This window comes from Varanus komodoensis, unplaced genomic scaffold, assembly GCF_004798865.1.
Source record: "Varanus komodoensis strain SLA01 unplaced genomic scaffold, ASM479886v1 scaffold1, whole genome shotgun sequence".
In the NCBI taxonomy this organism is placed as follows: domain Eukaryota; kingdom Metazoa; phylum Chordata; class Lepidosauria; order Squamata; family Varanidae; genus Varanus; species Varanus komodoensis.
In genome coordinates this window covers 53679604-53823782 of record NW_025335268.1, presented here as the reverse complement: position 1 = coordinate 53823782, position 144179 = coordinate 53679604, and the positions used below count along the sequence as shown (strand labels likewise).

Below are 144179 nucleotides of genomic sequence, written 5' to 3'. Positions count from 1 at the left end.
TCAGATTGTCCTTGTTTTCTATCTTTAGAAACTTTTTTGCAGTTTCAAAACTAGTTTTCCTATAGTTACAACAGGAATGCTAGTTTTGAAATTAGACTTCAAATTAGACTGAAATATTTACTCAGAGTGTAACTCCCATTGTGTTCAGTGGGATTTACTCCCAGGATGCACCCTTTGTTTGCTTTTCTTCTAAAGTTGATATTCCCTGTCATATTTTTCCGCTAATAATCTGTACACTCCTTAGGTAAACTTTCTCTATAACTGTGGTGTAATGTGGGAATTTCCACTACCTAAGCTGTCAGTTGTAACTCAGCTATAGACAATGGATTGATCCAGTTGCCAGATGTTAAGTGTCTCAGTTGAAAGGCAGTGTAGAAATGAAATAATTTTTTTCTAACTGCTGACTCTTGAAATGAAGGACATGTATTATAATCTGTGGGGCTGTGACATCTGGTGATCTGAGAAAAGTAAGTCTAAATATTCCATTAAAAAGGAATGTTGAAAAGAAGAAAAGGATTGTCAAATAATGTTTTCCAGACTAGTTTAAAGGTAGAACTTCTTCCTTTTCCTTCTACCACTTCAATCCCTTTTCTTTGTCTATGACAACCAGGAAGTAGAGTCCTAGCTGTATTACCATGAATTATGTTGTCTTAGTTGATTTCAGTGCTTTATATAGTTTTACCCCAGTTAATCTATGCCTGGTTTATCCATGAATCTGAGTAGTTACAAGATTAACAGTAAAGATCTTTAGAGTCAATGTGTGTGCAGGACTTTAAAAAGCCCCTTCGTTAGTTTTCTTAAAAACAGATAAAAATTATGAGGGAAGGAAAGTATAGTTGCACTGATAGCTGATATTAAGGAGTATAGTGGTGATGAATGATAGCTGAGAGGTCTCACTGAAATCTTGGGTACACCATGAAGTTAGTTGGTGGTCCAAGACAAGCTGTGCTTCCTCACTTTCCATCCTTCATTAGCATTATGGTGGATGATAATACTGGCCTTTCTAATAGGATTTCTGTAAAGATCACTGAAATAATGTGGTTCTTTGACTATTCCCAAAAGGCTATTTAAACAGCTACAAACAGTGAACAGCTACAAATCTTGTCTAATGCCTGGCTTGCTCTCAGGTAAGTCATAAAATAGCCAAGACTGGCACTGCTCTTTGATAATATTTATCCATAGTGATAATTCTTGTTTTGGTGTGACTGGCATGACAATGAATTAGGAGAGTCTCAAATATTTGCTAAACAGAACAGCAAGCAACCATTAGTACAGGTATCAAGTTAACTCTTGGTGAATAGCATAAAATTGGCTTATTTCAATTACATATGTAATATGGGTATTTCCTGTACAATTAGAAAGGTTGTAATGAGACTATTTTGTAAACTAGTATAGGAAATAATAAGCAGTGAAATAATTAACCATCTAGTTTTCAGGCAGGCATGAGGAGCCAAACCCAGCCTTCCTGAGCTCCCAGATGAAAGCCTAGTCCTTCCTACACTCCAGTAGCCAGTGAATATTTGCAATATGATCTTGAGGGCCTCAGGCATTTCTTGCTGCATGTAAGGTAAAATTCTTTGTTGCAACATCTTGAACATAACTTCACTTGCATGGAAGATTAGTGTGATGGTCCCATAGTTTCTGCACTCCTTTACAACTTGTTTCATGGAGATGGGATGTATTTTAAATATTTTCCAGTCCATGGGCCATTGTTTTGTTTTCCATATTCATTGGCATTTTCTTGTTAGGAGTTGGACCAATTCAGGTTTTACACTTTATACTGTTACCCTATCTACCCAGGTGCTTTATTGCTTCCAAGTGGTTTCAGAGCAGCTTTCACTTCACTTTCTGATGTTGCAGGTTCTTCCTCACAGGGCTCCTCTTCAAAGGAGTCTGACATCTTTTTATCTCTTCTGTAAAGTTCTTCTGGGTATTGTTTCCATCTTCCCTTTATTTTATCCTGGTCAAATAGTATGTGCCCCCTTTGGTCTCCTCGGCATTCCTAATCTAGTTTTGAATCTCCCTTTGATTTCTTGTAGAGGTCTCTTGTTTTTCCTCTTTTGTTGTTCTGCTTTTTTTTTAGGTGGGGGGAGGCCATAATTCTTTTCAAATCTATGCGATAATCACTTAAAAGGTGCATTCGGGATTCTGACCCTATTTCTGTCCCCTTTTGATTTACTTCTCATCTGTCCTTAGCAGTTGTGTTTATTCTGTCATCCACCTAGGCTCTTTTTAATACTGCCTTTAAAAAAAATGCTATGGTTGTAGATAACTGGCTTTTTAACCTATAGTTTAGCAAGATGAGAACAAGCACTGAGCCTGTAGGCTTATTCCTTGCTTCTCCTTCCTTGGCATGCTGATCCTGATTAGGTTAAACTACAATTCCCTGTTTTATGTCTGAAATAGAAACTGCAGTTAAGGCTGTAGTCCTTCCATAATTATGTGGGAGTAAATCCCATTGGACTTAGTGGGGCTTATTTCAGTGTAGCCATCTACATGATTACACTGCTAATGTCAATTTAGTAACCAAGGTCTTAATTCAAGATTTATATGTAGGTTAAGATCGTGGTTAGTAAACTGTTAGTTAAACTGATGTTAGTGAATTGATTGTACAATTCTCCAGTGCAGATATAATGGGGAACTACAATCCATGAAGATAAATGTTATATTATTTCCCATTCAAGTCCCATTAATATAAATGGGAGCCACCCAGCCATTTTTTGTGCAATATCTGTTAATTTTAGTTGATTTGAGATTAAGAATATTTAGCAAATTGTTTCCCTATTCTATTTTATTGATGCCTGTTGTATATCTTTTTATTTTCGCATGTGTACTATGTCTTGTGTTCTATCATTCTGTACCATTGAAGTTCCTGTAACTGGGATTGCACAATAACCCTCTGTGGTTTATAAGCCATGACAGGTTAATATGTCTTCCAAACCCAGCCTTCTTCTGAATGGCGGCTTATAAATCACCCCAGTTGCCCATGGGTTGTTCTAGAAGTTAATTAAGCAGCAGTGATTTATTCTATCATCTGAACACAAAGAACAAAATAAGCCATGGTGGTTGTTGTTCAGTTGCAAAGTTGTGTCCGACTTTTTGCAACCCTGTGGTCAACATTCGTCCAGGTTCTCCTGTCCTACACTATCCCCCAGAGTCCACCCAACCCCACACCCACCTCTTCAGTGACCCCATCCAGCCACTTCAACCTCTGCTGTCCCCTTCTCCTTTTCCCTTCAATCATTCCCAGCCCAAAAAAAACAAGAAACCTCATTGAGAAGAGTTGACAAGCAACCCATTACTGCTATTTCCAAGGGGCTATTAGGCAACCATGTTTCCTTGTCAACAGTCATGACAGCAGAATCTTCAGGTTTTTGGGGAGTGTTTATGTGGCCCTGGGAGGTCCTCACTTTTCCAAGTTTGGATAACCTAGGGAAACAGTGGTACTGCCCACCCACCCCACCCCTAGGGCAAAGACATGCAAAAAAAGTGTTTTAGAAGGCACCTGCTCATTCTTTCCCCTTTCCACACAGAATCCCTGCGTTCAGAAATTCAAACTACCTTGCTTTTTTTCTATTTACCCTGAGTTACTAGCACTTCAGGAAATGGCAAAACTAGAGAGAATTCTCAGTGTGGGCATGGAGCGGGGGGTTGTCATTTCAGGGGACAAGTTTGCGTGTCTTCACTGGGATCACAAAGGCGGCAGATTTTCCCTAAAGAACCTGGGGATGATGCTGTGAAAATGGGGATTGGGGGTTTTCATGGAGCCTTTGCATATTAACAGCAAGTTAAAATTTAACTCCAGTATTGAGTGCAGCCCATCATGCTCAGTATTGGACTTTAATTTTTAAAAATTAAAATTTAAAAAATAGAGGGCGATTTTGGAAAGTTTGGGCATCCTTGAAGTGGCACCTTCTCCAGAAAGGATCATGAAAGCTGCCTTCTGTCTGTTTTTAAGTCAAGCCGCAGCCCTCGCAAAATGGCTGTCCACAAATGAGGCATATTGGGGCTTCTGGATATAGTGTCCTGTGGATATAGTGTCCACAGGAATACTGTGGGAGGATCAGAAGGGTGAAGAGTGGGGTGAAAGAGGGCATAACCCCTTGCTGTGGCTGATCCACTGCCAACCACAGGGTTTTTACCAGGGGAATTAATGACCATGTTAGACAAACCTACCCTGTGTCTCATCCTCCTGGCTCATTGCTAATTGTTGATGTGTGGAGAATATGTCATAAGCAGGAAGCACTAAAATAAGCTGTTTTTGTAAAGCATCCTGTTAAAGACTTCATAGGTCATTGTGCATACATCAAAATGCATAGATTTAAAAGAAGTATGAATCTATTTTAAACTGGCTCAAGATTAGGATATTTAAAATTAGAATTAAATTAATAGAAAGTTGTCATAAGCTAGCTATATAGCTATTTCCTACATTTTCCTTATCCCCATGTTGCCTTCACTCTTGCCATTTCCATTGGATATTTGTCAACTTTTATCCGAATTTTTCTGAAGTTACTGTTATTGAAACAGCTTGGTGTGCATTCGGAAGCCTAATTGTTGCTTCTTTTTATGTGGCATAAGTACAGTGAACACCAAGTTTAAGCTTTTTGGTAATTATTCTGATAGCAGGCAAAAATTGCAACCTGGCAACCATCACAGCCCCTCTGCTGCTGTGAAAGCATTCTGACCAAATGCAACAACCACAGTGTTATCCTTGCCCACTTACTGTGTGTTCTAAGTCTGGGCAGTATTCAAGGACCCAGGCAGCTCTTCTGCTTTTTGTTGGCTGTGAGATGAAATAGGGAGAGAGGCACCAGTCCAAGGAACAAAAGAGAGGAGCTCCCTTAAACATGGCATGGGAAACAATGCATTTCTGGTACATTTTGAGTTCAAGGCTTCACCACTGGGCAACCAACTAGAGCTGCTTCCTGAAAAGAACTGCTTGGGACTGTTGTACACTTTGTTTGCTGAAATAATTTGTAAGATGACCCAGAGGGAACTTCTTGCCTCTGGGCTGAAAAGCTAAAATGCATTTTGGCCACTGTAAACTGCTTGCTTCCTGTGAAGCTTTGACAGTCCTGCCTTCTTCTGTTCCACTGGGCTGACAAAAACAAAGCTACGGGAAGTGGCTGCTAATAAGTATGCTCTGTCTCTCCAAGTAGTGACCTATTATTATTATTTGCTATAAGATGAAAGTGCTAGTACTGTATAAGTGGTGTTTTAACTCCTATTTGATACTATTTTTATCAACTTTTACATCAAGCTGGTATCTCCAAAAGTTATAGACTTCAGCTCTTAATAGCCCCAGCCTGAGTATTCAATGGTCAGGAATGCTTGGAATTGTACTCTAAAACATCTGGAGGGCATTGGGTTGTGAAAGGTTGATATTAATCAGTTCTATAGTTGTAGATGTTACAGGTTCCAGTATAAGATTTGTGATACAGAATGGAGATCATATGCACGTAAAGGTGCTTCGTAGGTTTTCACATGCACACATTTTGTGGCCCTGTGACCATACATTGAAAAAGTAATATTAACTATGCCTTAACACGTTTCCAACTATGTAGGCCAAATTATCAAAAAGTCCCATTGCAACCTGTAACAATTACTTTGCCAAAATTATGTGTCTTGAGATTGTCAGGTATTTCCATAGACAGAAAAAAAAGTGCTAACAAAGTTCCTGTAGTACTTCAGACTGTGTATGTGTGCTTACCTGTTGCATGAACATCCCGTACTGCACGAAGTGTAGTGCACGTAGATAGTGTTGTCCATTTACAGCCCTGCAATCCAAAGTCACATCACTATGCTTATGTAAATGTTCTGTAGAAGGGCAGAGCCTATACAGAAAAAGGCTGCAGAGCAAAAGGGGAATTCAAGTGTCACAAGTTTTTTGTTATTCTCATGTTAATAATGCAATGCAAGGGGCTCAGTATAGTAATAGAGTTTTAACCTATAAAGCTTGGTTCAGCAATACCTGATGGAATACTTCTCCCAGCCTGTGTATACCCAAATACTAGGATCAACATCTGAGCCCTTCCTAGTGCCACCTCTGAGGCAAGGTGGCAACAAAGGGAAGGGTTAAGACTCTTCTCCAGGGTATTCAGGGGCATATAATAGCATGTGGGGGTTATATCCGTCTTGGTGTATTTTTAATTGTTTTAGCTGTTAAAATTGTTGTCAATTCTGTTTTTAATTTTAAAATATTGAATTGTTATGCTTTTTATTATATTAGTGGTTTTTCTGTGGGAATTGTTGTGAACTTAGAGCTTAGACTATTGGGCAACACAGAAACAAACAATAATAGCAATAATAATAGTGAGCTGTAAAATAATGCTGACTGTGCTGTTTGTGCATTGGTTGTTTCTGGAATCAAAAACAAGTGGGAGGTTTGGACTGCTTCAGTTAGTCCTGTGATTTGGCTTACTATATAAACCAACACAAACCAATAAAGTGGGTTAGATCTGAAGCACTGTAGTTATGTTTTACTGTCACACGTAGTACTGATGGATGCTTCAGGGACATCAAAAATGTTGCAAAAATCAGAGAATAATTATAGCTGGCATATAATAAGTGGTTATCCTGCTAAGTAAGATTGTTTCCCAAGATTCCCACTGAGAAACTGGCTTTACATCCCTGACCCCAGTTGCTTGTGAACTTTGACTTACTTGTAGGGGATTCTTAGTCTTCATTTTCCTTGGGCATGGACAAAAAATATTCAATTTAGAAAAAAATGTACCTTGATTGTGGGGATTGTATGTGAAGCCTGTGCATGCTAATATGCACCAGGAGGTCCATCTAGCAAAAATCCAGCATGGGAGGACAGGCAAGTAAAGATTGTATCTCCAGCTCTACATAGGTTGGGCATAAATCTCCCAGGTTCAGGCATTTACAAACATCATAATATAATTGTACCCTGCTTGGGACCTAGATTAGTGGTATCAGCTGGAAATTTTTCCACTGAAATGTTCCCAGTGCTTTATTTTTCCATGGAAAACCTTTCATTTTGCAAGTTCATTAATAACAAGGAATGGATGCCAATTGCAAATATGATACTAGGCAAGCTGAGCCAGTATCAAAGTTCTAGAGGAACAGTGTCAGCCTGTCATGCATAATTCTTTCGATTGCTAAACACAAAAACAAAGCAAGTCAGAAGGAGACCCCTGGGACATCTAGACTGACCCCCAGCTCCAGCCGGCTCTGCTCATGTGGTTGTCCAAACTTTCCTTGAACACCCTCACTGATGGGGCCTCACCTACCTCCCTTGGAAGCCCATTCCATATCCTAGGGTTCCTAACCATCAGGAAGTACTTCCTGACATCTAACCTGAAGCCTGGTTCCTTGAGCTTTGCCCCATTGGAACGCATCCCACCCTCCACTGCAGAGAAGAACAGGCCCTGGCCCTCCTCCACGTGAAATCCCCTCACCTATAAGTTGCTAAAAGATCCCCTTGGACTAAATGGGGCAAAGGTATTTTCTCCTTCAACCTTCACATTTATTTTTCATAATTCTGCCACACAAAACACTAATGTCTTTTGGCCGTGGAAAATCCTGAAACATAATCTACCCTTAAGGGCCAGTTCAAGGATGGGCAACTGCTATTTACAGCATTTTTTGCCAGCACAGTCAATGGTGAGGAAATACATTTAGTGTGTCCACATTTTTCAGTACATTCATTTAGTTTTCTTCTATTTAAACAATGTAAGACAGCATCCCAAGGACTGTAACAGTATTCAGAACTGCCTCCCTCCTCTGAGGCTATAGATACTGTTAGGCCCTTTGAAGGTAAAGTCCAAAGTCTGAGTTCTCCCTCCATGCCTGTATTAAAAGGTAACAAAAGTGGCATCAGAGGCCCACTGAAAGAGGATGTTGCAGTAGAAGGGCAGGAGACAGGAGAAGCCTAGATACAGATGTCCTATGGCTTTTCCCCACACACATCCCACCAGGTTTGGTCATAACAAGCCATAACAACCCCTCACTGGGGCTTACATGCTCATACTGGCAGATAACATATGTTACAGTGTCCCAAAAGTCACTTAACCCACAGTGAGCTAGTGTGTCATCCAGACCAGGTTCTTGGATGCCTTTCTCTGCAGTTTGTAGCAGCAGGAAGCAGTGGACAAACTGCCTGTCAAAGAAGCTTGTACCAATGTTTTTCTGACTAGGAAATCCCTGATCAACTTTCAAAAGGGTTCCAGGGTTTTAGAAAATTAATGATAGAATGGCAAGTATTTGTGTGTTTATTTATACATTGCAAATGTTGTGCCCATTATTTTAAATCATGTTCAGTGGAATTGCTCAATGCGGCAAAGGACTTAACAGAAAAGAAAAACTTTCTGGGATAAAGGATAAATGAGGTTTTCCATTTTTCCATGTAGTTCCTTTATCCATGGTTACTTCTACTTTGCTTTTAACATGAAATTTTTTCATGTGTTTTGTGGTGTTAAATTTTATATTCTGAACCACTTGGAGAGCTTCAACCAACAGGCAGTAAAGAAATGCAATAAATAAGTAAATTGAGAATCTGCCCAGAAAGAAGCAGCTTTCATCCCTTCATTTCTCAGGAACTACCTTTTCTTTGCATTTTATCTGCAAGGGTCCCAAATATGGTGTTTCTGTTAGAGGGAAATAACGAAACGAGAGAAAGAAGGGAAGATATATACACTTTTTATTGTAACCCACTGGCCTATTTAATACTGGGAAACTGTTGTCTACTCCTACCTTATGATTCTAAAAGACTATCAAGAAGTAGAAAATTCAGATGTTTCTTCTTTTAATTTGTGATATATTTTAATACTAGTTAGCCAGATTTTTCTGTTGTGTCAGCTGGTTTCCTACCTAAAAACATGAGTATTGAAACATACAAGTGGGTCCCAACCAGGAATTATCTTCTGGAGGGGAGGTCCCTTGTAGTACAGGCTTCCGCTGCTAGGTGAGTGTTCTGGGACCCCTCTGCATCAGTGTCCTCAGCTGGATTGTTGTGAGAGGCTGTGTTCAGCTTTGGTGGGGGAGGGTTTGCGCACGTGCACTCATTCTGAGAAACTCTCCCAACATGTTTGCCTATTTCGTGATGGCTGATTTACACGAGTGCAGCAGTTTTTGACCAAAAACAGCATGACCCTTGTGTCCCACCCTCCCTATTCACCCGATTTCACCCCATGCAGCCTTTTTTGTTTCCCTGGATGAAAAAAAGTCCTTAAAGGGAAATGTGTTGCTGATGTGGAAGAGGTGAAACAAAAAGTGGTGGAAGCAATAAAAGGCATGAAAATCAGTGAGTTCAAAACCTGTTTTAAGCAATGGGAAAAAGTCTCAATAGGTGTCTTGCATCAAATGGAGAGTACTTGGAAGGTGACTGAAGTTCGAACATGTAAGAATAAATACACTTTTTAAATAAATAAATTCCTGGGGGTTTTTGGGAACCCGCTTGTATTTATCTTGGCCCATGCTAATTTTTTTCTATATGATCGTCATTGCCTAACAATCTTTGGTTGATACATTTTCATCCAGTAGTGTCAAACCAGAAAGACCTGAGTGAGCTGTCCCAAGCAAAACTTTTATTATATATTGGGCAATGTATATATTTGACACAATCACTTAGACGGAAACCTTTGGGAGGAGAGTTTCCGGGCAGGCATTCCCTTTGCAGCTGCCCACTGATGTTCCAGAGGCCTCCTCCTCTTTGGGAACAGTTTGGAGCATATCAGAGTCCAAGTGTTTCCCAAACAAAACAATCAGTATGTACCTTGAATAGGAGTTATAGCACAGATTATATTCTATTGATCGTGTGTGTGTGTGTAAAATCCACTTCAACACACAGAAACTGTCATCACCTAGGTCAGCTGTTTCCAGTTTGTAATAATTCTGATAAAAGGTTATAGATGTATCTTGGATCAGTTAACTCATTCAGAAGTTTACACACATGGGACAGATGAGACAAGAAATGTCAAACATGGGGGACCAATCCAGATAATTCTGGGTAAACATGATCATAATAAAGTGAAATTGAACAAGAAGCATAGTTAATATGACAGTTAAATACTTTGGCATGGTTTTAGACAAAATGAAAACCCTCAAGAGGTTCTGGCAGCTCCTGATGGCCTCTTCCTGCTTTAAAAAAATGAATGTAGTAGTGCTTCCATGTGTGAAGCTGGCCAACACTGTAACTTCCTTCGGAACATCCTGTGTTTAATCCTTTTATGGTACAAAGCATTTCACTCTGGATTTCTCAGGAATGATGAGCAGGGAAAAGGAGGCAACCTGCAGAAAGTCCACTGCATATTTATTTTTAAATAAGTCCCACTAATTACAGTGTGATTTATTCCCAAGTGTGCATAGGTTTGCACCCTAAATCACATTGGTTTCTGTGGTTTCGAGGAAAGCATAGCTCCTAAATATATATGATTGTTGAAAACTCTGCTGAATAAATAAACTTAAATACACTGTAAGTCAGTATAGTGTAGTGGTTAAGAGTGCTGGACTGGGCTCAGGAAGTGTGGTTTCTAGTCCCCACTCAACCATGAAGCCCACTGGGTGATTTTGGGCCAGTCACTGCCTCTCAGCCCAACAGGGTTGTCATTCTGAGAACAAAGTGTAAGCCACCTTGGGTTCTTTGCAGGAAGAAGAAAGATGCAATATAAATGTGATGCAATGCAATTGTAATAATCTCTTGCTCTCTCCACAAGAAAAAAAAGTCATTTTGACCCTCTTGCTTCTTAATTGAATTGACTTTTCAGATGTGCTTTACAGAAATGCCAGGGGACCATGTAGAGATTACAACAATTCACTAATGTTCTATTTCTGAATACAAAAGGGAATGTCTGCCAATAAAGAATCCCCTGGCTACATGTAGGTGGAGGAAAGAGGCTCCCTGCTTAGGTCATCTATTGCTGTTAAAATCATTTCCTCCCAAACCATTTTTTCTAGGGGAAAGTTTCAAGAGATTAAAATGTAAGCACTATATAGGTCCAGAGCTAAATCATGTATTCATGTAAACTAGACAAAGGATTTCACAAAGTGCCCAAATGTAAAGTTTGTGTAATCCATTTTCCCCTCTGGAATGTAACTATTGTGTGGGAAGGAAGAGCTCAAGATTCCCTACCTGTCTGTGCATGATTGGTCATGTTTTATAATGTGTATTATGGGATAATCATCCCAACATTCTTCTGTCTTCTAGACTGAGTGGCAGTTCACACACAGCGCTAGGCAATACCATGAACTTACCTTTCTTGCCTTGTGCCCTCTATTCACACATTTGTGAGGTAACTACTTCTGAGTAGTTTCCCTATGCTGCCATCTTCCCTCCAAATGGTGGCACATTTTCTATCAGCTCTCATGGCTGGGAATCAATTCCTGTGTGTGCTGTTCCTGCTGCCCCACCTGCTTCTCCCCGTTGGCTTGCACAACCCTTGGACATTTTCTCAGCTGGCTGCCTTTTCTCAGTTTTTTTTTCTGCTGCCCAGAGGCAACTGCCTACTCACTAGAGGAGCACTGTTGCTCTGTAGCACTGCAGGAACACTCCCTGCTGTTCTGCTCTGTGCCACAGTGCAAGCACATGCACCCACATTAACCCCCCCCCCCCCCGCAAATGTGTCCACTCCTCACAAACCCATGTGCAGGACTCACATACATTGCCTGCTCCTGCACCCTCCTCCTGCACCCAGGCACAGAGAGAACATCTGCAAGGGCACCTGTGCAAGGAATTGAGGGAGCATGTCCTGTGGGCATCTGTCTGGTAAAGTGTTCTGGCTGGCCATAAGGAATGTGTTTGTCACACAGCTGTGAGGGCGGGCAGGGGGCAGCAGTGCTTCTTGAGAGTACTTAGGAATGCCTGGGACAAGGTAGGAGTGGCAGGGAAAGTGGGAGAGAGAGCAGGAGACCTGGGCTTCTCAGGATGAAAACCCTGTTGGCAATGCCCACTCTGGTTTCCCGAAGAGAGCACACATGCAGCCATTTCGCAGTGTCTCCGACCAGACAGGAGTGCCAAGCGTGCCTGTCTCCAACGTCACTGCTGCTGCAGATGGTACTGTGCAGTGCCCTGCTGCTGATATTCCAGAGCTGTGGCTGGGCATTGAAGAGGGAAAGAGCATTGCAAGGCAGCCAACTGAGTGTGGCTGTAGCTGCCTCAGCAGCTGCTAGGCAGAACATGACAGTCTGTACCTGTTGGATGATGAATTTTCCTTATCCTTTGGATACAGATTACCAAGCTACCCTTGAGTTTGGTATAGGTAGTAGAAGTCTGTATTCTTGCTTCTGTGAGCAAGATCAGAACAAGAATATGGGCTGGGTGGGGGATGTTGGGAATTGTAGGACTAGTTTCTGTCTAAACATGCATGTATTGCATCCTGAATTAGCTTAATACCTGATGGGTTTTCACAGTAAAAAGGAAGCATGAGTCATGCTTTTTCAGTAGTCTCTGAATTGGGGCTCATTTGCCTCCACCTGTTCACAATAAATTACTAAGAACATGCATTAAAATAGAATATACTATTTAGTTAAATGAAAGCAAGTTTGTGTGTGTGTGATAATGCTTTTGTGTCTAAGCCTTTAATATGATACACAACAAAGAGTTAAGAGGAGAAGTGAGATGGAGTGGATGTATGCCTTTTGATGACAGCTATAATTTTAATCATAGCCTTTTTCTCTTACTTCTTCTTTCTTCAAATAGGAGATGGATGTGGACCTATGATCATCTATCAAGACAGTGGAACTCTGGCATCCAAGAACTATCCTGGGACTTATCCCAACCACACAGTCTGTGAAAAGAAAATTCAGGTGCCTGAGGGGAAACGGCTGATATTAAAATTTGGAGATTTGGATATTGAATCCCAGAAGTGTGAATCTGACTATCTTAGCATCTATAGCTCAACAACAGTGCATGGTATGTACTGGTAAGACTAAATTGCAAGTAGACTAAGGCTGCAATCCTGTACACATTTCCCTGGGAGTAATCCCCATTGAACTCCATGACACTCAAATCCTTGTGGTGGTGCATACAATTGCACAGTTATAGTTCTAATGAACTGAAGTATAGCAAACTAAGTGAAACACAGCAAGCTATGGGTAAAACAGAGTAAGAAAGATAATTCCCACTCCAGCTGCTTAAAATTTATTCTCAAACAAAAATGGAAAAGGATCAGCTGGAAGGACTCCTTTCTCCAGGCTTCAGTAATACAGGTTGTCCCTGGTTTATGGACAAGTTCCATTTCTGAGAATGTCCATAAGTCAGATGTATGTAAGTCAGATCACATGAGTAAGCCAAATGTTTATCTTAGCATATGTATCTATTTTATCTTTTTATGTATGTAAAACACTTACGAAACACTACCTTGACATCCAGGAAAGCCAAATTCTGAAAGTTGTGTGAAGTAGACAAATTAGAAAAAGGAGTTCCATGCTTCATTCCCAACCAGAAATATTTCTCATGCATCTCTCGATACAGAAAAAAAAGCCCAGATCCACACAGAAGGTAGCTATATATTATTGTAACATGGAAGCAAAAACCAGATGAGTTCAGGATCCTGCTAGATTCAATGCAGATGGATACCATATACAGCAATACCTCTTCTTTAAATAATGTTGCAAGTTCTGTTAAGATGGGACTTGTTAGACTGAAGTGGAAGAGACCATGGGTGGTTATTTTAGTAAAGAACATAGATCCTTAATGGATTGCTTTTTCATGTTTGAATATTACTTTTCAGGCATGCTTTGAAAGTCGTAGTACTTTTACATGCTCTACTGCAGTTAAAAAAACTTGACACACTGTTGAGTGTTATGAAACTGTGTGGCCAACATGAGCTTACAAGGGCTGTCAGTTTTAATTTGTTAGGTCTGAGAACTTGTAAAACATTAGTCAATGTTAAACCTACTTATGAGACCATACTTCCCTTGGGGCTTATTAGATGTGCTTCTAAGTGTTTCTTAGATGAATAGATGTGCTTAGGAGTATACTGTTAGATACTATAATAACAAGTGCTGAGTATGACGCCTTCTTCAGTTCTAGTGCCCACTTGGCCATGAAGCCTTTGGGCCAGTCACTGACTCTCAGCCTAACCTACCTCACAGGTTTATGGTGAGAATAAAATGGAAAGGAAAAAGAGGACCATTGCATAAGCCCCCTTGAGTTCTTTGCAAGAAAAAGACAAGATATAAATAGCAGTCAATCAATCTGGCAGCTTCAGAGAAGATATTGAAAGAACCCTACATATGATTGTGAAAAATAAAACAAGCACATAAATATAGGCATACTTTCTTGATTTTGGATGTCAAACTATGCACATGTATAGTTTGACATCCAAACTAAACTATATTTAGTGTCAGCCCCACTAAACACAGTGAACCTACTTTCAAACAAATATGCATAGGTTTGCAGTGTTGCTTGTATTCATGTACCCCAGTGATTCCCAAAGTGGGCAGCGGAAAAATCGGGGGGGGGGGGCAGTGATTGCTTGTTTTAAATTTGCAGTAGAGCAATAGACCTAATACAAAGAAAGAGGCATGGGTGGGGTGGGGGGTTGCCTAAGAGGAAAAGGGGTGGCAGCCTGAAAAACTTTGGGTACCACTGGTATACACCATAGAATTTGTCATGGAGCATTTACCACCAACTTCCAGTGAAATTATTGAGAATTGCTTTTATTTTTTCTATTTATTATTTCCACTTGTATGCCACCATAATAGCTCATAGTGGAGCTCCCTTGTGGTTTACAATGATTAAAACAACATAAATTCTTAAATCAATAACACTAAAAACAATCCCCAAACATTAATAATACAAAATATAACTAAACAAATTAAGATCATTACATTAAAATTGCAATTAAACAATTTCAAATAAATAATATAAATTAAAATAAAGCCAAGGTCAAGTTAAAATCAAAATTTTACATTAATATATTTAAGCTGGATGTGATTTTTGCAGTTTTTTACTGCTTGCTTGTTCTCCACCTGCAAAATACACACACACATATGGAGAATCTTGTGTGTGTGTCTCACTAATCTGTTTCTGATAGGAATTTCTGTCATTCAGCTAATTGTCCAAATAAGGCTGTGCAAATGAAATGGCAGGTCATTCTCTGTAATGTTTAGATATCATAATGTTCACATTTGTAAACCATGTAGATTTGGCCTTTTACTCATAGCAGTGAGGCCAGCTTATATTAAACTGAGCAGCTTATGCTTCTTAAAGACATGGGAAGTCAAGCCTGTGGTCCATCTAATCTAACACTATCTGTTCTGACTAGTAGTGGCTCTCCATGCTCAGATGGAAGCTTTCGCCAGACCCACAATCTGATAACTTTTTGACTCATGCAACTCGGTGTCCTCCCTTTGTTTTGGACCAAATCTCTCATACAGACCAGCCAGCATGGTCAGTGATCCTAAATTACGGGAGTTGTCTTACATATATGGTGCATGGGACAAGGTTGCCTACCCCAATTTAATTGGCAATACCAAAGCTGAGACCTACTACAATTGAACCATATATTTTAGCGTTGTGTTTATAGATTTTTCCCTTCAGAAATTCCTTCAGGTTCTTTGAGCTAGGGATAGGAAAAACACTTGATGAGTTTTCAGGTGATGCTATATAAATACAACTGGCAACAGTATCTATAACAACTAATATTCATATGCTTTACAATGAATTGTTTAGAAGCGGTTGATTATTCCATTGTGTGTATAGGCTGTAGAGTTGTTGTTAGTTGCAAAGTCGCTTCCAACCCATCACGACCCCATGGACAACATTCCTCCAGGCCTTCCTGTCCTCCACCATCCCCTGGAATCCACTTAAGTTCACATGGACTGCTTCAGTGACTCCATCTAGCCGCCTCATTCTCTGCCGTCCCCTTCTTTTGCCCTGAATTGTTCCCAGTATTCAACAGCATTTCTGCTCTTTTCTATTCCCAAGAGCTTTGGCACAAAGAACTACATTTTTAAGACTTTCTGTTGAAAGCCTTGTGTGTGGGCTCTCTCATTCTTTCTCTCTGTCTAGGCTTTTTGTGTCAGTTTTCATAGGCATCTTAGATGTGCTACTTAGATGTGCTACTTTGAAAGATTTTTAGCCCCAGACCAGTCAGCCATAGATGAGTCATTGGTCTTAATTATACCTGAGCAATAGACAGGTCATCGAGAAACTTAAGAAAGAGACAGCAGAAATGTACCTGTGGTTTAATATGTGGAGGCACATATTGGGTGAAAATGAGGGAGGAGGAGGTTAGTCATCTGAAGACTCTGAAAATATAAAACAGTATTGTTCTTTTTCTTCTGTTTTCTTTACTTTAAAAAATGTGTTGCCTGTCCAGCTTGCATGAGACATGGCATGTATTGCCACATATTAATATGAATGATCTGTCTTTATTTTCGTCCCCGTGGCTGAATTGGAAGTTGCTTACGTAAGGTGTTCTTATGGGATGAACAATACCCAAAGATTGGCTACGAGAGTTAGTAATGGGCTGGATGGGGCCTAATAAGCTGAAGATAAGCCGAGTTACAGTCCAGGTTTTCTGTCAAGATGGCTTGATAGACAATAGCAAGTTTGTGACTATGAAATCCTACAAGAATTCAAAGATGTTTACTAGCTGGGGGAAGCTTGTATCCCTACAGTGATATTCTTGGGCATATACATTAACTTTGGTCTTGTTTTGCTTCATTTCGGTTAAATTTTTGTGGCCTCTGAGTAAGCCGAGCAGGACTAGAAACGACAAGAAAGCCTCTTAAGCAGCATGGAGTGCCTTGTTCCACCTGGCATTTTCACCCCCTGCCATCCTGGCTAACCCACCAGATGTCAGCAGACATCTCTTTTCCATAGAAACAGCAATAGCTAACTTATAGAACTCAGTAGATCAATTACAGAAGAGGATAGGCACAATTGAAGCACATGTGTCTGATACAGAATACCAAGAGAAGCCATGCAAACAGCTCTAAAAAATACAGGTTGATAGTACCACACTGCAAATGAAGCTGTCTGACTTAGAGAGCACATCCATGGGAACAATATAGGAATAGTTTGACTCAAGGAATAGTTTTTCTCATGTGTTTTCATCTTCCTGGACTATTCAAAAGATGTGATAGAAGCAAGACAAGCCTTAAGGAGAACGGCACATGATTATCACATGGTCTGCCACCTTTGCTTTCCCACTGTATTCTGTGTTCATTCCTTTAAGACAATTCCAGAAACAGAAGTTTGGTTGAGACTTCCTCCCCAACAGTACATCCAAATGAAGAGTGAAACATGTTCTTGGGAAAATGTATTTATTAATTTTTTTAAAATACTGTCCACCTTAGCCAAATGACTGAACGATTTACAATAAAATTTAATAAAATTTATCCAGCTTTTCTGCAGATATATTACAGATAGGCTCTGCCTCAGTTGTACTTTCTATAATGCATTTTATGGATAAATATTGTTTAGCCAATTATATGATGAAAGTATGGAGCTACCATTGTAGAAATGATACATTAAGTTTGAGTTGATTTCATTTTTACATTTTGTGCACGAGGCCAATAGTCAAAGATAACTTTAAAGCTCATTATTGCTGTACTATTAGCATTATTAGCATTCATTATTATTGTTATTATTACTACCAGTTTTATTAGTATAATTATTATTACCATTATCACTCTAAAAATATATAAATTACATATAGCCTTGGTGACATGGATCCCAAGACTAGGTGTTGTGTTAACCCCACTGATATTTTATGGAAGGCTTGTGTTTTTATATCATCAAAGCTATGAGTTTCATGAGAAACCCGTTTGTTCACAGATGAGCTGGAAGTTGGAATAGCCCTTGCTTGGAAGTAATTTGAAAGTTTCAGTGATGTGTGAAGTGTGTTCTATGTTGCTTTTACTTTTCCATATTTTATCAGTGGTGTTTCTGGCTGTCAGTTGGATACTTAGATATTTGTTATATTGTTTATTGGTTGTTGTCTTTTTGTTGTTCTCTTCTACATGACACACATACACACTACTGTGTTTTTATAGAAAATGTGTATTGTTCTCCTGGTGCACTGTCTGAAATAACTAATTTGATACTTGGCAAGCTATATTTGTATTGTTTGGAGTGATCTCAGTTCTTGCTGTGCATGATTGGCATCATATTGTACTTATACCATACTTTGTGTGTAATTGTAGTTTTTTATATTATTTTATGTAGTTTTTATATTATTATGAGTAGAGTTTTTGTGTGAAAAAATTGTAACAGTTAAATAAAAATTATGAATACAAAAAAGGGATTGACAGTCCAGGGTATATGATTGGTTTCTCTGTGGTTATATTCCCCAGGATTATGCTCTCATAGACCATACTTTCCATGAAAGATCAGGTCTACAGTTTGAAGGTTCTTTTAGTACTGCTACCTGAGGTTTAGGTGGTATTGTAGGCTATTGTGCTTGTTTCAATTTCTTTAAATTATTGTAAGTCACTTTAGAAGAGTGATACTGAAAAGCATGTTTAAGTTGCGTTGACCACATGCTGTGGTGATGTTTCTTTACCACAATATATTAACATCTCCTGCAGGAGGCATAGTGTGAGGTGCTTCCAGTGGCAAACGTGGCAATGGGCCATAGCACTAAATCATTCTTGAGTGGTTTTGCCACTGTGGAACTTTCTGCCGAGAGAGAGGAATTGGCTTAATATAATTTAATAATGGCTATTTTGCACATAATCATCTACATTGCAGTAATCATCTACAGAGCACTTTTTTTCTCTTCCAGTATCCACAGCCATTCTTTTTTTAATCTGTCCTCCAATTTTTTGGTTAGGGGAAAGTGATCCCAAGATTTTGCTTTCCTATTCATTATATCACGAATAGTTTAACCATTTATTAATTTTTACTGACTTTACGGTATTCTCAGTGTTTGACAATCCACTTCGACAACCTTTGGGATTAGTTGATAGCATTTTAAAATAGGCATGTAATATATATTAAAATGGAAAGAAAGTAATTACAGGCCTGTCATCCCTGCTGTCAAGCCAAAGCCAGCATACACAGCTGCAGCTAAGTGGTGGGGCCCAATAGCCTCATAGTGATAGAGGGGTCATTGGAAAAAGTTAATGAAATGGACTCAAGTGTAACACCTAGGAGTTTGGTTGTTCTAAAAGTGCCTGGTGTTCTAATGTGTATTTGATCTTCCATGAGGTAAGTGTAGGATTGATTTCAGGTGAATTTCCTAAAACAGGTAGAAAAAACAATTTCTCTCAAAACCAAGATTAACAGTGAAGTATTTATATGACTTATAAATAGTTAATACTAGTGTAGGTGATGTTATTTAGCTCTGCCTTTATTACTCACTGTATGCTTTATCCTTCAAGAAAAGTGTGCCTGCTTTTCCCCTTATCATTTATCTGGTAATTACAGCTAAAGCTCCTGCATTTCTGTTTCTGTTGATGCTATCTCACGGAGACCACATGAATATTCAGCTGACTTGTCAAAGTTGGACTTAAATGGACTACTGCCTTTTAAGAATGTTGTACTTCAAAGGCTAGTGAGCACTAGTGAAGCTAAAACAACCTGAAATGTTAATACCAGCTTTTCTTTTCTTGCTGAGCACAGAATGACAAAAATGTAATTGTCCAAGTAACTTCAAAGGTTGCAAATAAAAATACCATGAAATATGCATGTGATAAAGTAGAATTCCAAGGATGATGAACATATATTTTTATGCTTTAGCTTTAATATATTTAGACCACCAAAATTATTTCAAATCTTTGTTTATTCTGTATTTAGGACCATACTGTGGCAATGTGCCTGTCCCAGCAGAAATAATACTGGATTCTAATGAAGCAACTGTTCACTTTGAGAGCAGGTTCCATGTGTCTGGAAGAGGATTTCTGCTATCCTTTGCTAGTAGTGATCATCCAGGTAAAGTTGAGTGCCACAGAACATCATGGGCTAGAGTAGGGATTGGCTCTGGAAGTGTTCGTTCTATCTTTCCTGGTCCTGTGGGTTTCTTGAAGCATCTTGAGTTAGGATGAGCATGGAGTAAAGGAAGAATAATTCACCCAGCAGTGTGGTACACTCACTCTCTCCTGCTTGAGCACAAAAATCCATGTGGGTTTTTAAATGGGTGGGTTTTTGTTACATGCAAACCAGACCCTTATATCAACAAGAGGAAAGTTCCATAAAGCTGGTGGGGTGACACAAAAAAACCTCTAAGTTGTCACAAAGTGAATCTTAAGAGTTTGTGTCACTGCTAAAAGGGCTTACACAGATTACTGCAGTGACTGGGCAGAACATAATGAGTCAAACAGTTGTTTAAATGTTGACACATTCTTTTTTTAACCATGTTTTGATTCTAAAGAGAAATCTTTATTCTGACATATCACCCTAACTAAATCTTTTTTTGCTTCAGAGTAAAGTCATTTGCCTCAACTGTAATCTTCACTTTACAAATAACAGTAACTATTTTAAAAATCTAAAAATGACTTTCAGAATTCTTTCTGCCATACCTGCATGGTATTTGCTATAGGATGTAACATGTGCTTGATACAGTTCTCTGAAGTAAATACTCTGAGGGTAGAGTTTGGCATAATTGCTTCTGTAGAAAAGAAAATGTGAATCCAGCTGAACCAATTTGGGAGAAGGGAAGCAGTTGAGGAAAGAAAAGAGGCAAGATTGAAAGAACAGCATTTTAATAGACTAGCCACATCTTTTCTATTTGCTGTATATTCCTGATTAAAAAAAATAACTTTCACTTTCAACAGATCTAATAACATGTCTGGAAAGAGCAAACCACTATGTGGAGATGGAATACAGGTAAATATAAGTTTAGCAGATAGACACTCTGGTTGTCATGTTGCATCTTGCATTTGACATATTTAGTGTTGAAACTGGATAAGGAGCATGTGACTTGTGATGCTTGAAGCCCTACTGCCAACCACAGGAATGTGTTTTTCTGGAGATACTTGGAGGAATATCTGTGATTATCCTATTTGATGCTTGTCTGGGAGAGGCACCAAAGTCTTTCTCAGAGAGACTTTGCATACCAGAGTAATTAAGGAATGCTGCTGCAGACCTCTGCTTGCTGCCTTGATGTATAGCACACTAGCCAGTACTGGCAAAACGAGCTAGGATAACACTTTTGTGCTGCAGGTTCTTTGCTCCTAATAAAGGAAGCAGGGCTTTAAAATGAAATGGAAGGACTAACTGTCGGTCCATGTCAATTTAAAAGCAGTATCAGTTTGGGTTTTTTTTTAAATATACATCCCTTACTGTTTAAAGAATAATGAAAGCCGTTAATGGTTCCCTGAACACATAATCTGACAAAAGGAAACTAAACAGAACAAACTGCTGTTTGTTTGGCCATCTGTGCTATGATGTACAACATGTGAATAAGTTTGAACTTAGTAAGGGAAAGCCTGACTTGCTTTTCATACTGTCCTTTGTGACACTGCATTTCACACTAGTTCCTACTTCAAACAGAGTTTACTCTGTTCTCCATGACAGCAGGTATTGTCCAGCTGGTTGCCGAGACGTAGCAGGTGATATTTCTGGGAATATAGTGGAAGGTTACAGAGATGTAAGTACCTTTTCTCCAAATATATACAGATTTTAAAATATGCAGAATTTGCTTTATATACAAACTAAAAGTTTAACCTTGGGTTCAAAGGCAAGGAAGATAATCTGCTATACAAATTAGAGTTTAATCAGTTTTGTGGAAGACTTAAGTATTGGAAATTGTTATCAAAGGGAGAAGAAAAACAAACAGGCAGCTTTATAAAACTCCAGATTGGGAGAATGTTGCAAGTCATAGGTCTACATGCCTTTTCTACCAATCTAAAAGTGGCAGATACTAAATTATTGGTAGAGAATATATTCTGCCCATTAGCTGAATCTCTCCTAGCATTGCTAGTGCCTAAATGCTTAACATAGAATAGGCACTATCCAAGTGGGGCCTTTATGTCTCCACCAATTCTGCTGCACATCACAAATTCCATTCCTAAAATGGCACCCACTGCTTATGTAAAGGGAGTTTAGCACTTCTGGAGGCAACCCCAAATGAACAGAAAATTTTGTTTCTAGATGGAGGCAGATCAGTGCTCTTATAAGAGAGCTTCATCAACTTGCCTTCCTCCAGAAACAAGCACTTGTGCTCATTATGGGACTTCCTCTAGAAATGGCTTAATCTCCTTCGTATAAGTGGTGTGCCCTGCTTGGTCAGTAGAAATTGTTGTTTTAATTGTCTTTTTAAATATTGCAAGCCATCCTGAGATCTTGTATGATAGGACGGCATACAAAAGCTTTTAATGAATGAATGAATGAACGAATGAATGAATATGGTCTAATTGGTGTAGTCCTTCATATACCAGTCTCAGCCATATCTTGTTATTCAGTTTATAAATCAGTCATAGCAGATCTTGGCCTCAGCATGTGCACAATAGTTGGAGTACCTACAACAAAACTGCAAATGGATATTGTAGTTTTCTACTTTTACCTACAGAAATGAAATGATACTGTGCTAATGATTTTCTAAATAAGCAAGTTGTCTTCCTGCTCTGTAGAATAATGAACCTCATAACATATTTCCCGTGCAAGTAAACTTGTCTACATGTTTTCACAGTCAATGCTCTTCTCCAGTTAACTTAGGTAATATACAGAGAATTGTGTCTTCTTTGATTCATATTTTCAAAGAATAGCAAAAAGATACTGATAGCACATTGACCATCAGTTTCTTCCAATACTAAAATCTTGTCTTATATTTTATTTGACTTCTGTAAATCAGACATCCTTATTATGCAAATCTGCCATACATGCTGGAGTAATTGCAGATGAACTTGGTGGCCAGATCAGTGTGATTCAGCTGAAAGGAACAAGACGCTATCAGGGAATCTTTGCCAATGGCATTCTTTCACAGGAGTAAGTATTACATCTCAGCTTAATTAATACAGTTTGCCTGTTCATGGAGTACCTTCACTCATCCATTTGTGTGAGCCACGGTTAAACAAAGACAAGATTGTGGAACATTTTTCAACCTGAGGGCCTAATTCAGTTTAGAAAAGCTCTCCAGGTCTGTTGTGTGGGGTCTGGTGGTGGGAATCAAAGGTATAAGGCATGGATCCTCCAACTATGGCCCGGGGGCTGGATCCGGCCCACTATGCCCATTTATCCGGCCTGCCATGCCCATTTGGACCCGTTGTGCATGCGCCCATACGCGCGCTTGCTGCCACCCACCTTGCCCCGTGTGCGGGGAGGCAGCGGTTTGCTCATTCGGAGAAAACAATCTCCAAGTGAGCAAGCTGCTGCCTCGTGTGCCCACCTCGCGGTGCATGCCCGTCCCTGCCTCGCCTCCCTTCGCCATGCACGCACACCCACCCTCGCCTCGTGCACTGCCTCCTCACCTGCCCGCACGCTCCACCGGCACCACCTTTCCAGCCCACACCCAGCACCGGCACCTTTCAACTGGTCCCCCGGAGAAAAAGTTTGAGGACCCCTGGTATAAGGAATGGAACCAAACTCCAAACAATACCAGCATATTGTGGCTTAAAGATCTTCCTGCCAGTAACTCAGCATTAGGAGAGGCATTTCAACTTTTTAGAATGGAGGAACAGCTGCACAAAAGCAGGGGAACTACAAGTGAATGGTGGTTAGGGGGAAAGGATGAGACACAAAAGATGGCAGGGTCATTTGAAGCCTCCAGGAGGCCTCCAAGTTTCCCACCACTGAGTTAGGAAGATGCTAATTAACAATAATTTCATCTGAGCTAGGAAGCTATAGTCAGCTTCAGAAATGAGATATGAATAAGCTTTGTGCTCTCACTTGTAGCTGCTTTGTCTCTCCCTTTGTGTGAACAAACATGCCAGGAAGTCTGCCATTAACTACAGCTTCCCGTTTGTCTGAACTGGAAAATTGTGATTAATGCCTTTAGAACAAATGGTATGAAACTGTGGTTTGCAATTGGATTCACATCCTAGTTTGTTTCAAGATTGTTAACTCTTGTTTCCTGGTTTAGATAAAATGGGGAAACTATAATTAATGGAAGACTTCCTCATCTGTTTGTAAACACCAGAAAAAAGCGGGGTAGCAGAGCTTTGTGTGCAAGACTTATTTGTTTCCCACTTACATTTGTCCAAATATCATTTCTGGTTATCCATTTCAAAACAAGCCAGGATAGGAAATCTCTTCCCTCTGATGCACTGCTAAAATGGCTCCCAGTATTGAGACGACAGTAACCTGGAGTCCTTGCACTGTACTTTTGGTTAATTAGGAGTAGACTTCAGGCCCTTCAATCATAAGCTAATGCAGAGGAGTGCTCAGAGAAATACGTGGAAATTAGCTTTGTCCAGGATCTTAGCAACGGTAAACCAGATACTTCCACCCACTGTGGTGTTAAGGCAGTCTGCTCTAGACATTCCAAGGAGGCCATTTGCATGCCAAGGGGAGTAAAGTTCCCCACGTCTATTTAACACTTTTCAAAAAGCATGTAAATAAAGTTTCCAGTGAATCAAATAACGCAATTGCAATCCTTGTACATTTCCTCTGGCTCCAAATCTGGTGTTAGTGTTCTTAACTGTTTCTCCCTTTGTTTTACACATTCAATCCAACAGAGACTACACAATGAGTAGGTTTGAATCCCTTCTGACAAATTTGTGCCAGAGTTACAATATACTCGGGTGACACAAAAATCAGTAAGAAAGGGGGAAAGTGCCCAACAAAGACTGGTTGTCCCAAGTAACCCAGCACATGTGGTTACATAGTAGTATTTACATTTCTCAAAGCAGGAAATGAACAATTCCAAATGCACTGAAGTTGAATCAAGATCAGACAGAGATGTTCTAACCTTCAGTGGCCTTACTTTTATTATCATCCAGCTACTTCATTAAAAAGCCACATTGTGCTTTTAGAAATCTAATTTACAAGCTACCGCTTGTATCTACTGAGCACCTTGAAGATTTTAACTGAAATGTGAATGAAGCATGTTTAATTGCTTAGAAGTTATTTGACCCTGACCTTGGCAGTACTGGGTTTGTTTTGAGTACTATTTTTTGAGTACTATTTGTTTTGAGTACAGTCACATATACTGTCAGTGATCCTTGCATGTGTAATAAACTCAAAGCCTTTCTGCTTTGGCTTGAATGCTAACTTAAGTGATAATGTGTCCTCATACTATTCTCTTGGGGATTAATATGGCTCTCAGATCTTGCACAGTTGCTGAAACGAGTTAGCCATAAAAATCCATGGAAAAAGCTTGGGACACAACTCAAAGTCAAGTGCACTTAAGCCCTATTGATTTCAATTGGCAAACTAAGTACATTTAAGCAATTTTGTATTATACTTTTGTCCTGCTCCCGCCACCTTTTTTTTAAAGAAAGCACATTGTTTTTTAAAAACTCTGGTCTCCCGTCCAGGCACTGATACTCAATTTTTACCTTCTTCATTGCTACAGGATTAGGTGCTGCAAGGCCAAACATTGGGCCACATGACAAGTAGAAGTAGTTTACTTTAACTGGTTAAATTGCATTACATTGTAGCATGCTTATGATTTAGCTTATATTGTACTTTCTAAAGATAAATTTGCAGTTTGCGAGCTTTGTGACACCACTGTTTCCATCTCTGTAGGGCACTGGTATACAGCTTGAGGTCCTCCAGATGCTTAGACCTACAAGTCACATCTCGCCTAACTAGCATAGCCAGTGGTGAAGAATCATGAGGGTTGTAGGACAAACCATCCTGAGGGCTGCAAGTTGCTAACCCCTCCTATAGAGAGACATTACAACTCATAAATATTAGCTAATTAGAATGCCTTAGATTCATATCGCAATGAGGATCAAGGCAATAATATAGTAGGCATTATTCATAGCTTTTTTCTTTGAAAAATCTCTACAGCATCTTATGATGCAGGTAATTACAAATAATCTTAGTTTCAAATGATTGAATCCTGATTTAGGGTAGTATCCTATTATACCATTGCATCCATATAATAGTCACAAATCTGTGGAAACACTGGAACAGATCGGTAAAGTTTCCAGAAGGAAAGTCTGCTATCCATCCCCAATCCTGAAACTAAGGTTTCTGCTCACTTTTCCAGGTTAATTTTTGATGCACAAAAACCTGGCTATGCAATCAGTTGTACCTATGAATGCAGTAGAACCAAGTGAGGTGGCATGGCCCTGCAGAATATTTTCCCAGGTCATTATATAGAATAATTACATGGAAATCAAACCCCACTGATTTGAATGGTTTGGACTCCTTTGAGAGGCATGTAGGATTGTAATAGCCTGGTGTATGATATCCTTACCCTAACATTGTAATATAATGATCTGGTTCACAGACTACACTAAAGCATGGTTTAGCCATGGTTTGTTGACTTACTCAGGATTTGTGTAGCAAATGCTTAAGTGAACCATGGTTTGTATTCTCAATCCTTGGTTTGCTTATTTTCCTCCTCCCTTAAACATTTTCTCCTTGACTGCCAAATGTCTTTGCAGTGCTACAATATTGGCATTTAGACTGGCTGTGGGGGTGGAGGTTACCACTCTTGCCTACTACCTCTGTGGCTTGGCAAACAACCCATGAATAATCTATAGTTCTGGGTTCACTAATAATGATAACCTATGATTTGAATCAGTGGTTTTCATCCTTTGCACAGCTAGGGACTGGCCAAAACAAGAAAACCACCTTGGGGACTGCTGAGGCAGAAACAAAAAGCACCATACCCATAATACAGTATTTTGTGTATTGGTTTCCAAGCACAATACCAAAAAGATGAAAATTCTCCAAAACAACCAGAAAATGAGCAACAAAAAATGCCAACAAAAGAACAAACTACCCAAATCAGTGCAGTGTGGCTCCCAGCTGTCTCCCACCAAGCCATCTCCCCCCCCCCCCCCCCCCTGTAGTACCAGCGCATCCCCCACAAACACAGTGCCACCCGAGAGAGGTGGTGGAGCACAGCCAGCCCCTGCGCCACTTTGCAGTGAGAGGGATGTGGGCCCCGCGTGGATCGGCAGGAAATCATCCACAGACTGGCAGTTGGAAACCACTGATTTAAACAACCCAGGATGCACACAGCCAAACAACAAACCATGGGTTCTGTGTCTGGTTTCTGTGAAGTAAATAAACTGGAAATCACAAATGATTATGGTTTGTTAGCTGAATTTGTTCATCACAAGGACCCAGAATTCAGCCACTAATGTGTTAAATAAACCATGAGTTAATGTTATAAGTGAACCAGATAAATATTTTGTTGCATTGTGCAGGTGTAATGCTCTATGTGGTGCAGAAACTTTTGAATCAGATTGGATGAAAAGGCAGATTATGAAGGATGTAAACGATTTCACCTTAAGATGAAAATAACCAGGATGATGGTGATTGATGCCATCTCTTGTTTTTTTCTTTTTCTTTACAGTGGCTCTTTGTCAGATAAACGGTTTATTTTTAATTCAAATGGTAAGAAATATTTCTTTCATTTTTAGAAATAAAGTGTAATTCAACTAAATAGAACTTGGAAGCCAAATACTATTATTAAGCAGAGGCAAGTCTCTCTTGGTTTTATACAGCTAGCTGTCAACTGGTGTGCAGAGGATCATACTGTTAATCTCTGAACTGTGCATTGCAATCCCCTTGTTTATTTCAGTTGGACTTTGCAGACACCTTACAGCCTTACTGCATTTTCTTATTGATCTAATTGATGGTTGGGCCAATAGTCTATTTAATCTAGCTGTTCTCACAGTTTATACACAAAGGGAGTCTTTCCACATCTATCTACTGAAGAAAACCTATGTGCTAGTCACTTTGCGAAACCTCCAAGTGGATTCAAATGGCATGCTAGGCATGACTTATAAAGCATTGTGGGGGTGCAAACACAGCACTGTTTCTGTGGGTGCTTTGTAAGCCACCCTGGGTTGGCTTATAAACTATGCCAGTTACCCATGGCTTGTTGTAGGGTTTAAATCATGGGTCTTCAAACTACGGCCCAGGGGCCAGATCCAGCCTGCCATGCCCATTTATCCGGCCCGCCATGCCCATTTGGACCCACCACGTGCACACCCGTGCCCATGCGTGCACCCACCACCGCCCACCTTGCCCCGTGCACGGGGAGGCAGCGGTTTGCTCGCTTGGAGAAAATGATCTCCAAGCAAGCAAGCTGCTGCCTTGTGCGCTGGCCTGCGTGCACTTCCAGTACCACCTTTCCAGTCCGTGCACACCTCCAGCACCACCTTTCCAGCCCGCGCCCATCACTAGCAGCTTTCAACTGGCCCCCTGGTGGAAAAGCTTGAGGACCCCTGGTTTAAATAATCACTTTGACTTAACATGTCATCTAATTCCAGATGCCATTACGCCACAGTCAAGCCAAAAAGGAAAGGAGTCCTTTGACCCGGGTGGCAAAAAGCACTGCCATTCTGGCCACAGGTCTCTAGCAAATTACAGCCAGTCAAGCTGTGATCAGTCTCCCCTTGGTTCCTGTCAGTCCAAGGAGAGCAGGGTTGCTTATGAACAATCCCACTCTCCCTCAGAAAACAGCAAGAGCCCATGTCAAAAGCTGTCAGATTCAACAGGCCCCCTTTGGGGCAGAAGCAGCTGTTCAATCTTGCTTCCAAGGAGAAGCCTGTGGGACAAATGGCACCTCTCCCTGCCCCGCACCACCTTCCCAAGCCTTGCCTGCTTGGGAAGGAGCGTACAGCAGACCTCAGCTTAGTTTCTCCGTGTCAGCTGCCAATCTCTCCAGCTCATTCAGAGTTACCATTCGCCTCTTGGTTGTTTCTCTGCCTGGATCACTGAGTTTTGCTCAAAGGCCTTCTTTGGGCAAAGTCATGGTTGATCCAGATACTCCCCATTTTGTAATAACGTATTTAGCTGTGCTCTGATGATTGGACATAATTTGGATAATTTTTTAATAACCAAACCCTGATGGGTTTCTGCACAATGTTGGCCCACAAATGCCTTCATAGCACTTGTTTCATAATGCTGGTTATGTAGATATATTCTCCAACAAACTCTGGGACTTTCTAGAAACAAGTGTGTTTTATTCTGAGATCATATGGCACTGGAATTGCACACAGGTAGAATTCACTCAACTACTTGACTTTTATAGCCAGTGGATTGCGCCAGACCTAATGTTGGCAGGTCACAGATAAGTGGGTTGATGTTATGCAATTGATACGTCCCAAGGGTTGTAGGTTGTTTTTTTTGTTTTGTTTTGTTTTGTTTTTTTGGTTAACTTTTGTGGCAAAATAAAAATACTTTGCACCTTCCATTTCTGTTGCAGGTTGTAACACAACAAAACGTGGAAAAGTTGAATGGAGGGTGGATGAATATTTCTGGAAGATATTGTCATTCTATAGTATTAGCTAATGCTGCGTGTATTACGACAATACAAAGAGACATTCACCTTTTTATTTTGTAATTTTAAGGTTGCAATAAATCACTGAACCCAGAAGGAGAAGATGCTTTTAATGGTCAGATCACTGCATCATCATTTTGGGGTGAAACCAATGAAAATGGGGAGGTGATTCAGTGGACTCCCAATAAGGCTTGGCTCAAAGCTCCAGGACCATCTTGGGCAGCAAACCAGAGCAATCATAGGCAGTGGCTAGAAATTGACCTTGGAGAGAAAACAAGGATAACAGGTCAGTTGTTTAGCAAGAACGTTTACCTGTGTCATTGTGTTCACTGTAAATCAGAAGCTTTTGTGAGCTTAAAATGCCACTTTGAGCATCTTGGAAAAAATCTATATAAAAATATAACATACAATTACAATTTTAAATGTTTTATGGAAGAATTTTGACAGACCTCTTTGTTATCACTGCAATTACCCATAAAAATCTGAGTTATTAAGATTGCACTCTGTCCTCACCAGCAAAGACAATTTGAAATACAAAACTCACCCTTTAGGCCAAATTCTTCTTCAGTCACAACAGGAGTTCAGGAATAACATGCCTTTCCACTAATATAATAAAGAGTGATCTATGTGTTGATAAAATGCCAAAAGCTCACTGAGGCTGACCTATGGTGAATTCCTCTTATAAATGGCTACAAAACCTTTATCATAGAAATGCTGAAAGGAATATCCTATGTCTGTGTCTTCTGTAGTCTTTTTTGGATCTTGGAATTGATTGTAGTTTATTATTTTAAGGCTTCAGCAAAACTAAATATGCACAATGATACATACCTGAATCCAGAACTATTAGGGGCTGAATGAGACTTGATTATGCATTCTTTTCATACATCCTGTGGTTTTGTATCTAGACACATTGGATTTCCCCCTTTTTGTGTCATATATAATGCTGGCACTCTTAAGAATTGCTGTGCTTGCAAGTTGTAGCCTAGGACTGATGGAAGAAGCCTTTACTACCTCAGAAAAATATGGTGCAAGATACGGGGCTAACTTGTTCTGTAGGAACATGAAAAAGGGCACAGAGCCTCATCCTAAAAACATTCTGGCAGCCCCGTGAATAAATGGTAACGCTTGCTACAGCTGTCAGGAGGAAACTTGTCTACAGGAATGTAACCAGATGTGCACTCTCCTGTGCTCATGTGTGTCTCTATGTAACGCTGTGTGAGCATACATGCATAGATATACATATGCCTGTGCACAGAAGCAGGCCTGATTTTCTCTGAAACTCCACTTTGCATCTTACCTATAACAGCTGGTTCATCCTTCATATGGCACTTAGGCACTGCTTGAAGTGGAGTGGCGTGTCACCCCACCCCTTTTCACATACACATAATTAATCCTGGCATATTACTGGCAGGTAGGATGCAACCAGTAGGTTGGATCCAGATGTCAGTACGTGAAGTTGGCTTCCACCAGCCTGTTGCACTATACCCTTCTCCCTTTGGTATCCCCTGAAACTGCTACACTGAGGATTGGGGTATCTTGCCAGATGGGGAGAGGATCCCTGAAAATTTGCCCATGATTAGCAGAGCTCCCAAGTGCTTTGTGTAGCACCCTTGGAGGGATTTTGGGAGGAGGAGTGGGCAAGGAAGTCTGCTCCTGCCCATCTGTTGCATATGTCTAAATATGGGTCCAAACCAAGGCTTATAATCGCATATCTTCTTCTAAATAGTGGATTGTAATTTCTGCTGGAAAGACCTGCATGTAAAAATAATTGCTGCAATCCAATTTGCACGTGTACAAATTGTCATTACCACCTGTGACAGGTGGAACTTCACAATTGTAGGAGTCCTTTCCTCCAACACTGTCAATAGTTGGAGAGCCCCAGCAAGTGCATGTGAAATCTACAGATCATGGGCAGTGGGAGAAGTGGTGATATGCTCTAAAGCTTACATTTTTTGAAATAGTGATGTTTCTTAATTATGATCTATGTATAAATTAGCAATTTCTGTTTGAAGGAAACAATATTAGTTTCTTTTTCCTTATTAACCATGAAACAAAAATGTACTCTTTTTTATATTTTTCTTTTATCACAAGGAATTAGAACTACAGGGTCTACTGTGCTCAATTTTAACTATTATGTTAAGACGTTTATTGTGAACTATAAAAATAACAACTCAAAATGGAGGACTTACAAAGGAATCGTAAGCAATGAAGAAAAGGTAAGTCTGGGGGAGATGGAAGGGGAAGGGGCAAAGAAACGTGGGTGTTAAATTCTCCACCCTCTCCACAGCATGTCAGGGTCTGCTTCCATCATTCCTTTTCCTGTGCCAAGGGAAGCATTTCTCTGCACAGTTATGCTTAAATCTCATTGGCTTCAGGGGGTGTAAGTAGGCTGAATGTGAACCGGATTTCATTTGAGATTTGGTTGGGATATGGGTCATTTGTTTTGTCCGTTGCATTCAGAGGATGCTAGCCCTTTTTGCAGCAGTGCAATGATTGCAGTGCGAAAACATATGTATGGAAGCTGGAGACTCCTTTTCAATAGAGAATGATGGATAATCAGCTTTCCAGATAAGAGATTATTTAGGCTAGGCAAAGCTGTGAAATCTGATGATAGAGGCTGGGGTGCTGGCTCTGAAATACTGTTTTCATACATATTTTTTTCCTCCAGCTAGAACTCTGAACTCTGCTTTAAATGAAACTCTGGGACCAAAGAGATTGTTGTCAGGGAGGGAACCAACATTAATTATAGTGTGCACAGTGAGTTGTTGCCTTTAGGGTGAGGAAGTACTGCATGGGAAAGGCATAATGAGCTGGTTTGCACATTTAATTGCATAGACTTTAAAAATACTTTCTCAGTGCACATACTTAACATTTGCTAACAGTTGATCTAAATCTGTTATTCATTTTTCTTTCAAATGGCAGGTATTCAAAGCCAACTCTAATCATGGAAACATAGTCCGAAATAATTTCATTCCTCCTATAGTAGCCCGGTATGTGAGAATTATTCCACAGAGCTGGCACAAAAGAATTGCTCTGAAGGTGGAACTTATTGGTTGTCATATAACACAAGGTAAGCAACTCTTCCCATTGAAAAAAAAAATTGACAGGCAATAGGATCTGAATGCCCCACACTTGTGTTAACAATCAATCTCATCTTCTGCCCCACAGTGAACAGCTCCCTTCTGGATCCACTCTGGCAAAGACCCAGTCAAAGCACAGGTGTTTCCATTAGAAAAGAAGATAAAAGAATCACAGAAGCCATACCTTCAGAAGAAAGCAACCTAAGTAAGAAATGGAGTGGGAAAGTCACTGTTACTTTGGATGTGATACTCTTTCAGAAATAGTCGTGCTTACCAGTTTTTATGCCACCTCTTTAGATACTTTTGCAGGACAGAATACAGCTAGAAGGCTAATGGACAGGGAAAATGTGATGGGGCCAATCCAAGATCTTCCTTCCACAGGAGAAGGGGCGCCACTCATGGAAGGTCTGTCTGCCCCCACCTCCCTGCCACACCACAGCTCACCCCTTTTAGCAAGATCTCCTGGCTCCAGCTGTAACATTTCGGGGCTGCAGTGGGAAGGAGGGGGTGGGGAAGCCCATTTCCATCAGTGCAGCTGATCTAGCATAAGTCCAACCCTAACCAATTCAAATATCTGTAAGCAACCCTTATTTGAAATGTCTGGAAATAAAATTGAGACCATATGTTCTCTTTGGGTAACATTTTAAGTCTGCATGTTTCAGGAACAGACAATTTGTGGCCCTTGCAGCTCCAGCAGGGTCTGCCCAAGCCTATCCTGCTCGGGTGAGGAGAAGGCTGCCCTCTCCCTGCCCAAGCAAGAAGAGTACTGAGAATCCCAGGGGAAATTGTGTAGTGCGTTGTGATTTAATACTTCTTTTCCCAGACAATACTGATAAAAATGTTTAGGAGAAAAGCTTAATGTCCTGTCACAGTGGGGAAGATCTTCATCTCAATCAGAGTGGGGGAGGAGCATTAACCCTGTATGGGGTGGGCAGGTGTGTGTGTCTGTGTCCTTGATCATTTGCCCTGAGAGAATGCAGCCCGGACGCTGTTTGAATTGTGGCTTTCTACTTCACTAGTCCCAAATTCCAGCATGTTTAGTGGGCATCATTGATATTCTAAGGCTTGATTTTAGAATTTCAGATGCATCCCATTTATGTTTAGGCTGCAGTTCTAAAGCTTCTTAGTAGGAAGTGACCCCCATTGAAAACAGAGGAACCTACTTTGGAGTAAATGTACATAGGATTGCACTGTAAAAGAAGGATAAAGGGAATGGGACAGAATACTTGCCTTTTCATAGAAACAAGACTAGCTGTCCACTGTAAATATGTTGAGAAGAAAATGCAGGCTTTTAAAAATTTAACAAATCTAAATTTTAAATACTCAACAAATGTTATATAAAGGCAAAAATGGGCACAAGTCCTGCTTTGAAAATTAAGGTAACTATTCTTTTGAACTACGTGCAGTCCTCTGTCATATCACACAAGGGGTGGATAACTTGTGGTTTTCCAGTTGTTTTGGCATTCATCTCCTGTGATCTCACACCTCTGGTTGGGCTGAAGTGAATTGTAAGCCTAAACATCTGGAGGGCTCCCATTTGCCCACCCCACTATGGATAATTTTATCTAGCAATAAGCCCTGTGAAGTCAACTAGACTTCTCAGTAGGCCTGCATAGGGTTACACTGTAAGTTGGTTTCTTTTTGAATGGTATAAATCTCATTTATTTCTAAATAGTAATTTTTTAAACATTCTTTTTGGACTCTGTGAAGTACAGGCTCCTCCTTGTATTCCAATACAGTGTGATTCTTCATGTTTAATCCCGTTCTCATGTCAGTTACTCAGTTTGGTTTGCAGTGTATTTTAGCTTTTGTTTTTCATTTCTTTAAGGATTGAAACTTACCGCCATTATTGTTCCGGTCATGGGGGTGTTTTTGCTGTTCGTGATAACTGGAATTTATATCTTCTTGCGGAAGTATGTGACTCACTTTTTTCTGTTCAGATTTGAAAAGTATTTGCCCTGTTTTTCTTCAAGAATGATGGGTGTACGTACCAACTGAAAAAGCCATTCCATGATGAACAGGGTGAATTCCCTTCAGTGATTTTATAGCAGAATGGGGAAAGTGCTAGGACCAAATAAAACAATATCTTATTTGGGTCATGCTTAGATGACATTACAGCATTTCTAAGTATGTTGCTCTGGCTTCCCCAGTTCCAGTAAAGGTGGTGGTTCTCTCTGGTGAGCTTCCTCTTCCACCAGACTGAATTGTGAAGAGTGGGAATGGGGAAAGCAGAGAGGTGTGGCTGTTGAGAAGCACTCTCCCAGCGTTGCCCAGGCAGACGTCCCAGAATGGCAAAGTCCGAGCAGGGTCGTGAGCAGATCTGCATGGCCCATTCATTCCTTGCCTGATAAGCAGACCAAGGTGCTGCTAACGGATCTGAGTTACTCATTGGTGCTTTGGACAGTGGAAAGAGTAGAGTTCCCAGTTCTTATCTGTGACTCAAGTTAGAAGGCAGGAAGGAGCAAAACCATGGCATAACAAGGACTCGTTTCAAGAAATCCTACTGATTTGTTAACTGTTGTTTAATTATTGGTTCCCTCATAATGGAGCTCTATGGTTCCCCTATATTTGAGAAAAATCTGTTGAGACAGAGGGGATTGATTTGTTTTGTGCGTTCTCAGAGAAACCAAGAGGTGATGGGGAATGAGAAAAATCAGGACGGGCACATTTTGCCCTACTTTTGCTTGTAGTCAACATTGCTGTTGCGAACGGAACTTGATTCCTTATTTGCGTTTGAGAGAAGCGGAGACCTGTGATGAAGTCTTGAGAGCAGCACATGCTCTGCCTCTCTGGGAAGTTCCTCTTTCTTTTAAAAGTCCTTCCAGACAAAAGCTTGAAGTAGGTGGGGGAAAAGGCAGGAACACGTTAACCATGGATACAATGCTGGACTGTTAGGCCTCCTGGTGTTCAATGGGCCTAACTCTCGAGGATAACAACCTGTCTTTGAGAAAATGTGCTAAGATTTTCTGGCTGGTTGGCTGGCTATTGGGCAAAATGTTGTATCACTTTAGCTAAGTTCACATGAAGCAGCAAAGCGTGCTAGGCTCACTTCTCCTCCTCCCATGCAGCTAGCTAGTCAGAGTCTTAGTGCTTAATGTAGCCAAGACTCAGTCCAACTGTTCATCCCTGGCTTTGGTCCTCTTGTAATGAATAGAAGTGCTTGGCTAGGAAGATGTGTATATGAAAGTTAAGATACCCCGCCTTGCCGTCTGGAGTAGTGTTCTCCTGGAGAGGGAAGCAGAAGCACCCAACAGTTTGCACAGCACAAGGAGATCCATTGGGACAGGTGTGGAGCTGCTTTACGTGCAGTTTCTGGTCGCCACAGTCTTGCAAAGCCCAGCTTGAAGTCAGTGAGACACATCTTGCCTACAGGCAGAGAACTGCAGTGGGAACAGCCTTAAATGATTCACGACTATTTTGGAGACGGCTAACTTTTTAGAGCAACTTAAAGACAGGGTTGTATAGTAACTGGCTCAGTGGACAATTGACTGGATTCAGGAAGAATGCCACTGACCTTGTTCTTCATTACAGGAGAGGAAAGAAAGGCATTACTTACGGTTCATGGGACACTGGAAAACCAGGTGAGTGGTCAAATCTTGTATTCATTTTTCATATGATAAAAATTGAAGTTGATATTTAATACATTGCAGGTGCAGTGATAGCAGCTTCCCTTGAAGAGTTTAGCCCCAAACCTGAAGCTGCAGCGTGATTCCTTTTCATATGTAATGAGGGTGACCCTGAACATACATGGCTGCAGTTCTGTGCTTTTTAGTACCACTTTTAGTACTCCTTGATCTTTGGAACAGTTACGGCATTATCTATGGATAAGTTGGCCCACACATCTCTCAGGACCCACTATAGATTTACATTAATAACATGATTTTGTGAACCTTTTCTCAAAGATTATTTGATAAGCATATTTTTACACTCTTATTTCTCTCTGTTGTGGACCTGTTTCATGAGATGTTCAGCAGGTCCAAATTCAGCTGTGCAGGGAAAAAAAAGTACTGCACGTGAGAAGAGTTGAAAGGGATCCCAAAACAATCAGCAAAAAAGCTATAAAATAAGAATCTTCTTGGCTGCACAAGCAGGGATACATGGCTGGAATCCAGAGGTGTCTTGTCTGAGCAGACAACCTGAGCATATAAGACTAGCTTCAGCTGATTTCCACCTCCCCAGTGCAGCCACACTGTCTCGTTCCATGTTAGCAGGTCTTTCAACCCCCTTGATTATGGTGGTTACACCAGGGAGGGAGAAGTTGGAAACTGCAACTGCTAGTGTCTCTTTATTCAGCCTTATATGGTTTGTACTCATGCAAACTTCCAAAGTTTTGATCCAAAATATATTTTGTTCCATCCCTTTACGTGCTTGCTTAAATCATTTAACAAAGGGGTTGGAGTTAAGCACTTTATTTTTGTGCATGGAATATTTACATTGGGCCACTATTTGAGGTTTAGCAATATTAGGATGATAACTTCTGAGTTTCTGTTCTAGGTTTCTGGAAACAAATCAAACAGCCATTTGTCAGACATCAATCTACTGAATTCACAATCAGTTACAATAATGAAAAGGAAACACCACAAAAGCTCGATCTAGTCACAAGAGAGATAGCAGGTAACTTGAATCTCCTCTCAAAATTGCACAACACAAAATGCAGCATGCAAGCCACATGCTTTAATCTGTCCACTGATACCTAATGAAAGTTAATGTAGTCCTCTGCAATTGATATATAGGAAGTTACCTGTTTAGAACACTTGAAGCCATCCTAGGCATATCGAACGTATATGAGGGGACCTTACCTGCCCTTTGGTCGAATTTTGCAGCATTTTTCTTTGAATAATTCTTATATTTTATTTATTTGTTTATTTAAAACTTTTCTATACCGTCCTATCACAGATATCTCAGGATGGTTTACAACAACATTAATAAAATAGAATAAAAATAGAAGTAAAAGTATATTTTCACTGCACTGGTATTAGTACTGTGCCAGTGCACTATTCGTAAATTCTTGTTGACAGTGACAGAATGCTACCCTGTCTCTACAAAATCATAGCTAATGTAAAGCAGCCTTTCCCAACCTTGTGCCTTCCAGACACGTTTGGGCTGCCACACTCAGAATTCCCAGTCAATGGCCCTGATGGATGGAAATTCTGGGAGTTGTAGTCCAAATGCCTCTGAAGGTCACCAGGTTGGGGAAGGCTGATGGTATTTCTGAAAGCTGTCAGGACATTATGATAGTTATAAGAATTTTGGGCTGCTTTGATAGTGGGCTAGATGATGTAGAATCCGTGTTGATCTTACTCTTGACCTGAGAATAATGACTGTAAAATGCCTTTTGATGATCAATAGCAGTTTGTGAAACCAATCTTGATATGATACTGGTGGCCATCTGTTGTAGGCCTATCTCAAAGGTAGTCAAGTTGGTGCTTTCCAGAGGCTTTGGACTACCACTCCTGTAAACTGTAGCTGGCATGGCCAGTGACCAGGAATTATGAGAACTTGAAGTCCCAAGCAACTTGGGAGAGGGGGCAGCAGTTTGCCTGAGAAGTAGTGTGGAAACCATGGCTCCTGAAGTGATAGGAAAATTAAGTCTGCAGCCCTATAGCATCTTTTGAGGGAGAGCATCCCATTCAAAACAGCGGGATTTTTTTCTGAGTAGGCGTACATAGGATTGTACTGTTAACCCAGCTATAATTTGGCAAGAACTTTATGGACAAGGAATGCCAGGCTGCAATTGCTTGGGGTTTTTAAAAATCCTTTGAGGTTTTTGGAATTTTTGGTCTGGAAACATTGGACTTTAAACAGTCTTAACAGGTGGAAGGTGAACGAAGAAGGGAGGTGTCCTTTGTTTTCCTAAAATTACATGAATTCACACATCTTTCCTCTTGTGGGAATACATCTGTATTGCAGATGCAGAGATGATTATACACAAGGGGATAAGTACATATTCAACTCCAGATGCTCTAAACCATTATAAAAAGAAGCATTGTTTGCTTGCTTCTCTCCCCACTTCCTTATTTTCTGAAGTCGCTTGCAGAAGGTATATTTTCCTGCAAGTCCTAGTGCTTTGATGTTCTTACTTTCCTTCCAAAGCAAGTTGCCTTTGACATCAGTTTGGCAGTGCACAACATTCCCTTTCAGAGTTGAATGCTTTTGTGACACATTCCTCCTGGATATAATGGATAATAACATTGCCTGTTTTCCCTCTTAGTGGCTAAACAAAATGATATGTGTGTGTGTGTTTATTTCCTCTTTCATATGGCTCATATTGCTTGAATAATTTAGAGCCATTGCTCTGTAATTACATAAGGTAGTGCCCCAGTGTGGTCCTGTGGTACACTGATGACTTGGTTTTTCAGCAGAATGTGAGAAGTGCTTCTGCTTGTTGGCAAGATATAAAAAATAGTACAAAATAAAGACAGTGGTTGGATCCAGCATTCAGCCTCACCTGAATTTCAGAGATGTGTTTTGTTTTCATCTAGATTATGAACAGCCTCTTATGATAGGAACTGGGACAGTAACCCGAAAGGGATCCACATTCAGACCAATGGACACGGAGGATGAAAAGAAAAGCAGCTCGGAGATTGAGAACCACTACCTCTGTCCTCAGAGAGCAGATCGTCATGATTATGCCCTGCCGTTGACCAGTCAGGAGCCTGAATATGCCACTCCTATTATAGAGCGACACGCAGGAAAAGGAACTGTGTTTCCTTCAGAGAATTGCTACAGTTTTCCCACCGCTTCTTCCACTCACGCATATGCGCTTTCTTCAAGCAAGTCCACTGCTTCATGCCAGACCAGTGCAGAGAGTGGAAGCTACCAAACACCACAAAGTCAAAAAGAGTATGATAAACCAAAAATTAATACTGGGGACTATAGCACTGACTATCAAAAGCCCCAGTCCAGTACACTGATGAAGGAGGGCTATTCAACACCCAGATACTGCCTGAAACCTATAAATCAGAGTGCAGTGGTAGCTGTCTTGTAACAGAGACCAAGGAAAAACTTGCTGCTGTGATGGTCCAAGCACTGGAATGGACTTAGAGTAAAACAAATTTTGTTTTACCACAAGGAAAATCACATTTCTGCAGTAGGAAAGAGTGTGTTGTTCCTCACTTTTTTCACCATGAGAAGCCTTCGCTGTGAGGACTGCAGCCTGTTGATACTCTACAGCTGTGAGAATGGTGCTGTTTTAATATTGTGCAATGTGTACATATGTTTTTAATTTAAGGAAAATAACTTAAGGATTCCTCTACTTTTTCATTCTGAGTGTTTGTAGGAGAGGGAGGTTAATGTGATTAACTAGCCATTGCACTGATTTTTATTTCAAAGTAGTATCCTACGTTCAGGTGATGTTTATTGCACCATGTCCTTATTTAGCCCCATACTGCAACCTTAAGAGTGCATTCTGAGAAGGTCTTTGAAACTCCATGTGCAGAGCAGCTTCTCCTGCACACTAACAGAAAAAGGCATTGCACCCAAGTGGTGCAAATGTTGTGACAAGGAAAGCTGAATTGTGACTTGTCTAATTTATGTAAATTGAGCAGAAGCATTTTTTCTTTCCATAATTCATGCTGACTTTGCTAGTTATGAGGAAGGGAAAGCACTGAAAAAATTATTTATTCACTCTTCTAGGCTTTCAGAAGGTGTGCCTACTCTGACCAGTATATCTTCACAGATGTAGAGCCTTAGAAACTTGCTTATTTTAAAATTAAAGCTGAACTTTCTCAGGACCGAATTTTGCATTCACCACACTGCTGTTTTGACTTTCTGCACTCCTGCAGAGTTTCAGAATGCACAAAAACAGTCTTTACAGTACAGCTCATTTCCAAACAAATGGGTTGAGTATGTATTTGCCCCTGACCTGACTAGAAGTTAATTTTCCAGTGCAATTGTAAGTGAATTATTTATATGTATCTCTTTGGAGAATATAAAAAACACTTCAAGATACTGCAGGAATTAAATGGGATGTTTAAACCAATTTTTGCCACTGCCCATTACTAAGCAAGTTTAATTCTCTTGAATTTGATTTTCTTGTTTGCCCAAGAATGGAGTCTGTTTATTCACATAATGGCAAAGGAGAGAAGATAAAACTCAGTGATCTGGGGCTACAAATGATATTTTCAGATATACCTTTTGAAAAAATGGCACAAAGGCTACTTGCCTAAACATACATATTGAAGAATGGGATCTTCAGTAAACATGCATAGGATAGTGCTGTAAACCTCTATCCCTTTGGAAGCTGTAGCAGCAAATTATTTTGCATAGGAGGGGCCACAGTTCAATGCTGGGGCACATACCTTGTATATAGAAGCTTTCAGGATGGGTCCTTTGCATTTGCCATTTTGTTTGTTTGTTTGTTTTAAGCAAACAAAATAAACCAAACATTTGATTATGTGAAAGGCCTCTGGGTGAAATTATCAAAAATTACTGCCAGTTCTTGTAGAGCAGTTTTCTTCCAAATGTCGTGAACTTCAGCTTCCAGCAGCCCTGGCCAGTATGGCCAGTGGTCATGAATGCTCAGAGTCGTATTCCAAGACATCCAGAGAATACACACAATTCAGAAATACTAGCCTAGACATTGTTGGGTAGATTTACCATTGATTTCTATGTAATGCAATCCTTTTCTTCTTTAGTGTGGGAAACAGACTGGTCTGTTGTTGCATACCTATTCTTCAAAAAATTGCTCTCTGTTTTAACAAAATTTAAATGCGTATTTAGGACTATTTAAGCATGTGTGCGCACATGCACACACATGAGCACCTATAGTTGAAGAAAGAAAGATGCTGCAAATACAACAGACTAACCTTGTGAATAGTAGGGAACTGGTATTCTCTACTCTTAGGGCATGTTTGCAGGCTGGCAGAGTATATAAATACAAGCACACACAAGCATATACACTGATACTAACAGCTCAGTTCAGAAACCATCTCAGAAACCCTGGAGGCATAGTACCTTGCTGAATTTTCCTTTTTTGTGGGTGAATTAGCAAGTTAGACTTCTGTTTGTTGCTACACTGCCGACAGCCAAAGTTCTCTGGGTGGTTTACAACCCATGAACAACAATGAAATATGAAATGAAGTAACAGGTAACAAAAACATTAAAATGCACTACAAAATTTAAAAGCTGACTAATCACTAGCTGTACCATCATTGCTGCAATTCTTGACAGCAGGGGAATTCCACATCATCTTACCAGTACCAAGGGCCAATTCCAAAGTGAGCAGCTACAGTGGTCACACAGCTGCTCTTTCAGTTGTGATTGTTAACTCTTGTTGATTTAAGCAACATTTCCCTACTGACAAAGCATATTTGAAAACTGGGAAGAGTGAAACAAATAACTGCACTCATACCTGCAACTATGTACCAAGTTGTGGCTGTTGCATGTATTTACATACACAGATCACTTGGAAGACCTGGTGATCACTTGGAAGTTTGTTAACAAACTTCTCTGACCAAGGTACAGAGCTATCAGAGCACAATAGGACTTAATCAAAAGCAAGGAATGTAACACGTCGGACACTTGGAGACAGTGCACACACCAGCAGTCATGGTGGAATCAAAAGCAAAGCACAGCATGTGTGGTCTCCTTCCTGATTATAATTTGGCAGCTTACTAGTTCTGATCTGTCCTGCTGTAAAACACGGGGAACTAATTAGATGAAAGACCTAATTTCACTTTGGTTTAAATATGTTTAGCTGTGCGAATAATTCTGGACTTTGCTCTGGATGAAAGGAAGCTTTTCTCTCCCCCCCACCCCAAAGAAGATTAGTGTGTGGTGTTGTGACAAAAAGTGCTGCTCAACTGGTAGCATTGGGAAGTAGACTCCAGGCTTTTGCAGTGCCATGGTTAGTACCTCTACCTGTTTCATTCTTTACCTCAGGCTTAGCAAAAAGGGGGGAAACAGAACTTCAACAGAGGGCAGAGGTGGAGCTGCAAGCACTAAACATGCATCTCTTTCTAACCAAACTTGGTAACACCAATAATAATTGTAATTATACATAGTTAAGCTCATGTATGTCCACAACTCATTTCTCTTTTCATAGCATTGCCTTCTGAAATAGGTCTAGTCTAAATCTATTAGTGTATCATATTAATGGGTCTCTTTCCTCATCTCCTGCCTTCATTTGCATTTTAAGGGATTTTTGACATTGTTCATGAATGTTCAGATATGTCAAATGTACTGTTCACAACATCGGGTGGCAGGGAACAGTGACTACATTGCAAAGGAGGTTGGATCAGGGTGTAGTGAGGCAAGCATTCGTAAAAGTTTCTGATGTGCAGTGTTAAATTGTTTGTGACATCCAAAACAGTGAAGCCTAAAGCAGATAGAAAGAAGATAAGGATTTGTTCTTAGCACAATGAGTTGTAAGAATGATCCATCTGGCTCATCCCATCTCAAGTGGCTCTTCCCTCCCAGTTCTGCTATCTCTTGTTACCTGCTTAAAGGCCACTCAATGCATATTTTCCCCACAAGACTGAACACCACATAATAGCTGATTGCTTGCATGATCTTCAGTGTTCTGATATAACCATCCTGCAGTATGTTTTGTCTTTCCTGGGATTACTGCCAGGGAATCATGTGGGAGCAACCCTCTAATAGGGAATATCGAGGGCCAAACCTGGAGCTATAGGCATGCAGACTACATGCTCTGCCATCCTCTTATGGCCCCAATTTCCTGTATCAGTGTTGCCTCAAAATCACCATGTTTTCATGGACCTAGACTTACAAAGCAAGAGAAGGTTCCTTCAGAGCATTCTTGAGGGCATAAGTGTGGCCTGGAGACAAGACCATAGGCAAAACTCCATCACTGAGGTATGACAGTTAGAAACCATGACAGCCCATACTCCTGTACAATCAAATAAATTTAACATTCTCAAAGCCCCAAAATGACTACGATTTTTAAAAGGTGAACATTCTGTAAACCCACTACATAAAACAAGCAAGTCGGGCACTAAGCCCAGAAAGGAAAGTCTTTACATTAAGGCAGCCACCATATGAAAATAGACCACTGGTCTGTGTGTGTGCACAAGCTGCACATATGTTCAAGCCTGAATGATCTGCTCACACAGATAGGATTCTGTTATGAGCAGACATAATGGAAGGAGATTAGCACCAGCATGTCAAGTCCAGGACTTGACAAAGCAATTCCATGGTTATAGTGAAAGACGCTGATGGTGAGAGCCAATGAATTTCAGCTCTAGTCTGTACCCTCTGTGTTCTGGCACTCCAGTAAGGGGGCAAGAATATTGCACCTGCTCAAATTCCTCCATCCCTTCTTAGTTTATTATGTGAGTTGCCTTCACATACTTTCAAAGGCAGGTTGCCTGCACCAAAAAAGGGCAAGATTGTAGGGAAGACACAGTTTTCCTCTCTGAGTTGATGTCCTCAAAGCCACTTCACTGCAACAAAAGATTATTTCTTTGGAACATTCTGTCCCTTCACTTCCAAATTCTCCCAGTGCCTAGGAGGGTCAATAGACACATCTCCACTGCAGCTTTAGGAATTAGGGATGTGAAAGAGAATATATCTGTGGATTCCCTTTGGAAAAGGAGGATAAATTAGTAGACATATTGTCCTAAAACCATTCCAAGCTTTCATCTGTGTTGGAAGGCCCACTCCACCAAGGAAGCCTAGAAATCTGCTCTCTTCCTCAAACGGCTGTTCAGATTATAGTTTTGACAGATACACAAAAGGATACACAAGGGACTGCACAGTGGCTCACAAACACATGCCCATTTAGACTCAAGGTTTACCTCATCTTTTGAGATTGAATTAATCCGGCTATAGTCCTGCTCAATCCCTTGAAGATGAGCCCAGAGTATCACCAGAAAGAACCTCACTAGCCTTAAAAATGTTTTGGTCTTTGGCATATGCTTTTACTGTTCATATAATAATTCATAGAATTGTCAAATGGTAGCGTTGGAAGAGGCCAAGAAAGCCATTGAGTCGAACTTCCGCTGTTGCTGGTCACCAATTTACACCACCCCATTCAGCTGTATCTTCAGTATTTGGAAAGGGCACCTACCCACTCCACAGCCCTCCATGGCTTAAATAAACCATAATGCAGTTCCCACCAAGAGTGTCACCCCATTTTCCAAGATATGATCTGTGGTCTCCTGCAAAGCCATAAGAAACTTCCCATTTTTATATATTGCTACCCAATCAGTGGTTTGGTCCTGGCAGAGAAACAAAGCTGCTTCCGCCCTGCCCTCTGTTGCTGGCACTAGACTCCCAGAGACTTCCCTGAAACACCTCCCCACACAGCCTTTCCCCTGCTGCCCTGTTGCCAGGCCTTTTGTAAGCTGTGCCTATAGCTTTACGCCTATAGCTTGGGGTTGGCTAAGCAGTTTTCAGGCCACCGAGTGTGAACATATATTACACCCACACCTTTGCTGCAGGAAACGCCCAGAAAAACGTGTTTCCTGTAGCAATCAGCAAGTAGAGCCGTGCATGAGGTGGCATGACATGTGCTTCAGACTTTCTGGATCAGCAGAGGCTTCCACTAACCTCCCCCAAACAAGCCTTCCGGTGTGATGGGGGAGACCATTTTCTCCAGTTCCTTCCACATTTTGCTGGATGGCCTGTGCAAGGTACGCAGGAGTGCACTGCCTTGGTTCTGCAGCTGAGAATGGGTAATACAACTACTGATCCCATGCAGCGATCGCAAGTAGGGGGCTTAGAGGTGGCACAGGTGCTTTCTTCATGGGTCCCTGGAGGGAGGCCTAGGAGAAAGTGCCCACCCTTATGACCCCTGCCCATGCTCAGTCCCAGGACAGTTGAACCCTGAGCAGCAGGGAGGGCCACCTCAAACTGGCCTTCCAGCCCAGCAGAAGGTGGCTCATGCACCCAGGACACCCGCACTCCTTCTGCCACATCCCATGCTACTGCTGCTTTCCTAGTGGGAAAGTGGATGCTGCTGCCAAAAGTGCATTAAAAAGGTAAAATAGTATTAAGGTCATGGCTTGTTAGCAAGGAAAAGCATCCCAGAATAAGACTGGCTTTAGCAGACAGCCAAAGCAGCTGTGTTGGTGCCTGCCTATCCTCCTGAGGCAGGGAATTCTATAGAAATGGGGTCACCACACTACAGGTTCTTCTCCTGGTGGACTCCCGCCAGGCCAGGGGTTCATGTGGAAGCACCGGGAGAATGTCTTTCAGTGACATCAGTAACCCAGCATCTTGGTACAGGGGAAGGAACTCTCTCCGGTATCCTGGGCCCAAGTCATTCAGGGCTTTGTACAGTAGCACAGAAGCTTTAAACCGATCTGGTAGTGAATCTGTAGCCAGTGCAGTTCCTTCAGTCAAGGAGGAGCAGAATGGGAAGAGGCAGCTTTGGACCATAGCCGACCTGCTTCATCTGCACTAACGCTGAGCTTCCAGAGCAGCACCAGGTAAAGTCCACTGCAGCATCCCAGTCTTGAGGTTCCTGGAGCCTGTATCACCATGGCCAAGCTGTCCCTGTCTAGGAGAGGCCATGGCTGGTGAGCCAGTCAGAGGTGGAGAAAGGCACGCCAAGCAACCTCAATCACTTGGGACTCACCAACAGCAATGGATCTAGGAATGAATACACCCAGACTACCAACCTGATCTTCCAGGGGGAGTGCAACCCCATCCAGAACAGGTTATAAACCTCTCCCCCAGGCTTGGGAACCACTTATGACGGAGTCAAGACACTGCTCTAGGAGTTGCATAGGCTCTCCTGATGCAGCTGTCACAGGGAGATAGTGTTATGTGTCATCGGTATCCTCCAAATCCCCGAATGACCCCTCCCAGCAGGTTTGTATAGATGCGAAAGAACGCTGGGGACAGGGTGGTGCTCTGTGGAACTGCATGGTTCAGTTGGCAGCACGTCAAGGAACAGTCACCCGAAACTATTCTCTGGAATCGACCCCGCAGGTCAGAGTGGAACTGCTGTCATACAGGCCCTCCAATGGAGGCATTTAGCAGGATACCCTCGCCAGTGGCACCAGGCAGGGGTGGAACAGAGTCAGCAGGACTGCATTCCTTGTGTCACCCCAGATAGAGGTCATACATCAGGGAGACCAAGGCTGATTTAGTCCCATAACCAGGTCAGGACACAGACTGACATGGGTCTAAATAATCAGTATTCCCGGACTGCCTGCAGCTGTTCCACCACCACTCTCTCAAGTACCTTCCCTTCGCTCCTGGGCTGTCATTTTCAAAACTGGTCAGGTCCAGGTTTGTTTTCTAGGAGCAGCCACACTAATGCATCCTCGAGAGCAGCAGAGCCACCCCTCGGGCAAAGATCCCATCCAGCTAGACCCCCTTGCCTACTTTTTGATCAGCCAGGAAGGGCCAGGATTGTGAGAGCACATGGTCAGCCCCATTGCTGAAAGCCCTTGTCCAGGTCTCCAGGCCTGAACAACTGAAAATTGGGCAGTGTATCATATCAGACAATTTAGCTGGAACTACAGTAGCAACAGTGTTAAGTGTGAGAGAGAGACTAGTCAGTTTGTCCTCGAACAGATGCAAAAAGGCCACAGTGCGCCTTTGAAGGAGCCAAGGTCCAATTCCCCAGGGACAGGGCTAACAGCCCCCAGACAACCATAAGATCTCTGCCTGGTGGCTCCTGGAGGATACAAAGCTGGCACCAAATTCTTTGTTGCCCACCCCCGCTCCCCACAGTAGGCACAGTTATGCACTTTAGAGCACTGCTACAAGATGGCTCAACAGTACTGCAAAGGAGAAGCATCTTGGGGTTCTTGTAGATCACAAGCTAAATATGAGCCAACAATGTGATGCAGCTGCAAAAAGGGCAAATGCCATTTTGGGTTGCACTTACAGAAGCATCACTTCCAAAACACATGAAGTACTAGTGCCAGTATGCTCAGCACTTGTCAAACCTCACCTGGAGTCCTGTGTCCAGTTTGGGCACCTAAGTTTTAAATAGATGCAGAAAAGCTAAAAAGGGTGCCGAGGTGGGCAACAAGAATTATTCAGGGACTGGAGACAAAGCCCTGTGAGGGAAGACTGAGAGAACTAGGTATGTTCAGCCTCAGGAAGAGAAGACTGAAGAGTTAATAATCGCACTCTGCAAGTACTTGAAAGGCTGTCACAAAGAACGACAGGATCCTCTTCCTGATCACCAGAGAGTACAAGACATGGAATTACAGGCTCAAGTTAAAAGAAACCAGATTTAGGCCAGACACCAGGAAGAATTTGCTGTCAGAGAAGTACATCAGTGGAACCTATCACCTGTGCGCTCTCCCTTGGTGGATGCATTCAAAAAGCATCTGGACAGCCATCTGAGCGGGATGGTGTGACTTGGTGTCCGGCAACAGCAGGGGGTTGGACTCGATGGCCTTCATGGCCCTTCCAACTCTGCTGTTCTATGATTCAATGATCAGTCTTCTTTGCTTCCAGTCTTATGCCATTTGCACTCTAGCCAGCAGACAGCCTCTTTTGACTGCAGCTCCCCAGTAAACTAGGAAAAGCAACCTCTACAGCTCCAGAGAGGGCACTTGGGTGTGATTAAGTTCTCTGTCTCACTATTCCACAGGGAGAATAGGGGCTCAGCTGGATCATTAGCTCTCTCCACCAGGAAACCCCCAAGAACATCCCAAAATCCATTGCAGTCCATCAGTCTCCTGGGGCAGCCCAGCCGAATGCCCCTCCCCACAAGAGAGAAGTGACATCATGAGTCAAAATTCATCAGGGAATAATCTGATCGTGACACTGGGTTACCTGAGCACCCCCCTCCCCTAGGCACACAAAATCTACTCCTTTATTGATGTAGAGCAAAGACCAAATCAAGGGTATGCTCTGCTTCATGGCTTGGGCTTATGGCAAACTGGTAGAGCCCCACGGCCGTCACAGAGGTCATCAAGTCCCACGCCAGGACTGCAGAGGCGGCCTCTGCATGGAAACTGAAGCAATCTAGGACCACCATCCCGAGCATCTCCAACACCTCACTTGAGACCACTTCAGTCAGGAAGGATGCTAAGCAGGGGGACGAGCAATATCCCCAATCTGTCTCCATAGGCCCACATCAGGTGCAGGCCCTCAAGGCCTGCTCTGAGCTTGAGTTCTCTCCTGGTGGCCATGGTGGAAGCCAGGCGGGGCACTGCAACTGCTGGTAGCTAGGTGGGCAAAGCTAGATGAGACGGACCCCGCCCAGCTCCTCCACCTGTGCCTTCTCAAGCACAATCAAAGCACGAGTGCACACTTACTCGGGACCCATCTGGCATTAAATACGTAGCATCACTGCGAGACTGGAGGGCTCAGTGGATGAGCTACCAGATGTACGAGAGCTAGAGGAGTGGGCAGAAGGGGGCAGTGCCTCAGTGGGGGCCAGTATGGCAGTATAGTGGTTCATAGTACAGGACTGGGGGTCAGATCTGGGCTCTAGATCCCACTCAGCCAGGAAGCCCACTGGCTGACTTTGGGCAAGTCATGACCTCTCAGCCTAATCGTACTTCACAGGGTTGCTGTTGTTGGAGAGGAGAAAAACCTTGTGTCTACCTTGGATTCCTTACTAGACAAAGAAAAGTGTGGGAAATACATGCAAAATAATCACAGTACTAACAGGGATAAATATCCGCAACCATTCCTTGCTGCTATCTGAATATGCTCCCCTTGGCAGATCGCTGGGAGTGCAACCCTCAGGTGCACATGCACCCCCCCCATGGGTCCCTGCATCAGACACTTCTGTGCACATCCCACTGCATTAGACATCATGACACGTCTGGTGCTCATCCCTAACACAAGCCTTCAACAATTCAAGCCACACGTCATGCATCAGTCATCACCCAGCCATGCATAATCAGCCTAGACACAGTCACAGCACTTCAGCCCCTGGTTAGGACCAGCCACTGCTTGCAGGCATCCAGCTGGCCAGCCCTCTGAGGAGCCTGAAAGACCAGCTTCTCCCCCATAGTCACACCCTTGCTCCAGCTCTCCCTTGGAGGGTCCTGACGCTTGTCTTGCCCGCTCTCACCCAGAGGGAATCCTGCTTCTTTCCACCACAAGGTCTTGTCTGCAGCAGGAGGAGGAACGATAAAAGCTCTGCCTCTCACCCAAGGTGCAGGATAGCACCCAAGTTCATGGACCACCAGCCCTACATGATGAATCTAAGTGTGCAATCGTGCAACGTATGCCAAAAGGGGCACCTTCACCCTCATGGCATCCCAAAGGGCTGCATCAAAAGGCCTCAGCCTTGCCAAAGTTTCCCACCACCCCAGAGCAGGCCCGCTTTATAAGCCCCAGAAGGCTGCTGGTTGCCAGGCCAGGCGGATCCAATTTATGCAGAGAATCAGGCTGAGCCCAGGAGGAGCCAGCTATCAGGCGCAATGGGCAGTTTTCACCAAGCTCGTACAGCACAACGCCCTCTCCTCAGGATCTTTCCCCCAGTCTTACGGCACTGAGCATCCAGGCCAAATGCTGACAAACAATGGCAATGCAGCATATGAGTAAAGGCTTAGGAAGCAGTGGCAAATTGAAGTCGGGCTCCCGGCCAAAGAAGGAAAAGTGTTCATGATGAAGGCATGAGGTAATAAGTTAAGCTGCAAACGAATACCCACTTAGCTGGGAGCAAGTCTCACTGAACTTACACCTGAGTAGACATGTATAGATCGTGCTATTACTGGGATAATAAAGATTTAGACTTTCAGTGTGTATTCCATATTCTACAAATCCTATCTATTCATGCTGCACAGGGTATTCAACATATCCAGGGCACTTCGGGTAATATGTCTATACCACATTGTCCTAGGATGTTATTAGAACTGTAATTTTTATTATTACTCTTAGAAGAACACATAAAAAGATAGAACACATAAAAAATCAAACAACTGAGAAACAGCTAACATCTGATATTATCACTGTCTGTGATAACTTCAAGGGATAGATTCCTTTATCTTATGGATGGTGAAAATCGCTTTTTCCAATGGCTCAACTAATATAAGGAAGGGATGGCACTGTAGAACCAGTCGACACACACGCCATTTCTATAAGAGGCATGAAGGAAAAAAAAAATCATGCATATTGTTGCTACTGTCAAAAGCAGGAACCTAAGAAAAAAGACAACAGCAAACATCATTAGGAGATTAAATCTTCTTTAAGGCAGCTTTCCTTACTTACGGCTAAGCTGTTTATTCTTAAGTGACACCATCTGTTCTCATAGACAGTTTTGTGAAGTGTGAACTGGAGAACAAGAACAAACACCACGTTAGTTTTGGGTCCCTCTGGAAGTCATACTGAGCTGAGAGTAACAGGAAGGGGAAGAATTACTTTCATAGAGTTGCTTTTTCTACACTTGTAGTTTCTTCTAACAGGATTGTGGACAGGCCATTAAGAAAGATGCTGAAATGTATACACAGAGTGGTACTTATAATATACTATTATGAATTTACAAAGCAGATATAATTGATTTTTCAGTCTGGTACTATCGTACTCCTGTAAATTCTAGAGTATGTTCTTGTTAACAAACAACAGGCAAAAGCTATTTGTTCTGAATTCATACAGCAAAACAGTTATTACTAAATAATTGTATCAGCCTAATTTTACAACCTATTTGGCCTGAAGATTTTTCATTTTTGCTGGATTGTATCTCATTCTTTGGCAGGACAAACCTTCAACAGGAATGTTGCAATAATCAATGAATTCCAACCTCCTCTTTCACACCACCATAAGCACCATAAGCATAATTGCTGTCCATTAGTATTACCACGGGTTGTTGAACCACGTGTTTTTGCTAGTTTCAAAGCCCAAATGAAGATGCAGAAAGCAGATTTTGTCATGTATTCCAGAATCAAACCTAGTTCACTATGGATGCTTCAAGAGATCTCTGCCCTTGGAAGAATAAAGGGGAAGCAGCAGCAGCGAAAGGTTTACGGAGGGCTTCCTTCCTCATGCTGGTTTCCTTTCCTACTAAATGCTGCCTCCCTCAACCTGTCCTCCAGATGTGTTGGATTCAAATCCTATCTTCCCCAGCCAGTTGAGATGCTGGCTGGGAATAATGGGAGTGGCAGTGCAACACATCTGGAATGTACCAGGTTGAGGAAAGATGACCTAATACACTGATGTCTAAAAACTTGGCAGGAAAATATATCAAAGCTGAGAAAAATTTCACTGTGGTTAATACATCAATAACAGCAGGACCCTACCTATGTCTACTCAGAAGTTAAGTCTCACTGCATTCAGTGAGGTGTAAACCCAAACCCAGATACCTTGAGTTTAGTTTTGCAGACTAACTGTTCCAATCTATGCCTGTTTACTTAGAAGTCCCACTGAGTTTTATGCAGACCTACTAAAAAGTAAATCTGTTGATTATAGCCCAACTTTGGTGGTGGAATACACAGTCCCCAGTGTTACTCAGGAATGCTCCTATAATGAACAAACAACTGCAGAGTTATCTCTTTAACTATTTATTTATTAATAATAAATATGCAGTATTTATTATTACTGAGTATTTTAGATGCAAGGCATCCTAAATTAAGGATCACTTCAAATATTAATCCTTTCCAACAAAGCATATCAGCCTCATATGATAGCCACCACACAGGAAATAACAGTAACAAAACCTCTCCGTACACAAAGTGAAGGACAGGTGTCCTAATCCCAATCAAGCCAATGCAAAAAGTGTCACATATGCACGCTTACAGTACAATCACATACAGATGGGGGACTTTTCCAGCGTTCACACCTGAGGGTGGCTCTTCCTGCTATCAGGAACAGCTTTTCAGGCTGTGGAAAGAATGGTACCTTGCATCTCACTCAGGTTTTGCAAACTTATTTCGGCGAGAAAAGTTTTCAGTGGAGAGAACTGGTAACATTTGCTGCCCCCTTCTGACAAATTTCTAATTTCAGACTTTGTATTAGGGGGAAAAGCCCATTTTATTTAGCATAGATACCTCTGCCTTTACTCGCAAAACTATTTCACACATTTTTTTATTTATTACTTAGATCTACCAGTGTACTTAGTTTAGTCCTCCAGTGCCAAAAGAGTTGTTCTAGACTTCAACAGCTGTTTAAAATATTTGTGGAACTATTTTTCTAAGGGCAAACCCAAACCAATTCATTCTTCATGTACTAAACAATTTGGGGTCAGTTGTCCTGTAGCTTTTTCCTCTTGTGCAGAATCCAAGGTAGCTTGCATGGACTCATTTTACCTCACAACAACCCTATGAGGCAGACTAAGCTGAGAATGAATGGCTCAAAGTCACCCAGCAAGTTTCATGGGGACTAGAACCTGCATCTTCTGAGTCTCCCAGTCCAACACTTTCAGCACCACACTACATGGACACATCATTTGCATCAGCTAATGCATATGTGAGGATGCACATTTAGAAATAATTGCCATATTTTAAATAGCAGGAAAGACTTCCGACTACTTGTGTGTCACCTCCGTTGAGGAGGTGTTCCACCAACATGAGGACATCTTCAAATAGTGGAATGTTTCCTGAATAGCACACTTGGCCACACTAAGAATTACTATTAAAATGAATGGGAAAGTGCCAAAAGACTGGTTAAGCTGCTTGGTCTGCTCTATCTCCAAGGTCTGCTCAAAATAGGATAGGCAAAGTAACATTTCAACTGTATAAAAATAATTATTTGTGGTTATACCACAAGCACACAGCAGTATTGTTATGGATCTATAAAAGTGTATTTTACAGAACAACAATGTTGCACTGGAGTCATGTGGTGGCCTAACCAGTTGCCCAAAGGAAGGTCACAAGCAGGAGATGAATTCAACAGCATCCTCCACCTTTCTGGACAACTGGCACACATTAGCATACTACCTCTGGTACTAGAGCGAGCATATAGCTATGAGGCCTAAACTGCCAGTTTTCCATGAAATTGTCCAAGCCCCCTTTAAAGCTGAAATTAGTGGCCGCCACCACACCTGGTGGAAGTGAATTCCACAGTTTAACAATGCACTGGGTGAAGTGCATTTTATCAGTTCTGAATGTCCCACCAGTCAGATTCATGGGAGGACCACATTGGAATCCAGTATTATGAGGGGGAAAAGTTTATTTAGTGACTTTCTTCACACCATGCATAATCCTGTACAACTCTTATCATGACTCCTTTACTTACCTTTTCCCTAAGCTAAGCAAGCCCAGCTGTTGTAACCTTTCCCCACAGGGTAGTTGCTCCAGGCCCTGGATCATTTTAGTCGCCTTTTTCTGCACATTCTCCAACTCCACAGCATCTTTCTTTAGGTGCAGTCACCAGAACTATACACAGTATTCTAAGGGTGGTGCACCACAGAGTCACATACAGGCTATGTGATATTGGCAGCAGCTGCAGAAAGATTCCTGGAGAAGTTTGTTGGACACCAGGAATAAAGAATTGCTTTAGGAAGTTAATTCTATTCCAAGTTGGAAAATATTATTTCAGCACCGGCGTTAACATGCTCATAATGCAATCCTGCAACAGTTCTGTAATATTCTTTAGGGGGGTGGAATTAAGTTGTTTTGGTGTGTTGGACAACTCCAAATATTTACTACAAGCTCAGCAGTTTAGGTTTCCTCTTCGTTGTTCTCCAGGGCTTCCTGGTAGCCCAATGAAGGGTTGCTTAAAAGGTAGATTATGTCTCTTCCACAGTCATGTTACTGGTTGGTTTGCCCTGACAAAACAAATAGGAACTCACCTCTACAACAGTAATATCTCACAGCAGTTCAACACACACTTCTTTCTGTACATGCTTTTGTTAAAGTTGAAATAACACAACTAATCAGACTTCTTTAGAGAAATTTAAAATTTGTAAAGGGTTATACCCTTACAATCCTATAATTCTAAGGATTCTGTGATGATAGCAGTTTTAATTTTGTGGGGACCAATGGACCCCAGTTGTGACAATCTGCATGTTTGGATTGTGAAACTAAAATAAATACATATTTTATGTTAAATTGGAATTCTTTATTCCACTCTTAATCTAGAATTTTGAAGGACCCATTGGACCCCAAGAGAAGATTGGTTTCAGCCAAGCTTAAGTTAAAAAAAAAAAAAACTATACATGTGTTTTTACATTTTTCCACCCCAAAGGAAGCCAATTCTTCTCAATAGGTTTTGCCTACAAGAGAAGGGTCCATACATTTTCTACCACATCAAACAGTAATTAAGATTGAATTCAGAGAGCAGTCAAATGAGCTCTACAATCACTTGAACCATAAATAATGCATTGTGCCCATAGCTCACAGATGTGGTGCATGGTGTGCTCTGTTAGCACTCAGATGGCCTTGAGAAGCCTTCTTCAACATGGTGTCCTTCAGGTAAGTTGGACTAGAACCCCCGTCATGCCCTGCTAATGGTTCTATTGTATTCCAACCACATGGGCATGGGGGACAGACCAGATTGTAGAAGGCAATAGGTCGAGAGATAGTGATGTTCAGTCTGCTCATGCATGATAACAAGCTACATCTAGGAAGAAAGACACAGAGCGGCTAGAAGAGGGAGCAAGGGGGGAGGTGGGAGTGAACACACAAAGGGGAGATGGACTGGGGGAGGCCAGGAAGCAACTCTCCAACTCTTTGGATCACCAAACAGCTGATCAGCAGCAGGTTCAAGACCAGCGAGAATCTTGTTCCTTAATGATTAGAAATACATATTCGAAGAGGCAGGATGTGGAGAATTCTTCAAGTCCCACTGGAGGTCCTCACTAGCACTATGCTGGGGACCCTTGACCTAACGCTTGTTCAGACTCTATAGTCAAGCTGCTATAATCAGCATTTCATAGATTTGGTGTGTATTTACTTAAGTAGTCTGAAGTTACTGACTGATGTGCTGGAAAAAGATGCTTCAACAAGTCCTCTAAACAGGCTTCTTGGCCGTGGTCCTTAGTCTTTCAGGAAGGCACATGGGATAGCAATACAGAGATTTGTTGTTCATTTCTTTAGACTTAAAACTTGTAAACTGGCTTTTGTAGCCAAATCTTACTGAAATTTGGCAGGGTCAATAGATGGCAAGATCTGGGGTACAGAACTGCCCATTCTCAAAACTGAAATGTATGGCTACATTAGATGCCATCCAAGATCAAACCCTAAATTTTCCACTAAAATAAGTAAAATTCCTTATAAACATAAAAGAACTCTGAAATGTTTGGAGTAACCTGATGGTCCAAAACCATAGCAATGCAATGCTGTATATGTGCAAGCAAACAAAATCAACTTCAGCTTCAGTAGCATATGCTGTGAAGCTCTTGTATCTTCTGCTAGACTGACACCAACAGAATATTTGCAGAGATTACACAAACAAAATCTGGATATTGCACCATGCATATGCCTATCAAAATATCTGTGTCATGTCTGTTCCTATGTTATACAAAACAACCACACTGGAGAAAATGCCTTTCTGATAAACAAAATGCCAATTGCCAGTTCAGCCTTACATTCCTCCAAGACTTAGTTACTTCTGCTTTCAACCATCTGAAATCTAGTTTCCTAGTATTGCAGGGGCCTTCCTTTGTACCAAGCTTCTGTCACCTTCAAAATTGCAAGGGTTCGGGTTTAGACTGATGCCGGAAAAAACAGTGATGTCTACTTAAAATGTAAAATACAAATGCTTTTTAATGATAAACTTAAACCAAACAAAGAGTTCATACTGACTTTTCCTGCAAGCCCCACAAATCTAAACTCATCTGGCTCTTGGAAACAGCAGGCTGAATCTTTCATTTTATTAGCAAAGTAGAAAGAAAAAAACATTGAGTTTACAAGCGATATCCAACAAGCCTGACATGTTACCATTGACAGTCTTGTAGGTTGTGCAATCACATCCATTGTATCAGAGCAACATTTCAAAAGTTCCAGGCTTCCCCAAGTGTGTCTAGAGGAACTAGCAATGGTGGTGGTCAGAGTGCGTCTCTTTCGCTGCTGCTTGTCTGTGAGTGTGGACATAACCCAGTGATGCATTTTCAATAATACTATCACATGAAGAACAACATAGTACCAAGAAAAACTTCAGGAGAAGCCTGATTTTAATAAATACTGCAGTTATGCAAATGCAATGAGGGCAAAACAACATCTGCATTTTTGTCACTTGTGACAGAACAACAGTATTATGATGTGAAAGGGCACATGCTTCTGGGGCTTCAGAGGAGACAATCTGTTCTCCCGAATATAATCCATATGTAGAATCTCTGGAATACTATTAACAAGAAAGTAGAGAGAGATACAAGGCTTTCTTGCAAAAGCTTACAATTCAACATTCCAGGAATCAGCCCATAAATGGAGAGAACACTGAAAGGTTCATTCTGAAGGAGAGACTAAGGTCATTTCTGCTGCACATAAAGAGTGTGCAAAAGCCATGTCCTCCTAAGCAAGTCCCACTCAGAGACATAAATCACTCCACAACCCTATTCAAGAGTTTGAGCAAAGGCATGCAGGCTTCAACTGGAAAGGGGAATGCTTACACCATCCCCACTCCCAGCATCCCTAACGTGGGGTGGCTTTGCTTCAGACTTGCACACATTTGACACCTATCGTGAAGAGGGCTTCAAACCTCATTCAGCAAAACCAAGCATACATGGGGACTTTTGAGTTGTGCCCTGTATTCTGGCCTGCCCACGTTAAGCTCCCCACTTTCACTCAAACTCCCGAAAGGGGCATCTGTTCCTTCTCGTATGAAGGACCAGTGTAAAGGGATAACTCAATTCTGTAATGAAAAATAAAAGGATACCTGGATAAAGGATTACATGGTGAAATATTATTTACAAAATACTCCAGAAAATTACATGCACTTCTTCATTGCCTTAGATGACAGGCAAAGGCACATTCGTGAACATTGGACAATGTGTTGTTTCCATCTTCATTGCTTGCTTCAAAGACTTGGTTTTCCTTGGAGATAGTATTACAGTATTTAATAATATGCAGTATTACTACTGCAACATTACTTTAACAGTATTTAATAATATGCAGTATTAAAGGAGCAGCTATAAAAAATTACTGCAAATGAAATACATTTTCATGAGCAAGTGAGTGGAATGACACACAAAAATTATTTATGAGCAACAGTTAAAGAATTTATAAATAGCATTTTTTGCATAAAGTATTTACATTTTTAAGATCTCTATAAACATATATAGTGCATCTAGAAGAGACAAGTTTAAATGTGTTCTACAACACAACATTTTTAGCATTAAACATTAGGTTAACTGACATTACGCTAAAGGGCTTTCACTTTTTCCATTTATGTACATTCTATAGAAAAACACCTTACAAAGTTTCATTTTACATTATTTCCACTCTCAAAATACATCTTTACATGTGACAGTTTAATGGCCTGCAAAACAGGCAATGAAGGGCAGGCATTTCATGCTTTATCCTATAATAATAAAAGCTATTACATGGTTTTAAGTGTTTGCATATGGAAAATGTGCATTCTTATAAGATACATGTGTATGTGTACACACACACACACACACACACACACACACACATCCCCCAGTAGATAGGACCTAGCCAAGACAGCCCCCTTAATATCAATGTACTATAAAAATGCCTTGGACCTTTCAGATGAGCCATTTTGTAATATTACGGGTTTTCTTTAAAAAAACAAAACAAAACACAAATACAGTCCAGTTGTAATGTAACAAATTTGGTAGCTGATCCTGAACAGTGCCAAAACCATCCCTGCCAGATATACAATGTACTGACTTCCATTTGTCTAGGGGAAATTCACATGACCCTCTTCACATAGCGTGGCGAAGCGATGCCTACCACAACCCTGGTACCACAAGCATTCCATTTATGTGGCGGGCATTGCATTGCAACTATATATACCTCACAATCATAACCAGAGAATTCTTTCCACAAGAGCTTTAACCACATGGAAGGCTCATGGTCTATAAGCTCCCAACATGAGACACCAAAAAGTTGCTACAACCTTGTTCCCAGTGTGTAACAATTCTCAACTAACTGTGTGACTGGAGCTTACAGACAGCTATGCCGCCATGTGGGCAGAGCCATCAGCAATAGTTTTAAAGCAGTGATATTGTGGTCAATTGTTCTCGCAGTAACTTGGACATTTTCAAAAAGCAGGGGACCGTTTTTGCTGAAGCCATCATAAGACTATTTTACTACAGATTCAATGCTTACGTGTTCAATGGCTCCTTCTCATCTTATCATGCCAAAAGTCTCATGAGTCTGCTGCTCTAATAGAGAATGTTAATAGAAAGACTTGAGTTGCCATTCTTAGGACCTCTCATAAAATCATGCCCGTAAAAGAGTATTTCCTCCCAAACAAAATTATAGCTAAGAGTATATTTGCATGGGCATTTCCATTCCAATGCACAGCAACCTCTGCAGTCACCGATAATGTGGGGGAGAGATGTGTGAAACTGGATTGTTGAAAGGGTTAAATGTTAGTGCGTTTTGAAAAAGCCAGATTTTTACAGATTGTCAGGAGTACAGCTGATTCATAAATCTACTGGATTCCTTCAAACAACCAGGGTTATGCAGATAACACTGTGTGGTGACTCTAACAAGGTGCAGTGGGAAGAATTAGCTACCCAAATCCAACTCAAACCAGTGTACAGAGTGATACCCACCCAATGATTCCAATGTATGACAGCCCCATGAAAGACTAAACGGCATACATAATTTCAGCTGGCCAATTTTATACTAATTTTGCCTTTAAAAATTAATAAACAGAATGCAATTCAATACATTTGGAGAAGATTTTGAATCCAGCATTGATTGGCAAGGAAGCATAAATATTTGAATGACACCCAATGCATTATATAATGCTGAAAGAAAATTCATCTATGAACAGATCACTTGAGGCCCAATTCATAGAACGTCACAATAAATATTTAGCAATCAAAATGTTTTGCATGGATGTTTATAAGGAAAACGGATGTTTGTATATTGTAAAAAACATGAAGTGACTTTTTCCTGTTCACCTTTCTTTGACAAGATGCACTTAAAATAACCAGTTAAGACACACTTAAAATAACCAGTTAACAAAGTCAGGAATACACCACAGAGAACTCATGCCCTCTGTCTATGACAGCTGAAGGCTATTTCTCTAGGAAATAGATGCTTTTTCCCTTTTTTTGTTTTTTGCTATTAGGGGAAAAAGATGTCAAACTTCTTCCACATCATTCTATACCTTTTATCATAAACACAATCCAAAGTAAGATTCAAGGAAAACCTTTGGAAACAACATGCTTTGGTGCTTATCATTGAATGGGAAATTCATTTGACATGCAACTTCTTAGAAAAATGGGAAGTTTACACATTTTGATTTGCTCGTAACGAAGCCCTGAGGTAATCAACAGAACAGGGTTTTTTCAGGTAACAGTTACACAGTTTCCCTTTACTTTAGTCTTTTTTCTTTTTGAACTTTCTGTGGCATATATAATGTAGACCAGTCTACACAACCCATCTTAAAGAAAGGACCAGTTCTGTTGATGATTTAGGGGTAGGACTTTTTAGGCTAAGCTCTCAGCAGAGTGGGCTAGTTTAGACACAGTCTCTTCTGTTTCAATTGAATTTCCTAGGTCTCCATTTTCATGACTGTCAATACTTGCTTTCTTATCAAACACTGCCAAAGAGAAAAGATACTATGATTAGTTGTAGAATCTTACGATTTACAAACTTAGAGGCACATCCCACATTCTTGCTGGGTGAAGCACAATCATTCCTAAAAATCTGGGAATGGGGGTAAATATACAGAAAGAGCCAAAAACAAGGCTTCTAATCATTTATTTTTACATAAATTACCACAAGCCAACTACAAGTTCACCTACATAGAATAAAGCAAAGATCACCATCTGCCAAGTTCTAGTGAGGCAAAATCAAAATCAGAATCTGCTTTATCAACCTACAGGAAAACATGGCAATATTCTGGCAAAAGAGCAGAGGAAAGCTTAAAATGGCCACCCAACCCTAAATATATCAGCCATTCTATTTGCCAAGAACATGCTTGGTGATACTGAAATGATACCATGAGTAGTGATCCTTTCCATCTTAAGTACATTGGAAAAGCCAAGTCAAGGACGGCACTGCAAGATGCATTTCAAAAAGTAAAATTTACTAAAATTCAAGCGTGAAACAAGACTAATTAAATGATGTACAAAGCCTTTATATGAAGTATAACTTGAATGTTTATCTTAATTGCATTTTTAAATGTTTTACCTTGCATTGGCTTGACATCTCCACTTCCGTCTTTTCTATTAGAAACAGAATTTCCACCTTCCTCCAATTCATCAAGATACAGACGATAACGATGTCCACTCTCATCCTCATACTCTACATTTTCATCATCAGAGTCTACTTCTGGAGCAACATACACAACTTCAAATTCAATTTCCCCTCTCTGGAATAGAAAATTAGTATCATGTTCTTTCTAAGAATAAACCATCCAAGAAAGAGAGAAAATTCGGACTTGAATGATAACTATAAAATTGTAATAAAGTATATTCTATTTATACCAGTACAAAACCAAACATGACTGTTTACATTGTACCAAAGCAGCCACAAGGCAGGCCACTTCAGGGAGAGTGACTTGTCATCAGCTCCATAAGAGTTTTCTCATTTGCCACCCTGCAGCTTCCCTTCATCTCATCCACGCCTCCTCTTTTGCTGCACAACAGTTTAAGTGTAAACACATTGAGCAATGAGTGTTGAGCGTAATGAGTCATTAAAGTACATGACAGATTAGTAAAGAAATATTAACATAAAATAAAAGCTGGACTGAAGTACATGTCTTTTAGAATATGCCTATTTAACGTATTAGCTAATAGAATCTTTGCTGAAATAAGAAAACTTGGAAAGTTGGCTTTCTCTGACCATAAATTAAGACCTAAAATGCACAGACTATGCCCAGCTTTAGTTTCTGTTTTGTACAATGCAGTAAGCTTTATATGTGAACCTGAAAAACCTTCTCGGTTTCATCATTAGTCTAGATGTTATGCTCTGTACTTGGAACTCTGTAGAATTCTTTTATGAGAGGGAAGCTGTATTTGTTATTGGAAAGTTTTCATATGCAAGATATGACAGGCCTTATTTTGCAGGCAAAATAAATAAATATGTATAAATATGGTATTTTAGAAAATGTTAATAAGGAAAGTTTGAGAAACTCCAACTATTATCTAACAAGATTTTTGCCTGTAAAAATAGACCAAGGCCTTCACTTAGAAGGCCTGTTGTATCTTGCATATGATAACTTTCCAATAGCAAATAAAGCTTCCCTCTCATAAGGGATGCACCACCCAAAAGAATATGGAAAAAGCAACCAGAAGCATGTTCATATATTAACAGTCCAGCATTAATGAATTAAAATACCTGCTGGGAAAGAATAGTTACAGCTTCTTTATGTTTGGCATCTCTCAAATTAACTCCATTTACTGCCAAAATGGCATCTCCAACGTGTAGACCACCACATCTATCGGCAGGCTGACCTGGGTGAATTTCGGAGATTAGGATGGGAACACCATGCTCCTTTCCACCCTACAGCAAAAATATTTAACAATTAGGAAGTTCCAAAATAGTCTATTGCCTAACATTGTAGATGCTTTTACTATAACATTTTTTAAAAATTGAATTCATGCAATTATCCAAGAAACAGGAAGATAAACGATTTTTCATTCTATAAATGTTACACATAGTGCAGTTTGTAAATTATTTACAGCGGAGTAGTCACAGAAATGTCATGAAAGATCTAAGTACTTTCAGTGGCTTTTGTAACAGTATAAGAAACATAGATAACATGGGCCAGTGTGACACACACTATGCAAAAGAAAATGTAAACAGCTTGTCAGCATACAGTGGCTGCATTCATGCATAATGCTAAACCTGACATGTGCTCATCTTACTGCACAGTACCCTACCTTGGATCCTGGGTTCAGACAGGCATTTGATTTCCATGCATGAGTGGTTTTCACCCTTCTCCATCTTTCCTCCAAATGAAGCTGCTGTCCCATGAGCACTTGCAGCTGCAAATCTTTCCCGGCACAGGCTGCTCCCGCCTGCATCACTTGCCTCTCCCTCACTGGCCCGCATGCTCCCCTACGCATGGCCTCAGCCAGCTGGCACTGGAGATTTTTTCTGCTGCTTAGTGAAGCGATTGCCAAATCACTAGAGTTCTGCTGTCACACTCCCTGCTACTACCTTGTTCTGTGTCAACATGCAAGCACACCCACCCGCATCTTTTCCCCCTCACACTGCAAACATGTACACAAACACCCATGCACAAGATTTGCACATGCTGCTAGGGGCTGCCCCCTGCCCCCTGCAGCAGGCACACAGAAGGCATCAGCATATGCAGCACCTGTGCAAGGGACAGAGGGAGTGTGCCAAGGGAGCGCATGTAGGCATCTACCTAGGAATATTTTCTGGCTGGCTGTTTGAACATAAAGCGGTGAAGGTCCGGAATGCAGGGGACCACATAAAACAAACAACAGTGAAGTGTAGAAACCATACAATAAGCCTTTGTTTCTCTGCACAGTCAACAAAAACCATCCTTACCAAGTTCACCATGGTTCCTGGGTTCAGACATAACAGAAAGCCATACCACACAAGGTTTCCACCGTGGCTTGTTCATTATGTCTGAAGTTGGCCAACAACAACAACAACAATAATAATGATGTCAGAAGTTGGTCAGTTCATATGATGAAAATAAGCCATGGTAGAGTATTTATTTATGCCACAGTGGTCTATTTAAATCACTGTGCATATTGGCCAAATGTTCAGTACTCACCACCAGGCACAGCTTGTCAGGTCAACCGAACTTAGATGGCATGGTTTGTTGGAGGGGGGAAATAACCCTCCGGTAACCCTAGAACATCCCAAGGATTATTAGAGGTTTGTTTCCCTCTCCAATATACCATGCTGCCTGGGTTCAGACAACAAGCTGTGCCTGGGCAGTAATGAAGGAAATGTGCTGCAATTTAAATAAGCCATTGGAATTTTGAAAAACAGTGGTTTACTTTGATCGTGTGAACTTGGTCAATTAATCCTGGGAACAGAAAAATAAATTCAAATATTACCGTTATTGAAATGCCCAATCCTTCATGATCTTCTTTCACCAAAAGCACTTTTCTGATTGGACCAACACCTTGACTTTTCTTCAAGGAATCTGGATTCTAGTTTTTAAAAAATTATACATGATTTTGAAAACATTTCTTAACATTTTCAAAAGAGTCACAGGACAGCGAATAAGAGTTACTATAGCACTGCTGGAACTCTTTTCTGACATGATTTTATCTGGATCTGCCCACACCCAAGATTTTTTATTAAGAGTTTTAGAAAGCACCTTATCACTAATAACCATGAATCCAAGCGAAATACTTTATCTCAAAATAAAGAACTGGGCAAGGTCTGTCCACCATAAGAAATCACCATGGACATTACTTATTCTTAATAAATACATGTGCACATCATTTCTACCCAAGGCTCTAGTTGTTGCAGTAAAGGTTTGTACTGCAGCTGCAAGGGCTTCAAGATAAGCAGTACTAAACAGGTCTGTTGCACTAAAAACAAAGAAAAAAGCTTGCTACAGTAGCCACAAGGCTGTTCTGAGACAAGCAATTCTAGCTACTTTTCAGATGGAGTATGAGAGGCTGGCAGTGGTCCCACCATCATCTCCCCTTACAAGAGAACCCCTGCAATGGCATACCAATAGGAAATTTTGTAAGTAACTTTGGGAGCTTGATTTCAGAAATAGGTAGGTTACAGATAAATTTAACAAATGTAAGGTGCCTTTGTATTGGCACTAGGAGTTCTAAGAGGAATCCTATACTCCAGCACCATAGCACAGGAACTTTCAGATTCAGGATCCTAGAAAGGTTTTGTATATTGTGAAGAAGACAAGACCACTAGACTGGATGGACTCCCCATCTCTGCTCAGCCATAAAGTTCACTGGTAACTTTAGTTTGGACACTATATCTCTGCTTAGCCTACTCCACAAGGTTATTGTGAGCATAAAATGGAAGAGAGAACCAGCTTAATCTATTGGAAGGTATAGAAGAGATGATGATGATGGTGATGATAGGTGATAAATGTATAATGCCATTTTCAGAATATGTTGCACTCAAAAAGTTTAAAGTAAGATGCCTAATTAATATTTTGACATCTATAAAATGAGACTGTTACAGGAAGTAACCTATTTTGAAGAGACGGCAATTACTCTGAATGTTCAGGGAAGCTGACAGATAATGTATAAGCTTGGCAGCTTTCATCGTTGAATACCTTTTATTTAAGTCACTTAATTTAAGGATTCATCTATTCTATACTCCAACAGAGACTATCAATTATTCCTCAGGTTCTAAATATGTACATCAACTTTTCAGCAGCTTAAAGCATGAGTGTTGTATTGGCCTGGGAACAAAAAGAAGTATGCAGACTTTATACTCATTGTAATAAAAATACTGCAATTTAACTTAGAAGGAATGATTTTGGCTAAACTACTCCAAACCAAAGAAGAATATCCCTGAATTGAAAGGGATGTATGACTACATTCAGTATAGCTTTCTAAGGTACAAACTGTTTGTTGACAAGTGCTCACATGTCCTGGGGGTGCTTGCATGGGTCGCTTTAGGTCATTGCGACCCCGACATGCTCTTATCACAGTTTTGTGTCGGTGCAGATGGATTTCAGCTTCTAGCTGGTTCCAGAGTTTATCGTGTGCAGGTCCTTTCATATCTCTGCCTAGCAATTGAATTTGCTGAACCCTGCAAAATAATAAAAGAACATAATACATATGAACTTGAAAGCTGCACAACTCTTTTGCTTTCTTGGTCCTGTATTCTCAAAGGCCTTTAAAGTGCAACTGCAGCTGAAGTCATTACACTAGTAGTAGCAAGAAAATCATACAATATTCTTCCACAGCTTTCCCTTATGTAAAGGTCCCATCCCCTTAGAGACACCCTTGTACATTATGGTCATCTTCTCCCACCAGTGGTGGTTTTTAGAGCAATTTCAATATATATTCTACACTGTAAAGCAAGGTAAGGCATGTTTTAAGCCGTATACATCTATTCTGATTCAAAATTCCATTAAAAGTGACTGATTTTAATTTCATTTTACACACCTTCCTGCTAGCTCTTTATCTAAATATTTGGCTGCAAGTCTTGCTCCATACACTTCTGCCTGGAGTACAGCTATGTGTCGACGAAGCGCCTCATTCTCCTTCCTAAGCAACTTCACTTCAGCTTCAAGTTGAGCTTCTTTCACTTTTTCTTTTTTGTTGGCTTCAAGTTCTCTCTCCTAGCAAATTAAAAGTCTTGTTAGCTTAGTCACAAGCCTAGAAAGCAGACATGAAAACTGCAAACATATCACTGATTCCTTACTCTCACAGAAAAAGTCATAAAACATAACTGTAGTCTTATTTCATGCTAACTTTTCTGCATCAGAAATACTTAGCTTGGGAAGATATGCATTTACAAAACAGTCCTGCAAATGCGCACATAAACAAAAAAAAAAAAACCACACAAAAATGTTTTTTGTACAAGATGTACAAGTACCTACATCTCTTTCTGTATTGCAATTTATGTTGCAAGCCTGGAAAGCTTCTTGTTCAGAAGGAGATAGCTACTTGCAAGTTATAATCCTGTGAAATTATTCTGGTAAGACAGCATTTGATTGAGTATAATACAACATCATATTAATTATTGAAAGTACACTAAATAATACTAGATAAGCAATCAGATGGTTAAAAAAAGTGAACAGAAAAACAGTTATATATTTTTATAGCTATAATAAGCATTAAAATACAGTTTGTTTTTCCTTCACTTTTTTCACACAGAAAAATATCCAGTGTACTTAATCCAGAATTGTAAACATCTTTCTTAACTCATTTGCCAGAGGAAAGAAATGTCAAAGAAAGACTTAAGAATTTAGAATTAAAAGGTAACAACACAAGGAGACAAAGCATGAGAGTGCTTTTATAAGATATTAATGGAAGACAAAAAATAGAGATCATCTAGACTTTGGCTCACAAGAAGCAGCAATGGATTTTTTCCTTTTCAAACAGATACATGGTAGCAGATCTTAACTACACACAATCAAGCATTTCATATGTAAAAGGAAAGACTCCATAGATTTTAACCAAATCTGATTGTTTATATTCAAGTAATATTTGTAAGCACCTATATTTTTGGTTTTAACTTTAAATATTCTTTTTTTGATTGTTGTTTTGTGATTTTTAACTTCTGTGCACTGCCTTGGGATGATTTACCCTAAAAGGTAGCTAATACATTATTGGAATAAATAATCTGAAAATAAGAAATTATAGGATTTAAGTTCTTGCATGAACTATTTTGGCTTGGAATTTCTGCAGGTCAATCAAGGCATCCAGAACTAATATATAACATTGAGCAACTGGCTTTAGACATACACTACTAAGGGTCTGCTAGGAAGAAACGCTACCTATTGTACTATCAAATAACAGTACACAAAGAAGTTTTAAACATTCTTCACACAATGTATAAGAAAACTTACAATGCTGTGATGCTGAACAAAAATAAGAAAGCTATTTTAGGATACTACTTCAGCTTGCACAACTGCCTAGATTTTGAACAGCTAACTGCTATATCATAACTATATATTTTCAAAGCTTGAGTGCATTTTGGAGTTAGTTGCCTGTATTTCTTGATAGTGACCATAGTTGATTTTTACTATCCTGTAACATTTAGATCCAATTCTGTCACTTCTACATTCACAAGTTAGTCATAGCAATTAACAGAAGCAATAAAGTCATGCATGTCAGCTGGAAAAAAAGCATTAAATCCAATAGAAACACTGAACAGGCACAAATACTTGGCTAAAAAAACTAAGGAAAGGAAATAATCTAGCTAAAATTCACTGGCATAGAACACTCAGGCCAAACTGTGCAACTTTATATAGATCTACTATGCTGTTTTGAATTTATACACAGGTAAAGGGAGCCAGTGAACTTACCATGTCTTCCACAGAAGGGGCAGACTTAGGACAGGAGAAAAAAAGTTTCATGATTAGAAATACTGACACAAATATTTTAACAGGCCGTGCATTAGGTGAAGGTACAGTAATCTGCCACATCTGGCTGTGTGAGAAACAGCTGATACCTTGGAATTTAGCTAATATACTAACTTCGCTAGATAGATGAAGTGGTAACTATTACTGAACCAACACCTAGAAAGCTATTATCCAGCTGTTCAGTACTTATATCCCTGCAATAAAATTTTATCTAAACAATTCAAATAAGAAATGTAAAAATCATATTTTCAGTCTTCATGTTTGCTAAGAAATGAGATCCACTTACTAGACATACAGTGAAACCCTATATATGTCTACTTAGAAGTATGTGCCAATGAGTTCAGTGCAACTTTCCCATACAAGCGGGGACAGGATTGAAACTTTAGTCTCTTTCTAGACTTACTGTTTCTTATTTTGTTATTTAGATTGCAGGTAAGTAAAAGCACAAAAATATTCATAAAAACCAGAGATGGGGAAAGCCTTTGAGACGCTTTTTGAACAGGCTTGGAATTTTGAGTTGTCCCCCCCCCTTTTTTTTTCCAAAAAAGACTATGGAAAACCCAAGCAAATATTTCCAGGCCAGTTTTGAGGGCTTGGAAAATACTGCCCCAGTTTTCATGCTTCTCCAGTCCCCAAACACAGTTCCCCCAGCACAGAAGAGGCAAGAGAATCTCTCCCTTTGATGTTTCATCATGCTATCAGCCACATCATACAGAACAGACTGGTGAACAGGTGAAAAAGCTTCCATTGCTTTGCTTCAGGACTGCTGCCAAGTAAAGGGATGACAAAGGAGATGGGGTTTGGAGGGCTGGAACAGGAATTCCTCTGCTGCTCACATTTTAACCTGAGCAGTAAAAATAATCCAGACTTCGAAAACATTCCTCTCTTTTTCCTGTCCCCTTAATTTCTTCTCCAAGACCTTAGAGATTTTTCAAGCATCCCTAATAAATTTCTATGTCTTTCCTATACTATTATACAACAAAGGATATACGGATACTGTAAAACATTGTTGCTTTTGATATATCAGTAGTAACTTCCTTGAAATCAAAGTTACTGTTAAAGTTCCCCATTTATTTATATTTTTACTACCCAATAATGAAAGTTCTCTGGGCAGTTAGCAAAAGTTAAAAAAAATTACACAGAGAAACACATATAAGATATTATGCATACTGAATGTAAGTTGTGAAATTCCATGCATCTTTCATCTCTACATAGTTGCTTTAACAGTTTCATAATAAATAAAGCAGACAAACCATATGAGGGGTGTGTGTGATACTGCATGTCCTAAATGCTAGAATGGAAAGGTGGAAGACACTTTCTATGAACACATCAGATTATAAATTCTACAGTAAAAATGCAAATTTTCTTTTTAACAAGTATACTTACCAATTTTGCCTTTATTGCCCCTGAATCAACATTCTGACCAGTTTTGGCATGGAGCTGAAGCTGAATAGCATGGAGTTGCAGTAGCTGATCATGTACCTCTTTTTCTAACACTGCTTTTTCAGCTCGCGTTTCTGTCAGTTCTGATTTAAGATCCACTAGCTGCGCCTGGAAGATATAACATTGTTCAATAACCTACATGATGAAATAGGAAAAATTGACCTTTATTACACTATTTCATGCTGTTCAAATATATCTAAAATTACCAATATCCATTATGCAACCCTTAGACTGAAGACTTAAGTTATGAAAGGATATTTACTTCATCTTAATTTATTTCAATTATGTGCATAAGGATGCTATAGATATGAAAGAAATTGACCTCCTATGCTTATTATAAATCATGTTCTCAAGAACCATTCAGAAACATCTGCAAAAGCAGTATATTGCATACTGGAAGAGAAAAGAATGTTTGCTTATGTTCCAAACAAGTTTAGCAAATCATAACAGTCAGGACAGTATTCTGAAGTTATGAACAGTTACAGTTTTATCATAACCTCCAACCAAGGTAATAAACTTCATTAATGACAAACCTCTTTCTGGGAATTCAGTTTAGGATTCTTCTGTGTAAAATGTAAATTGCTTGATAGCAGAGTCCTTGGTATAGCCTGCTGTATGTATATATTTACAAAGCCTCAATATTCAGTTGGATCTTAGTATAAGGCTTACAGCCTTAAATCTTTTATTCCATCTTATTTTGATTGGTTACTTTTAAAATATGTTTCTGGAGATGTTATGATTTTGCTCTTTGTATGACAATTCATAGATACTACCTTGTTTGCTTATTCTGTTTCAGACTACAGAACTGTGGAGATTTGCCCTACTCCTTACTACACTTTTGGAAAGACTGGAAGTATGTATTGTCCTCTACTGTAACTTGTTATCAATGTTTGTGTTACTGAGGTAGATGGAAACACTTACCTTCAATTACACTGTGGAATGTTAAACTGGAGCACAAAACATTTATAATTTATCACTAAAAGAGAGACAAAAGGCCTACCACAGTCCAAACAATGGCCATGAGTTATAATTTATGACCACTATTTTCTTTTATGTTGACTACTCTTCTGCAGCTGTAAGTGTTTAGAGAAGACACTCCTACAACTATAAAGAAGAATGCCTGAGCAAGAATTGCTGTTATAATTGCTATCTTAGACAAACACATAGTCTGAATATATGATTAACTAACAGGAAGTCAAAAATGCTATGCAATTTACTTGTTACTTCCAATTGATTTTCTCTCAGCTAAATATGAAAAAGGTTCCCAGCTCTTATATTCCTCATTAAAGAAATCATAGATGGAAGACAATTATTTATTTTAAAATTGTATTTTATTTAAAATATTGGCATGCATTATAACACAAAGGTTTCCAAGGCAACCATATGGATTGCCAGAGAGACTGCTCTTAGTGTTTTTAAAAGTATTCAGTCACTGAATGGAAATCAGAGATTAGATTTGGCCATTAGCTGGCTCCTGTAGAAAATATAGTTGAAATTCATTGTAAGCTTTATTGTGTATTAGCATTGGCATACTGCTGAATACCTGCTCTGAAGTCAACTTAAAAATCCCTAGACTTCAAACAAGTTTTGCAGCAGAATAAGATGGATTTGATTTAAATCACTAGTAAGACTAGATTTAAATCATAGTTTTCTACATAATTCTGAGGCATGCCTGTGTTTCCCATAGGTAGAAGAACTTCATTAAAATATTCCTAGACTGGGTCTCTTTTAAAGTCTGCAACCATTATAGGTTTTCTCCTTGAGAGAAAGAATATGATAAACCTGAGGCTATTCAGAGAAAATCCAAAGACCTGGGAAGTATTCTGCTCAAAACGTTTCACTTTCCTTTTACTGCTTGCCCCTTCCTCCTCTTGTGCAGATATATTCCACTCTCCACAATCTTCTTCTACTCATTTAATTTTTTGAAACTTGGCACTTAAAAGGTAAGGGGTTGATTCTGTGTACATAGATTTACAAAGGAACAATGAGATAAAGGTTTTTTTCTCAACTCTGTATGTTTATAATACTTTTGCTGTGAAGAAGAGGCATGTGATGTCTGCAGACATAAATTCACAATTCTGAGAACTGTAAAACCAAGCATCTGTGATAATACCTTCTAGACAGAAAAATTGCCCAATAATCTTACAGAAACCTCTGAAGCATGATATTGTGAATAGTTTAATAGAGTACATTTACCAAAAAAAATTAAACAATGTATGAGTATACAGCCTCATGCTCCATAATTAAAAACTAATTCTTATTTCATGATGAATAACCTTTGGATTATAATGTATCTTAAATAAAAAACTATTTTAGATAGATTTTTCCTCAAGCATTTTATTAAAAAAATCAATTTAAACTAAAAAAAATTAAAATTTAAAAATCCAACAAATCAAAGAAATCCAATTTAAATTTTAAAAATGCAATTTTTTTTTTTTGGAAAATCATTGATTTTATTCACAGAATGCTCCCATATTTTCCAGGTGCAAATAAGTCTTAGTTAGGTTTTTTAACTATATACTTGGATAAACTGCTTTGGATGGCACTGGCCATGGTGACTGAGGTTAATGGAAATGGTTGTCTGACACAACTTGACACAAAAGGTTTGGTATGACTGCCATATTATCATCAGTACTGTCATACAGATTCAAAGTGCTAACATTAATATTTAAAGCCCTGAACATTTGGGAGAAGGTTATCTGAAGAAACATCTCCTTCCGTATACATAATAAATAAATGAGCCTACTTGAACCCTGAGATCATCACTGGAGGTCCTCCTGAGAGACTCCTCCACAGAAAGCAAGGAAGGTGGCTACTGTGGGAAGAGCCTTCTCAGTTGTGGCACCCCATTTGTAAAATCAGTTCCCCAAAGAGGGGCACCTGGCACCCACTGTGTTTTATATTAGTTATTGCAATTTTGATGTAAACCACCCACGGAGCCTTTGGGCTGATCAGCAGGGGAGGAATATAATAAAATATTATATTATATTGTATTATATTGTATTATATTATATCATGTTTTTCAACAGAATTTTAGCACTATGCCAATGTGAAAATGTCTCAGCTTATCACTGCAGCACAAGTAGCACTAATAAGTGAGGCTCATCTGTCACTTAATCTTTTTGGCATCAAGTGATGAACTCATTTTCCCAGGCATTTTGGTCTTTCAGTTTCTGTCATTTTAAATCTGTTAGTTTATTTGAAATCTTTGCACTACTTTTAGTTTTCATTTGGTTATTATTTTATTTTATACTGACATTTTAAACGATATAGTGCATTTTATCATGCTGTGTTTTCTTGTTGAAAATTATGATGAATGGCCCAAAGGCTCCAGCTACTGGTCAGTATGAAAATAAAATGGAATGAATGAATGAATGAAATGGTGCAAAATCACTATAGACAATGGAGAAGATTATCTCACACACTCTCTCTTAATTCTCAATCAATTTATTTACTCTTACATATCAATTACTCCCATCAGGGTCCCATCAAAGTATAATTAGGGGGGAAACCATCTTATTTAACCTTCATAAATGTCAACTAAAAATTATTACTCTATGGTTCTATGATTTTCAAATTCTCTACCCCAACTGTTTACAGATATACATTAGAGAAATTAAGCCTAACTCCACATTAAAAGGATCTGAACTAGCCATGACTATCCAAGAACTATCTTAGGGTTCTGATAATGTAAATTCAATGAGTAATGACAGTAAGAACTTAAGTTTGCTATCAGGAATTATTCAGAAAGGAATTAAAAATAAACTGCCTAATGATGATATTGGCTGGAAATGAAGGGAGTTAATTATAACACCCTGGAGAGCACCAACTTAGGGAAGGCAGAACTGAAAGCATTCAATGCTTTTTGGAGACATTAGGAAGATGTATAATGTAATGAACAGAACAGAAAGTGAGACTTTTTTTACCCCACTCTTAATACTATAATTTATTAGCATCCAATGAAATTGATTGGAAATAGGTTCAGGGCACTCAAAAGAAACATAGTTCTTCAAATAACATTATTCTTAGCGTATGGAATTCACCACCAGATGTAGTTGTGGCCCCTTTAAAGAATTACAAATTTATCAAAGACAGACATATCTAGCTATTACAATTAAATGGTCAGTTTTCAGGAATAACCCAGCTTACCATAGGGTATTTTACCCATGAAGAGCCATGGTGTGTACCATGTGACATTCTGAATATACAACACCACCTGGGGTTCTTTATTACACACTGAAGATTGTTTGACCCTCAAATAACCCTTGATGGCCAGGTCTGCACAATGACTTCTCCTGAGTATGGGTTGCATATTCAGTCTTGCCAAAATGAGCTCATCATGGTTTAAATAAGCCCCAATTAGCCCACTCCATCATACAACCCAGGTCACTAAAATCTTCATGATCAGAGGTAGGTTAGCTCTGAATAGCAGATGCTAAAAACAAACAACTATGCATCCTAGCAAGGTATGGAATGTACTCCTTGTTAGTGCAGGGCAGCACCTAACCCTGTTGAGCCCAGGTATTACCCCATACAAACTGAGATATTCAAGCGTGATCTAGGCTGTGCACTGGAGAAGACTGGCCATGGTAGACAAAAGCATTCCTTCTAAATTTTCTCACCACCTTCCCTGAGAACCTATGAAAATTCCTCAATTTCTTAGAAGCCCAGGGGCACAGTTTGAAAACAACCATCTTAGGCCTTTTGAAATTCTTATAAAGTATGTGTGCAGTTCATACTCCTGTAGCAGGACAGCAAGCCATCTTTCCACAAGGTAGTATTCTGTGGTGGGTATATCACATTTTCCTGGCACACAATGCACAATAACTGGGAAAACACAGATTTCACACAGTCACAACTGACTCTTACTGACTGTTCAGCCAATACCAGTAAGTGATCAAATTCCTGCCTATTCTATTTTGTTATATTTTCATCTCATACTATGCTATTCAAACCTGAGAGCACTAATATTGTCCCTGAAAGGGATTAGAGGTAAACACCTGACACGTACAAACCTTTTTTCCTTACAGGTATGTTTCATACACCTTTCAGGCTTATTAACATTTCATTCTCAAAAGAATTTATTTTTCTTGCAAAAATCATTTCCTTCTCTACACTGATTTTGCATACACTTCCCTGGTTCATTTTATTGTGGTGAACCAAAACCCCCACCCTGTGACAAGACTAATCCATTCTGCAGGAAAGAGACATCTTGGCTCTTGTAGGTAGATAAACCATTCCACAAATATAGTGCTATGGGATGACTTCAATAGGGAGGGGCATCCCCACTGCCTATAGCTGACTATAGTAAATGGATTATTAAAAACTACTTCAGTGTTTAATCACTTGTATATGCTTGTAGAAAAGTGAACACTAGAGACAGATGACAGCCTATACCAGTCTTGTTATCACAACTACATTCTCAAGCCACACATGTTCACCATGTTGCTCTGAATACTGCAAAAAGAAAGTCCTTTTTTGCAACTTAAGCTTGCTATGAAACAAAATATTAAATCTATGTATCAAAATTTATCAAAATTCTATGATGGCACCCCCGCCCCTTGGAGTGAGACCACAACATAGTCCAGCTGTGTTAGCTGCCTCTAATCCAAACTGCCCACCCTCACTAAACTGGAAAGAGCTTAAGGGTGCTTCCAGGGACCTAGACAATGATGTCTTCAACTGGAAACTCTGGTTTTGTTGACATAACAGTCCATCATGGCTTGATTAGCCCTCGAATAGTTGATGTGTTGTCTGAACTGGCACATGGGTTAACAGTGCACAACAGTAAGGCATCCCACTTTGTCAGAATGTGAAGCTATTAAGATATGGGCTCTATTACATGTGCACTATATCAGTAAACAACTATGAATCCTATATAATTCCTTCAACATTAGTATGTAAATTAGTACACAAATTAGGACAACCAATGAAGGTGTGCTCTGTCCTATGAGCTAATCCCAACACTTCACTCTTAATGATTTTATATCTAAGACTCTTTAGACCTAATTGGTTTTGTTTTTCCTCTAGAGAGTTCTTGGGAAATTATTTTGGTGAAATATGAAGATTATATGAAGAAATAAAACCATCAAACTATTTTTTTTCTTCACCAAACTACAATTCTGAAATTGTGGATCATTAGGACTTAGGACTACATATACTGAACCATCTACATATACTTACCATCACTGGATGACTGTAATCCACCCTTCATCCTTTTTTCAATATGATGATACCTATGCCTGCTACAACTTATTATAGGTGTATGATTATGATTGTTTGCTTGTTGTTTGTGACCTCCATCTTGTCTATAATTGTACTTATAATTTGGACTTAGTAGTACAAAACTGTAAAGTTATGATAGGGGTTTTTTAGTACATATAGTATTTTAGGACATTAACACTTTGCTTTCTGTGTTGATACAGCATCTTCTACAGTATATTTCAATGATTCTAATAGTATAGACTAGTTTTTGGATGATCAATGCAATTACTGCAGTAACACTGACAGTTACACAAAGCATGCAGCTAGAATAAAAATGTAAAATTGGAACAGTGGTATTTCATCATTTAGTCTTTTGAAATGCATCTGTTATTTTTGTAAGAAAGCCAGTTTTTATTTTAGCATCAGATGGGTGAAGAACCAAGAATAACCTAACTCAGATCTTACACTTTAAGGTGGTCACCAATGTCAACATTTGAAAATAAGCTCAGTATTGTAGAGATGCTTCACCATCAGGGATGCCTTATTACATGTGCAAAGGGATGCTCCTAGAAAGTTAAATCAAATTCCATAAATAAGTCCATTTTACTTAATTTTTTTTGTTTAAAGACAAGGAAGATGAAAATAACAAATTATTTTCTTATTGTTTTCCACAGATTGCAATCACATACTTCTAATTTGCTCCTATTGTGTATACAAAGGAGAAAGAGAGAATGCATGAACAGAGAACTGACACTGTTCTACGCATAAATCATTCTTGACACTGCACTACACAAGAGTGCATTCATACATGACAAACCTATTCCTCAGCAAGGATTCACTATGCTGTGAATGTGTAGTGTATATAGATGGTTTTAGAGGCAGATTTTTAATTGTACTACATAAAAGTGAAGCTTTCAAGAAATCACACCAGGCTTTGAAACTCTGGGAGGAAAGTCAAGCACCTTGCAGCTGAAATGGTTTTCTTTTCAATCCTTCCAATTCTTGAATGAGGAACAGACAGGGAAAAACAAATAATCCAGGTGAATGCTGGGCTACGAAAATGGACCCAACATGAGAGGTATGGATTGTGGGACCACAGGCTACACATTCTGGAAGCTGGACTGCTGGCAAGGAATGGACTGCACCCTACATGTGAAGTGTTTGTTGCCCTGTATTGCTTAGGATTCATCTGGAGCACTGCGTTCAGTTCTGGGCACCACAGATACAGAAAGATGCAGACAAGCTGCAAAGGGTTCAGAGGAGGGTAACAAGGAAGATCTGGGGACTTGAAACAAAGTCCTGTGAGGAGAGCTTGAAAGAACTGGGTATATTTAGCCTCAGGAGAAGTCTGAAGGGATACTCTTGTACTTGAAAGGCTGTCACAGAGAGGAAGGCCAGGATCTTTTTCCCAATCATCAGAGAGTGTAGGACATGGAATAACAGGCTCAAGTTAAAAGAAACCAGATTTAGACTAGACACTGGGAAGAATTTCTTCTCTGACAAAGCAGTACAACAATGGAACCCATTATCTGGTGAAGTTGTGGGCTCTCCCTCATTAGAGACATTCAGAAAGAGTCTGGACAGTTGGGTAGTTTTTACATTGGCTATTTTTCCATGTTTCCCACATTTGTCTCAGTAAGTAGTGGCCTCACAGGACATCATGACAGGGCTGACCTATCACTGGCATTTAAAAAAATGCCCTACAAAGGGTAGTAAGAAACTACCTTTTACCTAATCAGACCATTTGTACATCAAACACAGTATAATCTACTTTGACAAACACTGGGCCTCAGGCAGAGGCTACTCCTATGATCTGCTACTCAGCATCAGTCAAAAGAAACTTTCAGCTGACGCCAGGTACAAAACATGGACCCTTCTGCAGATAAAGGCATGTATCCCACGGAAGTTTTGATTCATTTAGAGTTCTCCACTCAATCAGCACCAGGCAGACTTGCCTCACACCCAAACTGTTCAACCAACCTGAGAAACAGAACGCACCATTTATTCCCATTTCAGAGACAAGGAAATTGAGGGCGGTGGTGTTCCGCTTCCTCCTATGGCCTCTAAAGGAAGATGAGAAAAAAAGCTCCTCCTCCACGCGCCTTCTCACACACATGCAACACACGTAACACACCTTACCTCTTCCCCAGGCATCCCAGTCCCCGACCCCTCCTTCACTCCAGGGGACCCAGAGGGCCGGCGGCGAGCGATTCCTCTTTCCCCCACCCTCCAGCTTACCTCCAGCTTGTGGTTGATCTGGGAGACGGTCTGCGCCTTGTGGCAGAGCTGAGCAAAGCAGGAGCTCAAGCTGGTCATCTTCTGCCTGCCCTCATAGGTGATGTCCGCCTGGTCAGGGTCGATCTCACCCAGCAGCAAGTCCACGTCCACGAACGCCTTGTCGAACTCCTTCTCCAGCACCTCCAGCCAGCGGAACATCGACAGTCCGCCGCCGCCGCCGCCGGCTCCGCCAGGGGACGACGACGACGAAGCCGCCGCCGCCCCGCCATAGGCCCCAGAGCCCGACCCCCCGCAGGAGCCTACTCCCACGCCAGACATGGTGACCGGCTCGTCGGGCAGCCCCTCGCTCCTTGCCGAGGCCTGCGCCGCTAGCGCACCGGCGGGGGGCGCCCAACCCCCGTCGGCGCTCGCGGGACGCTCCCCTCCCCTCCCCGTCAGCGTCCGCGAGGCGCGGCGGGCGGCGTTGGCCGGGCCTCGAGGGGGGAGCGGCGGCGGCTGAGAGGCAATTTCTCCGAGGCGCATGCGCCAAAAGCCGCTTCGCGTCTGTCAGCGGATAGACCGAAAGCCCCTACCCAAAGATCGGCGGTCGGCTTGTTCGGCCTGCCACAACGGAGAACTGCTTGCCAAGTCGGCTGGGAGGATCCCCAGATCATCGATTGGTTAGTCCGTACAACTGCGCGGCTCTGTTTTCGTGAAGGCGGGAAGAGCTGCTGCTGGATGAGAATTTAATCCTATGCACAATTAGACAGAAAAATCGTCCTCGGGAACCCATCATTATCCAGCAAAGGGCAATCATCTGTATGCTTACACAGGCAGAAAGTCCGATAACTACCAACATTTTCTAGCCAGAATAACTTGATGGGGAATGTTGTTAGACTTTTTCTTCCCGTCTAAACAGGCACAGGTTTGCGCCCTAAAAATCCAACGTCTCACAGTGGTCAACCAGATACCTCTTGAGAAGCTCCCAAGCGCGAAGTCAAGTGGTATTCAGCAGTGCTTTTTTTAACGCATTAGGTTATGTTCAGAAGCAGGTTGAAGCAGGTGTGGGGAACGTCGCGCCGTTCAGATGTTGTTGGACGGCAACATTTGGAGAGCTGATCCCCACCTCTATGCTAAAGCTTCATAAAGGTGCGTGGGAACTGGTAAAGATCCCAGATCCCTTCTGTATTCTGGAGATCTTCCAGAATGTGCAACTCCTTCTTTCTGCCCTACTGTGAGGATAAAACAGGAATTGGACAAGGGGCATCTTGGTGTGGTGGGTGAGACCTCTTTAACTGGTGTAGAGAAACCCTCCGAAATTTGCTGCTTCGTCTTCAGAATGTGGTTTCAGAAACTCTTTTCTAAACACCTTTTTAACACAAGCAATTAAACACACACACACACTGGTTTCCTTCTACCAAGCAGGCTGAGAGATTACTTGATCATATCCTATGTTAGCCCTATTTAGAATAAACCCACTGAAATGAATGTAGTTTAAGTAAAACTAAAAGTAAGATACAGGTCGCTCGATCCCTTGTCTGCCAGCCATACATGCTGTTGTGAATAGTGTTTGTGAATACTGTAAAGTTGCTGAGAACTTCTGGAACCAGAGCCAGTCTTTCTTAGGACTCAGTCCTTACGCTATTAGACAAGGTGGCCTCATGCGGCCCCTGCTGCACCAATCCTATATCTACATTAAAGCTCTGTGGACATTACAGACCACTGAAGAACTTTAAAGTTATTTTAAAGTTAAATTTGATTCATACAATAAAAACAAACTGCCTTTGACCCATTGAGCACTCTGTAATACTAACATGGGCAAATTGTTATTGGGGGTGTCCCCTGAAAAGCACCCTATCTGGAGAGGGCAAAGAAGAGCTCCTAGATCCATCAAAGCTACCACCCTGGGCTCACTATGCCAGCAGGGCCAATGGATTCCCATGGCATTGTTTTGGGTGTTGTATTGGGTGGGTGTGCTTCTCATCTCCTGTTCCTTGATTCCATTTATGTGCCACAGGGTCAACATCCTAGTTGGATTCTTACGCATGGGGGTGTCTTTGAAGATGATCCAGGCATTCAAAATGGTTCAAAATAGGGCCACATGACTGTTACCAAGAATCAGTCCGTGGACCCATATTACACCAGTCTTCTACCATCTACACTGGCTACCAGGCTCAATTTTAAGTCCTTGTGCTTACATATAAAGCCCTAAACTGCTTGTGCCCTGGGTACCTGAAGGACCACCTTCTCCTGCACTGTATGTCCCTACCCATAAGATCAAATGAGGAGGTCCATCTTGAGAAGCCATCCCCCAGGGAAGTGAGAGGTATGGTGGCTAGAAGAAGGTCTTTTTTGGTAGTTGTGCCCCAACTCTTATTCAGGTTTTTATTTTATTTTAATTTTTTATTTTGTCCGTGTGTGTGTGTGGGGGGAGGGAGGGTTTGTCTGGGAGAACTGGGCGAGTGAAGAGTAGTGCAGTACAGACAAGGTGGGGAAACAAGTTAGGGTTTTAAGGGGTTCCCAAAGTCAGGCCAGGATATGGCCTTGGCGGGAATCACAGGTGTTGCTGTCCGCTACAACAGCTGGAACATGTTTGTCCTCCCTCAGGAGAGGCCAGGGATACACTTGCCCTCAGTGCAAGCTGGTGACTCTCCTAGAGAAGAAGGTGAGGTGTCTGAGGACTGAGAGAGCTCTCCAGGCCCCCCGGGAGCAGTCCCCCTCCAGACAGAGGGTTGAGAGAGGGGCCACAGGAGGAACAGCTGGGGAGACATGGAGGCATGTCACCCACAGGAGGAGGCGGCCAGCACGGCCTCCTTTTCCTCCTGGCATCGACCTGGAGCTGGGAAACAGGTTCTCTCTGCTTGAGGAGCCTGGGGCTGATAAGGCCTTAGGGGAACAGAAGGACCCCCGGTCTGGGACCACATGCGGCCAGAAGGCTGCTGCAGGAGAAGCAAGGGCTAGAGCATGGCCGTCTACCACCACTGGGAAGAGATGGCGGCAGGTGACCGTCGTTGGGGACTCCCTGCTGAGAGGCACTGAGGCAGCAGTGTGCCACCCTGACCTTGAGGCGAGGGAGGTCTGTTGCCTTCCAGGCACACACATCCGGCATGTGAAGGATAGAGTAGAGCATCTTGTTCACTCTGTGGGTCACCAGCCGCTTCTGGTGATCCATCTGGGGACAAATGACATAGCCAGGCAGGGTGTGGGCAGGATCACCAGGGACTTCAAGGCCTTGGGGAAGAAACTCAAGGACCTAAAGGCCCAAGTGACCTTCTCATCTATCTTACCAGTCTGAGGATTTGGGCCAGGCAGGGAAAGGAGTGACGCCGAGGTGAACGACTGGCTTAGGGTGTGGTGCCAGAAGGAATGCTTCGGGTTCCTTAACCATGGCACCCAGTTTCTTTCCAATGGACTTCTGGCAAGAGACAAGTTGCACCTCACGAGGATGGGAAAAGGTCCTTCAGAAATGCTCTAGTGAGCTTTGTCCGGAAAATTTTAAACTGAGCCAGGGGGGAGGGTCAGTTCCCCCAGAAACTTGTCCCCACTGGACAAGTGAGGGGAGAGGATCAGGGCTGTTGGACCAGGGTGTTAGAGGTACTGCAGGGGCTGACAGGACTCCTAGAAAGAGGGGAGCGGTATCAGGGAAGATGGGAGGAAGGAGGAGGCGGGGGATTCCAAAGAAAGGAATCTGTGGGAAGGAGTTGAGGTGCATGTACACCAATGCTAGGAGCATGGATAATAAGCAGGAAGAGCTTGAAGCTTTCCTGGGAATAGGTGGGGATCACAGAAACTTGGTAGGATGAAAGGCAAGACTGGAATGTGAACATAGAGGGGTATCACCTGTTTAGAAAGGATAGGAAGGGAAAGGGGGTGGGGGCGTAGCTTTATATGTCAGGGAAGGGATAGGATGCAGTGAGATAGAATGCAGTGCAGAAGGGGATCTGGTAGAGGCAGTTTGGGTGAAACTAAGGGGTTTTGACAGGGAGAGGGAACTAACAGTGGGGGTATGTTATCGCCCTCCAGGTCAACTTGAGACCCCGGATGATGTCCTGACAGATGAGATTCTAAGGCTATCTTGGGGGAGGAACACAGTAATTATGGGAGATTTCAATCTCCCGGATATTAGTTGGGAGACTCACTCAGTGGTGACAGCCAGGTCATGTAGCTTCCTAGATGTTATAGAGGGAGGACTTTTCAAGCAGAGGGTCCGAGAGGTGATGAGGGAGGGAAACATCCTTGACTTGGTCTTGACCAACAGGGAGGAACTGATAGATGAGGTGCAGATTAGGGGAGCTCTGGATGTGAGTGATCACTCCATCCTTTGCTTTGAGATCAGGGGAATAGGAACGTGCAGCAGGTTGAGCACTAGAAGCTGGGACTTCAAGAGGACCAACTTTGGCTAACAGAAGGCCAGACTGGGGAAAGTCTCCTGGGATAGTTTACTGGAAGGCAAGCAAGTTAAGGAGGGGTGGATGGCACCCAAAAGGGAGGTTTTGGAGGCGCAAGCCTTGACAATACCTCTAGTTAGTAAGGCGGGGAGGCGAAGGAGAGTGCTGCCATGGATGCAAAAGGAGGTGATTAGAGGAATTAGATGCAAAGGAACCTCCGTAGGAAATGGGTACTGGGGCAAAAAGACAAGGTGATACCGGGAGGAGGAGGCCTGTTGCAGAAAGATTCTTTGCAAGGCTAAGGCTAAGTATGAGCTGAGACTTGCAAAGAATATCAAGAGCAACAAAAAGGACTTCTTTCAGCAAGTAAATAGGAAGAGGAAGGGGAGACAAGTAGTGGGACCACTAAATAAGGAGGAAGGGAATCCAGTGACTGATGTGACAGAACAAGCACAGATGCTAAACGACTATTTTGCCTCTGTGTTCTTCCCAAAGCAGGATGGGGGAGAACCGCATGGGATATTAGATGAGGCCGGGGATTTAGGGGCACAGATTAGAGTCACCCCCCCTAGAAGTCGAGGGGCTCCTTAGGGCACTGGTCATTACAAAGGCACCGGGCCGAACGGGTTACACCCGAGAGTACTTCGAGAGTTGGCAGGGGTTCTCTCACATCTGCTGGCCTCCATTTTTGAGGCCTCGTGGAGAACGGGTGAAGTTCCAGAGGACTGGAGGGTGGTATCAGTGGTCCCAATTTTCAAAAAGGGTAGTAGAAGGGACATGGGGAATTACAGACCAGTTAGCCTTACGTCCATTGTAGGAAAAACAATGGAAAGGCTCATAATAGCGAGAGATCCAGTGATGCTAGATAGGGAAGGGAGGCTGGCAGCCACACAACACGGCTTCCGCAATAACAACTAGAGTATTGTGCTCAGTTTTGGGCTCCTCATTACAGGAAGGATATAGCCAGGTTAGAGTCAATGCAGCGTAGGGCCACAAGGTTGGTGGCCGGTTTGCAGGGGATGCCGTATGAGGCGAGACTGAGGGAACTGGGTCTCTTCAGCCTGGAGAAGAAGGGACTCAGAGAAGATCTGTTGGCAACATACAGGTATGTGAGGGGGTGTCACACAGAGGTGGGTAGGGACCTGTTCTCCCCTGCAGAGGAAGGCAGGACATGCTCCAATGAAGCAAAGCTCAGGGAGCCAAGGTTCCATTTGGATGCCAGGAAGCACTTCCTGACAGTCAGGACCCCGAGGGTATGGAATGGGCTTCCATGGGAGGTGGTTGAGGCCCCATTGGAGAGGGTGTTCAAAGATAGGCTGGACATGCACATGGTGGGCATGTCGTGAACGGAGCTGGCTGGAGCCGGGTGTCAGACTAGATGGCCCGGGAGGCCCCTTCTGACTTGCTCCGTTTCTATGTTTCTGTGTAACTCTGGAATAGACTCCTCAGAGATGTGCACCTGGCACCAATGCTGCTATAATTTCAATCAAGACAGTTTTCTTTTCTATTTTAACAGTTGATTTTAATGGTAATTTTGATTTTAACTTGACTCTGGCTTACAGTTTTATCCTAGTTTATATTTATTTAAAATTGATTACATGAAGATTTTATGTAATAATGATTTGCTTGGTTATGTTTTGTATTATTGAGATTTTGGGATTGTTTTTAGTATTGCTGACTTTAGAATGTTATGTTGCTTAATCATTGTAAACTGATCAGGGAGTGCAACTAGGAGCTGTTGTGGAAGGATACAAATGGGAATAATAAATAAATGTGAAGCATGATGTGATTATCACCACTGCATCAGCCCTGAATTGTGAACATTGGCAGTTTTTCTATGGCTGTTGGGTGCCCAGCCTGCTGTTTCCATTGATGCTCAAATAGTGTATATTTCTCTCCTCTCCTTGGCTGCACATGTATAGAATTGGGTAGCTATAGTGGCAGGTTATCTCTCCCCGCACCACATCATTTGAACGTAGGATTACTTGGCCAAATGCAGATCCAAAACTGTTGTGAAAAGTTTAGTTTGGGTGTAGCAGGGAGAGTCTTGCATAGATCTTATTTAATATACTCACCCAGTCTTTAAAACTCATCACAATATCGACAACAGAAAATGAAGGGAATGGATCACTATAGGATCAAATGGAAACATCCAAGAGCTGCCCATGATACTTGTGCAATCATTCTCTCTGCACAGCAAACATAATCACTAAATATCTGAGCTAGAGAAAAAATGCATTTCCCCTAATCAAAATAGTTACATTTTGAGTGTTTGAAATAACTCCAGAAAGTGGAGTCTCAGAGGAAGACAGCACAAAAGAAACATATTTCTCATATAACGTCATGCAAAAATTCAAATTAAAGCAGTCCCCGATGGCAAGTTTACAATTAAATTGTACGTAAAAGCCCTGAATAGCACAGAAAGCCCTGCTCAATTGTGTTGTCAATTAGAAGAGACACGTTATAAGCCATGCACTGTTGTCTTAAAATAGCTCAGCTTCTAAGACTTAGCTTTGTTTATATACAGAATGTATAGGCTTACTTAACCTGGTACCCTGCAGATGTGTTGGATTACAACTCCCATCATCCTCAGCTGCATGGCCTCTGGTTAGGAATTCTGGGAGTTGTAATCAAAAACATGTACTCAGATCACAATGCTGTGTAATAGAAAAATGTGCTTTCTTTCTGCCTCGTGCCAACAACTGTGATTACAAATAGACAACTGGAAGCATTTTTGCTTCATCCTTGAAAGAACAGTTGTTTTGTTGGTACAGATTCCTACTCTCCACCTCTGTGGTGTGTACTAAAAGGTTTAAAAACAGCAAAACAGGCTCACCAGATCTCTATTCAATAGCAAGCTGCATGGGTTCCAGAGACAGAAAATACAATATTGCTGGCACTGGAGGGAGCTAAAGTGTAACAGTCCAACACTCTATGTGTGTATTCAGAATAAGTCCTACCATGTTTAAGTATGCAATTAAGATTGCAGCTTTAAACAGATTGGTCAAAGGCTTTGCAAATTCTGGACTGGCCCCTATTCATTTGCAGGCTGCTAGAAGGACAGCCTAGTTCCTTTGGACAGTTCCTTTACTTTGGGAAGCAGCAGCTTCCTTTGAATTTTTGGAATGGCTTTGTGTATAAAAGGGTGCAACATTTGCTCTTGATAAGATAACAAATGTCTTTTCGTGAGAAGGTATAAGTTGAAATAGCACAACAAACATTCCTCGTGTAATAAAGATTTTTATCACTGACAGGTGCAGTTTACTCAAATACCAGAATCCAAGGACAAATCCCTGTTTGACTTTTTCTAAGGGCATGGTATCCCCCATACCCCACTAAAAAAAAGTTTCAAATACTGGGCATTTATTTAATCCACCTATGTTCTGTCGTTCCAGTTAAATTGCCCAAGATGTTTTGCATTATAATTGTGGTATAGAACTACTTCTTGGGACATCTTACATCTTATATTTAACAAAAAATCCATAAAGCAACCCAAAATCTTAGACCAAAAAAACAAAAACAAAAACCAGAAATAAAATTAATGGTGAACCCAAACCAGGAAAGTGCAAAACTATACACTGGTCCTTAAGGTGAAGCAGAACAGGAGCAGTACTATAATGGATGGATTTAAGATGCAATGAACTGGAAATCTGAGGGAAAGTATTCATAGATTCACTGTGGGTAGAAAGGTTTAAGGCTGTGGTACAGACCCACAGCAAGGCAGATGGGGAAGGCCCATCCATGCACATCACAGCCAATCAGAGAGAGCACTGGACTGGCCAATAGCCCGCCTCTTACAAGAACTAGCCAGCTCTTTGAACCCATCCCTCTCCTCCCTGCTCTTTTGCACCACAGGACCACTCAGCTTAGCAGTATCACAGCAGCCTTCATTTCTCTTCATCCCAGGTTGGCTGGTTTATACACCCTAGCAGTGGTGCAGTGGCACCCATCCCACTGGGGCACCTGAGAATCTTGCCTTCCCAAAGCCCAGTAAATCTGAGTGAGCAGAGAGAGACGTTTGCAAGGCTGCAAGAACCTACCTGGGATAAGTGGTGAGCTGCTCCACAGAAGAACAGATGGAAGAACCTGGATTACTGATGTTCATTATGCTTTGTGCCCTATGGGGCAGCTCATGCTGGACCTTGGGACCAAAGTCCAGAGCCCCACAACCCGGGAGTGCTCTTCCAAGTAATCACCCAGAGAGTGGCATGGGATGAGGGTCTCGGTGTAGCAGAAGCAAACCCCACTTGATTGCAGTAGTCATGATGATGAACTGAAGATTTAAGTGAACCTAAAATATCTTCCTTTCAGTGTTGGCAAACATTCGAACAAGTCAGGCCTGTGGAAGCACTTGTAAAGCCTGGGGAGGGGCGTGAGGTGATGATTATGGTGGTGAAGAAGAGGAAGAATTGGATAAATGTCAGTTGTGTGCTTGGCAACTGAAGTAATATGTATTATGTAGGGGATTTTATACAACCAGAATGTCTAGTATTACCTAGTTGCTGCTGTTGCCGTTATTACATTGCATCTCTATCTTGCCTTTTTTCCTCTTGCAAGGAACACAAGGCAGCTCACATGCTCTGCCTCTTCTCCTTTTTATCCTCACAATAATCCTGTGAGGTAGGTCAGGCTGAGATAAAGTGACTAACCCTAAGTCACCCAATGAGCTTCACGGTCAAAGAGGGACTGGAACCCAGTTCTAAGCTCTAAACCACCATGCCACACCAGCTTTCAATACACAGCAGTTGGAACATATGGTCCCTGAATGGGGGCTTCCAGTGGGTTTTTGTACGGGAGGGAGAGAGAAGAGGGAATGGTGCCACATAGGGGCGGCTGCCGTGACTAAGCTGTAGGGTCTTCCAAAGCTTGATATAAGGACCAAAAACATTTGGGAGGCTAGATTAAGCACTCGAGTAGACAAGTTTCTGGATAAAGAAAAGTCACTAAAGATGGTGAGGTCCTATGGCAGACTCTGAAGAGTTCTAGGAGAATCTTTTTAAATGGATGAGAAAATTGCAAGAGTTTTTATGTAAGTAAATGGAAAGGAAAATGTGACTGCAATAGAATGGATTTTGGGGCCATGGCTGACAGGGCAGTGTCAGTGAAAAAGGAAAACTCACGTTGGGGAATTACTAAGGTAGGGATCATCATAATGGCTTTATATTAGAATTAGCATAGTGTAATGATTAGAATATTAGACTGGGGACACTTGAGTTCTAGTCCCCACTTCCCATGAAGCTCACTGGGTGACTTTGGGCCAATCAGTGATTTTTAGCACAACCTACCTCACAGGGTTGTTGTGATGGTAAAATAGAGAGGCAGAAGAAGATCACATATGCCCCCTGAGCACCTTGGAGAAAAATGCAGGCTATAAATGTAACAAATTAATAAATATAAATAGCAACCGCCTCTATATCCATATCTACATTTATGTACTAATTAAAAACCAATGGATTATATATATATATATATATATATATATATATATATATATATCGATTTATATCCTGCCTTTTTCCTACAAAGGGCTCAAGGCAGCTTACATCATTCTCCTTCTCCACAACAACAACCCTGTGAGGTAGGTTGGGCTGAGAGTCTGTGACTCATCACCCAGTTGGCTCCATGGCCAAGCGGGGACTTAAACCCAGATCACCTGAGTCCCAGTCCCATGCTCTTAACCACTATGCCATATATTTTACTATGCTATGGTATTTTATAAAGTTTTGTTTTGTGAACTGCCCAGACAGCTTTGGCTGATAATGTGTATACAAATGTAATAAATGTTTAAAATACTTTTAGGCTGCCTAAAAACACTGAAACACTGCAAAAGATATTTAAGAAGGAAATTAAAGTGATGAAGAGGCTGGAGCATCTCCCCTATGGGAAAAGATAAAAATGCTTCAGGATAACTATTTTATAGAGTAACACACCAGACTTGGGTGGTACGTACCCACCAGACGGCTGAGAAATAAGAGGGCAGTTTCAGTATACTTGGGAGGTTTGTAGAAATACTTTTTTTTAAAAGCAAAAGATAACTCGATAAGAATTAAGCACTGAAGAAGGAGAAGGAGCATCCATTTGGAAAGAATTGCAGGGGGCAGGATGGGCAAGGAAGGAAAGAATGGAATAACATGGAGGAAGGCAATGCCGGCCGGCCATCCTCCTGAATAGCAAGAACTCAGCCAGGAGGTAAGGATATACTACAACACTGTGCAGGTCCCATTTTATACAGTTATTATTACAAAAAAGCAGATATTAGTAAGGTCCACTTACTTCAGTGGGGCTTCCTCCCAGATAAGTGGATATAGAATCGCAGCCTCAGAACTTAGCGGGTGGGAGTGGGGGATCTCTAAGTAACAGCTTTCTGCACCAGACTGTATCATGCATGTATCATTCTTTTAGACCAATGATAAGTATTACTGAAATGTGTAAAAAACAAAAATCAGAAACCACTTTTTCAGCAAAACAAACTCTTCTAGAGCATGTGAGTAGAGGGGGATGAAAGTGGTGCTTCAGAGTCTTTTTTCCTAGTGCTTTTTTAAATGCAGGGTTGTTGAAAATCTAAATATTTTATAGCCTACTATAAAATAGCTCTTTATCTTTTCTCTCGACACATTCTGTGGTGTCATATTTGACCAAACTAGGAAACTACAGATAGTAGACGTGTTTGCAGACTAGATGTCGGGCAATAAATAAGATCAATTTCCCAAGCCAGCCAAAATAAAGATTCCTTATCATTGTTTAAACCTTTTGCTCTTTGTGATACCTGCTAATATTTTAACCCAAGGAAGTTAAGATACTGTCTTTTCTGCCCACCCACCCACCATAGAAGACACGGCTGTATTTATTTTTTTATCAGTTGTTACGTTATAAAAGAGCACATGGCACCTAAATTCATGCCATGGATCACAATTGCTTGGTACTATTCGGGAAGATGCAGCTGTTTTACACTATGCTCGTTTTGTTTCATCTTTGCAGGGCTGTAACTCCAGTGTGTCCACGAAAATGCAGCTGTGACCTAGCTCACTCAAGTGTGCACTGCTTCAGAGTAGGAGAAGTGCCTAAAGAGATTGCTTCTTCTATCCACAGAATCCACATCACTCACAGCAAGATCAAAAAACTCCAGGTAGGTTGCAATTATCATCAAGTAGGCTATATTTTCAGTGAGGTAGGCCAGATGAAAAAGAGAACAGGGCTATTACACATTTGATTGCTGTACAGAAGAGATAATTTTGGCAGGGAAAGCTTTGTTGTTAAAAGGGGAACGCCTTCTGCAGAAATCTCTGCTCTACACAATTCTTAAAAGATCAGGAGACCCGTTGTATGCATCTGGTCATGTCAAGGCTGCAGCTTTATGCATCCATGTGTGGGAAACCCAGTTCAAGTTTGCTTCTGAGAATTTAAAATGCATGAAAGAAGAACATACTCTCTGTACTTGATCCATCTGAAAACCACAATGGTTTTTCAAGTTTTACAGAACTCTCCCTCACCTCTCATTTTGAACAAAAAAGAAGGGTAGAGGAGGAAAAGTATGTGGAGGGGGGCCAATGAGAGTGGGGAATTGTGGTGGTGGAAGACAGGGTAGAACCTAGCTTGAAGACACATGATCCACATGTATGGCCTGATACTATGTGCACTAATGTGGAAATAAGCTCCACAGTCTTAAGCAACACGAGGCATATTGTTGTGTGTAGTTTCCTCTTTTTCAAAATTGAGAGTTGTCAGGCAAAAGCATGGAGATGCAATTGAATAAATCTTTTCTCATGCTTGCTACTCTTTTTGTGGACTGGATTCTACGCACACACTCACACTCACAATGATAAAGTAGAAATAATATGCTGTAACATGTCTTTCACTGTACATTGTCCTACTGTTAGTCCATTTAAGCCAGAAATGGTGAAATCCACAGACATATTTACAATTATCCTCTAGCCCTTCCATTTAGAGTCATTATTTAATCTGTTTATCTATAGATTTATAGATAGTATATGTACAGTGTTTTACTGGTTGTTTACTAATATAGGCAATGGAAAACTATTCCCTTTAGAGGGCAAAATATGGAAGTCAGATGTAAGTTATGAAAAGTTTGGTTGTTGAGAGTACAGGCATGCCAATCCCCTATACCTTGCCCCGGATCCAGCTAAACTTAGTTGATGCCTACAGAGCAATCCTACATGTGACTTCATCTCATTGAGTTCAAGTTGTACCCTGACTCACAGCTATAGCTGAAAGTTGCTTTTGGGTGCAAGGAAGAAAAACCCAAGTTCCATTGAAATCAAAAGATCTTTTCCTTTAAATATTTGCACGTAGCCCACTGACTTAAATATGTGAGACTAAGTCCAGCAGCACTGTGCACTAAAATGCAAATCAACATAAATCCAGTTTTGGATTAATTGCACTGTGGCTCAGATTATGTGGCTTCTAAAACTTCTATAGGCATTTCTGTACTCTGGGTACAATTTTCAGAGTTTTTAAATAAACTGGATTTCTATAAGCTCCCAATGGCATATCTATTTTCCATTAGCTCATAAGAAATAAATTCAGTTGATTTGAGCATGTATAAAGGAAACATTCACTGTACAAATTCATTGTATTGGTGCTGGTGATTTCCTGTGATAGGGTTGCCAAATGGCTAGGAAAAGCATTGCTGGGCTTGCTCTTGTGCATTTAATAGGTTTTGATATGCAAGTCAAGCTTTTCATCACAGTGAAGTATTACCACCTGCTAGTTGCAGGTAGCAGATCAAAATACGTTTAGAGGAGCAACTTCATTGTATGGCCAATTTGCTGGGCTTCACTTGTGTTTGTATTTGTTTACTACAAACCTCTATATGATGTAGTTCAGCATTTTATTACAGCATTTTTTGGATTTTGACTACACCACAGCAAGCAGTTTCTCAGTTGCAGTCTTTAATTAATTGTACAGTCTGATTTTAAATATATTTGTTCAGGAGTTCTACTGATATCAAGGTGAGTTACCCTCTACTGAGTGGGTGTAGAGTTTCAGCCATAACTGTTCCTTTAAATTAAATAAAAGATGAAAGAAATGGTTTTGGAGCAATATACAGAATTCCTGAAGTAACCTCTGCCATCATAGAAGAGTAATGCCTTTGTGGGGAGGAAGTGGGGTGCTATCATGTTGGATTAAAGAGGGTACCAGCCTGTACTGAGCCAGACTGTATAAGGGCTAGACTCTGGAACATAGGAATTAATAAAAGAGAGCCAGTAAAGTGAAGTGGTTAGAATGTTGGGTTGGGGCTTAGATAATCCCAAGTTTTCCTCCCACTTGGCCTTAAGCTCACTTAGTAACTGTGAACTAGTCACTGCCCTTAGGTCTAACCTACCTCATAAGTTTGCTGTTATGAATAAAAATAGACTGAAGGAAGACTATGTAAACTGCCTTGGGTTTCTTGAAAGAGGAAAATGTGGGTTTAACATGTAATAATAAGCATGTATGGTATGACCCATCTATATCAGAAGTACCTCCTACAGCTATAGGTGTAGGAAGGCCTCTTGGAACAGAGGTGTGATACTTAGACAGGGCTGAGCCCTAGGATGTCTCAGTGCTTACCTGGCATTTGCATTTGTTCCTTCAGATCAGCTATAGGCAAAGTTTGCTGCTTCAAATGCTGTGGCTCTTCCAGCAGCTGCAGCCCTAGTGGCCAGTGGTGATGAGTATTTGAATCCAACAACATCTGGGGGGACACGGTTGCCCATCTCCGCCTCAATGCATCAGGATAATATGTTGCCATGCACCCCCTTCCCGCTTCTCCCTTGCTCTACCTTTCTTGCTTACCTCTTGCAGCAAAACAAGAGTTCCACACCCAAAGCAAATTGGCAGGAACAAGAACAGATAAGATGGAGCAAGAGGAAGAAGACAGATTTGCCATGGGTTGCATATTGTCCCCACATATCCACTTCATTTATTTCCATTAAATTATATTGCTAGTTAGGCAAGGGCTCCCAAAGCAGTCTATATTTACAGTGTAGTTCAATTCACCTCTCCTTAGAAGTAAATCCCACTGAATTCAGCAGAACCTACTCCAATAAAAATAAGCATGAGATTAAAACTCTGAAGTCTTTAAGAATAGGCAGGATTTCTGCATGAAAAAGAGAAACCTGCTGAGTTTTTTATTTTAGAAATTAAACTTTGCTCATTCTATTTAGGGACTTTGAGGGCAAAACTCCACTACCTTTTAGCTCATTAAACAAATATTAGTTGCTTTTTGGTTCTCTGTTTTGCACAAGCTACACACACTCTAAGTGCAAGATCTATGAATGCTGCTATCCATGATTAAGAGTTGTCACACCACCACAGATGTTGAGCTTGCTCACAGGGTTTAATAAGAAGCCATAGCTGATCAGCCCCACTTCCACCCCCATTCTTTGTATCTCTGGGATATCTGGGGACAGGCCTTTAGACTGCAGCCAAAACTGATTTGAGTAGTCATAATATATGAGCCAGACCAGTAACTTTTCTTTTACAAACAAGTCTCTGTTTGCTCATTAGTGTAAAATATACCCTCAGTTTTGGGGGCAGGAAAAGTAGTATTTACATGTCATGGCTGGAAAGAAAAATGATGGTTCTTTATCAATGTAATTGACTATTCTGTCAAATCCTGATCTGACTGCAGTGGTAACACAAATTTGTCAAAGTCTTATTGTTCTTGTCAAGATCAATAAGACCTTGTTCCATCTACTGAAAACATATATGAGATTTGCCCTTAATAACTGTGAGGCAAGGTGATGCTGATCTTTTATTCTGCCAATTACAAAAGTGGGAAAATGTCCCTGAAATCAGTGATTAATTGCACAGTCCTTAGGTAGGTGTAATCAGAACTAAGTCCCAATGGTTCAGTAGAGTATTTCAGTAGAGTAGGTTAGTACATATAAGATCACAGTCCCATTGATCTTTGTATATGGTTACACTTTGTTTAACCATATACAAAGTGTTCCAGGATATCTTTGACCCATCTTCTAGAATGGAACTAGCTCCATCCCTACACTTGTTAGCCAGCTCAATTCTTTGCTGTTACTGAGGGCACAGACTGTTTTGATCTCAGTACTTGTAAGTCTTCAAAATCAGAGCCTTGTGGACATGCAATGCAGAGCAGAGGTCATCTTCACCTCCCTGCATCTTCTGCTGTGCTGAAAAACTAGCTAAGACACTTTAGATCAGGTGGAAAGGAGGCTGGAGCACTCTCAGGATACCTTGTATCCTGCCAGCCTCCTTGCTCTTCTCCCCTTCTGCACCCAAAATGCCTCTCCCCCCCCCCCCCCCACTTACTCAACTCTGCTTTTTTAGCCTTGGAAAAGCAGCTGGTGCTATTCTTTCAATACTGGCTGTAAGACAAAGAGGAGGATCAGAGCGCGGATCCTGAACTCCATGGTCAGAACTTGGTTTTTGACCTCATCTAGGAATCTAAAGTATCTAGCAGTTCCCCTTACTTGCTATCTAAGAGGGCCATGGGATCATTGATAGGCATGTCTTATGTTTTTGCACTAAGCCTTCTAGATCAGTGAACACAAGGTAATGGATATTAAGTTACAAATGAAATCTGCAACTAGCAGGTATTCCATGTTTCATGGATTAATTCTTTGCCATGCTTATAACTCAATTTAGTGTTTAGTCTTTTAGGGTTTTCTTCATCATTCAAATCCTTTTTCAAAAAAGAAAGTTGTATTCACCAGCTTCCATGTAATCAAACAGATACAAATGCAGGGGACTGTTTCCGGTACTGCTGCTGCACTGCTTCTGCTTTTATTGCGTGAGCTGGATCTACCTCCAGCACAATGGTAAATAGGCACGTCTGAAGGCAGCCCTGGAAACCAGTGGAAGCATTTGTTACTGGAATGGGACTGGTTGGTAGAACACCTTTCGGTGAGTTCTGCTGACCTGCCCCATTCTGGAAACAACCTTCGGCAACCTCCCTTCTTCCAAGGTCCACAATCTGTGTATAGACACCATTGGCCCATATTTGCAAATTGCCCATGATAAGCCTGCAATCAGATCCTACCCCCAGATCCTACTGTTTTAGTAAAGGGCTTACTGATAGTCTAAAAAACCAACAAGACATTGAAACAACAATTTATGAAGCCAATAATAAGCAAATATATTAGGCATGTTCATTGGCCTATCTGCTGTTTCATGAATAATACTCCATGTGCATGTTGAATTCTATATGTTCCTCATATTGATTCTAAAGAGAAGGAAGTCACTTTTCCTTTAGATGGGCCTTTGAGCCTGTCTAGACACAGTGCAGTACCAGAGGTGCTCGGATGCTGCTGGAGAAGCCGTAAGATTGTGCTTCTCCACTCCCTGCCCACCAGGATGTCCAATTTTCTGTATTTCCATAGCCATATTTGTAACCTCAGAAAGCAGCTGGTCTGATTCTTTCTGGGGTAGCTGCAGGGTAGCAAGCTATTGAACTAAAAGTTTTTTTCTTGAGGCCATAGCGGTGCTTATGACCTCAGGCATGGGGGGTCTGCACAATCCTATGTTCTCTGGGCTTATTCTAAATTAGTTTACTCCTGAGTAAGCATGTGTGACTAATTAGGATGCACGTCTGCAATCTTGCCCACTCATTCTTTAATATGTCCCACTGTGCTTAGTAAAATTTATTCCTATGTAACAACACAGTCCTATTTTCATCTTGAAGTAAATTGCATTGTTTTAAATGGCATTTATTTCAGTCATGCCTAGGACTGTGTTTTGTATATTCCATGCTAAGCCTCTAGAGAGCTCCAGTTCACCATGGAACATGCACTAAACCCAGTTTGGCTGGATTATATTCCTGGCTTGAAACTCGTACATAATTCCCATTCATGGTAATGGCATCTGAATGGATGGTGTTCCTGATTATGTCCATCCTATGGGTGTGGAAATTAGGTTAACTTTTACTGAATGTGTTTTGCCAAAAATAATTTGGCCTTGGGTTTTGTCCCTTAGATTGCTGATGTTCACAGAATGTCTGTCCTTGAAGAATTTATCTTGACTTGCAGTGGGACAGAATCGGTAGAGACCAACACTTTCAAAACTTTGGATGCTCTGAGAACCCTGGAACTCTGGAAAAATAAACTAAGGCGCATACCCACCTCACTCCCAGGAAACCTTGAAGTACTGAAACTTGGGAACAATTTGATAAGTGTTCTTCATGAATCTGATTTTGAGGGCTTAAGGAAATTAAGGGTACTTGATATCCAAAGCAATCTGGTCATAACTCTTTCATTTAGTACTTTTTCTGTCCTTAGCAGTTTACAGAGTTTGACATTAGATGGAAATAATATGGAATCTGTGTCCAGACCATTTCATCTTCCCAATCTAAAGTATCTTAGCATGGAGAATAATAAGCTGCAATCTTTTTCAGGAAGTTTTTTCACATTTTTTCACAATTTGCTATTTCTCAATTTAAATGGCAATTTATTGACAAACATTCCCGATCTGCCTAATTCTTTATTGTCATTGAAGTTAAACAGAAACCAACTAAAAATGCTAAAATTTGAAGACATGAAACAACTGGCAAACTTGTCAGAACTTTGCTTGTCTGAAAATCAGCTTTCATCAGTGGATGGCATGCAGTTTCTTTCCAGCTTAACTAGGTTGGAATTGTCTGGGAACAAACTCCAAATAATTCCAATTGGATTACCTGCCACACTACAGAAAATTGATTGCAGTAATAACTTAATTGAGATAATTAAAGTACAAGAATTTCAGGATCTACAGGGCCTCAAGCATTTGTTCCTTGATAACAATATGGTTACCACATTTGAAGATGGGGCACTTGAGAAATGCACACTTCTGTCCAATCTAGCACTGGAAAAAAATCAACTTACTTCTATTCCATTAAGGTAAGTAACTAAACTTAAGGTGACACAACTTAAGACAGAACTGGGTAGTGGAGGGGATTAAAGTAAACATTTATATTTCATGGACAAAATACTTTTACCTTATGTTGCAAGACTTAGAACCTAAGGGGGGAAGGAATAGGACAACTGCGGTGTACTCCCCTTCTTTGAGTCTAGAAAATTCTACTGCAAAATAATTAAATGGTTGGGATCCCTGCTAGCCAGTGTGGTATAGTGGCCATTGTTGGACTATGACTCAAGTGGGCAACTTTGTGGCCCTCTAGATGTTTTGGCTTACAGGTCGCCCGCATCAGACAGACTACTTCTAGCACTATGGATCAGAAAGACAACATTTATATATTAAAGATATATCCTGCCTTTTTTTAAATAACTTTTAAATATCATTCTGCATCTCTCCATCAACAACCCTGTGAGGTAGGTTGCAATTCTGCCATTTGCTCCTCTGCTTTTCAGGAAGGAAAATAGATGGAAGAAACAGTGGAAAATTGGCAGAATTACAGATGGAAGACAAAATTGTCATTATAAAATTCCATGAATGAGGCAAAGCAATTGTATGATAAAAGCCTCATCTGGAAGTACACCTGGGTCAAATTTCCATCAGCTATGAAGCTCATGGGGTGACCTTAAGAAAGTGACTATGTCTTGGCTTATGCTACCACAGAGGCTTGCTTTGAGGATAAAGGAAAGGGTGGCTGGAATGGTGTATGATGCATCTGGATCCTTGAATTGTGAGTGCCATATAAATACCATAATTGATATTTATTCAGAATCCACAAACATGTAATATATTTCAGCCTAGTGGCTGAACTGCTACCTTAAGTGTTTGATTTCTAAAAACCAACAATAGTGCCAGGACTTAAGGCTTTGTGGAAACCAATCCGTACTAAACCACCATGTTCTACAGAGGAGTTCTGACTGAAATTACACCCTACTGTGGTTTGGTCTGTGTGCAAGCTGTAGATCTAACTGGGTGGCATTAGCTGGGGGACAAATTAGTATTTCTCATCCTAATAACAGGGTTATTAGTAGGAAGAGATAAGTACTGCAAAGTACTTGAAATGCTTGAAGATGCTATAAACATAATAATGTGAATATATAATTTTCTTTTTTACTTGAGACTCCCGCATACACTAGCTAGACTGGATCTGAAAGGAAACAGCATACGAAGAATTGAAGAACAAGAACTGACAAACTTAATGCACCTGCAGGTTTTAAATCTACGGAACAACAAGATATCCACCCTAAATTACAGCCTCTTGAAATATTTGCCTCGTCTCAGGTACCTCTATCTGGATGGCAACCCATGGAATTGCACCTGTGATCTCCTCAGAACCAGAAGGGTGCTTATGGCCAAAGGAACAGATGTCAAAGGAGGACAGTGCAGCTCACCAGCAGAAAGCCAGGGTGAGAGCTGGATGTCTTCCAAAAGGATCCTACATTTGTGTGTACATAACAGTGCATATTCAGTTGAAGAGGGGAAGGAAATTGGAAAGAAGACCAATGCTGATGATCTCTCTAATCCCAGAGTAAACATGGATGATTATTATGATTATGAAATAGATTAAGCACATGCTTCCAATAAACTTCTATGGGTACCTTTCCTAGAATTTGGGTTAATTCAGCCCTCTCTAAGGCAGCACAGTCATTTTTCTTTCAGAGCACAATCCTAATTATGTTTAGATGGAAAAAAATTATAAATTTTACAACTTGTGCCCTTGGTCGACAAAATTCAATGCATGTCACTTTTGAACCTAGCGAAACCATTAGGCTTTGCAAAGCACATCTAAAACTGATCTTGTAATACTAGATTTAGAGGACTGGGCTGTAAAAATCTCCCTTTTTCACTGCTTAGGATGGGATGCATCTAATCCTATATTCATTCCCACATTTCTAGACAAGTCACATGTATTTTCTTACTGATAGCAATGAACTGTATACAAACAAGATACAGAATTAGTAGCCGAAAGGGTGGGTAGGTAGGTAAAATGGTATTATTTTTGAAATGAGATGGCATTTTGTTAGAAGGCAGTTTGCTATGAATATGAGATATGGGGAAAACACGATGCAAATATATAGAAATTAGTGCATAAATATTTTTTCCTCAAGTTTGTGTGTTGTCATTTTTTCAGTGCCCATTCCCTGCTGGTGAAAGTAACAATGCTCTATAGAACCTTTATAGGCTGCAATGAATAAATTGACAAACCACTCCATTGGTGGGTACACTGTGTGAATAGTTAATTAACTATAAACTCACGGGTGTTCCAGGAGGATAACAATAAAATCGAAATCCAAAATAAAATGTACATATAGTATTAAAGAATTAAATTTCACGATAGAACACTAAAAGGACAATCCTACGCCTGTGGCTGAGGCGTACTAGGAGTTATAGGTGTTTGTTCAGTCTAAACATGCATAGGATTGCACCCTTTTGAAAGCACCTAATTGAAAGCAATTTGTGCGACCTTAAAAAAGTAAGAGGCGAAGCCAGAGCGCCTGCGACAGCTTCTCGCACGTCCCGCCACTACACGGCGCTGCACCGGAGGGAAACACGTGCTAAGCACAGGAGGAAGCCGCCTGTGCGGGCGCCTGCGAGCTACGCTCCCTTTCCTCCCGCTACACACATTTCCTGGAGGGGCCACGTCATTCGCTCCAACAAACCCGGAAATGACACCGGCGACCGCGGCTCGGCCAATGGGCAGCTCTTGCGTAGGCTAGAGGGAAAAGGTCAGGGCCGGTATGGAGATGGCGGCGCTAACGGAGGTGGCCGAGCAGATAAAACCGAGTCCGTGAGGGGAAGAGGAACGAGATGGTGTGCGCCTCGCCTCGCGGCTGAGCCTCCCTCGCCAACGCTGCCTCGGCCGCTCGCGCCCGCTCTCCGGTCCCCTCGCGCCGCCCTCCGCCCAGGCCAATGAGCGTCGCGTACGAGCTGCTGTGGCGCCTGCTGCACGTCGTCCTCAGCGTCCAGCGCGCGCTGCTCGTCTGGTTCCGAGCGTGGTTCGGCGGGCGCGGTTCGTGGCTGAGCCGTTGGCCGTGGCGCGCGGCTTCGGCCGCCGTCACCGCCGCCTCGCGGGCGCTCTTGGTGCCGGCGGCCGCGGCGGCCGCCACGGGACCTTTCGCCTACCACAAGCCGGCGGCGGCGGGGCGGAAGGTGGCTGGCGGCGGGGCCCGCTGGCGGAGGGACGTGAAATCATTGCAGAAGCTGCCGAACCATGTGGGGCTGGTGGTGACCGAGGAGGAGCAGAGCTACGCGGACGTGGCCAGCCTGGTGGTGTGGTGCATGGCCGTGGGCATCTCCTACGTCAGCGTCTACGACCACGAAGGTCAGTTGGCTTCCGAGCCGCTCCCGTAACAGCCCCCCCGCGTTTTCGCTTTTTTCCTGCAGAGTACGTGACCTTGGCCTCCGCGAGGCCTCATCCCGAAGAGCGCCCTCGGCGGTGTTTCTTCTCAACACTACGCAAGCTTAATAGGGAGAGGAATCCCGTTGACACCAGTGGGGCATTCTTCTAGTAACCATGCCCTGGACTGTTCCGAAAGAGATTCGTCATCACCTCCAGGCACTCAGCAGATCTTGATCATGTTTATTTGGTACTCTGTATTGCTTGTTTCAGTCCCCACTGTGTTCAGAGGTGCATATTCCAAAGTACACCTGTGCATAGCATCCTTGCATCTTTATCATGGCATAAAGTTTTGAAGAATAGAGCCTGCTTCAATCAGTGCTATTAATAAAGCACTGTGTGGTCTGATTTTGACTGCAACAGGGTATATAAGCAATCACAATGGAATCAGACTTGGGTTAGTATCCATTGAAGTCAGGAAGAAAAAACATACATTTGGGAAATGAACATATTGGTCAAAAGGGTATATAATCCTGTGAAGCGGCAAGGATACTGATCAGAATGCAATAGCAACATACCAAGATGTTTAATCTTTTATTTACTCATGTGCATTCTCTGTTTTCAGCACCTATCTGTAGTATTTAGAAGGGCCCACTTAGATATATCTGAGAAAAGTGTAGGGAAAAGCTGAGCTTCATATATTTGGCATGTGTTAGCTAATTACTTTGGATAAACACAGCATTTTGTCTTTCCAAAAGAAAATTGGCCTAAGCTAAACGATGAAGGCTTGTTTACAATGGACTTTATTTCTGTAAAGCTAGGGTTAGATGTCATTGGATCAATATAAATATTTTTAAAACTTTTGTATTCTGCTTTTCCTCCTAAATTTGATACATTTTGTACTTTGTTCCTCTATAAGCCATTAGGATGAATTGTTATGCAAGTGAATATATGTAAATCCTTGTGAGTATCGTATTAACTGTGCATTGTAGAAAATGGGCATTAAGGATTCTTTCAAGAGTGGTCTCACTGCCTCACTGTTACAGCCTCTTCTCAAAGGCCAGAACTGAACAGTGGTGCTGTGTGCTTGTCCAGTTCATATATTAAAGGATGTTATGTTCGTGTTCATGGGAATCGGGTTTATCAATATATAGGGTATTTTCTGTCAGGGTTGAATGCTGACTTGGAATATAAGGAACTTATTTCCCCCTTAACACCCTTCCTTAACACCTTTCTGCTCATGTATTCTAGCAAATGGTATACATTGTGAGTGGCTGCTGAACTCTCTTCCTGCTGGTTTGGGATCTTATTCACCCTTCCTTCTCTTCTGTCCTACCCTGCCTCTTCTATTCTATTCATACTTTCCTGATTCTTTGTCATAGTTTCTTCCATGCATGTTTGTGAGTCCCCAGTATAAAAAGCAGAAACCTGCATGCTAGATAATTTTCTAGTATTTGTCCTTCCTGCTTCATTATATGTTGGCCAAACAGATCTCTCACAAAAACAAAGTCTCAGATAAGATATATACCTCACACTATAGGGAAGAAATAGGCAAGGTGGTCATGTATTTTGGTATGGTATATGAATATCTATTCTTTTTCAGTGAATATAATGCAAAAAATAGTGTTCATAGTGGTTAACATAAAATCTGGATCCATAACAAATTTTACTTATAGCATAAAACAAATAAATTGATTTTTTAAAATGCAACATTGAGGGCACAATCCTATGCATATTGAGGCAGGAAAAAGGCCTGTTATTTTTCTTAATTCATGGCAATAAAATCTAATAGTTACCAGAACAGACTAGAAAAATTAATTTTCTTCCGGTAAAAATTAAAGTCCTGTGTTTGATAGTTAGAGTTTAAACATTCATATCTAAGCAATATTTTGGAAGAGGTTTTGAGTCATCTTAGATATAGGGTTAACATTTATATCTGAATTATTTATTTATTTATAATTTTTGTATCCCATCCCATTGCAAGGGCCTCGGGACAGCTTACATACAATAAGTAATAAATACAAATAGTGCAAATTAAAATCCAGATTCACCCTGGCTGTAAATTAATAACCTATAGGTGATATTAAAAATTGTTAAAATATTGTTTAAAGAAAAAGGTCTTAGCCTGGCGCTGAAAAACAAATAACAACGGTGCCAGGTGGACCTCTCTGGGGAGTGCATTCCATAGGTGGGGTGCCACCACAGAGAAAGCCCTCCGGGTACTTAGCCTCCTAATGTCTTTCACGGAGGGTTCCCGGAGGAAGGCCTCTGCTGCTGATCTCAGGGGGTGGGAGGGCAAATATGGAAGAAGGCGTAAATGACTAATTAATTAAGATTAGTCATTTATCTAAGAGATGATCATTGCTTAAGAGTCATTATTAAGAGTTCAAGAATCATTTATCTTTATCCACCTTGACAGTAGGAGAGAGAAGCAGAATTGTCAATGGCTAATTATACATTTTATTTATTTTATTTTATTTATTAAAACATTTTTATGCCGCCCCATTCGCCGAAGCCTCGGGGCGGCTTACATGTGTCAAAGGAATTTAGTTTTTAAAAGCTTGAAAAGAAAGATCAACTTTGTATAATCCAGACAAGCTATTGTGGTTTATTTTAATCCCCAGTGCATGGGGACCATTGGGTAGGGCAAGGTTTTTGATGTTATGCAGATGTGGTCAGCATGGCTTTTGGAATGTGGGAATGGCCCTCAACTATGCTCCCAGTTTGAATAATCCATGATAGTTTGTTTGATCATGTGAACTGGCCCAAATTTTGCTTAATTTCTATCTTATAACTTTGATTCTTTTACAAAACTGATACAAGTTATTCCTTCTAGCTGAATCTTATTTGTTGGTCAATGATGAATACTACAAATTTCAGTCCTACTCCTATTAACTGTATTGCTGTGACAGATCCTATCATGCAAAATGTTTCTGGGAATTCTATTAGATGCACCTGTATTCAGATGGTGTTAGATTCCAAATCCTTTGAGCCCCAGCCAGCATGACCAGTTGAGAATGAGAGAAACTAGTTCAGCAACATATGAAGGGCCACAGGTTTACCATTCCAGGTTTATTGGTTTGTATCTGCTAAAAAAACAACAAAACCTCATGGTTCAACTGCACTACATTTCACTGTTCCTTAAACAATTCGTAAATATTTTAAATAGTGAATGTGTATGTGATACTGTGAGGTTACAAAGAAATAGAAACTAATCGTAGTTTAGGACTTCAGGTGCAGTAGTAGCCTCAGATATCTAATATGTATTTTTTTTTCTTTTGAGATATAAAATGTGAGGAGGGAAAAGCAATCAATTCTGTCAATATTTTGAACTTGATTTTTATAAACTCTTTGGAAGAAAAAGTCTGCAGCTACAGCAAATGATGAAATTGTGTGTAGGTTTAGTTTAATGTAATTTAATTTCTTTTATTAGTGTAAGCATGCTATTAAACCTCATATGACTATTTAGTCTCAAGCTGACAGGCTGATGTTTGTCATATTTTGAAGTGAATCATTGGAATTGTATGAAAAACAGAACCTTTTTTCCCACATTGTTGACAATGTTAAAGCCAAACATTACATTTCAGGCTGCTATATTGAAGCTTACATATTCAGTACTTTATTTGTATTCAAAAACTGTAAAATAAAATTCACTCTTGCAAGGGATTGTTATGGGTTATCTTAATCAGTTCCAACTAGAAAGATAAAGTTGACTTAGAAAACAGAGCTATGTACCGGTATTTTCCATTTATATCCACTCCTATGTATGACAAGTAACACAGAGTTGGTTGGCTCTGGTATGTTCAGTATGACTGTTCTTTTTAAACTTTGGCATAACTGAGAGGCAGCATTACATCTGTAGTTGCCATAGGGTTGAAAATCTCGAGGAGTTTGGGCTCTGAAGCTGTCAGCCGTTTGGCCTCTTCCCATCAGGGCTGCATAATTGCATTTGTGTGGCATTTTTAGATTACTCGAAGGTCATTGTGTCAGTGAAACACAAGTGTCTGCTGCTGTGATAATGCTGGATTATAGCATTGATTCACAGACACCTACTGCTATAACAAGGAAATTCTTTGTAGTCAGTTGTGCTAAGCTGGATTGCAGAGCAAACACATCTTTGTTCCTCTTAAATTGTATTGAACCTTCTTTTTAAGAGGGAACATAGTATCTTTAGATTCTTTTAATAATGTAAGCATATTCTCAAGGGTGGGGTAGAAAAGATGGGAAATATTTGGTTTTGATATTTCTTTCAACCACCCCCTTATGCCATGGAGAACCTAGCTCCTTTCTTTAGCTGTGAGGGCTCAAACAAGAGTACTGGTAGCCTCCCAGTTGTGAACAAGTTCTGTACCTGAAAAAATGAAAAAGTAAGCTGAATTTGTAAGTTGGATCGTATATAGTCGGCCCTCCACATTTGCAGGGGTTGGGGGGCAGGACCCCTGGGAAAGTGGAAAAATTGAGAATATCTCTACTCCTTCAACTCAACAGTGCCTCCTCTTTGCAGCAAAAAAATGCTGTAGAGATTTCCCTCTCTTTCCTTTCACTTCTCTCTCTGTGGTGATGCTTTGGAGGCCTTCCCTTGGTCCTGTTCTGCTTCCCCTCTCTCTAAGCTCATGACAATCCTTTTAACTTGATTTTTAAGTTGATAGGCTTTATGGCAGTTCCTTTGTAAGTATGGGATGTTCATAACCCAGATTTTCATAACTTGGGGACTGCCTGTACCAGGTAGGAAGCAATCAGAAGCTTTCTTTTACATAAAGCAGGAGTGACCAGGAGTGCAATGCATGGGCCTCATGCAGCCCTTGCTGCCACTGAATTAGGGTTTTGTTTTTGTTTTTAATTGTGCAGGTTGTAACCTTAGCACCTTCAGAATATCAAAATTAGCTAGTTTGCAAACTAATTTTGACCTTTTTGACACTCTGTCAGTAATGCAGTTTTAGGAAGACTTGGTAAAAATTGTGCTTTTTCTCTTTGTGTTTTCTAATCAGAAGTTAAAAAATGCATTTAAAACTAAATTATTGAAAGTTTGGTTAGTGGATTGATTAAATGTGGTATGTCTCATTTTTTCCTTAGTTTCTCCTTTCCCAACCAGTCATTTACAAGTTGGTGACTTATGTTCAGTGGCTATTTCTAACTCCTAATCTTACTGCAGTCAACTTTGCAATTGCTGTGCAAATTCCTTGATTGAAGGTTATTAATTAGTGGCTTAATGTAAAATTGTAATGTAATGTAGTCCTTTAATGACTATTTATAGTTTTGAAGTACAATTATGGGTTTCATAATATGTATTGTATAAGGGAATAATAATTGGGAAGTTCAGTCTTTTTGGAACTGTGGTGATTTCAGTTAGATTGTACAATTCTGGACACTATATTTAACATCAGTGAATTGCATAGTACTTTGCTCTGAGTTGTGAAACGTTCTTGGGCAATACCTATGTCTGGATGATAAAAATATTTTTGGCAGTGAATCTAATATCAACCCACTATGTAATTTAAATTTGAAGGGGTACTTAATTTATAAATAATATAGTTGTAAAGTAAGAAATATGCTAAGGAAATACCACCAGTTTGTGATCACAGATTGAATCTTGTATGTTGAGGGTCCATCATTAATTGAAATTATATGTAAAGCAGTATCTTTCAATTAATAGCACTAAGATGACTAAAAAGGGAAATTGTATCTCCTTTATTAAACAATATAAATAGTCATGAAGATGTCTTCTGAACATTTTGAGGCTTTTAAGCAATGCATTTAAAGACAATAAAGAAGACAAGGCATATTTTAAGCAAAGATTAGATGAAATGGATTTCATGTCTGCATTTTTAGGAAAATAAAGGGAAAATAATAAACATTGTTGAGGAAATTGGTGTAGTAAAGGAACAAAATCTGCTGCATTCAGGTGTCAGCAAACTATAATTTAGCAAGGCATGAAAAGGCCTAGCTTTCCCTCACTTTTCTCTCTCCTGTTTTCTCCTCTGTTGGTGGATGGAAGAATTCAGAAGCTTTCACCAGAACTAAATTTAAATAATTGAAATAAAAGTGTCACAAGTTTTCTCCTATATTCTGTTTGGATATTCTGTGTCTTTAATTTCTAGATATTTCCTTCTTTTTCTCTGTGCATGCAACACTGCCACTAGGAATTTAATTTCAGTCATATTAATTAATCTCTCCCTTTATGCTGTACCCAAGCTATAAGGCTCCTTCGTTGGACTGTGTGGTCTACAGGATGAGACACAGACATTCAAACAGATTATGACAATGAGTTAACAGTAAACAAAATAAAATTTTAATTGTACAAGAAACATATTGGATTCAAGTTGTTTGTTTATAATTGAATTCATAATCTGCTTAACCAGTAGACTAGCAGGACTCTGTAAGTAGAACTCATAAAAACAAACAATGATGAAGATACACAACATAACAATCAACCAAAACAAACAACCACCATCATAGATATAAAGCACAACAATAAACAATTAACATACAAAATAGTATATAATACAATACACGGTATGCAATGCACAGTATATAGCTGAGAGTTTAACCCGAGAGTTAAAAGCAGTACAAGTTTAAATCTAAAACATAACATTTAATTCCAATTTTACAATTTATAAATTATACAGAATTAAAACCAATTATTAAAATACCTGGAGACTAAAATAGTTTTTGCCTGGTGCCAAAAAGATTGTAAAGAATGCACCAGGTGTTCTGCTATTGGGAGACTATTCTGTTAATGGGGCACAGCCACTGAGACAGTTCCTCTTTTGTTTGCCATCCTCCTAACCTCCTTGGAGGACAGCTCCTTTAAGGGCCTCTTAGGGATTGGGTAGGTACATATAGAAGCAGGCAGTCATTCAAGTATCCTGGTCCCAAGCTGTCTAGGGCGTTATATGTTAAAAAAAGCACTTTGAATTGGGCCCGGAGCTCAACTGGCAACCAGTGAAAATGGTATAATATTGGTGTGATGTGGACACATGAACTTACTTGTTCACATCAGCAGTCATGCCACCCTATTTTGCACCAGTTGAAGTTTCTGGGCTGTCTTCAAGGGCAGCACCAGGAAAATGCATTACAGTAGTCCAGTCAAGAGGTTACCAAAGCATGAATGACTATGGCAAGAGTCTATCCAAGTAGGGCCAAAATTGGTAAATGAATCATAGCTGAAAGAAGGCAGTCCTGGCCACTGAGTCCACCTGAGACTCAAGTGAAAGTTTTAGAGAGTAGAACAATGTATAATAATAACAAGCTTTGACTGAGGTATCTCACTCCTTCCCTTCACAAGCACTCCTCACTCAGAAACCTGAGTGCAGAAGAGAAAGGATTTATGTCAGCCTCTTATCTCTCACACCATTATAATGCTTTGTAATACTAAAACCCTAATATTAGGTTTTGACTCTCCTTAGTCACTGATATGCTCTCCAAGTATTCTACTTCCTTCCCTTCCCTTCCCTTTTGAATCTCAAAAGCCTCTCACAGCACTCTTGAGTGTCTAGAGAAGGGTCTTCAAATTCTACTGACCACTGACTGATTCCAACTAATTTTAACTGCTGACAGACCACAACTGACTGCCTGATGTCTGTTTCTATCTCTTCACACATTTCCAAGTTCCACCAATACACTCTCAGTCACCAACCAATCACCTTGCTCACTCCCCCTTGCCCTTCTGAAACTTACCAACATTTAAAGGAACATACTCATAACACTTTATTACATTAAGCTTAAAGGGGTAAACAAGTTTAAGTACCTGAAGCACTGGATTGACCTCTGGTGCTTTCGTACTCCTAAGAATCTATTAAATGTTAAAGTTAATCAGTGCAGTATTTTTAAAGTTCTTTTTCCCTCAGTAAGTGGTTTAATAAGAAAAAGTGTGAGTAGCTTATCAGGTGATGATATCACCAAGAAGGCAGAAACTAGTTGAGACATATTTCTTCTAACAATGTAGCCCTACATAACGTTTGAAAAAAATTGGACTATAAAGCCAGTAAATTATTATTTATTTATCTGAAACATTTCTATGCCGCCTCCATCGCAACAAAGCCTCGGGGCGGCTCACAACATAATTAAAAACATATAAATAATACTAAATACAATTAAGATTAAAAAGCCTGGTAACATCTCGGCTAAAAATTTAAAATCCTATAAATATATAATAAATTAACAATTAAAGTAAGTTTTAAATAAAAAGGTCTTAGCCTGGCGCCGAAAAACAAATAACGATGGCGCCAGGCGGACCTCTCTGGGGAGCTCATTCCATAGGTGGGGCGCCACCGCAGAGAAAGCCCTCCTTCGGGTACTCACCCTCCTAATATCATTCACGGATGGTTCCCGGAGAAGGGCATCTGTTGCAGATCTCAAGTGGCGGGAGGGCATATATGGACACAAGCGTTCTTTTAGAGAGAGATTAAATTAGTGATGTACAATTTTCAAAATTGGTTGCATTGCTTTAAGTTCTGCTTGTGTGCAGTTTAATTCCATGCAGAGAGCAAATAAGTTGCTTATTTGCAACCCATTGTGCTGTATCTTTTAAGATATTAGTGTAACAAATGGTCTGTGTCCTAATGTGCATATGCCCAAAATACACAAGAGGGAAAGGTTTTCTTTGAAAGGATTTATTCTCGAGGATATTCTAGAATAACCAATGAATAGTTCCAGATGGCACACCTGAGCAGTGCTCAGTTGGCCCTTTTATACATTGATCTTTAAGGGTTTACATGTAACACAGTTAATGCTTTCCAATAGGTCACAGAAGTAAAACGTTACAATGGCTTTATCTTTTCCACGTGCAAACCATAGAAGATGTTGCAAAGGAGGGGGGGGGGATGGGATGCTATTACATAGAAAAGGAGGAGGAAGGGGTGGATTGGTGTGAATTGCCCTTTGTTAGGGTTTCTGTTATCTTTCAAGTGCCAACTAACTTTGGACTAGTGCCCAGTTAGTGTCAGCTACACTTCAAGGATGCAGACATGCTGATTTCCGGAGAAGGTTTTTCTCAGCCCTGGTTATGTGTCAATGATTGCATGATTTAACCAATGAAAGCTATAGCTATTGATTTGTACGTCAAATAGAACCCAGAAAGAAACTGAGGACTTCAGATATACCTAAAAGATGTACAAATGTAAAATTGAAGCCTTAGGGAATAAGGTAGGAAGAATATTCTTCCTATTTAGACACTAGTAAATGCATAACTATATTACTTGATTGTTTATTGCCTTTTTACTTTAATATTAATGAGGCGGTAAAGTTTAGAATGCTATTAATAGGTCTGAATAATCTTCTAGCAGTAAATAGTTTGCACAGTTTGTTAAGAATAAGATGGAGTTAACTTACTATAAGAAATATTTGAATAATATTAAATTGGACTAAAGTATGAATTGGACTACCATTGAGTCGCACATTTGTATCTTATGCTTAATCTAAATATATAAATTATATCAGATTATATTAAATAGAAAATATTCAAGTCACATTTTGACCTTTGGTCAGTACTGAGAATCGTTCCAGTGGAAGTATACAACAGTTCAAGGGATGCTGTGTACTGTAAAAAATTAAATTAAAAAAAAAACCTTTTGGCTTTCATCCGTAGCTCAGTGCCCATTCTTTTATGAAAACAATAAGAGAATTCAATGCACAGGTGGGCTGCAACAGTGTGTGGGCTGCATGCAGCTTCCCTCTGTGCATCCCACTAGTACCTTTTCAACAAGAATCAGACAAGCTGGCTGAACAGTACAAGCAATCATGAAGCTTAGAGAAATCCTATAGTTAGAGAAGTGAAGACTGTCACTGAAAGGGTTGCACTCTGTGCTTGTGTCACACAAATGTTTGTTGGGTCCTCTGTTCTTCACTGACCTGTGTGCATGACATGGCAACCCCTTGTGGTTTGTCACTTGTTATTTTCAGAGTGTCTGGTCATTTTGCTCAAAGCAGGCATGATCACTTAAGCATGGGTTGTTAACCACACACAGTGACCATGAGAATCCACCTCCCCACCTTCTTCTCTGAAAGTATAGCATATATGCAATGCTTCATAAGGTAGGCAAGGGGGGGCAGGGTGAAGAGGCTCATTATTGCAGGAGTATAGATTTTATATATATGTGTGTGTGTGTGTGTGTGTATGGAGAGAGAGAGAGATGGGAGGTATGCTGAGAGAGGGTGGGAATTTGAAGTGAAAAACCATGGAAAGCATCTGATTGGCTGCAGCAGCAGCATGGCTTGGTGAGCAGTTAACCAACCAACCATGGTTTGTGTTTAGTGTAGCTTATTGTGATGAATGAATTGTTCTGTCTTAGCAGAACAAAGATATGTCAAGTATGCACAGAGGGATGCCTAGATAAGTATGGAGTAGCAGTCTTGGGGAGTCTGTGGGGACAACAACAACAGAGTGCATGATTGTGTGTGTGTGTGAATGGATGAGATGGTAGGAGGCCGAGAGAATGAATGGATGGTTAATTATCCGTGTGTGGGGATTAGAACAGAAGTCGTCTCACTGTTGTAGCTTTTGACCATTTTTTAAAGGGCTACAAAAATGTTGCTCTCATATTGATTAACAAGATAGACCACATAACCTTGATAGCCTTGGTAAAACAAATTTAATCATCTTTACAATACTTTTTCAGAGGACTTGATAACTGGCTACTGAATGCTTATCTATTTAACGTAAGAACAAGAATACAGTTTATTCTGCTCAAAGTTATTCAACCCTGGAAAATATCTTGATGACTTCTTTTACAACTTGTGAAAATAAAGTAGATTCTATATCTTTGAAGACATTTCTGTAAATATGGGCAGCTATACAGAAGTTTCTCCCTATTAAGACATATATGTATATATATGTAAATAAATAAGACAGAAAGTAAAATAAACTATATGGTATCCTGCTTCCCTCCATACCATTTTCATGTACACATTTTATCAGAGCTTCAACTGGAAGCAGATTTGGAATGAAAGTGACACTTATTAGGATAGGTTTAAGAAATAAGCAGGAATTGAGGACACAAGAGTAATTTGAATACTGGATTAAAGGAATGTAACACTAAGGAAAGCAATTTGGACCACAAATACTCAGAGAGCAATACAGACTGTACATATTCTTAAGCCAAGATGTGAAGTACTCCAATTTCTTGTTTGGAGACCAGAAGGCAAATGAGGAAAACCTGCTTCCAGTTTTTAAAGAGTTAAGAATTCTGTAATAATGAATAGGCTTGTGGGAAGCTCTGACTAGAAAACTTAACACTTTTTCTTACTTTGCTTGGAACCTTTTTCTGTTACTTTTCATGTTTGTTGAAACACTGCTTTTTTGTAGGTACATGCTTCAAATTGGGAACTACTAAAGTTTGACAGAAAATAACTTGAAATATGCATACCAAGGTCATTTGAAAGATCTGTGAGAATCATAAAACCTTATGCAAAGTCACCTTTGCAGTTACAACTTCTGGTTCAGACAAGTATAGCTTGTGGAATGGTGGTTTTGGCCAGTGACCAAGACCATGTGTTTGTAAAAAAAAAAAAAAAAAACAGAACAAAAAAAATCCAAGACTTAGCTAGTTTAGGTATTTGTTCCTGCTTTTAAGGTGGAGAAAATAAAGGTTAACTCATTGTGTGCTATAGTTAAAGAATTAAAAATTAATTTAAAATAACAAAAATAATAAAATACAATTAAAATGACCCAACCAAGAGTAAAAAGGCACCTGGCAAATTTTGTCAGGCCCCTGAATGACCAGGGAGGCCTTTAAAGGCCTCTGCAAAGAGGGCTTTCTTGACCTGGTGTCACACAGATGGAAAATTTGGTGTCAAGTGGGTCACAGCATATTTGAAGGCCTCCAAATATGGGGGCCCTCCCCCTAGTTGCCACCCTCTCAGCCCCTTGAGGGATTTGCACCCAGAGGAAGGCTCTAGAGGCTAAGTGTAGTGTCCAGGTAGATGGAAGTTAAAAATGTTGCAGCTTGTTGGCTGGACCCATAGAACCATGTAATTAATTGGCTGCATTCACAGAAGACAGACAGAATCCATATTGTTTGGATATGTTTATGAGCAAGTAAGCTTATGCAAGTTTTGTAGTCCCTCCACTTGACCCCACCCACCAACAGGAACAGCTTTAGTAATCAGGAACTTACCATGAGGAAAAAACTTAGTGTTATGTCTAAAGTGGGACCAGAGTTTGAAGTTGATTTATGATTCTTGACTTGTTTGGGAGCTACAAGCCAGGAGTCAGTTTCAGATGTAATGTTGAGCTTTTTCTTGCCATTAAATTTTTGGTTATTAAACTCACTCTGCTGATGGGAGGAGGCAAGTAGAAGAGATCAAGCAGTGTACATCAACATGGTTGTGAAGATCAGCCATTTGATATCTCTGTGACCATGTTGGGCTTTTTTGGGTCAGTGGTAACTGCCTGTGCCACGTGACACATCCTTTGTGCACCTGAAAGGTTTCTGATGCAGTAGTTTAAAAAATAAAGTCAAAAACCTCAATAGACATGTCAGAACATTGGATATGCTTAAAGTAACTCTTGGATTTTCACCATGGCTTGTACTTTCAGTTTACAAAATTAGAATTCTTGCTTTGATCTTAGTAATAAAAAGTGATTGGATATAAAGATCCATGAGTGGAAGGCCATTAGAGGAACAGATGTTTTTCCTTGCCCCTGAGAAACCTCCCTAAGCCTGGGGAGCCTCCTGAATATTGTGGAGCTTTGGCACTGGGAGTTCAGTGGGATGTGGGGTACTCAATTAGAGGTACATTGTACAAGCAAACTGCTGAAAAAAGCCTCTGTTCCACTGGAGAAGTTCCCTTGCACTATAGTCCATGCTGTTCAGGAAGTACCTCCAACTTACTGGAGAAGCTTGCCTGTGGAGGTACCTGGGCAAAGGGAAGGAAATGATACCTTGTGCCAGCAATTTTCTTTCTGGGAAATTTTTCCAGTGCTTTATTTTTGTGCAGGAAAAAAATCTGTTTTGTAAGTGCATTAATAAAAATGAATGAGAGAGGGATAATACAGGTGATTTGGTGAGGAGAAGGGATAGCAAAGGGAATGGAGTTGTCTCCTGATACAGCCTACAACCTGAGGCATGGGTTCTACAGGCAACAAGCGAGTAACAAACATAGGTTTTTCATTGAAATCCAATCAACAATAGTTCTTATTGTTAGCTTGAGATTGAAAAAAAAAGTTGTCAGAAGTCTGAATAACCTATAAAGATACACAAAATCAAAGGTACTAGTATAATGCTGATATAATTTTCTCTGTTTTCAATCTCCAAGGTATTTTCAAAAGAAATAACTCAAGGTTGATGGATGAAATCCTAAAACAGCAGCAGGAGCTGTTAAATCTTGACTGTTCAAAATATACCGTGAAATTTGCAGCTCAAGAAAAAACAGATCAAGGTAAGAGTGATTTTTAAAAACATTGTACTATTAAACAGAGGGCAAGAAGACTCTCAGACACCCAGATCAGATCCGTAAATACTAATTAGCTCTTTCCATAGGAATTAATGGAGATTTCCTTGAGCACAAGAATGTACGAAGACCTATGGAGTATGGTGTGCATGTTTCTGTTGATACATATGTGTGGGGGTTTTAGATTTATATTTTATGTTGATACTAAACCTCTGCTGAACCATTAATATTTTAGTAAACATGCCTCGAGTTTTTCTGAAAAGTTTAGTTGTAAAAATTTTAAGCAGTCTGTGAGAGTTTTGCATGAGGAATTCCTCAGCTGTTGGAGATAGAAATGGGTAAGACAATTACAGAGCAAGGAATGATACAGTTCTACTTGAGCTTGAGACTATAAGGAAGGGGATGACTTCAAGCTTTGGCATCTTTTTTCCTACCTATATATTAATTGCTTTAAATTTTGTATTGCAGTTTTAAATTGCCAATCTACACTGAACGTCTTGTCTTCAGAGGATGGAAAGACAGATATAGTAAGGGCAGCTCAGAAGTTTTGCCACTTAGTAGCACAAAAGGAAAAAAAATGCACAGATCTGGATATGAATGTCTTGGAGGACTTATTAACTAGTAAGTATGTTGATGAAAATTATTTACCCCTCAAGAATGGCAGTGGGTAGGAAGTGGCTCATTCAGTGGAAGTAATGTCTTCAAACCAAATCAAATGCATTTGAATTTCATACTTCACAGTTAAATTGCCAGAGTCTTTAGTTTGAAAAAATTCACAGAAGGTTTATTTCCCACATACATATTAATTTATCTTCTTATATATTACTCTTTAATAACATAGCTGCATGTGCACTCTTCTGGGTATGATGTTATTCATGCAAGGGAGGCATACCTGAGGAGGTTGTGGATCTTTCTACATTGGAGATGTGCAAGAGGCAGTTGGATAGCCATTGCTAGAGATGCTTTAACTTACATCAAAGGACTTGATGGATTTGATGGCCTTATAGGTCCCTTCTAACTCTGCTATTTTATGATAAAGTATATGGGCTGTCCTACATAGAAGTAATTGTATAGAAAATTAATTTCCTGTGAAAATCAACTTTTTCCAGTTTTAGTCTTTAGGTTTATATACAGTGTTGCTTATATTCTTAAACGATTGAGAATGTTTGTGGTCATAAGCAGTTGTAGCTTTCAAAAAAACAGTTGTTTGAGATGTGTGTAATTCTGTAATTGCTATAGCACACACACTGTAATTTAAAGGAGGAAGTTGCTGAATCCAGTGAATTTGAGTGGAAATTTGATTGCCAGTATGACTTGAAAAGGATTGTAAGTGAAGGGTCAAAAACTCAGTCTCCTTTCAATATTGTTAGGAAATGGTTACATTGTTGTTGCTTTTACAGGTATTTAAAGGTATCAGCTTGTAAACTGATAAAACAGATTTGAACTTATTGGATATAACTGTTGAAGAGAGTTTTCTTAATGTGTTCCGGTTAATCAAATAATGCTCTAGAGCCCAATTGTCTAGCAGTGTGTTTGGACTAAAAAGAGGAAATGTTCCTCCCTTGCTGTCGGTAGCAACCCTGTCAGGTTAAAGAGCATGTGCCAGCATTCATTGTGAATGCAGGAGAGGGATTATTGTTAGTAACTGGCCTTCAGGGACACTTGAAAGCAGTGAGACTCCTGAAAATCTTCTAAAGTTCAACATGCCGGAGAAAATGAGCTTCTTGAACCTGACGAAAATGAGATCAGAGGCTACAGTAGATTCTGGCAGTTCAGTCTGGGCTTATGAGTTCAGTTTGCATGTTGAAATAAACATTGAGAGGGGACCTGTAATGCAGGAAAAACAACTACTGTTGTAAGTACAAATAACCTTAATATTTCCAAGGCAGTGTTTGTGGTTCAAAGAACCTATATCTGCAGTTCAAGCAAGAGCTGAAGAGCTTTGTGAAGCTTGTTGTTGAAGTGAGAGGCATTTTTCTTTAAACTCTGGAGTCATTTATAATTGCTTCATTAACGGGAACTTCTGTAAGAAAATCGTTAATACATTTCCATCTGTATTTGTGGTTCTCAAAGCAGTGTATATCTGTGCATTTTGAATTGCAACCAATATATGTTGTTTCTAAAAAGAAGAAAATAAAGCTAATACTAGATCCAGAAGACCTTAGCTCACTTAAATGTGTAGTCTTAAGCAATCTTGTTTAATTTCCATGTAATTCAATGGAGCATATGACCTAATGTATGGTACCACAGAGGAAGGGACAGGGCACTGATAGCCCTCCTAGAAATGTAAAATTTCCAGAAGCTATGCAGCCACGAAAATATTTTTTTTCCTGAAGTGGGCAAGAGAGTAGAAACTTTTTTAAAGGAGTCTGTAGCAACTGCAGGAGCACTCAAACATTAAAAGATGTCTAACTGAACTTGGGTAAATTCAGTGGCTGCATGTTACCTTCCAACAGTATATAGCAGTTGTAATGTTCTGACACTGTACATAGTCTTACATAAAAGTCTTATTGTTGCATGCAATTTAGAGATCATGTATTGGAAATAAAGGTCAGGTAGCAATATATTACACCTTGTCATGAACCTTTTTATTTATCATCCATAATCCAACATTTTGCAGTAGGGAGTGGAATTCTGCTACTGTGTTGGAACTAGATAGATGCCAGTTGTAGCTCTGGTTATATTTATGCCAGCTAAATTCATACAAAGAAATTAAGTTGTGAAATTTTGTTTGGATCCATTGTTTAGGGATCTCTTTATGCTGATCAATTAAATATAATACAGTACTTGACTTTAGAATCTATATCCTGTGTTGGACAGAATCTTTGGTATCTTTCTGTTATGTAACGAATGCATATTGCATGTCATAAAGTTGCTCCAAGCAGCCAAGTTAGTCTTGATTCTACCCCCCCCCCCCCACACACACACACAGAAACATTCATTCTCTCTCTCTCTCTAGGTACTAATGGCTTTCCTGATCCAGACTTAATATTGAAGTTTGGTCCTGTGGACAGTGTATTGGGATTTCTTCCCTGGCAGATCAGATTGACAGAGATTGTGTAAGTGTTCATAAACAGCATGCAGCTTAAAACAGATTTTGAATTACTGGTAGTTTTGACCCTTCATGTTTAAATTTAACTAGGTACTTGTGACTGTCAATAGCCTGGGCTTTTCTGTGAGAGTTGTGTGTACATCATGCAGTGAAAGCCATATGACTACTACCCTAGGAAGTTCCTTCACTGTATGAGTCCTGTGTCTACTTCCTATTCTTTATATTGACAAGTATTTTGCTAGTACATACTGAAAAACCAGGGAGATCCCTCAGGACCTTATTATATTCTCCAAAATAGAGCCATTTGGCAAAGCAGTATTCTGTTGCTGACCTCTGGCTGGAAAAGGTTGATCCAACTTTATGTTTTAGCCAGATGTATGTCTATGGTTAACTTTATATCAGATGTTATAAAATACCAAGGCAGTCGTTCAGAGCCAAGCTTTAGGATAATGGTATATGGGCTTATCCTGTGCATACAATTCTTAGAATCTTCTTTCTGATTATTTTTCTCAGTTCTTTGCCTTCACATGTGAACGTCAGCTATGAAGAGTTCTTCTCTGCTCTCTGTCACTATTCGGACTGTGAACAGCGTGTGGGAAAATGACATCTTGCAAATATTATCAGGATTTCCATGGAAAGGACCTAGTGTCTCTGTTTACAAGTACCTGTGATACATACAAGTCCAGTACATAGTCTCTTAATTTATCAAATTCAATAAAGTGTCTTACCTTTTTAGAATTTGTATGTGTGTGTACTCATAGTCTGTGGAGGTGTGGGAAAGCAATGGTTTACTGTTGTGGCATATGGTGTACCACAAATATTTTAAAAGAGCTGCTGAAAGGCCTCAGGCCCCTCCTTCCAGTGACCAAATCCTTAATACAAGGAATGCTTCTAACTATGAGGAAACCAATCAAGTAGCACTACAATCAACAAGGGTAATAATGGACCTCAAAAAATTCTTCCTAGGATTGTCTGCTGTCGTACCTTTGTCCTCCACTTCACTGAACTTCCGTAACTGAACATTTAGGAGCATACCAGCTTAACTATCCTCAAATGCTTATAGAGGTGCATTTCAAATGGAATTAATGTTGCTTCTGGAAAAGAATATAAGCATAACAGCTCAGCTAAGCTGTTCCTGGAATATGGATGTGCTTTTAAATCATAGGTTAATGCATCCTAAAATGAGTACCTGAAAAGCTGTTTGCAAATCTTACAAATATGCTCTCTTCTTTCTTTCTCTTTTGGGAGGATGAGAGTTTAATTGGTGAGATGCAAAGTCTACAGTAGAAGTAGGTGGATGTTGGGTTGAATCATTGTCATGCAGTCCTAAAACGTCCAATTGTAACATGGACTATAAGATTATATATCATAGTGTTTAGAATGGCATATTAGCTTCTCAGATTGTAAGGTAAGTAAAGACATAAGGTTGTATTTCCCATTTTAAAAATGGGTTAATTCAATTTTTATAATACTCAGTCCACCTTACTGCTTTCATTATATAAACAAATGTGTGAATTTTCCTTTTGGGAAATGTAATAGGAATATGTTAAAATTGTGTTTGGCTGCGTATAGCAGAGGGGTGGGGAGAAGTATTAATTCTACATTGCACTGATGACTTTTCCAATTTTGAAATCATCATCCATCTTCTATGACATGACCATCTGAATAAATAACTGTGACAATTAATTGTATGACAGTGTGATTATACAACTTAATGATAAACATATATACAGAAAAATAAAATCCATGGACTGATATTTGTCAACTAAGTTTGTGCAGCCCCTTTTACGTGCTGCATAATGCATATCATATACTACTTCAAAATTCTGTCTTAATTTTAAGTCCCTAAACTTTGATTGGCAAGCTTTCTAAATAAGCATTGTGTTCCTTTTGTAAAGCATGTTTTCTTAAGAATGGTGAAGCCATCCTGCTGTAACTTTTTCGTTAAAAGGGAATTGAAATTTAAATATATATTTTAAATGACTTTTTATAACTGCCACACATTAGTGGAATATAATACTGCATATTATGCTATTAAACACTTTCTCCTTTTTAAATATCAAATTTGTAATGGGTTCAAAAAGCCTGTAACAAGATTGTGAACCTATTTCATGTTGCTTGTTTTTGAGAAAAGAATGCTTTCTGCGGTGAGCTGATGATGTAAAAGGGCGTTGGGCTGATACTCATATTAACTGGAATGCCAGAAGTGTGCTTTTGCTTAGGTAGTCTGTCAGTTTTTACTACACAGATTATATGCAGTATATTTCATGTACCTCCATAATGCCATTTGGAAGTTTCTCCTTTGCTAGGGATGCAGGATATAAAAAATATCCTGCAAGGGGGATACTAAGCACTGACAGTGCGGATGGCCATATCTTAGAGCAGTAGAGGGCCTACATGAAGCTCCTCAAATGTTTTGGACTATTGACCATTGTCAATGATAGGCTGCTGAGAGTTGTGGTTCCGAACATTTGCAGGCTACCAGGCTACTTGCTTGATCTACAGAAAATTGTTCTGAACTTCAGAACAGTGAGCTTACCAAAGCAATTCTGGTATAGCAAAATGATAATTATGGTAGCAAGAGGTGAGGGATTTTATCCCATTTTCTGACTTCACCATTCATTTCCCTGCTTCTATCAATTTGCCTCAAATTGCCAAAGAATATTTACAGTACTCACTCTTGCATCATTATCTGGACATGAGACTTTCTATATTTGGGTCAAAAACTAATATGGAATTAGCTGTGCCAAAAACACTGTGCATATCCACAATCTACTCTTTGAATGTATGTCATTGCAGTAAGCTCCTCCATCCTTGTCTTGTCTTGTGAAAAGGTGTAGTCTACAGCAGTGACATTCTGTATATCTTTGGATACCTGTAAATAATATGTAAAGCAAGTTTTTATGCTGAAAAATTTTACTTCTTGGATTTCATTACTGAGAGTAAAATCAGAACCTGTAAAACAAATAAATATATCTTTCTACAGGTAAAGGTGTTGTATGGACATATCTATGTTGATTCTGTGTAGAAAGTTGTCCCTGTTGCTTGTGCTCGCTAAGCTTTTAAGTAGAAAGGCCTTAGCTTGTTCAAAGAAGATCTCAGGAAAACTTTTTCCTAGGTGGATAATGAGTGCTAAAAAGCAATCTTGTCCAGAAAGAACTGGAATATATGTTTACATATCCAGTGGTGTGCGTATGTAAAAACTGAGAATCCTGTTATGGCAGAAACAATCCATCCCTGGGGAAACAAAAAGATTCATCTACAAGCACTGTTTAAATGTTAGGAAACCATTACCTTGCCCAGCAAGAAACAGAGATAAGTGAACAAAATAATCTAAAGAGCTAGTTAGATAACATATAGTTGTCATAGGAAGATGCTGTTAGAGAACATAACACTGTACTTGTCTTAGACTGTAATCTTACACATTCTTTACATAGGAGAAAACCCATTAAATACACTAGAACTTGCATGCAAGAAAACTTTCATAGGCTTGCTTTAGAAGATCTGTAGAAAGATTGCCTATCAATACACCAACAGAGTACATAAATGCTAAATGTCAGGATTAACTACTTTTGAGTAAATTATTTTGTTCCTGCTTGATTTACAAGCTCGAGTCCGCTTGCTACTATTGCTATCATCAACCACGTATAGGCTGATAGCTTTGTAAAATTCAGACTGAATTCTTACCAGAAGTCCAAGATGATAATGTCCTCAGGCTATGGTTTTGGTCTCCAGCTAGTCTCATTTGACAGTTCTGCCTGTTTTGCTTAAAATGCTTCCCTGCTTGTTTGGCCTTCCTCAAAAGTTGCTACTAGGTGATGAATTTTAGTTTTAGTTTGCTTCCAACACCATGAAGAATTAACATTTCCAAAAACAAGTCCAGAAACAAGCAAGGACAGTCCATTCTGCAAGTTGTATTAACCCTGCCCCATTCTTGAAACAAAAATGTCCATTTGTTCTGGTTCTCATTTAGAACCAATAATAGTTTGTTGAGCAAGTGGTTAATTGTGCTGGCATATTGGCAAGGTTGGATACTGCCCGTTATGCTTTGCTTCTTAATTCTGTATTGGTGTACAAATGAATTCACTGTTCTGGTCTCATCACAACCAGTCAAATGACACTGCTGAGTCAGGGACAGACTCATTTTCCTTTGTAAGCAAAGTTAGGAATCACAACCATGTGACAACCATGGAACTGGCTAGAGGACAACCTATGACCTGTTGCAACACATGAATGAGCAAGAAACCAAGGGCAGGTTGGCAGCTGTCTAGTTGTGGTCTAAGTGAGTTACGACACTATGGGGCATGGCAACTTCCAACACCATGTGTGAATGCATCGTAACAGCCTGCAAGGAAGCTGTAGACCAGCAGACTGGCCATCTGAAGGACTGCAAAGGACTGCAGCAGCTCAAATGCCCACCCACCTGCTGCTGCCACCAGTCATGCCACCACCCAGCAGAACCAGGAGCAGCCTCCTGCCTTGGCAGGATTTGGTGGCCCAACATACTTTTCATGTGGCCACTCCCTAGACCCATCTTCCCACAGCAACATACTTTTCATGTGGCCACTCCCTAGACCCATCTTCCCACAGCAGGCAGTCACCCCACAGCACTCTGTGGAAAGTACAGAAGCCACTTCGGAAGGCACTCCACAGGGCAGTGGAGCTGAGCACTAGAAGTGGTGGGCGCACTGTCAGGGCTTCCTAGCAAGCAGCCAAGGAGGAGCTATGCCTTCCTGAAAGGCTCAGGGCACCCACAGAATGCAGCAGTACCCATAACAGCTAAGCACTCCTTATCCTGCCCAGGATAACTACAATAACAAACAACCTTTCTAAAGTTTAAAATGTAAACCTTCAAGAAACAACTAACAACAATGTGCAATATCGTATCTTTTAAAAACAAAAATCATTGGATTTCAATAGACTACCTTTTCAAATGCCATTCCTTAAGTTTCCTTCCTTCCTATCCAGATTTAGGGTTTCTCTGAAGTTTGGGGCTTTGAGATAAGCAAATTGTTGATGAAACTCTACCCTATCTTTTCTTTACATTTAAATACAAGAAAAAGGACTTAGTTATTTGATGTCTGGGAAGAGACTTTGAAGAGCAATTTGGTACTTTTTGCCATACAATTTCTGTTTGGTGGAAGAGGCTGGACCAACCTGGCTTTGGAAATTAATGTTGACTTTATTTGGTTGCTTATGATATATTTCCATAGTATATGCCTAACTGATACATTTCTCATATGATTACAAAACCACTATCAGTCTTAAGTGTCTTTTCCTCCAAAGGAAAGTGAGTCAACAATATCTGATATATCTCCATGGGTTTTCTTGGAGATCAATTACCTGATAGCCTTCATGGAGATCAGTTAACCAACCAGCTGAGGAATGGAAGGTATGAAAAATATCATTCTGTGGGCACTCTCAGACAGTTGTACCCTGTGCAACTGATGGAGAATGTAAAGAAATTCAAATGCTGGAGCTGTGACTCCATTCAATGCATAAGGGTTAGTAATTGATATCTATGAGCTTCATAGGCTCTGAAGTTCATGTAGATAATTTATCTCAGCCACTGGTGGCACATCAGGGCTATTCAACTTTCACCAATTTAGTTGAAGGCAAACAAATTGAAACTAAGTGCCATCCAGTCCACTTGGGTGCCATCAGCATACAGCACCAAACCTCAAATCTTGGGACTATTTTTCTTAACAGTTTTCTACATAAGCTAAATGGCATGGAGAATGGGTAAACAGGAATCCTCCAGCACCGCCTTCTGAAATCATACCTCCATGAAGGACCAGACCCACCTCAGGCAGGCTCCTCACAAGGAAACACATTAGTCTGTTGTATGGTTTCCATGTTCCACCAGGGTTTCTCTGTCGGAACCTAGCATTATGGTTCTATGGTGCTACCACAGAGTCCCCTGGAAAGAGTGGCAGCTATTGCAGAAGCCTCTCCAGCCATCCAGTATGGATTTTATTTATTGAATTTCAGGCACAGTGGCTGATGGAATACATGCCAAAAATGGGAACAATGAGTGAGGAAACCACTTAATCATCTGTCAGGCATCATCTAGACTAAAACAGCCTCTGTGGAAGAGTTGCTTGTCATGACATGTGAACCTACCATTGTGTGGCAGTGAATTCCACATTTAACTATTAGCTGTGTTTTTATCTCCCCTCAGTTTTGTTTCCTGAGATGAGTCCAGATTTTAGCACTATGACAGAGACTTTTTTTTAAATTTTGTGCATCTTTATGATGTACGCCTTGACTTTTTTCTAAGTGAAGCCATGCCAAATGTTGTGACCTTCCTCATAGTGGAATTGCCCCACTATTCTATTTATTTCTGAGACAGATCTCATTCCTATCAATGAGTCTGACTTTCAAGTGTTTATACTTAGGCCTGGGCTGATGACAATATTAATGTTTGACAGACAGACTATCTGCCCCTAGTGGACTTGCAGCTTGCTTCACCAAGCTAAAAAGAATGTACAGGCTATGCTGGCTCCTTTTAACAATCAAGTTTCCTAAACATTTCTTGCTCTAATTTCAACACAAGCACAAAGGCAAGGAGAGGCATTATATTTACTGATTCAGTTTAATAAGACTACATGTTAAACGCCTGGGAGTTGTCAGTAGCTCCTCTGGAGCAGCTGCTTTCCTCATTAGCCAGAAGCTGCTCTTGATCAAGGAACAAGAGAAGCAGCATTACTATGCTACATGGGAAGTTAATTTATTGGTGATAATTTATTGGTGGGAAGGTATTGAGGGAGTGAGCCTATTGAAGCTGCCTTTGACAAGGGTTCTCAAAAGCCTGGAAATTGTACCACTGAAAGCTACTGCTGAGTAACATTTTGAAAAAGATGCAAATAGAATAAAATTATTTTGCTTTTATGTGGCCCAAAGAACTATGGCTTGAATGGAAAGGGGTTTGATTCAGGGCAAGTTCCATGACATGAAGGCAGGAAAAAGTGATTTCCCCTAACTCCTCTGGCAGACCTTTGCCACATCCAGTCCTCTTCTGGAGCATCTTCTAACCTTCCCTAACAGATTGAGGAAGGCCCAAGGAAAGTGCAATTGGAAAGAATTGCCCCCTCCATCTATCTGTGGAAGCAGAGCCAACTCATCCAATGAGTGGACTAGAATTCTACCTATAGTTCTCTGGATCTAACTCTATCAGGGCAATTCTAAACTGGAGAGCAAGGTAAAGGACAGTCCTACCAGTTCATCTGTACCAGGGAACGAGGTGGCATGCTGGGAATTCTTTGCTTTTAGTTCTCTGGTGGTCTTTTAAAAATCTGTCCCTCACTGTTTTAATGAAAGGAAAAATAATCATGTCAGCTCTAGGTCAGCATAACTAATGAGTTCCATTCTGGGATCTCTTAGCTAGGAGCTAGGAGTATCTGGATCTAGTAGATCCAAAGCACTGCTGAGTTATTCCTGATTGACATCCCTTGAAACTTCTGATGCCTGGAAAACTTTCTGTTTGGAGTGCTGTGGCCTCCAAGGTGACATACGGTTCTGCTACTGGAAGCCTTTTGTTCCAAAGGAGAACACTTTCACCTTATGCAAATCCCGCTTAACCAGCTGTCTTAAACAGTTAGGATTGCTCTGTCCAAAATCTGTTCTATACATTTAAGGGGTCATTAGAGTTATTGTTTTTTTCCAGCAGTCCCCTCCCATGTCATTCAGTAAAATGCTTTTGAAAGAGAATTGATTTTCAAGATGAGTTGGATTTTTAAGATGAGTTTCCACAGGTAGAAATAGCTGTGGTTGAAAATGAATTTGACCGAAACAACTCATAATTATTAATTATTCCCAGGTTACATATAAGGAATAGAAGCAGAAAATGAGGGAGAGTAGCATGGCTGAGAAAATGTGGAACTAAGGACTTTCTAACTGACATGGCACAAGGAAAGAGCTAAAAGCAGTATGGCAAAGACACAACTATTGAGAGATTCTTCTGCATGCCATCCCAAACAAACCACTCTGTTGGCATAACTCTGGACATCTGCTGTCCTGCGTAACTTAAGGGCAATGCAGCCCATCAGCTAGTCTCATAAAATGTTGCAATACGAAGCAGATGAGAATCACCAGCTCCTGTGAGATTGTAGCTGTGCAGACTTGTAGGTTGCTGTTACATACCATCCTCTCTCTCTCTCTCTCTCTCTCTCTCTCTCTCTCTCTCTCATATTCTCTCTCATTCATTCTCTGTCTCTGATGCATACACACACACACACACACACACACACACACACACACACAGTCACAGCTGCTCAGCTGATTTATGCTCATTATAATGTTAGGCCATCTTAACAAAGCAACCTCCCCACTTGGTATTCCACAATGAAAATGAAAATTGGGTTCCCCGTTAGTACTCGAAGGGTGATAAGAGAGGGGAATGGGTGAGCTGTTGTGAGACTGCCGGTGTTGGGAGGTTGTAACTCACGTCTCCAATTAACCCACACAGCAGCCGGCAGTGAAGCTAAAGACTTTTATTGCTATTCACTCCAAGATTCATGATGTAACTGATAAGCTCTAACAACAAGCTCCTAACAGTTCAGTTGCTCCCTCCTTCTGTGGTATCAGACCTTCCTGTCTCACCTTTCCGTTCGTGGGTGGGACAGACCTCTGTTCTGTCGTCTTAATTGGTCCTGTCGCCCTAAACTCCTCCTAAGTTGGGTGTTTGCCAAATTCACCGTTATGTCTTCTTTTTCTCCTGGACTTTGTCCAGCAGCCTCAGAGTCAAGAGTCAAGAGTCAAGAGTCGGGGGGGGGGGGGCAACTTGTTCAGGCATCTCAGAGCTAGGATGAGGGGAAGCTACTCTTTCAGATGCCTCACCATCAGTCTGTGGGGAGGTTGCTTGCTCAGAAGTCTCAGAGTCAGGCTGCAGAGGGGCTGTCTGGGCACTGGGCCCCAAGAATAAGTCCCCTTGTTCCAATGCCTGACTCTCACTGTTAGCTCCTGCCACTTCCTCATGAGTAGATGCCTCTGTCAAGCCGTCAGGCATGACAGCCCGACACTTTACCTGAGCAATGAAGTACTTCATCTCCGCGGAAGGTATGTTTGTCTTCTTCCCATTGTGACTAATCAAAGGGAAAATCTGGAGGTGGAGGTGTTGTCTGAAAAAAGATGACCAAAAATGGGTAAACACCGCCCACCTTCCATCCAGGCTCATGCCAGCAGGACTTTGGCTCTGGCAATTCCTCCCCCTTGGAGTCTCTGTCCCCACCCTCCTAAGATTGCCCTGCACAGCTCTTTTAAACATTGGAGGTGGTTGTTGTTATGTCTCACTTAGGGTGACCCTCTGAAGCCGTGTCTTCCAAAATGACAACCCTGCTCACCTCTTGTAAACCCAACGCTGTGGCTTCCTTGATGGAACTGATCTATCTCATAGTTGTTCTTCCTCTTCTTCTGCTGCCTTCAACTTTATTTTAGTTGACCTGTATGCTGCGGAGGCTCACAACCCATTATACAATCCTTAGCACAACTGCCTTCTCCAGTGAGTCTTGTTTTCTCATGATGCCCCTGAGGTGTAGCAGCTTCAGTTCCATCACTTTTGCTTCCAGGTTAGGTTCTGGCTTGATTTGATCTAGGATCCACTTGTTTGTCTTTCTGTCAATCCAGGGTAGTCACAAAACTCTCCACAGAGAGCCATGTTTCAAAGGCATCAATGTTTTCCTGTCCGCTTTCTTCATTGTCCATCTCTCACACCCATACATAGTGACTGGGGATACAATAGTGTCAATGATCTTGGCCTTGGGGTCCAGTGAAACATCCTTACACCTGATATCTTTTCTAGATCCTTCATTGCTGCCCTTCCACATCTCAGTCTTCTTCGAATCGCTTCACTGCAGTCTCCCTTTGAAATGATGACTGAACCAAGCTGTGCCTTCTATTAAATATGCTGTCATCAGTGGCCACAATCTGAGAGGTACAAGGAATAAGGCCCCAGTCCAGAGTCTGATGGAAGGAGGGTGGGGAGAGAAAGAGTGAGAACTGGCATGGTAGGCAGGAGTCCCCCTTGCATTTAGAGAAGATGTAACACATGCACACAGCTTTGCCAGATACCAGGAAGCAGGGCAGGCTACAACAGCCACTCGTGTGGCTTGTGTGGGGAACAGAGATGGTACACCTACCTGCATAAGTTTCCTGCCCAGCATCTCCACAGGGTGTTGGTGAGCTGCCAGAGAAGCCATTGGCCACTTACCTGATCTGTGCCTCACCCTTTCCCTTCCTCCACATGTCTCCTCTTTTCCGATTCCTAATGATCCTTCTTGTTACCCAAGCACTTTCCACCCTTCTGCCAGCAAAATAATTGTAGTGCTCTGGTCGGGAGGCACACCTTTGGGGCAACATTTTCAGGTTTGTGTATTTTATTGTATGTTCTACATTTGCATGCCATTTCTTCTTTAGGGAGATCTAAGGCAGCTTGTTCTCTTCCCTCCCCAGCAATTTATCCTCACATCAGTTCTGTGCAGTGGACTGGGCTGAGAGGTGGCAAAAGGCCCAAAGTCACTCAGTGAACTTGAGCTGTTGAAATTTAGTGAGCTCGAGGTGTTGAAACCCAGCTCTCCCCATGCCTGGCTAGCTGCTGCATCGACTGCTCTGTTTCATTCCAGGCTGCTTTTCTCCCTGCAGGCTCACGCCAGGGTAAGAAGCATGCAGTGCAAAGATCATAGAATCATAGAAGAGTAGAGTTGGAAGGGGCCATGAAGGCCATCGAGTCCAACCCCCTGCTGTTGCCAGAGACCATGTTACACCATCCCACTCTGATAGCTGTCTAGATGCTTTTTGAATGCCTCCACCAAGGGACAGCCCACCTCCTCTCTGGGCAGCTGGTTCCACTGTTGTATTTCTCTGACAGTGAGGAAGCTTTTCCTAATGTCCAGCCTGAATCTGGGTTGTCCCAACTTGACTTGATTATTCTGTGTCCTACACTCTGGTATCAGCAAGAAGAGATCTTGACCTTCCTGTTTGTGACAGCCTTTGAGGTACTTATAGAATGCTATCATGTCCCCCCTCAGTCTTCTCTTCTCAAGGCTGAACATGCCCAGTTCTCTCAGTCTCTCCTAACAGGGCAGTGTATCCAAACCCTGGATTATTTCTGTTGCCCTTCTCTGGACCCTTTCTAAATTTTCTTCATCTTTCTTAAATCTTGGTGCCCAGAACAGGACACAGTATTCCAGATGAGGTCTGACTAGTGAGGAGTGTAGAGGAACTACTACTACTTGTGATTTGGAAGTAATACTTCTGTTAATGCAACCCAAAATAGCACGTGACCTTTTGGTGGCTGCATAGCATTGTTGGCTCATGTTTAGCCTATTGTCACAATTACTCTGAGATCTTTTTCTTGTTCAGTTCTGTTGAGCCACATATTCCCCATCTTGTATGGATGCCTTTGGTTTCTTTTTCCTTGGCGGAGGACTTGGCACATGTCCTTATTGCATCTCATGCTGTTGCTTTCAGCCCAGCATTCAAATTTATCAAGATTGCCCTGGATTTTCATTTTGTCTTCTAGGGTGTTTGCTATTCCACCCAGATCTGGGGCTTAGGACATGCTGGGCAGCCTTGTTTCTGTCTAAGCATGCAAGGAATGTGCCTTTAGTAAGTATAACACTCATTGAAATCAGAGGCTCTTGAATACAAAAGTCTGACAGACTTCATGTGTCTGCATTAAGTATGACGAACTCTTCATTCAGCCCCATGCCTGCCTTTAACAAAAATAAATAAATAAATAAATAAATAAATAAATACCCCTGCAAACCATAGCAGAAAAAGCGCCCCCTGCGTTGTTTTCCTTTTTGGGGAAGTCCAATTAGGGTTCCTTACAAAGAACAAGAGAGTAGTGATCTCTGTAGAGTTTGCAAGGCATCTGCTCCTTTGATGTTTTCCTCCAGCTTGAACTCCCAAGCCTGTGGCACATGGGCCCCCTCCCCCCAGGTCATTTCAAAGCAGGCCCTGTCTGCTCTGCAGTTGCTTTCTATCGCTTGATGTATTCTGATTCTTGTACCCAATAGCAGTTTTGGAGAGAGACCTATAGTGGGAAATAGGGAACAGTGGTCTTATGTCCCTGCTGTTAAAGGGTAAACTAACTGCATTATTTTTAGACTACAGGGGATATTGCTTGTCTTACAAGGCATCTCTTCAGTGGCTTGTAGATTAGAACATGCCTCCTTGATGTGAGAGCTTTAAGTGAGGAAGGAACACATATAAACAGGTTAATTACATAGCACAGAAGTGGCAACACATTATATCCCATCAATTATCCAATTATCTGATGAATACTTCCCAAGGAAGCAGGCATACCACCTGCTGTTTATAGCAAGGCAGCAGTGCTCCAGCTGACCTGAAAAGGTAATTGCGACGTGGCTCTGCTTTGAAGCCTTCTGGATGTTCTGTGCAATATGTCATTTGAAGTGATATCCACAGGCATGAAAACTTTCCAAAGGCTCTTATTTCTCCCTCTGATCTTCTAATGACAAAGTCAGTTTATGAGCATACTCTGTGCAGGGCTTTTGCCTGGCCCTAATTTTGGGCCTTCAGGAAGGGGTAGGCACAGACCTCAGGCCGTAGAAGCTTCGCTTTCCCACTGCCCCTCTCCATGCTAGGAATCATTGTCTTCTCTCCATGCTTCATATATATTGTTTTGAACTGCTGAAAGAGAAATTATCTTAGCAACGGCAACAGTGCAGAATCTAGCAGCACTTCGGTTAGTCTTTAAAGTGCTAAAGAGGGGTAGTGGTACGTTTTGAAGTGTCAGTGCTTGTCACAGCCCCTATAGCCCCCACCCAAGGAGAGTTCAAAAATGCAGGCAGCTTGTCAACAAACCACCTCTACCAGGACAAAATCTTTTGGACCAACTAGTGGGTCTTCGTTGCCCATTCAAAACCAAGCATCACTTTGGATTAAGACAATGAACAATATAGAGGTTTGGAGAACATTCTCCCAAACTACTGTGGAAACTGAAGCTGAATTCAGAGGGAGCAAGGAATCCTGAGGGGGTTTGCTGTTAACATGAAGATACCTGCACATAAAAAGGTTTTGATACTATATCCCTGTAAGCCCTAGTTCCACTACATCACCAACAGGTTTGTTCACTTTTTATTCAGAATTTCAATACTGATCTTCAATTAAAACAAAAAGAAAACAGAATGGTTTTCATAACCATCATTGAAAACGCAAAGCAGAATCCATTATCATGCAAAGAAACTTCTGCTCATGCAGTGGGGTCTTCCCCTTCTCACCTTCCTTGCAAACTCTTGCATCCCCCAGATTTATTCCAAAGGGTCCCTCAGATGTCTGGAAATGGTTTTGAGGATTCTTGGGGGTCTTCCGACTGGCAAAAAAATTTCCCTTCCTGGTCTGCTGATAGGGCCAGTTCTGACAGCTAGAGGAACAATCTGGATGCCACCACACTAAGGCAAACAGCAATAACAGGAAAAACAAAACAAAACAAAAAACAAACCCAAACTAACTGATTAAAAAGGGGGGCAGGGTTAAAACAATATTCAGTGAAGTTTTAAAAAAACACCAAAAGTTAAAAATCCAGGAGAGTAAAAAAGTATTTACTCATTTTCTTGGTACAGTAGCCACTTCTAAATTGCCAAAGAAGATGAAATGCTTCAGCCCCTCCAAAAGGAGAAAAGAGGTGCTCCGCATATGCTAATTTATATGAAGAGATGCAAATTTAGAAACTATTGTAATTTAAATAGTAATATGGTCCAACTCAGCAGAAGACTGTGACCAGTGTGCCTGCCTGCGGTCCAGTGCCAACTGGGGATGGCTCACAGTTTCTGTGGCTCATTATCTCTAAACCAGAAAGGGATGAGACCACCTTTCAAACAGGGAATGCCTGCAAACAGGGTATGGTGTCCTAGGACTTTCCTCTCTGAAAGGACAGACCCTGCTTCTCAAAGACATCAACATAGGTGCCAGGTAAGCCTTCCTGGGGAGAGTCCCACAAGGCAGGAACTGCCACCATGGAAAACACCTTCTCTAATATCACCCCCCACTTGATCTTAGATGGCCTGGGCACCCAGATAAGGACTTCTGCAGAAGATTTAAGAATACAGGCCGGTGAATGTGGGAGAAGCTGACAGGTCCCAAGCTGTGTGAAGCCCTCAAGACATAAGCTCTGATGGTTAGACAAATTTGGAAGTCATCACGACAGCTCCTGTCCCCAGCCAAGCAAAGTCCAATACTGCAGGCAGGTGTGTTGATCCTTGTCAATAAACCAGTTCTAGCAGTTTTCACCTCCACCATGACTAAGTCTTCTCTAAAGCTAATAGGTCTTAATTACACATTCAAAACCAAGCCACCCCCAAATACTTCATATCACAGTAGTTAGTTTTGAAAATTCTGCCACTCCACCACCAGTTACTGTGGGGACTAGAGCTATGCTCAGAAGGAACAGGGAATTTGGAGGGTGGGGTAGCAGGTGAGGGAAGCTCCTTGCTAATCAAAATGCACCACAGCTGTGTCCCTGGGAGTCCTCTGGAGCCAGGGCCTCTCCCATCAGTTCTTCGTCATGATCTCTGTGCTGTGCATGGAGTAGTGGAGGGACATTGGTGATGGTCTGGATGAGGTTGGAGCAAATGGACAGGGCGTGCAAGGTACCAGCTCAACCCTGGTTGCATGGTGTGGTGTGGTGTGGTGTGGTGTGGTGTGGTGTGGTGTGGTGTGGTGTGTGCACCAATCTATTGGGGGACGTTGGAACTGTAGGTGACCTGAATGGTGAATAGTGAATTTCCCCTTTGGAGAATGATGTTGGTGCCGCCTGGTCAGGTTGGACCCCAGTGTGGTCTGATCAGGCCAGAATAGTTGAGGGATGGGATGGAGAGGCCTGAGCTGGTAGTGTGGCTGGAGCAGACGAAGTGGTTGGGGTGCTTTGGTGAGCCATGATGCTCAGAATGGGCAGGAGAGCAGTGTTGTGCTCTTTTCAAGCGGTTAGGCCTTCAAGCCTTTTTAGGCTGCTTATGGCCCTTGGGCCTGAGGTGTTTTCACTTCTCCTCATGCTTCTTAGGCATTGGAGGTAGCCAACAGTTTCAAAGCTGCAGAGGACAGCTTTGGCTTGCCCATAGCAACAGTCGATGGGTGCTTTTTTGCGGCCTCTTTTGAAGTTGAGGGGCCTTCACCCTCGTCACCAGTGGCATCTGTCATGGAGCCCAGAACATGCTCCCGCTTCTTGATCCTCAGCCCACCAGCCCTGATCTACTGGCCTGCTTGGTGAAGGCCTGGCAGTGTGGGCACCTGTCCACATGATATTCCTTCCTGGAGCAGAGGAGGCACACAGAGTGACCATCGGTGGAAGGCATCTTACTGCTGCATTCAGCACACTTATGAAATGCCGGTTTGAGTACCATCCGGGAGGAAAAATAGAAGACTAAATGTAAGGGTATGAGAGAAAGTTGATACAGGGTTTTTTTGGTGTATGTTTTGTGAGGGATAGAAGGCAAGAAGGGGGGTTTCAAAAATGGAGGCAAGTAAATGTGAGCAAAAAGATTGGGAAATGGCAATCAGAAGATCAAGTACGAGAAAGGGTTTTGTTAGGAAAAGGCGGAGGTAATCGTATAGCTTGAGATTCCAAAGAACTACAAATGGTAGTCAAAAGCAAACTGGGAAAATGGCAGGAGCCTGCCTATTTATATAATGGCAAAGAGGGTGGGGCTCCCACCAAAAAAATCTAGGCTTAGCTAGAGGAATCTTCCCAAATGTGGCACTGCACAGGTGCAGCACCCATATGTGTGAATGCACAGATGACCACTCGAAGAACATCAGTTACATGTATGCAACCTGCCTATACATGGAGTAGTACTACAAGGAGTACAGATATATGCAGGTGGAGAATGGAGAAGCGTTTTTTTCCAGAGAGCTAAACCAATGCAAAGGAGAAATGAGTCACAGCACCCTGCAGAGTGCCAATGAAAAATGAGACATGGCCCAAAGAGTGGAAGATCTACTTCCAGCCTGAGTGGAGTAGTCGAAGCACTGACAAAGAGCTTTGCATAAACACCTCCAGAATGATGATCACTTTCTGTAGTGAGCTAGCTACACCTAGTTTCTGTTGAGTCCAAATCTGATAAGAGTCAGAATTGCAAACAAATTGTAAGTCAACATGCCGGAAGTCTTGTGCTGAAACTCTTTGGCTGCTGAGCTAGTATATTGCAGCTTAGACCTCTGTTACAGAAGGCACAGGCTGATTAAAATGTTCACTAACCTTAACCCTAAACCAGAACAACCTTGTGAGGTAAGTTAGTTCTATTATCCCCAAATTGGGGGGAGGGGTGGTGAAGCAGTAGCCTGAACACCTAAGACTCCTTTCTGCCAGCTTAGTTTATCTTGAGGAATAACTTGCAAATTACAGAGGTGCCAGCAGTTCCACAGCCACCCCTCTTTTAGAACAATTGATTGAACTTTTCTTCTCCTCTCTAACTGAAACAACAGATCATGGCTGGGTTCATACATCATGCTAAACCATGGTGGAAACCACTGTGACATGTTCTATTGTGATGTGTGAACCCAGCCAGAGTGGTACAGCATGGTAAGAATGATCTCTGTGTAACCATAGAGAGAAACAATGATCTGTTCTAGGGTTTCCATGCTTCACCATGACTTGTTCAATTGGGTGAATGCAGAAACAACATTTTAGCATGGTTTTCTTGCTGCTGCCATAGAATCCAGTGAAAAGAGTGGCCAGGGCTGAAGGAGACACTCCTGTCTGTGTTCCCCACTGTTCAGGTTAGCCTAGCAATAGAAGAGTCAGCTCTGTTGCCCAGAGCTCTGCCTTCACACAGCCTTCTAGGTGCCCATCTGTGCCTTTCCAATGTTCCTGGCAGAGTAGAAGTGCACCGCCTCCAGCAGCACTGCCCTTAGAAACAACCACATCTGGTGCTCCTGTCTGGTTGCTGCAGTTTACACAAACAGCACTTGTGAGCTGCTCTGCCTTTGTTTTTCTGGCAGAAGCATCCTTTCCCTCTTGCAGGGTATTGCCAACAAGCCCATGTTCCCCAGTCTGGCTCTCCTCTTCTCCAGTTTTGTCCCTGGCGTTCCTTGGAACTTTCAGCAAACCAGGCTGTTGCCTTCCCCCCACTTCCCAGCCTCTGAACCTGCAGGTGCCCATCTTTGCCGGGTGTCGGGGCAGGAGATCTGTGCCATGATTTCCTGGTGGATCTGGAAGAACTACCTGCAGAAGTTCTACTGGCAGAGCCTCAACTCTGGCGTGGACACCAGCAATAGCCACCTTTGAGAGCCCCTTGGGGGTTCCTACCAACCGCACAGAGAGCTGTGGGAGTGGTGGATGGGGGCATGGCATAGCTGCTCCCCCCGTGGCCCCACGAGTGGCTCCCAGGGCCCCTCACACATTGCTACAAGTGGGTGGGGTGTGTGGGTGTGCAGGTGGGGAGCAGGTAGGCAGCGCCAGGTGTACCAAACGGTGGAAGTTGGGCAGCGACTGCGAGTGATTAACCCCTGGTGTGCTTTTTACTCTGGCCCAGCCACTCCTTCCTGCCCCCAAGCCCCCGTGGGCTGCGGAAAGGAAGCCATGTGGTGCAACAGGGACTGGCTCTTATGGGGGGTGGGTAGCAGGGAGGCTGCTCACAGCCCAGTGGGCGGGTGGAGAGGGCTGTCTCCGCAGCGGCTGGGCAGGCAGAGGGAGGGGAGAAGCTTCTGGGGTGGAGTGTGGGGCACCAGGCATGGCTGGCTACTGCTGTGGTGGGGAGGGGAGGGGAGGGGAGGGGAGGGGCAGGTCGGGCACTGCCTGCCCCCCAGTGCCCTCCCTGTGCCTGGCTGCAGTGGGGGAACGGGCCCTTCCAGCACATGCAAGTCCTGCGCAAAGGGGGTGTGTGGGCACCTCTGCAGCAAGGGCGCTGGGGGCGTCACTTAAACACTAGGACCGAGCATGACAGCACATGGGGCACGGCCCTCGTGCTGCTGCAGAGCAGATGTACTGCTCCAGAGAGTTGGAGTTTGCTTTGGTTGCATGGATGGGAGCAAAACCAGGAGCATCTGGCTGAGGACACACCTGGGGGAGTGTGTGGACCAATGAGGGAAAGGCAGGCAAAGGAGGCAGGTACAGTGCACCCTGGGACTGATTTTCAGCCACTGGGGCTAACGGGATACCTGCCTCCATTAGGAGGAATGATGAAGGAGGGTGAAAACTAAGCAAGCATGGAAACTGTGTGATTATCTGAACCCAAAAAGCAGGTAAGAAACTACACCATGTGGTTGCACAGCATGATTTTAGCCCATGCGTGCTTAAACGAGAGATTTCTGGGCATAACTGCCTGTTTGAGGGGTAAGAAAGAAATACTTCCCTCAAATTGGTCAGCAGGTGGCGCTCAAATGTTTCAAATATTTAATTGGTGGACCCTCACAAAAACTGCTGGTAGCATGGTCATTCAGGAGCTAGTACCTTGTTTATATCTATTTCTTGGGATAATTTTGCCACCTTGACTTCTTTGGAGAAAAAGCACTTTATAAATGTAATAAATATAATTGGCAAATACGAAGGTGCTGCTGCTAAAAATGATAATGATGTATCCACAAGGGAAAGTTAATTCCATTACTGCGTCATAGGGGAAAGCTGCTAAAGGCAAAAGAATCCTCTTAGAAAAAATCAGACAACATTCTCCTGCTTTAATGAATCAGGGAGAGACCCAATTTATTATTATTTTGAGATTATCATTTTGCGCAGCAACTCAAAATAATAAATAACAATCCTGTGCAGCTTTAGACAGTAAAAACATGCCTAAACAGGAAGGGGGCTGAATGAATGTACCAGGCTGGTTAGAGAATTCTGGGATTTGGACAATTCTTTCTGCCTAAGTACGAATAGGATTGCGCCCTTACAGGGTTTGAGAAAGAGAATTGTATGGCTGGTTTTAAACTGTTATGATCTGTTTTTGTTTGCTCGCTCGCCTTCCTGTAGTGTTTTAAGAAACTCAGTCTTAACAAGAAGTGATTAATTATTTGTGCAGCAACTAAAATGATTTACCAAACAATTTATTAAACCTGATATCTTTCTTTGATAAAATAGCTGGATGGAAAAAATAAAGCATTCCACAGCCCTTGAAAGCAGTAGAGATTTAACACAGAAAATACATAGTTCAAGGAAGCCTGGTTTCATCTCCGAATCATCTGATCATCAAGGAGACCGAATGCACCTGCTAGAGAAGGGGCCAAGGTATGAGTTCACTACAGTTCATCTTCACCCCTTGTCAAAAGAAAGCATACAGAGATCTAAGGCCAAAAACCTGTATGAATGAATTAACTGGGAGCTGTAAGACATGCACTGGTTCAGCTTTTCATCTTCAGCAATTTAGGTTAAGACATCTGGATTTATGCAGAATAAGGGTCTATACATTAAGGTTCAATGGGGAATGCTGAGAGTTGTACAATATTTTTCTTAACTTATCTAAGGTTGACCCAATACATGCTTTTTTGTCTTTATGTGCCATCAAGCCATCTCTGACTTAAGCTAACCCAATGAATGAATGTTCTTCAAATATCCTTTCCTTCACAGCCCTGCTCAGCTCTTGCAAATTCAAGGATGTGACTTCCTGGACAGAACTGATCTCTCTCTTATTTGGTCTTCCTGTTCTTCTGCCCCAGACTTTCCCTAGCATTATTGTCTTCCCGTACCTACCTGGAATTAAATCCCACTGAACCCAATAGAAATTTCTTCTGATTAACATGTCACGGATTGCTCTATTAATCTTGTGTCATTGGTTCTTGATAAGTATGAAAGAAACTGTATGCTAAAAGAAACATGAGATACTAATGCACAGTTCAGGGGAAATGTATATGTTTCAGAAAATTCTAAGTGGAAGATAGAACCATAAATCAGTTTTGCACTTTATATCCTTGCACCTGTTTCAAGTTATAGATATCCATGAAGAGAGCAATCTGAGGCTGGGAACTAATTTGCAACTTGAGGAAAGTGTCTATGTTCATTTCTGAGGATGCTTTTTATGAACAAACTGAATTTTCCTTGGCACAATTCAAAATAACCATGCAGGCTATATTACCACAGATACTGCTGGTTCAGAGGCTTCTTCAATGAGACTTCTGCTACAAAATGTTCTCAAGTATTAGGAAACTATAGTAAAGCAGGTCATTCCAGCTGATTTAGTATGCTAATTAACCTTGCAGCAAAGGACTGCATGCAACAGTAAAGATACTATTTAAATACAAATACCCTGCTTGGAGGGGAACACTGTGTTTGTTATGTGTAGCTATATTGATAAAACAAAAACCCTAGGTTTTGTTTTCAGATGCAACATCTGGTGTGTCACACCACAAATCAGCAGCCATGCCAAAGAAACTTGAACAACCTGTTTGAAAACAATGTAATAGCTTTACCAATTGTTTATCATAGGTTGTCTACTTCCTAAAAAGCCATCAAAGCATTGTGCAACACTTGAGCATTTTAATTCTGGTGGCCACAACTTCCCTATCTTGGAAATATTTCCTACAGAAAAAAATGACAAATGTATAGATTTTAGAAGGCAAACAAAATAGGATAGAATAAAGCAGCACTTCTGAACCCGTAGACTTAATAGCTCACATCTTCCATGGAAGGTAACCACCTCTTTCCAGCCTTTTGAGTGTTATACTTGCTTTTTTTCCAAAAAGCCTCTGACCTCCTCACATTGATGGACAGCTTGAATCAGCTGCCCTTGTGGGAGGACCCAGAGAAGGCCAGTGGTACAGTGCACGCTTTTCATGCATAAAGTTCCAGCTGCAACCACTGCTGTCTTCAAGCAGGCTTGGAAGACCTCCAGAGAACTTCCGATTCATTCATTGTATGTCCATCCTACCCATTTTCCTTTAAGGAACTCAGGGTAACTTACATAATCCTCCTTTCAGTCTTATCCTCACAACAACTCTATGGGGCAGATTAGGTTGAGAGTCCGTGAGTGGCCCAAAGTCACCCAGTGGAGACTAGAACTGGGATCTCCCAGACTCCAGTCCAACACTCAAACCACCAGGCTGGATGGAGCAATGATCTAATTTGGTATAAGGCACCTTCCCATGTGATGGGCCTGTTCAAGGGGAAGAGTCTCTGTGAATACAACCAGCCCTCACTTTAGACATTTGTTCAGGGAATGGAGGCTATGTGCTGAGCCAGGTGAACATTGTCTACCCTTTGAATGGGGAAAGGGAACCTTTGGACCTCCACAGGTTACAAATGTCAGCATCCTTTGGCCATGTTGGATGGGGCATTTAAGAGTTGGAATCCAGCAACATTTGGAGCACAAGGGCGCCTCTGCCTTGCTTTAGAAAGATGGGAAATTCTGCATATTTGTGGCAAGCAGAAGTGCTGTGAGTTCTCAAGCATCCTCTGACATTTGCTTGTTTGTTTTGAAATGCAAATGTGGTCGCTGTCTGCAGAATTTTTGCTGCACTCACTGTCTTCTTCGTGATGGTGCTGATAAGCTGCATTTCTGGAACAGCGTTGCTAAGCAATGCAACTTCAGGCATGTAATGAGGCTTCCCAGCGGCTACTTGAAGTTGAAGGAAATTATCTCAGCTTCACAGTTTGTTTGATCATCAGCCACATTATAAAGTTTGTGTGTTAAATAGGTTTTCAGCTCGCACATGCCTGCAGCCCCTCCCCTTTCAGATACTTTTCTTCTTCTGTTGAAAGTTGGCAGAGGCTGCAATGACATCAGAGGGTAAACTGGACCATAAGACAGAAGTTGTTTAGCTTGATTAACTCTGTTATCTATCTATCCTTCCAGGAATCCCAGAACAGGCAAGCTGCCAGAAGATTCATGTTCCCCTACCTTTTCTTGCTTGTTGATTACTACAAAGCAGTTGCACAGCCTCCTGGACTAGGCTCAGAAAAGGGTGGCAGGAAGGAGATGTTTCACCATCTTCCCCATCATAACTTCCCCAATCCCAAGAATCTTCAAGGGAAAGCATACAGGTATGCAGACCGATGCCCCAATTCCACAAGAGATTTGCCACCCACAGAGTACATGCTGCTTAAAGTGACCAGCCTGATGCTTGCAGGAGCTCCTGGAAGCACGGCCACGCAAGTCTGCAGATGCCGCTCCCCCAGTCCACAAAGCCCTTCATTCTCTCTGACTACAGATCAAACCTATCAAAAAGATTCCGCTCTCTGCTGCCTCCCAAATGCCCTGTAGTCTCCAAGGCAAGGGGAGGAGCTTGGAAGAGGAGTGGGCAGGGCCAATGGAAGGAGGCCAGCCATTCACAGGATGGCTAGGCCACCTCATTGGCCCAGATTTGGACCACGGCAACAAGGACATGCCCCCAGTTAAATAAGGTTCTGCCCCGGCCTCCTTCATTTCACAGCAACGCAAGTTTAATCTAAATACAGCCTTGCTGTTAATATCCCTCTTCCAAGAAACCTGTTCAATAAATGTGGACAAATGTTTCCCCAGCTGATTTCTGAAATCAAAAGTTTTTTAAAACATATATAATATTATCCTAAACAGGCAATTTGAAAGCAAGCATGCAAACAAAAGCAGTCTCTTACTTGTTATTAAAGGCAACTTTCAGACTTCTTTCTGCAAGGCCTTCATGTTGTCAGAAGCTTCTTTGTGACTTTCCCCCCAGTTTTCTATTTTGCAACGGCAAAGTGGGAACGGTGGCAGCCACCAACCAGCGCATGGGAGAGGAAAGTTTCTGGTGGGCAGGGGAGAACCATCTTGTGTTACGAGGGGAGAAGAATGTCCTCTGTCATTGTCTGGAGATTAAGTGCACTTTGGACATTATTGGAACAATATTGGGTGCCTAAATGGAGTGCTCCATGGGCAAGGTATCTTATAAAATAGAAAATATTGCCTAATTTGGTTGGCTAGGAGAATAAAATTGCTAAGTCTTCTACTTAACTCTCTCTTTGGCAAACACAATTGTGCACAGCTAATTAATGCCATTGTTATATTGTTCTAACAGTCAAGAAGTTATTCCTGATGTCCAGCCAGAATCTGGCTGTGTGTCACTTGAGCCTGCTATTCCATGTCCTACACTTTGGAATGAGTGAGAAGAGATCCAGACCTTCCTATCATATTTTCCTCAGTCTTCTGTTCTCGAAGCAAAACATGCCCAGTTCTTTCAATCTCTACTCAAAGGGCTTCGATTCCAGTTTCCTGATCTTCCTTGTTGCCCTCCTCTGAACCCTTCCCAGCTTGTCTGCATCTTAAACTGTGGTGCCTAGAACTGGATGGAGTACTCAAGAGAAACGAGTGTTTCCCTGTGAGTAGAGGGAAACATGCATTTCACGTGATTTGGAAGTGACACTTCTATTATTGCAGCCTAAAATAGCATTTGCCTTTTTTGCAGCTGCATCACACTGTTGGCTCATATTCAGCTTGTGATCATTTAAACATAAAGAACAGTTTTGCATACAATTTCTTAGTTGTCCAGGTAAGTCCATTTATTCCTTCCATCCACTGCTGATCAGGGGAGGCTGCAAGAAGGCCTTCCTCAGGCCAGCTAATGAGTTGTTGGACAGAGAGAATTTCAGCCCTGGGTTCTTGATTCACAGTGTCATCTTAAGCACCTTTCCTCACAAAGAAGTCCCACTGTGTTCATTGGCGCTCCCTCCCAGGGAAATGTATAAAAGAAGTGCATGTTTAGGCAGAAAAAAAAAAAAAAACCAATCCCCAGCTTATACTGGGAAGGGCATGCAGAGAGCTGTAAGCCCTTTTGCTGTTTAAACTTATATGGGATCACACTTTAAAATAATGATTTGAAAACTTGGAAGAACATGAAAGTCTTAGCCAGGTGCTGAAAAGAGCATGTGCACGTGAAGTGAGTGTTTCATTTAAAAAATTCCTGTTCTTCAGATGGCGGCTCTCTCCTCAAAGACTCTTCTTTTGTTGCAGCCCTCCAAACCTCAGAATGTGATAGCATTTGAAGAAAGGCCTGGGTAGAAAACTTTAAAAGTATAGGCAGATGCATATGCTCTAGATCAGGGGATGCTGAATCCCTTTCAGCTCAAGGGTGGAATTCCATTTCAAAGAAGCCCTTGACTCCTACAGTGCCAAAATACTAGCATATTTTAGCTTAAAGCTGCCTTAAGCCTTAGAAGAGGCATTTCAATGATGGTGCCAAGGTATGGCCTGAAGCCACATGAAGCAAACACCTTGCTGAAACGAAGCAGATTTGGGTCTGGTCAGTGTTTGGAGGGGAGAACATCTGGGAACTGCTTGTAAGCACCTTGAATTTCAAGTTAGAGGATGGGGGAATCGGGATATAAATGCAGTAAATAAATAAATCTTAGGAAATGCCTGCTTAGAAAAAATGTCTGGACAAGTTTAATCCCTGCTTCTAACTTGTGGACCAGGATGATGTTTGCCTTTGCAAAATCGTTTCTGCTGTAGTTGTACATTACATTTTCTGGCATACAGGTGGACATCTAAAATGTAACGTGTGAAATGAACTTTCATGAGTTCTGTGCTTTGCCCAGGCACCAAGGTCAGGTCTACCCCTTCTTCCCAGTAATGCCCCAAGAGCACATCTTGACTTTATTCATGTAAGAGGATGGCTGGAACTAATGAATATGGGGAGCATGACACACTGTGCTTGAGGATACTAGGCCAACGAGGCAAACCATGCCCATCACTGTAGCCTCCACAAGCAAACCTCCTTTCTGGAACAAAATTGTTAATTTGTGCACTTGAGCTCAGACAACACATCAACCCAGAATCAACTGTTGAGCATGGCTTGTCTGAGTTGTCACTGAACTGTAGATTGTTCTTGAAATGTGGGCAATTGCATTGTCTGAACACCACTGCACTAATAAGCTATGGTTTATTACCATGAGCAATGCATGAAGAGAACCCATGGTTTGTTGCTGGGTTACAAACTGTGGGTTATTCACCATGATTTCCTGTCTTCAGCAGCCACTCACACTCAACCCATACTCTACCCCTGTGTGTAGGTTATATTGCCTGAACTCGGTCACTACGTGCACCTTTCCTCTATCCCTTGGGCCCTGACACATCAAGTCCTTCCTGCATACACACCTTTTCTAGCCCACCCCCAGTATAAGCATCACAGCAAGAGGGAGACCAGCTTCATCCCGTACCTCAACCAGATAAGGAGCAGCTGCAGGGAGCTTGTTGTGGCCTTCCCTAACAGAAAGAACTTGAAACAAAGAAGCGGTGCCTGGATTTTGCTTCCTTCCTCCTCTGCCCCAGTCTCTTCTCCATTTGTGTTATGTCTTTGAGGCTGCAAGTCCGATGGCAAGGACTGGCATATTATTAATCTGTGAAGGCGGCTTTGGAAGCCTTTTTGGGCCAACAAGTCAGGTAAAAGCATTCCAAATACATAAATAACTCTAAACATTGCATCTCAGTGGGTGAACACATGGCTTTTATGCAGAAGGCTTTTGGTCCAATCCCCGGCGCCTCCAGTTGAGGGCACCTGGATGAAAGTGTAGCAGCGTCTGGTGGGCTCCAGGAGTCAGCTGAACAGGACAACAGGCTGACCTGGTATAAGGCAGTCCTCCCAAACATGGCTTATCTCCAGTATAAGATGCCATTGTAACAAAAACATCAAAAGAAGGAAATAATGATGCTGTAGTGAGATCAAGCATCATCATTCATCTTCCTTTTAGCTCCCCGTAACCAATAATCATAATGCATAACATTAAGATTGTAGGAAATGTTTTCAGATAGCTTTGGAAGAATCATTACTCCAGCAAAATATTGCTTGTCTTCTGAAGATAAAAGCCACGAATGAATTGATGTATTACCATAAATACTTGTAGCAGTGCTTACTTTACATTTTCATTTTATGTTCCAGATAGCATGAAAGCAGCTTAGTCAATGTTTCTGTTGTAGCTACACAGCTTCAGCCGCAATTTTAGATTTCCTCTTTCCATTGCTCTCCAAAGTATCATTAATAATGTATTTCAACAAGGAAATTTTGAGGCAGTGAAGCAACACCCTGTAGTAAAGATTTGCTAAAATAAAGTATTAGATGATGTAAAGGAATAAATATTCTGCATCGAATGTGCAAACGCTGTATATCTTAAATCAGGCACAGGCAGATTTCAGACTTGCAGATCTACTTTGTCTTTCATTAGAGCCTTAAGGACAAAGTGAGTTGCTGCTGATGTCCATGAACCATAGCCTGGGATGGCCTGGATACCCTCTGAACAGGTAAGTCTAGCAGGCAATGTTAGCCCTCAAAAATGCTATTGTTTAGCAATTGAGAACTAGTGAACTTCTTGCTATTCACCTGAGATCTACTAGTGATCTTGACTTCCCCTCTGTCTCCCCCCCACATTTGCCGCCCTGCCATTGAAGGGGAGGCAGGTGTGTCACAAGGTGAACAATGGTGGCTGGGATCCAGAGTGACTTGGGTGCATGCACAACTTGTTTCTGTGAGCACACATGGGAGGGGCTATTGACTTCCTTTGCTGGTAGCGCCCCTCACACTGAGAGGGGAGTTTTGGAGAGGCACAAGAAGTTGCTGCCCAGAGGAAAGGACCTTCCGTCAGTGGCAGACCGCATGCAGAAAGCCCCTGGCATCTCCCGTTAAAAGGTCTAGTATCAGGAAATGGGGAAGACCTCTCTCTGAGGCCCTGGAGAGCAACTGGCAGGCAGAACAGACCGGCCTTTCCCAATGTGATGCCTGCCAAATATTTGGATAACAACTCCCAGCATTGTACCCAGAGGAGGGCTTTCTCTGCGGTGGCGCCCAACCTATGGAATTCACCCCCAAAGAGGTCCGCCTGGCACCGTCGTTACTGGTTTTTCGGCGCCAGGTAAAGACCTTTTTATTTAAACATCATTTCAATTGTTAAAACATATGTTCTGGCCAGGGCAACTTCTTCTTCCTTCTCTTTCTCCTCCTATATTTTTATTTTATACTGATAATTTTAATTTTATATTTGTAAATCAATGTATTTTTGTATTTTTGTATTTAATGGTAATTTATTATGTACTATTGTATTTCAATGTATTTTATCATGTTGTAAGCCGCCCCAAGGTTTCGGCAAGGGGCGGCATAGAAATGTTATAATAATAATAATAATAATAATAAAATAATTCCTGGTCAATGGGGAGCCCGTGGGTGGGGCCTGGGCTGCCCTGTCTCCCCCACACAGGCATGAGTGCTGTCGCCCAGCCATCCCACCCCCTGCCAGTCAGCCTCGTGTATGCAGAGGCATGCCTGGTGTAGGAGACAGGAGGGGCCCACACAATCCAGGAGTTTTGCCCCCTCCTGCTCAGTGATGCTAGAGACTGAAACTGGAGCATTCAACATGCAAAACAGTTGCTCTGCAATGGCCCTTCCCTAAAGAAAAGGGCGGCAACACAGAGAAAGACCCAGACATGTAGTTTATCATTCATTCATCATGCCTCTCCTCTCTTTCTTCCTGCAAGGGACCCTCTCTTCTCCATTTCTCTTCTTCCTCATGTTACTTTCACAACAACCCTGTGAGGTAGGTTAGCCTGAGTGCCATTACCAGCCCAAAGTCATCCAGTGAGCTTCATGCCTGAGTGCGACTGGAAGCCAGATCTCCTGAGTGCCAGCCCAATTCTCTAGCCGCCGCACCACACTGGCTTTCTCACTGGTTTCATCTGAAGGGTGTGCCGACCATCTGTTCGTGGATAACTAGTGCACAATGTAGCACAATTCTCTGTTGTTACGATGCTGGGCATATGTAGGCATAGGAAGGCTCAGTGCATCTGGTCCATCTGAAGAATTCCTGAATATGCAACATACCTATTGAAAGCAGTGCCCTGTTGCTTTCAGCCTGAGTGAAATCACCATGTGTCATGATAGGGCCTGGTGTTCAGATTTCAAATGACAGTGGAGCTCTCCAGACCGTGTCCTAGAGACCCCCTTAGGAAGCACAAATGGTTTCTGTGAGCCACTGTGGCATCCACCTGTCTGATCTGAATGATAGCACCTGGAGAATGGGAGGCATTTCCTACATCGGGGTATCATCAGAGCTACTCCTGGGATCTAGAGTCCTACATTACAGCATTGTGACATGAAGGCAAGGGTCTGCTGAGGTGCCCATCTAAGGATGTCCGATGTGATGCTCACTATTGTGAGCCAGGGTCTTCCTCCTGAGTCAACATGCTACTCCAAAACTCCTTTTTCCCACAGACTTTATTGTTGCATGACTCTGAGTTCACCCAGAGTGACATGCTGAGCCTTAACATCCATCATTCACTGCATTTTTATGATCCAGAAGGTGGGGCTCTGGGAAATCATGCTTGTCTGCATTCTTCCTATCCTTCAGCCAAATGAACCTCCTGCTGGTGCCTAGCAATCAATGCCACCTCCTCAGGAGGAGGGACTTCTATGACTGACAAATTTCTGAGCTCTCTCTCTCCACTTCCCCGCTGTGAGACATCTCCAACATCCAGCAATAAGTCCTCCCTACAGATTGGTAGATTGGGGGTCTCTGTCAACCCCTTCTCCTCCTCTCTATCTCCCCATTTCTACAGGTAGATTGACTGGGGCTCTCAGCAGCCTAAACTGTCAACTCCCCCCCGCCCCTTCATCTCCCCAGACATGTCCCTGCCTTGGTCTACTGCTTGGACATGCTGAGATTCTACAACAATCTCCTCCTCACCACCTGAGCTTGAGTTCCCATTGAAAAGTGCAACTACCACCCTGGAACTGGACATGTCAGCTGTTCAAGGAGTTGATGCCTTCCCATGGAGGATAGTCCTCTACAAGAGAGAAACATGACTAGCCTATGGCTGATGCCCACTGTGGGCTTCCATTCTGGTGCTCTACCCTCCTCTCCAAGTCTACCCAGTTGCTTGCCTTCTCCCTCTCGGCCCAGTCTGTGCAACTGACCAGAAAGAGGGCTAAAAGGAAAGAAGGCATTCCCCATCTCCTCAATCTTGCCTTTGCTTGCATGCTGAAGGAGCACAGGTGGGGAGCCAGCAAAAGGCTGCGAAGCTCTGATGCAGTTCACTGCAATCCGCCCTACATGCTTATGGACTTGGCAGGAGCCCAATGATACCTACCCCAGATGCTGGCCGTAGTAGGGAGGTGCCTTAGAGCGATCCCTTGTGGTCCTGT

General features: G+C 41.3%; 4 protein-coding genes across 8 annotated transcripts in view; 3 read left to right on the top strand and 1 right to left on the bottom strand.

The window, feature by feature from the left end:
* The window catches only part of DCBLD1 (discoidin, CUB and LCCL domain containing 1), a 42509-nt gene extending 1780 nt beyond the window's left edge, over positions 1-40729 (top strand). Inside the window, exons 2-16 of one of the 4 annotated variants that reach the window (XM_044425863.1) lie at positions 12659-12871; positions 19712-19846; positions 20689-20740; positions 21434-21503; positions 22707-22840; positions 27330-27370; positions 29335-29550; positions 31356-31480; positions 32187-32334; positions 32433-32549; positions 32642-32749; positions 34173-34257; positions 35876-35925; positions 36839-36958; positions 38827-40729. In XM_044425863.1, coding sequence (XP_044281798.1) covers positions 12659-12871; positions 19712-19846; positions 20689-20740; positions 21434-21503; positions 22707-22840; positions 27330-27370; positions 29335-29550; positions 31356-31480; positions 32187-32334; positions 32433-32549; positions 32642-32749; positions 34173-34257; positions 35876-35925; positions 36839-36958; positions 38827-39332 — 2120 coding nt within the window. In that variant the 3' untranslated portion in view covers positions 39333-40729. Of the gene's footprint in view, positions 1-12658; positions 12872-19711; positions 19847-20688; positions 20741-21430; positions 21504-22706; positions 22841-27329; positions 27371-29334; positions 29551-31355; positions 31481-32186; positions 32335-32432; positions 32550-32641; positions 32750-34172; positions 34258-35875; positions 35926-36838; positions 36959-38826 lie in introns of all 4 variants that reach the window. The other 3 variants (XM_044425854.1, XM_044425871.1, XM_044425880.1) reach the window with 3 other exon arrangements.
* Positions 40730-55854: 15125 nt separating this feature from the next.
* GOPC (golgi associated PDZ and coiled-coil motif containing) lies at positions 55855-77650 on the bottom strand. Of its 2 annotated transcripts, XM_044425893.1 has the most exons (9): positions 77147-77532; positions 68648-68812; positions 67205-67228; positions 65337-65512; positions 64812-64977; positions 63294-63389; positions 61591-61755; positions 60442-60622; positions 55855-59848 (listed from the first exon to the last, which is right to left on the bottom strand). In XM_044425893.1, the coding sequence occupies exons 1-9, from the start codon at positions 77462-77464 to the stop codon at positions 59736-59738; spliced, it is 1404 nt and encodes a 467-aa protein (XP_044281828.1). In that variant the 5' UTR covers positions 77465-77532; the 3' UTR covers positions 55855-59735. The 2 variants fall into 2 exon arrangements, with proteins under 2 accessions (XP_044281828.1, XP_044281837.1); XM_044425902.1 differs by lacking the exon at positions 67205-67228 and having other exon boundaries at positions 77147-77650.
* On the top strand, positions 77463-97890 carry LOC123018320 (nephrocan-like). Its single transcript, XM_044420313.1, has 5 exons — positions 77463-77608; positions 77725-77805; positions 88492-88639; positions 94462-95360; positions 96496-97890. Exons 1-5 carry the CDS (start codon positions 77463-77465, stop codon positions 96941-96943), a joined length of 1722 nt encoding a protein of 573 aa, XP_044276248.1. The 3' UTR covers positions 96944-97890.
* A 139-nt stretch (positions 97891-98029) lies between these two features.
* On the top strand, positions 98030-115892 carry NUS1 (NUS1 dehydrodolichyl diphosphate synthase subunit). Its single transcript, XM_044425841.1, has 5 exons — positions 98030-98698; positions 111968-112090; positions 112571-112723; positions 115062-115161; positions 115668-115892. Exons 1-5 carry the CDS (start codon positions 98287-98289, stop codon positions 115756-115758), a joined length of 879 nt encoding a protein of 292 aa, XP_044281776.1. The 5' UTR covers positions 98030-98286; the 3' UTR covers positions 115759-115892.
* Positions 115893-144179: the final 28287 nt, after the last annotated feature.

Bases quoted from the DNA above. Each gene is read 5' to 3' on its own strand.
- LOC123018320 (XM_044420313.1), top strand. From the start codon at position 77,463: ATGGTGACCGGCTCGTCGGGCAGCCCCTCGCTCCTTGCCGAGGCCTGC. The intron at 77,609-77,724 runs GTTGGCCGGGCC...CCCTACCCAAAG, and splicing joins CGCGAGGCGCGGCGGGCGGC to ATCGGCGGTCGGCTTGTTCG. The intron at 77,806-88,491 runs GTTAGTCCGTAC...TCATCTTTGCAG, and splicing joins GATCCCCAGATCATCGATTG to GGCTGTAACTCCAGTGTGTC.
- GOPC (XM_044425893.1), bottom strand. From the start codon at position 77,464: ATGTCTGGCGTGGGAGTAGGCTCCTGCGGGGGGTCGGGCTCTGGGGCC. The intron at 65,513-67,204 runs GTAAGTTCACTG...TTAATTTGCTAG, and splicing joins CCCCTTCTGTGGAAGACATG to GAGAGAGAACTTGAAGCCAA. The intron at 60,623-61,590 runs GTATTTTAATTC...TTTCTATTCCAG, and splicing joins TAACTATTCTTTCCCAGCAG to AGAGGGGAAATTGAATTTGA.
- NUS1 (XM_044425841.1), top strand. From the start codon at position 98,287: ATGAGCGTCGCGTACGAGCTGCTGTGGCGCCTGCTGCACGTCGTCCTC. The intron at 98,699-111,967 runs GTCAGTTGGCTT...TCAATCTCCAAG, and splicing joins CAGCGTCTACGACCACGAAG to GTATTTTCAAAAGAAATAAC. The intron at 112,091-112,570 runs GTAAGAGTGATT...TTTGTATTGCAG, and splicing joins TCAAGAAAAAACAGATCAAG to TTTTAAATTGCCAATCTACA.